We start from the raw sequence: 144,179 nt of genomic DNA, 5'->3' as shown, positions 1-144,179 counted from the left end.
GCAATGTAGCCAATAAGTAATTCCTAGGCTAACATCATGCAAACTGCATGCCTAAATTGTAAGAACAATGTAAGAAGCATTCACCCCTGTCAAGTGCAAGTGAATATTTCGTAGATGCAGTTTGGCAAAAATTACAGCCTTGTATCTGTTTGGATAGATCCCATGATGACCACAACCTAATGGTTTTGCCTTCTAATAGGAATTGGCTTCATGGTTTCCCTTAGAGTCCCCTAGTTTCCTGTAGGACATCTTTAGATCCCATTAGGAAAGCATCAAGTGCATTTAGAATCATCCAGTGGTCATCTTTTAAACCAGTTGGATCCTTTACACTGTGATCTCAACTCGTTAAAAAAGACAAAACACATTACAAAACCATTAGCAACCAACAGAAACACTTAATGGCTTCTGTGTTTTTTTCAGCAGGGTAGCTTTGACCATAGACTTTAGGTCATTGCAAACTGTATGAGGTTTTCCTCAAGGATTTCTCTGTATTTTACTGCATTCATTCTTCCCTCCACCCTCCCAAGCCTTCCAGGGCCTGCTGCAGAGAAGCTGCCATCTCCATGCTTCACAGTATTTATGATGATGTGCAGGGATGGGCTGTAGACCCTTGGTCCAGCTAACTGAAGAGTTCTTCTGGCAAACTATAGCCAAGAGGACACGTGAGCTATACTTAACCGTGGCTTTCTTTTTGCCACTTTCCCATAAAGTTGCGACTGGGAAAGCACCAGGCAACAGTTGTTGTATGCACAGTGAATTTCCCTGTTGTGGGACTAATGAAGGTTTATCTTGTCTTAGTGTCTCCAATATCGGCCAGTGAGGCTTTTAACACTTCCACAGTTGTCATAGGTCTCTTGGAGACCTTCCTCAGTCATCTCTTTCTTTCACAGTCACTCAGTTTTTGTGGATGGCCTGTTCTTGATTTGTGCTTTACTCTTGCCACTACTTAATGTTTGACTTGAGTGAACTCCAAGGGATGTTAACTTGTCTCAGAGTTACTTGTTCTCATCTCTTCAAGATGCCACAATACTGACTCACCAGAAGTTGGAGTGTATTTATACCACATCACTTGAAACACCTTGATTGCACACAGGTGACCGCACAGGTCTAGTTATGTGACTTTTTCCACCTATTGGGTACACCAGTGATGATTTAGGAGTCATATTAAAAGGGGTGAATATGTATGCATTTAGGGACTTTGTATTTATGTTTGTAAATAATGACAGAGTTTCTGTTAATCAGTGTGATAAAGCAAATCAACTGTGAGTCAGTGTTTTATAATAATAGAACAATTACAACAGAATAATTGAACAGGAATACTACCAAGGGGGTGGATATCTTCTATACACTTCTGTACACTACATAAGCTGACTGAATATAGCATATATTTTGCTGTTTATCTATTCATTATTTTTCCTTTTTTATGTCCCTGTAACCTTAAAACATGCTTGTTCTGTTCAATTCCAGACCCTCTTGTGCCATCTCTGCTCACTTCATCCTTGGATACACTGGATCTGTTTCTGCTGCACCTGAGTAAGATATAAGATGTACCACCTACTGGCTCTCCAGCAATCGGTTGAAGACTATTGGGCTTTACTCAGCCTACATCATTATGGAAACATCACTCTGCATTACATCATTATGGAAACAAGAACACACTGACAAGGTCACGGATGTGATGCACCCCTTTTGTGAAGCATCAAAAACAGTTTGGGTTATAATAGAACCGCTAGATTTGTTGTCCAGTTTTGCTGACTAATAGGTACTCAATTCTTTTCAACCATAGAATGTACATGGCATTTTAATACAGTCCTGTATCCAGCTCATCAGCCAGTTATCATGCTCTTCTAGGGTCAGGTCAGGTGTGATGGGGGCAGAGAATAGCTGAAACAGTGCAGGGCAGTGGGTCTCCCACTGTCATGGTCAACTCCCTCTGGTGAAAACTGGAGATCCATCAGTCAGAATTATCTAGTTTCTTTGTCTCTCTTCAGTTAAGTAAACAAAGTATGTTTTTTCGTTTTTGGATAAAGTTTCAGTTTTGGAATGATTTAGAGATAAGCTGAAATGGGGTTACTCTACAACAGCTCTGATACACCGACAGATACTTGTCAGCGGTAACAGAATTAGCATACAGTGGTCACTTTTCAAGCGCTGTCGCCTCACAGCAAGAAGGGCCTGGGTTTGAGTCCCTGGCCAGGCGACCAGGGTCCTCTCTATGTGGAGTTTGCATGTTCTGCCCGTGTCTGCATGGGTTTCCTCTGGGTTCTCCGGTTTTCTCCCACAGTCCAAAGACATGCAGTAAGGCCAATGGAATATGCTAAATTGCCCCTGGATGTGAGTGAATGTGTCTGCCTGTCTGCCCTGCGATGGACTGACAACCTGTCCAGGGTGTGTCCTGTCTTCTGCCCAATGACAGCTGGGATAGGCTCCAGCTCCCCCTGCGAAGCAGATGGAGAAGCGGCTTAGAAGATCCAGGGATTGATGTGCTGCTCGGGGTTGTTACTTATTCCTCCTGCTCCCTCCATCCCAGTATGACTGCCATGATGGAATTGTGTGGTTTGAGTGCCAGGAGCAGAGCAGTACACCAACTGGCTGATATCATGGTGTCCTGAGTGAGTGAGTGAGACTCTGATAATGTGAACCCTTTAAAAATCCTTTAAGGATTAAGAATGAAGAATTTAAGGATATTTCAGGGAGTTTAGTACACAAATGAGCCAGTCTGAATGTTTCATACTGTGGTATCAGTAATGTACCTATATGATGTCTGTCTCACTTTCTCACTTTATGGCCATTGATTCAATACCTTGAAGTGAGCTGAAGTAGTTGCAGTGACAGTCTGCTCAACTGAGGCCCACAAAACACTTGTTCTTCTTCTTTGATTGCTACAGCTACTATAAGCTATTAAATTTGTTACAAATTAATGTTCTTAAGTGTTTGTCAAGCGATTGCTGCTAACATCTTTTTTTATTGATTTGCTTATGCTAATCTCTAACCTAACTCACTGCGATGGACTGGTGACCTGTCCAAGGTGCTTCATGCCTTCCGCCTAATGGCCACAGGAATAGGCTCCAGCTCTCCCCGTGACCCAGGATGATAAGCGGCATAGAAAAACTAACTGTAAACAGGAGAAAACCCTAACTTGTTTTGCAACTGGGCCCTGGAGTGGTGTTGCAGCTCCTTTTCCACGACTGCTCATTTATGAGTGTTTTCAAAGTGCTCAAATGCCTGACTCTTTCCAGACTCTGAACAGTGATACGGTTTCTCTGCTATGTGGATGTATTGGTGTACTTTGAGGAAACTGCCAAGTAAAACTCTTCACGCACTCGGAACAGTAATGGGTTTCCTCCTCACCTGAGAGATTGTGTCAGTGTGAAGAGTATCAGAGGATCTTTGCTGAGTAATTCGTCTTCTTCTAGATGCCATTCTAAGAAGAAGTGGTCTGTAATAGTAACCATTAAACCAATTCCCATTAGGATACAAAACCATCAGGTATATAATAGCCCTTTTCTAGCTGGGGAAGAGGTAAAAAAAATTGTAAATAACTAGATAATGAAAAATAGAAAGCAGCTTAATGAGGGTCTTTATCAGTCAACACAGATTGGTCAATTAAAGTTTATGGGCTTCTTTGTTTTTTTTTACGCTTTTCAGAGACTCAAACATCAGATGCAGATCCCTCGTCCATATATTTATTTCACCTGAGGAACATCTACACTAATCTATAAAAATTTTCACAGCACAATTTTTTACTAACACTAACATACCATATCAACCATCCTAGCAACAACCTAGCAACTACCTGCAATTCCATAGCAGCCACTTAGCAATGACCTAGCAACCACCTTAACCGACTAGCAACACCAAAGCAATCAGTTGAAAAACCATAGCAACCGTTTAGCAAACCTACACTCTTAAAAAAGATGGTTCTTCAAGGGTTCTGTATAGAATCATGAAGATGTTCTTTAGAGTAATGGAGAATGTGTTGTAGATGGTTCTATGTAGAACCTTTTTGAAAAGGATTCTATATAGCACCAAAGTGGGTTCTTCTATTGTTACAAGCTTGACTTAGCTACTATAAGTGAATCCTTTTTGGTGCTATATAGATTGCCATTTTCTTTACTAAAGAATCACTGTAAACACTGCAAAAAAATTGGTTCATTGAACTTGTAATTTTTAGTTAACAGAAAAATAATTTAAGTTTTAATTTTTTTTTATAAAACTTACTACTTCAGTATTTGACTATTTCATTTATTAGTTCAGTGAACTCAACATTTCAAATTAAGCTGGTTATTTACTTTTTTAAGATTGAAAAACATCATAATTTTTCGCAAGGTAGAAATTCAACTTTTTTCTCTTCCAAGAATAAGCTGACCACCCCAGACATTTCATTAACCGGATGTATCTTAGTGTCTTTATACCTGAACCAGGTCTGAAATGATGTCCACAATGTTTGTAACTTTTCACACTGAAAGACAACACGTTCCGATATAATAGAAACAAGCATTTGTATCTAAATTAAATATAATTTTTTAAAAATTCACATTCTTTAGATTTTTCTCAATTTTTCATTAAAAGTTTTTTTTCCTCATGGATTTATTTATTACCTTTTCTGACAACCTTCAATATCCAGAAGAAGTGATGTCACCACAGATCACTTTTATCTGCTTATACAGAACCCAGTCTTTGCATTGGTTTGGTCATTTGGTCGAATGTTTTCTTTGTTTTTGTTTACTGTTTTTTATTATCTTGGCATAAACGAAAACAAACAAAGCGTTCGTCGGAAAATGGGTGGGATTAAAAATGACGCTCCAAGTTTGGCCTACTCGGTGTGAAGCCCTCTGAAAGCCAGGTGGTGGCGCCAATTCCCATAACTCGAGAAAAATGTGGAGAAGACTGTGCTCAGTAGCCCACGCCTCCACACAGACAGGCAGGAGGAACATAAACAGGAGCTGAACTGCTGATGGTAGGAGCTGTTTAACACGTGTCACGTTTCAGCCTGGATCTGTATTACACTGTGTTTTCCATCATCAGCCCGCATTGAAATGGCTGGAGAGATGTTTTTGTCTGAGAAATATCGGCTTTGCGCCTCTGTTTGCTTTTTGGTTGCTAGCATTAGACGTACATCATTCTTTTAATGTGTTTAGCATCTATACATAGACCTTTAGACCATTAGAATTCAAACCTCGTGGTGAATTGGCTTACTGGTTGCCACTGGAGACCACTGGTTTCCTGTAGGACACCTCTAGATCCCATTAGAAAACAAACAAATGCATCTGGAATCAGTCCCAGAACATTTGTTAAACCAGTGGTCACCAACCCTGCTACTGGAGATCTACCCCCCTGCAGACTACAGCAGCTCCAACTCTAATCAACCCCACCTTTCCTACTTATTGCCCTCAGTGGTCCTTGATTAGCAGGTTTGGGCTGGAGGTGAAACCTGCAGAAAGGTATATCTACAGGATTAGGACACAATTTTTTCAGACTTCTATTTCATTTGAGTGGACGGCTCTTTGGTTTCCTCCATGTTGATGGATTTTCATGTTTGTACTCATATTTGTACTCCAGGAAAACAGGAAATGATTATAGACAACAGTGGAGTTCCTGAAGACTATGAGCAAAAAAAAAGAAATATTTTTTTTCTCCTGAGATTGAAAATTTATTTGGTTTTATTTAAAACGTTCTTTAGGAGTGCCAATAATTTATCCACATATGCTTTTGAAAGAATACAGTAGTAAAATAAAATGGCACTCACCTAAGAATGCAAGCAGCAACACCCTAGCAACCACTTGAAGCGATACAGGAATCACCTAGCACAGGGGTGTCCAATCATATCCGCAAAGGGTCAATGTGGGTGCAGAATTTTATCCCAAATAAAAAGAGCTCCTGCTTTGTTGCGATGAAAACGTGCAGCTACACCAGCCTTATGCAGATAAGATTGGCCACCCCTGACCTAGAAACATCCTACCAACCTTAGGTACCTGAGCAAGCACTTAGCAACACCCTACCAACCACATAAAATACTACAGCAGTCATCTAGCAATAACCTCACAACCACCTAATAACTAACTATCCACATCCTAGCAACCAGCTGAAATACTGTAGCCACCATTCAACAACTACCTGGAATATATCAACCAACAAAGAACCGCCTGAGATACCATATCAACCATCCTAGCAACACCCTAGCAACTACCTGCAATACCATAGCAGCCACTTAACAACAATCTAGCAACTACAAAAATTCAACAGCAGCCACCTAACAATGACCTAGCAACCACCTAACAACCGACTAGCAACACCGAAGCAATCAGTTGAAATACTATAGCAACTGTTTAGCAAACCTGCACTCTTAAAAAGCTGGGTCTTCAAGAGATCTGTATAGAACCTTGAATACGCAAAGAACCTTTTGCATGATTAAAGGGTTCCTGGCATCGAGAAAACGTTCTTTAGATTGATGGAGAATGTGTTGTAGATTGTTCTTTTTGAAAAGGGTTCTATATAGCACCAAAGTGGGTTCTTCTATTGTTACAAGCTTAACTTTACCATAAATGAGTCCTTTTTAGTGCTATATAGAACCATTTTCTTTACTAAAGAACCCTTGAAGAACCATTTTGTAAGAATGTACCAGGACTTTCAAGCAGTAAGAGGTAACACAATTTAACATCTATTGCTGCCGCTGAACTAATCGTTTGGCCTTTACTGAGTAAAGTGAAAATCATGACTGCAGCTGTCCTAGTTACACTTTCTGATATTAATAGATATGTTTCTGTGTCATCACAGAGATGGGCGGACAGCTACAGGGCAGAAAGCAGAAAGATCAGTCATCATGGCAGAATGCAACAAGGACTTCTGGTGCAGCAAAACTTTATCTATTGCACAAGACCACAAAGTGTGCACCCAGATTTTCCTTTGTATAAAAACTGTCTGTCTGTATGAAAATTGTATATGTTGGGCCATGTGATTGCTGACCACTTGGACATATCTGAAATCCATTTGTGGTCACGAATAGCATTTCTCACCATTACTGACAACTAATTTCATAGCAGTATGACCTGGGCTTCCGGTGTAATCAGTACCAGCCATTTTTGTACAGTATGTTTACAGTAGCTGTTAAATTCAGACGAGGCACTAAAGTTACCTTATTGTAAACTTTTTTACTTAGCTTAACAACACTAATGGTACCACCATGCTCCTGATATTGTCAGATGAGGAGGGGAGAGATATGTTAAACAAACAACTAAACCAGGTAAACTGGGTGAAATTCACAAGACATGTCAGCAAATTATCAAGGTTCTTGCCATTTGGATAGCTCCTATTAGCTAAACATTTTGTGAATAGCAAAATTAGCAGACACAGAGACCTGATGACTAGCCGATCAACTACCTTTAGCTAACGTTTTACTATATTGCAAATGACGGAAAAACAAGCATATTCTACTCTAAACTGGCATTTTATTATCAAGTCAACTAAAATGTACAAACAATGTGAAATCTACAGTTGACTAACAGGAAACACATCTATTAGCAGTTGCATTTACTTGAAGTTTTGAATATTTTTGCCTTTGTCATTTTATTTCTAGAGTCCACAGAAGATGCTGGCAAGAAGGGCAAGCCAGACTGCTGAAATCAAGAGAGGTAAAATACGAGAATAAACTCTCAACAAGCATCCTCTGGTACATTGCACAAAGGAATGCCGACAGATACAGGCAAGGATCAAACTTATCTCTGTTCAGAATGTGGGAAGAGTTTTACTCAACACGGTACTCTCCAGCGACACCATCGCATTCACACTGGAGAGAAGCCGTATTATTGTTCGTACTGTGGAAAGAGTTTTACTCAGCAGAGTCATCTCAAAAGACACCAGCGCATTCACACTGGAGAGAAGCCGTATCACTGTTCAGAGTGTGGGAACAGTTTCGGTCACCAGAATACTCTCCAACGACATCAGCGCATTCACACAGGAGAGAAGCCGTATCACTGCTCAAACTGCGGGAAGTTTTAATCAGCATAGTGTTCTCCTTCAGCACCAGCGCATTCACACTGGAGAGAGGCCGTATCACTGCTCATATTGTGGGAAGAGTTTTAATCGACAGAGCACTCTTCAGCAACATCAGCGCGTACACACAGGAGAGAAGCCGTATCACTGTTCAGACTGTTGGAAGAGATTTACTAATCAGAGTCATCTCCAGCAGCACCAGCGCATTCACACTGGAGAGAAACCGTATTACTGCTCCGAGTGTGGGAAGAGTTTTAATCAGCAGAGTCATCTCCAGCGACACCACTGTGTTCACTAGCGCTGCAACAAAAGTCTGATAGTATTCAAAATATAGAAAAGATGCGTGTTTGAAACAGAAAAGCCATTCAAAGAACCAGATTTTTTTTTTACAATTAGAAGCTTGCTGTGGGGAAAAACGTTTATTAAGCTATATATTAACCTGTTTTTAGTGGTACATAGTTGCCAGCTGTGCACACCAGACTCACTGGATAATGCGATTTGGTGCAACTCACAAAAGTCTTGCAATTCAGGCAGACAGTTGGTTTGAACGCCAGGTGCAGTTCCAATATGTTTTCTACTGCTCTGTATTGCTAGTTAGCTAGCAAGTTCTTAGTTGCATGTATTGTGAGAGACATCTTAAATGAAGAGACTAATCATTTGTTGAAAAACCTCATAACACTCAGCATGGTGCCTGTTTACGGAGGAAGTCCAGGCCTTCATTAAAAGAGCTTGCTGTTTACACTGCAAATGGAAAAGAGTTCAGAATAATCCGACCAATCATGTTTGCTGTGTGTTATTAAGCCAAATGCTACAGACTGCTACAAGGTTATTGTAGGATTTTACCAGTTTCTAATGTGTTTTTGAAACGCTAATTTGACCTTGAGTTTCAAGTATGTTGGTCTTTTCATTCAGATGGCTGCCAAATGAGCAGACTTTGCTCTTACCCAGAATGAGACCACAGTTGAAAAGAGAAAAGCCATATGACTGCTTTGAACATGGCTTCAATTCAAAGGGTGACAAATACTCATAATGCTTGAGTTCAGGGCCAAACTGGGACCATTATTCAGGCCGGGAATATAGGTCATATTCAGGCCACACATAATAATAATTTTATATTTTTAATTATTTGACTGAGATTTAACATGATTTCCAAAACCAATTTGAAATGTGGACTCGTCAGACTACAGGACACTTTTCCACTTTGCATCAGTCCATCTCAGATGAGCTCGGGCCCAGAGAAGCCGGTAGCGTTTCTGGGTGGTGTTGATATATGGCTTTCGCTTTGCATCGCAGAGTTTTAACTTGTACTTGTAGATGGAGAGACGAACTGTGTTCACTGACGGTGGTTTTCTGAAGTGTTCCTAAGCCCATGTGGTAATATCTGTTACGGAATGATGTCGGTTTTTAATGCAGAGCCATCTGAGGTATTGAAGATCACGGGCATTCAATGCTGGTTTTCTGCCTTGCCTCTTACTTGCAGAGATTTCTCCAGATTCTCTGCATCTTTTGATGATATTATGGACTGTAGATGATGAAATCCCTAAATTCCTTGCAATTGCATGTTGAGAAACGTTGTTCTTAAACTGTTTGACTATTGCTTGTAATTCTAAATGTGATGCACAAAAAGCCCTTCTAACTATGATGCCATTGACGTGCACACACACAATGATCTCTTGAACGGTTTGAGTCATAAAAAAAATATATATATTATTTCATGTCTAAAATTACCAGAAGGATTTAGATCACTTCGGAGCTAAATCAGAAAGCTAAGGTTTAAATTAACTTACCAAAAAGTTGCCTTATAATTTCTTGTTTACCTTTAATTTAAGTCAAACAATGTTTGACTTAGTACAGTTTAATAAACTACGATAGCTTTTGACGAAATTTTGTGTTCTGCAAATGTTTTGTGGATATTTTATTGCTTAATGTACATGAATGAATATGAAATTGCAGTGAAAAGAACAAAGACATGAAGCAGGCTACATCGATAAAGCATGCCTAATAAATAATTGAGCCTGACGTACTTTAGTGCCATTTAATTCACTTTAAATTTCAACAGAATTAAATGAGAAACCTGTAATCATTCTGATTTTCACTGAATATAAATGTAACATTGTCCTATAGGTGATTATAGGTGATGCAGTGACTTGCAGATACAATAAGCAGTAATGTAGCTGTTGTTGAGCCATATGAATATTATATGTAATTGAATATGTGGTATTATATACTGATAAAATTTGGCTAAGTGTTCCACTTTCAGTAAGTCTGTGAGAAATTGTACAGTTTTACAGTGCTGTATACTTCTGTAAATATTTATATTTTTAAATGTATTTAAACCATATGGTTAGTAGTTACCATGCAAAATAGGCCTCCTGTGAAGGTAGCCAGAATCTTTAGGCTAAATTCACAACCTTAACATTCATTTATTTCAAATGAAATTGAAATTAAGTAAGGTTTCAATATAAATATTTTGATTAAAACGACTTTTCAACTTTCTCCTCTTTTGCATGTTGTATGCGTTTAATAAGTAATAACTGCAATATTACTGTAATAATATCAACTCAATGGAGATGATCTCTCTGTTCACCCCTGATACTCGCTTCAACCCTGGATTTCACTCATTTATGGAGAAAACAGCTTATAAAGTCTCTGATTTGACAGCATGAGATGGGAAAATTAGCCCTGCTGGTGAGATCCTGTATAAATAAAAATAACCCGTGGCCACGTCTTATTGACGCAAGTGAACCAGATCCTAATGCATGGCCATGACTTAGCAAGGCATGGGAATGAGATGATTAAGTCGTGTCCATGACTTAGTAAGGCGTGGGAACGAGATCATGGCTTACTAAATCTTGGCCACACATTAGGATCTCATTCTCACGGCTTAATAAGTGGTGGCCACGCATTATTTTTATTTGTACGGGATGTCACCACCGGGGCTCTGTAGAAAATGACATTTTCCACATTGACTCTAATAGTTTGATTAACACTAAAGAAAAAACGTACATTTTTAAGGAGCTTCGAGGCATAAAATGAACCTTAAATCACGGAAAGTACCAGCTGTTTTCTTGAGATCCTGCCGACCCTGCGAGGCCGAGAGTGCCTGCCAGCCAATAGCGATTCTCCAGCGTTGCTCTCCTGCGCTACGATTGGCTAGTACTCTCACCAGCGGTCTGCTTATTGGACGACCGCGTCACCATAGCAACCACAGTACGCGTTACAGCAACGAAGACGTACGTCTTCACCGTCTTCCGCTCTGATTGGCTAGTTCACTCGAGCAGTTCGCTGATTGGACAGTGGCGGTCAGAGTCGAGGAAAAGAGTTCAGAAGACATTAGTGATAAATCGACCGGATCGTAGTTCAGTAATGCACTGATAAAGATATAAACAACGTTTTTTGATTTAAGAGTAAAAAATGACGTGCTTTTGTTTTTCTCCGCTGTGAAAATCCTCCGAAACTGCGGACGATCCGCCGCGTTCTGTGGTTGCCATGGTAAAGCGAACGAGTTTTCAACCGGCCAATCAGCAGGCCGGAATATGAAGAACATTCCAATCACAGCAACCGGGGGGGCGGGGTTTGTATGAAAACAGGAGGGTTTAAAACGAGTCTGCCGTCCAGGCGGTGGCGCTGATGACACCGCCGTGGTTCTCCAGCTCCACTGAGGTGGAGGAGTAGAAGATCCGCGTTGATAGAGCGCTGCTGGGGGAGCGTAAACAGAGCTGGTCTGCTGAAGGTGGGGAGATGTTTTACACGCGTTCACATTGTTTACGGGGTATTTTTGGAGTAACGATGCTCCCCGTTTTGAAAAGTACGAGGCAAAGTATGAATTTAAAGCGGCCTTTGTCTGGATTTGTCTTGAGGAGCATCTGAGCCTGTGTTTGTTTTGGTCCACGTAGAGCATTTTGATATTTTTAAAGGATTCGCATGACGAGCTTTCAGTTTCTCGAGCCAGTAGTGTTGCTTTTCGTGGTTGTTTAAAGTGCTGTTTATCCCTCGAGCCGGTTATCCCGTGTGCAGTCCAGCTTATCGTGTCTGCTTTTGCTCTTTAGTGAGGTGTGATCAAGTCCTTCATTGTCACGTTAATTAAAGCTGAAAAACTTAACTAGTGTCTCCTTTTTCGCCTGCTTAGTGAGTTTATGTATAAATGGGGCAGAGCTTAGAATCCAGTATGAAACCAACGGTTGAAAACAAAAAAAAAAAAAACGGTGTAACAATCAAAGCTGATCACTGATCACCACTAAAACCAGCGTCAGTTGTGTTTTGGATATTGGTATTCTGGTCAACCAGCATGACCATAGTGGGTGACCAGCTAAACCACTACTTATGGCATGGATTTCCTGATTTTCTGTGCTGTTGTGTGCTAAAGTGATGTAGTAGTAATGCTGCTGCTGCTAATCATCATCATCATTATTTTTACTATGATGATGATGATGATGATAAATCATCATCATCATGTTTTTAGGCATTTCACTTTTTAAAAACCTTTTCAAAATACATTTAAAATTGGTTCACAGGTTTGAAGACTGAACCCAAAACACATGGGTAAGAAGGCAAGAGTAAAGAACAAGTAACTTATCAATAAGACATTAAATTTAAAGAGGAAAATAAGACAATAAAATACAGACTCTAAATTCATATGCATGTATTTCTGTTTTTTTAAAACGTCAAGTATTTAAATGTACTGGGTGTCTGAATTGCTCTCAGGTTTTTAAGTATAAATTAGGTCTCACAGTAACTGACAATATTGTTCCTCTCAGTACATTAATATTCAGTGACCTGAGTGATCTAGCAGGAGTGTAGTCATTTTGCTCAGAGCATCTTTTTATTTTATTAATGATATTAATAAATTTAAAATTTAGAAGCTACTATAAGATCGATAAAATCACTGCTGATTATTATGGCCAAACAGTTCAATTTATAGTTCATCTGACCAGCGAACACTCCCCTGAAATCCTCCTTGTCCTGGTGATCACCTGCAAAGCTTAATCTGGCTTTTTTGTACCAGTCTTGGAGTTAGGTCTTCTATCTTGCGTGACAGCCTTTCAGGCCTTGGTAATGTATTATCCTCTTAATGGTGGAACTACATACTTTGGTGCCTGAGGCCTCCAACTGAGGTCTTGGGTTTCAGTTGAACCTATTGGACCAAAGGTTTTTTCAGCCCTGGGAGTTAATTGGTGCCTCCTTCCTGAATGATGCCATGTCTTTTTGGTCCCAAGACTATTATACTTGCATATTAGGAGTGCAACAGATCACAAAACTCATGGTTTGGGTCGATCAAACATGGGATCAACTATGGTCTGCTACACCACTGTTACATACAGTTGTTTGTACAGTTGCTTTTTACCTTTGTTACCTTTGGGTTGATTGAGGTCTACTTTTTTGAGATCTTGGCTTTGCTTAGATTTTCCCAGACTATCAACTTCTGGAGTTTTCCGACTGTTCACTTGGTGTAGGTACTTTTTTTACCCACTGGAAATTTTGAGGTATGAATTAAAACTGATGCCTCACACAAGTAGGGTGTGGGTTTAACTCCCCGGTCAGGCGTGCAGGGTTCTATTTGTGTGGAGTTTGTATGTTCTCCCCATGTCATGCAGTCAGGTGAATTGGACATGATACGTTCTCTGTGTGTATGAAGGTATATTTCTTTTTGTGGACAGGTCGCCAGTCCATCGCAGGGCAGACAGACAGACAGACACAGTCACTCACACCCAGGGGCAATTTAGCATATCCTATTGGCCTGACTGCATATCTTTGGCCTGTGGGAGGAAACTGGAGAACCGGAGGAAACCCACACAGACACGGGGATAACATGCAAACTCCACACAGAGGGGACCCCGCTGAGGTGACAGCACTACCCACCGCGCTGCCCCTAAAAGTGTATTTAGTGATATTGGATTTAATGCAGTTCAGTGTGTGACTCGGAGATCATTGTAAGCCGTTCTCTGGGATAGACTAACGATATGATGATTTGGGAGGATGTTAGATGAACAGCTCTAGCTATGTGGTAGGGAAGCCAAATATTCACAAGATGTGAGATGTAGTTTAATAAAATATCAACCTTCAAACCTATAGGTTGACCTCCTTTCTCTGTGAGATGTGGCTTAGATATAAGTAAATTTTGTAGGCACTAATGCATTTAAGTGTAGGTAGTCCCTAACCTGTCTCCCAAGTTTCAGTCAGCAAAACTGTCCAATTTTCTGTGATCGATCAGATGATTAATGTCAAGTGCATTTGTATTGTACATCAAAATGACTGACATATGAGCAGAAGAGGTGCATGAAGACTGGTGAACATTCGGTTTGAATGGCAAGTTGGATGCGACCTTACGCAGGATGAATACTGTATTGATTCATATCTAAAACCTCTTTTGCCACCTTTCTGTTTAAGAAAGTTTTGTTGCATTTCACACTCAGTTTTGACTTTTTCTTCTTTCTTCTTCTTCCTAGTGTCCAGCTCATATTTATCTCCAAAGACTTCAAAGATGCTGCTAAGAGGAGCAAGTCAGGCTGCTGAAATAAGGAGAAATTAAATAAGAGAGTATGGCATCCAGAACAAGCTCCAGTACTCAACAACCATTCTCTGGTAGATCTACCACAAAAATGACGAAAAATACAGTCAAGGAGGGAACTTGCCATTGCTCAGAACTTGCGACTGCTAAACGTTTTCTAAAAAAGCACCAGTGCATTCGCACGGCAGAGAAGCCGTATTACTGCTCAGACTGTGGGAAGAACTTTTCTCTACAGAGTATTCTACACCGACACCAGCGCATTCACACAGGAGAGAAGGCACATCACTGCTCAGAGTGTGGAAAGAGTTTTCATCGACAGAGTAATCTCAAACAACACCAGCGCATCCACACAGGAGAGAGGCCGTACTTCTGCTCAGACTGCGGGAAGAGTTTTAATCGAAAGAGTCGTCTCAAACAACACCAGCGCATTCACACTGGAGAGAAGCCGTATCAGTGCTCAGAGTGCGGCGCAAGTTTTACTCAACAGAGCACTCTCCTGCAGCACCAGCGCATTCACACAGGAGAGAAGCTGTACCACTGCTCGGAGTGCGGGAGGAGTTTTAATCGTTACGGTACTCTCCAGGACCACCAGCGCATTCACACGGGAGAGAAGCCGTATCAGTGCTCAGAGTGTGGGAGGAGTTTTAGTCAGCAGAGTAATCTCAGAGAGCACCAGCGCATCCACACAGGAGAGAAACCGTATTACTGCTCTGAATGTGGGCGGAGCTTCAGGCACATGAGTACATTTAAGACACATAAGTGCGCCAACAGGGAGATAAATAATCATGATATGTGAGCTGGTTTTAAAAAAATTGTCATGCTTATTATGTAAACATGTATCATGTAACGTGTTAAATGAATAAAATGAACTTTCACCAAATGTAGTTGATCAGTCAAGACATTTTTGCTGTCTGAAGTTTTCCATTTTTGTGTAAAAACACATCTAAATTGAAGAGTCTTAAGATTTTACTTAAAGAGCCTGAATTTCCTAAAACAAAACATCCTTAAAATGCATCTAAAAAGCATCGAAAGGTATTGTTTGTCAAAGAAATAGCAGTAGTACACTAAAATGGGAAAGTGTCAACAATGTTGGCATGACAAATATTAAAAAGTACTTTAAAAAGAATACTTCCAGAAATGTTCATATTTTTTCAGACATCTGATCAGTTGGAACAGAGGAAAATAAGAATCAGTAGTGCTTTATATAAAAAAAAAATAAAATTCAATGTTCGTCATACTGTTTTGCACAAAATTAGGCAGTTGGTTAATGTTTTACAAGTACTGACAATATCCAAGATATGTTGTTGTGGCATAATTTATCAGGATAAAAATATATTTTGTCCACCCCATTGACTGCACAGTAAATGAGATTTATATCATTGGGCAGTAAACTAATTGTTTAGGGCTACAGTGACCAAATGGACCAAAATCTCCAAAAGGTCAAATTAAAACACAGACACTGCTTTTTCCTGACCTATTATGACCTATTATCCATGTGTTTATGCTTGTAATTTGGTTCCCTTGGTTCCCACCGAAGCAGAAAATTATTAATTGTTGAGTTTTAGTCCTGGTTTCATTAGTGTTCGCATTAACATATATGACATCAAACCAAAAGATGTCAATACATGTAAAAATCACAAATGATTGTGTAGATGCTATGATGTACATGTGGTAACTACAACTGCAGTATTGTCCCACAAACTTTCTTAACCTCAACTGAGCTCATGATTGTTTATGTATGGATATCTTGTTTAGCAGTCTTCTGATATTCTAAAGTGCTGGTTCCTAGCATGGTCATCACAGTCCCCAAGATGGTCCATGTTCTTGCTTCAAACCCAAATACAACACAGAGGGATGAACCTTCACATCTTGAAGGTTGGGCTTTGAAGCAGTGTTCTAAAGGAATCTGCTACTAGAGGTTGTCCATGACTATGTTTTTTCCCCACAATTTAAAGTGAGGTGAAATCACAAATACACAGCCTCAAGTGTCTTACATTAAAAATTGTGTGAAAATATACATCCGTATGCAAAAGTCTGGGCACCCCAGCCCACGTTGTGTTGCGTTCTGAACCATTTGGAGGCATAACGTTAATGATTGATTGATTCCCATATATAAGAAGAATTACAGTTGCCATAATAAGATCCATTTTGGAAGATAGAACCAAACCATATCATATAAGAAGAAAATAAACCTGGGCCTAATATAGAGCCTTGTAGTACCCCTTGTTTGGTGGATTCTCTAGAAGAATCAAAATTTTAAATCGAAAACAAACCACTTTAATGCAGTACCCAGGGCTGCAACTCCATGTGTGAGATGCTCCCAAGATATATGCAAGGTAGTGAGTGATGTCACCTAGTTTACTTCTTGCTTGAGAAGCTTCACAGATATCCACAAGAGTGTAATATGTAAAGGAACATGAACACATCTCTTTTAATAAAAGCAAAGCTTGCTACCTGAATCTCCCACAAACATGGAGGTGACAACAAAGAGAGTTTAAGCAGTTTCACTTGACTTGTGGTTAAGTTTGGACCAATCCAGTAACGCTGTGGGTGGGACATTGTGACAGACTTCATTGGGTTAATTGATAAATCTAGATATAGCTGTTTGATCTACTTTTGTCAGTTAGGCAGATTGAGCCAGGTACAAAAGATTAAATTGGTTAAATATGCCTGCAGAAAATTTTGAAGAACTGAAAACCAGTCTCCAAAAAGAATGTAAGTTGCAATACAGGCAACATGTGGAAACACTAAACACAGAAAATTTTGATATATTTAGTTGTTGCAGCTATTGTGCACATATTGTTTCTGCTTTTTGACTGGAAATCAAATAAATGAACTGGGCCTTGAAGAGCGGCCGGTGGAGGAGAGAAAGTACTGATGGGCTTGCAAAACAAATAAGCAACTAATGTTTACTGGATTTCATCTCTTGACCTAACTCACCAGCCATAAGATAACCCGCTAGCCACGAAATAACCTGCTAACCTTGACTTAATCCACTAGGTGCAATCTATCCTGCTGCGGGCTATTCATGACCTAACTTGATAGCCATGAGCTAACCTGTTAGCTGTGAAATAAAACACTAACCATGACCTAAACCACTAGCCACAAGCTAACCTGAAAGATGGCTTAGTTTTTCTTTAAACTCAGTTCACATTGTCTATACAGATGGAAATGAATGAGATATGGGTTTTATAAACACAGAATTTATGAAATGTACATAATTGTAAGTTTAATAGGTGGTTTATTGTAGATATGCCTTTGATTCTGTACATCATCTCCATCTACATCATCTCCAAATCAGAGAAAGAGACTGAACTGCTTTTTAAATGAGGCAGAATACAGCACAGCCAGTCAGAACAGAGCTCATTTACATATAGCAGTCCTGAAGGCCCAGTAACATCCATCCATTTTCTAAGCTGCTCCTCCCTCAGGGTCGTGGGTGGGTGCTGGAGCCTATCCCAGTGGTCATTGGGCAAAAGGCAGGATACACCCTGGACAGGTCGCCAGTCCATTGCAGGGCAGACAGACACACACGGGCAATTTAGCATGTCGAATCAGCCTGACTGCATGTCTTTGGACTGTGGGAAGAAACCCACGCAGACACGGGGAGAACATGCAAACTCCACACAGAGAGGACCCCAGTCACCCGGCCAGGGAATCGAACCCAGGCCCTCCTCACAACAGTGCTACCCACCACACCACCGTGCCGCCCAGCACAGTAACATTAAAAGGCTTTTTAATTATAAAGAATAAAGAGAAGATAAAAAATGATCATGTAAAAATCAACGATTGTTTAAATAAAACCACACAAGCATTACAAGTGGAAATCAGGGGAAAAGTACAATTGTTAAAAACAGAGAGATACAGAGATTGCGAGAGACGGACAGAGAGAGTGTGTGGGAGAGAGAGAGACAGAAAGAGAGAGAGATAGTGACAGAGTAAGAGATAGGCAGAGAGAGACAATCCAATTTTCTATTTGTTGAAGTAAATGATTTGTGAAGTTTATGAGCTCTAGTTGTGTAGAGAACACACACACACACACACACACACACACACACAGGATGTTATTCTATCTCACACACATATACTGAGGAGTCATTATAATCTGTAAACCCAGCGCAGAGCGGTTCAGTGAATGTGGTGCTGAACGTGTGAAGGTGCGTCAGTGTTTGATCATCAGAGACGCTGTAGAAGGACAGAGAGCCGGCCGGACAGTCCACATACACTCCTACTCTCCCAGAGCTGGAGGGAGGAGCAGAGAGATCCGTGCTCTTCTTATGGTATTTGAGCAGCTCAGAATCCAGGACTTTTCATTCCCTCCAAACTCAGAGTCATCACTGCTTCCTTTCCTGCCGATTGATTTATCATTATTTGTCCGAGCTATTTCAGCCAACAACCCTCCGCTGCACTCAGCCTCCCAGTAACAGCGTCCAGTCAGACTCTCTCTACACAGAACCTGATACCACTCATTAAATCTCTCTGGATGATCAGGATATGAGTGAGATCTCACACGCTCCACCTTCCTGTTCCCGTCAGTCAGAGAGAGAAATCTGTTCACTGTGTTTGGATCCAGAGTGAACTCACAGGAATCTGCACACAAGAAGAGACATTAGAGAGAGTGAGTGAATGTGTGTGTGTGTGCTTACATTTCTTCAGTCCTGGTCTGATTCTCATCTCACCTCCATGTTCCACTCTAAACACACACACACACACACACACACACACACACACACACACACACACACACACACACACACAGTTAAATAAATAACAAAATTTAATGTTGTGTTTCAGTCTTTTCTCTGTGTGTAACAGCTGTAAACACATTTATCTGATAGTTTAACATGTCCTGGTGTCTCTCCTGAACACGAGCATTAAATCTTCAGGTTTAATCATTTTCTCGTCTAATGATGGATCTCAGTTCAAACTCAGCTATAATAGTCTTCTCTGAGATCTTTATTTCTGCTGCATGAGGAGAGAAAGTGGCGTTTCGGTTTCTGTTTGTTCTGAGGTGCATTGATCACAGCATTGTTTTTCTTTGGGCCTGTGGTGTTTCTTATGGAGCCTTTCTCTGTTTCTACATTATGATCACCGAGTTTGTACATTGTTAAGGTGTTTCTTTCTTTGATCAGATAATCTGATAGTATGTATTCTCTAAATATCCTCTGTGTTTCATAAAATATTCTAATTTTATTAACAGATGAAATTTCATTCGTGCAGTTATTGATATATTTTTGGTGCATTTTATGGACCATTTTGAGTTGTGTTGTTTAGAGGGTGAACTTGGCTGCAGTTTAAAAGGTGATGTTTATTTTTGAGGGGTCTTAGGGGGACTGTTTCTAGGTGTGTGCAGTTACTAGATGTGTCTGATCAGTGAGAGTGGAATTTTGAAGCTCTTTGTAGGGGGGGTCAGATAAAATATACATGAAAATACTTGCTCTCAATGACGTTTATATGACAAATTCAGCTCAAAAAAGAGGCTTAAAAGCCATAAATAAAAAAAATGCAGACATTTACATATTTTACATAAAACAGATGCATAGTATGATTCACTGACAGTGTTGAAATAATTCCTGTACAGTTTGATGGAAAACCTGGTTTAGTCTAAACAGAGCACTGGACTCTCTGTACTTTTAACAAGCAAAAATAAAAATTTGAAATGAGTAATGTGTCTTCACACGTAATGTGTAATTTGGAGATATCTGAAGAAATTGGTATTTGGTAGACCAAATTTTACCTGCAGTTGCTGAAAAGATGCAAAGACCCCACTGATATACAAATCTCCAATATTTTGGATCCCTAGATTATTCCAGTGTTCAAAAGCTTTCTCTCAAGTTGATGGAACAAAGGATGGGTTATTTAAGACAGGTGTTAGCAAAGAAACTAAAGTAATGTTTAACCTGCTTCCAAATACGAGTTGTATTCGTAATGATAGGATTGAAACTGTAGTAAGATTTGTGAATTGAAGTGGGAGATGGGAATATTGCTCCAACATTGTAGGGCCAAAAATCTTCCCTTTCCATTTCTAACGAGTCATACATCCCTGCATTATCATCAATCCAAATTTTTATAAAACAGATATTTGCTGCCCAATAGTAGAGCATGAAATTTGGAAGGGTAAGGCCTCCCCATTTCTTGCTTTTGCAAAGATGGGCCATCTTTATTCTATGAGTCTTGTAGTTCCATATAAAATTCAAAATGATTTGGGTATAAATATCGGTAATCGTTGCAGAAGATATAGTATTTGAGGTAAGAAAACCATTTTTATGGTATTCACTCTGCCCAAGAGTGATAATGGCAGCAATCGCCAAAGTTGAAGTTTGTTCTTTAATTTATCTACTAACTGAATCATATTCTTATCGAATTTTTGTCACTGTAATTCCCAAATAGGTTTCATCCGACACACTTTTAAATGGTAGACTTTGAAGAAAAATTAAATCTATAGTCCCTATAGACATTAGTTCACTCTTTCCCCAATTAATCTTATATCCTGAAAATGTACCAAATAAGTCAATTAAGTTGAGTAGCACTGGAAGAGACAATGCAGGACATGTTATATACAGAAGTATATCATCAGCATATAAGGAAATTTTATTTGTAGTATAAATTGTATTATAACCGTAGGTATCTGGGTGTAATCGAAAAGTCTCCGCTAAAACCTCAACAGCCAATGCAAACAACATTGGACTAAGTACGCAGCCTTGTCTAGTCCCTCTGAACATTTTAAAGTGCGGAGAGATGGTTGAGTTAGTGAGTATTTTAGCTGTAGGGTTGCAGTATAGCAGTTTAATCCATGAGGTAAATACCTCGCCTAGTTTAAAATGTCTTCAGCACTAAAACCAGATAACACCACTCAATGCGATCAAATGCCTTTCAGCGTTACTACCAGATCTTCCCCAGGTAGTCTCTTGGAGTATATAATATTATAAAGTCGTCTAAGGTTGAAGGCCGAGTCCCTATTAGGTATAAATCCTGTTTGATCTGGGTGTATTAAGCGATCAAGAAACGGGCTGAGTCTTCTAGAGAGGGATTTGCCTACATTTTTTTGATGACAGTGAGATGGGTCTATATAATCTCACTTCTTCTGGGTCTTTGCCCTTTTTGGGTATTAAATTTATAACTGCTTTATTTAGTTAGATGGCAAACTTCCATCAGTAAATGAATGATTATACATCTTACATCCAGCAGGTTACTGAATTTCTTGTAAAATTCATTACAGAAGCCATCTAGACCTGGTGATTTACCAGCTTTGAGAGTTGTAATTCTACAATTTCTTCACTTGTTATCAACTTATTATTGCATTGATCTGTTTATGATCCTTCCGGCTCAAGGTAGGGAGTTTACAACGACCCAGGAAGTCCTGCACAAGGGACGGTGATGACTTGTTTTCAGGCGTGTACAAAGCCTCATAATACTCCAGAAATCTTTGGTTTATGTCTGCATGTGATACGAGCATTTCAACTGAATCTGATTTAATTTTATGTATGACACGATCATTTTCAAATTTTTGTAGTTGACTAGCTAACAATTTATGTGGTTTATCACCGAATTCAAAATGTTTTTGTTTTACGTACAAACACGCCTTTCCTATTTTGGCTGAAGTTAATTTGTTAAGTTTATATTTCAGTGCCAAAAGTTCTCTAAATTTTTCCTTGGATGGATTTTCTGCATTCTGCTTATCCAGTTTATATATCTGCTCTTCCAGTACTTTTTGTTCTATAAAACTGCTTTTCTACGGATGCAACCTCTCGAGTAAGCTTTGAACGCTTCCCATAGAATTTTAGGGGAGATGTCGGGAGTATCGTTAGTTTCAAAGTAAAGAGCAATATGCGTTTTAGGTATTCATTAGGTTCAGGTATTCATACAACTCCTCATCTAAGAGTATCTGCGGGTTCATTCTTCACATTCTTTGTGGCCTATTAGCTTTGCACACTTTCAATGAGAATGTGACAGGGCAGTGGTCAGAAATAGTGATTGCATGGTATTTGAAATTATTTGTGGGGTATCAGCCTTCCATCAACCAAGAAATAATCAATTTGAGTATACACATTATGCACCAACGAGTGATATGAATACTTTCTAGCTATAGGATTTAGTAGTCTCCATAAATCTGAGTTATTCATATTCTTAATAAATGTTTTCAGCACTGTGCATGCAGCTGAATCAGGTCCTCTATGGCTTGAGGATTTATCCATTAATTGGTCTACAACAAAATTAAACTGAACTTTATTCAAAATTAAACAAAACTGGTCTACCATCTTTTGAGGAAATAGTAGTCTTATGTCTAAAAGGAATACCTTTTCTAATTAAAATAGCCATTTCCCTAGTTTTAACAGGGAAGGTAAAATGAAATAGGTGTCCTATCCATTTAGACTTAAGGTTTAAACAAATGGTTCTTTAAGTTTTCATGATTCTATATAGAATCATTGTCTTGACTAAAGATGGCTATTCAAAGGTTCTGTAAGAGTGCACATTATTAAATTCTAAACATTAGTGCAATCAATTAGGATATTTTAGACAAATGTCAAGAACACTAATAAGTACAATATGCATTACAGAAGATTCAGAAGTCAGAAGATATTGCTAACTAAAAGATTCAGCTTCAGAGCATTAACATACAAAAGAAATCTGACCATTTACCCTTCCATACCACAGAGACCTTTGCTGTAGAAAATTTATGAAAGCATGTGGAGACAATCCAGGAGGATAAACCTTTGCATCTTCAACAGATAAAAAACTCTTTGGAGAACACAGTTTGGTACTGCATGGATGCTGGCCACAGACAACTCTTCACCAGATCCTTCATACCACGTATCCAGCAGGCACCACAATGTGAACAGCTGAGTGAGTGAACACTGAGATCAAAGCGACCTGTGGACAGACATGGATGGAAACGAACTAAAGAAAGAACAGAATTCTTGCTTCACAATGTTCTGGAAAGCAGTGTAATAAGGGGATCTCTGGAACACTGTCTGAGCGAAATGCAACTGTATTAGATGGGGAGCATTTACTACGTTCAACACAAACACCTTTGATTGTTCTCAGCCTTCCAGGGGTCACTTGGAGCAAATCTGATCCACACGAGCAGATTGATGCTGGTAAAACACCTGAGAGGAGACAAGCTGTTGGACCACATAAATATTAGCAAGTGTACTGGGCCTGAAAAATATGAAATTACAATGGCTTCTTAAAGCGCAGTGTTAAAATGCCAGTATCCACTCTATGGTTCAACTTTACAGAGAGAGAGAGAGAGGGAGAGAGGAAGATGGAGAGACAGAGAGGGGGGAGGGGGAAGACAGAGAGAGGAAGTGTGGTCTATTTTTCTGTTGCCACTGTGTGAAAGAAAACGGAAACAACTTTAAGCGGATACCATCAGAGAAGAGGAACTGTTTTTCCTGCACTGGATTTCACAGAGTGAGTTTATTAAGTATGAATATTCAGTCTGAATATGAATGAGTGATGTAATGTAGAACATGCTTGTACAGTTCAAGGTGTTCTGTGTGTTTGTATATACGGGTTCTTAAATTCAACTTAGTGGAGGTTTGAACTAATGGTAATGCAGCAAAGCGGATACTGAACAGGGGTGTCGCCTGGTCTTTTGTTTCCAGGAGCTACAGCCCTGAAAATGTTTAACCAGCCCAGAACTTTTTAACACTAACTTTTCACATGATTCAGCTCAGCTTGATGACCCTCATCCTCATCAGTGCAGCTCTAGACTATAACTCTACTAAATAGAAGAGAGAATTTCTGTAATAACACTGTAAAAAAAAATCATTTTAACTGATAAAAGTAAGTGAACTTCCTGTTTTACTATTTTAAGTTCACCGAATTTGTGATCATAAGTTAACAGGTTGCTTATCATGTGAGCTCCATTACTTAAAGCCTTACCTTTTAAAGTTTCAACCAAATTAGTTTTTACAATGTAATAAAAATCACCGCTGAACCTGGCCTGATGATGGACGTGAAAATGTCTATCTGATATTTTGAAGGGCCCATCAGGCTCAGGTAGCAGACGCCTAACAATGTTTATGTAATAGTTTTTATCCATCAAAGTTTGACCTTATTATTTAAACAAATCAAAATATCAAGCAAATTTGGATTATATGGCATCATTTGCAGAAGACTGTAGATGGCCCAGTGTGAGCTCACAGGATAATAAAATTCTGATACTCCATTCAAACGCGAACGCCACAGTGATCAGAATGAGAGTCGGGAATCTGTGCAGGTTATTTTTCTGTTCTTGTTCTTCATTTTTTTACCACCTTTACAAATAAATTCACACATTTGGGGACATCAGTGAAGGATCTGAGAGTTTTGGCCTCTTCAGTTAATCAGGAAAGAAAAAAAGGTGATCAGAGTCCTTTTCATTTTTTTATCATGGGAAACTTGCTTTCAGCGAAAGCTCTTTATGGAGCACATTGTCCACCAGCCAGGGCTCGCGGAAACAGTCGGGAAACAGGCAGCTCACTTCCAACTACTCTACTTGACGTCTGACCATAAATCCACACAGACTAACACACACAGCCCTGCACAGAATAGCACCTACGACACACAAACACATCCACAGCCACTTATTACAGCAGTAAAGTCTCGTCTTGCATTACACCACCTACATGTCAGTGGGCAGTCAAGCCAGGACTATGCTATCATTATCACTGATAGTAACCATGTTGTTCTTATTATTAATAATAATTATAATAATACATTTAATTAAAAAATATTTTTACAATTATTGTGTACATGTATTATTATTGCTATTATTTATAATGAACCTTAGTGTATTAGTCAATCTAAGTTAGTTACTATATTAATTATTTATTACTCCTAGTTACTTTATTAGTTAACCATAATTAATACATTTGTTAACCTTAGTTACTATATAAATTTTCTTATTTTAGTTCATTGTACTTACTGTATTGACTGACCTTAGTCACTATATCAGTTAACCTTAATTATTGCATTAATATTAGTTCACCAGCCACAGCGTTGCTTTATACTGTCTGCTGCTTGGTGCATTGAGGCACTTCTCTATCTCAGTTTTTGTGACTTTAAACGTTTACTCGGTTCTTTCTCCTCTACACTCATGGCTTTCTACTTAGAATAGCATTTACAACCATTTGTCACTGTGAAATTAGACCTATGCACTTAAGCCATGCGTGCAGAGAAACACCCACATACATGCACACTTGTGAACACACACACACACACACACACACACACACACACACTAGGGGGCAGTGAGCACACTTGCCCGGAGCAGTGGGCAGTCCTATCCTCTGTGCCTGGGGAGTAATCAGGGGTTAGGTGGATTGCTTAAGGGTACTTCACTTATGGACTGTCAGCTAAGGGGATCGAACTGGCAATCTTCTGGTCACAGGGCTGGTTTCCTAACCTCCAGCCCACGACTGCCCCCCACTAGTGTTTACCACTATGTTTCATCATCCCTTCTTTTAACAACACTCTGTGTTTGGGAACTGAGGAGATGCTCCTGTAGTTTTGAAAGTGAAATGTTGTCCTGTCTTTGTTTGATACAGGATTTCAGCTGCTCATCAGTTCAAGGTCTCCTTTGTCATATTTTTCATTACATAATGTGTCAAATGTTATCAGTGTTGACAGGTCTGGACTGCAGGCAGGTGAGCTTAGACCCAGACTCTTTTTAATACAGAGCCTTGCTCTTGTAATACATGGAGAATTAGGTTTGGCATTGTCTTGCTGAAATAATCAAGGCCTTCTCTGAAAAAGACGTCTTCAGCCCAGAGAACACAGTGTCCATGATTTCCAAAAAGAGTTTTTAAATGTTGAATCGTCGGACCACAGAACACCTTTCCACTTCCACTCAGCCCATTTTATATGAGCCCAGAGAAGGTGGCAGCATTTCTGGATCCAGTTTATATTTGGTTTCTTTTTTGTGATTTAGAGTTTTAACAGCACTTGTGGATGAAGTGATGAAACAGTGGTTTTCAGAAGTGTTTCTGAGCCCATGCAGTGATTTCCTGTACAGAATTATGTCTGTTTTTAATGCAGTGACAACTGAGGGCCCAAAGATCATGGCCAGCAAATACTGGTTTTCTGCTTTGTCCCTTGCATACAGAGAGTTTGAATTTTGAATGATATTTTCTGAAATTTTTAATGATATTATGTACTGTAGTTGATGAAAAGCAAAAGTTCTTTTTAGCTATTTTATGTTGAGAAACATTCTTGATTGTGCAGAAGTGGTGAACGCCATTTGACTTCACTTCTGAAAGACTCACCCTCTCTGAGATGCTCTTTTATACACAGTCATGTTACTGACCTGTTGACAATCAACCGCCAGGTGTTTTTTTAGCATATCACAGAACTTTAACAGCCTTTTGTTGCCCTGTCTCAAATTTTTTTGGAACATGTTCTTGGCAACAAAATGACTATGCAAAACCTTTTTTCAGTAAACATTAAAATTTCTTGTGACACTAAACATATACATTGAGTGTTTTTTAAAGCTGATTCCTTTAAACAACAAATGGTCTATTTTTAGAAACACTTACTGTGACATGTTCCTGTTTTCCTTTCAGTCACCAGAACAGTCTATTATACTCCAATCTGTTGTCTCTCTTCATTTCCAGCTATTTAAGATGGCAACAAATCCAGAAGTGTTGCTGTACATTCTTCAAAACTTTGGGCAAGAAGACCAAAAACATTCCAGTGGCATCTGATTAATGGTGTGGAAGGATTCACCTCCATCAAAAAGGCTCTTCTGGAGAAGGCAGACAGACCTGACACTGTGGATAAGATAGATCCAGATGCAGAGATATGGACACAGCAGAGTTGTAGAGGTCACACTTACTATTCCTGAAGAAGATGAACCAGAACCAACGGGCTGAGGAGCTAACAACAAATCTCAAAGACGGTAAAATATGTAGATACAGGCCATGGAAAGGGAATTTCATTTCATCTACAAGGTGTCTGGTAGCCTATGGGTGGGAGAAAGTGAGCCATCAACCAGAAGGTTGTGGGTTCAAATCCCAAAACTTACTAGGTATACCTGATCCTGACCTTGGGGAAGGTACTTAACACTCCATTGCCCCAGACTGGTGACACTGTGCTGCTCCCATATTGGCAAATTTGGCAGCAAAATTAGTTTTTCTTGTAAGACCAGTAAAGCATAACACATAACATGTCCACTACCGTTCTGAGTACTACAGATCTAGGGGTGAATAAGTGGGATACCTTTGGGCTGGATTTAACAGCCCACACTGAAAATGAAATTCAGGACACACTTGGCCATAAAACCAAGAGTGTCCTCTTTAAATTTAGGGTTTTAACTAAAAAGCAATTAAAATATAGATCAAATAATTATTCACTATTAATCACTATTGGTAAATTTTCACAATATCACGGTATTAAGCAAGTGATGAAAATGAAATTAGCAATTATTATGTACTGTAAACATACAGATACACACACACATACATTTTCTAAGCCGCTTCTCAGGGTCGTTGGGGTGTACTGGAGCCTATCCCAGCGGTCACTGGGCGGAAGGCAGATCATCGTATTCTGTTTCTATTTATGTTTTACACAACATCCCAACTTCATTGGAATTGGTGTTGTATCATATTTGGTACTAAGTTAATGGTGGAGTAACCATCACATACTGTGACTAACCGTGTCGCAATGACATCATGCCTCTTGTTGAACACTGATCACAAATTTCTTGTTTAACTCATGAAGGCCTTGCTAAGTAGCCAATGAGTTGACTCGCATGTGTTTTTTTGAGGCATTGCACTGAAGTCTGACACATGTGCCTTAGTCTTTCATCAACATGGGATTAGAGATTAGAGAAAACACAAATGAAATGAGACAAGTGTGTTGATCTTCATAAATCAGCCAGTAGATACATAAAATAGTTACTTGCTCAAATCCACTGTTAGGGCAATAATTAAACACAACAACCACCACCAGAGCTGCGGTGAATCTAACAAAAGTAAACAAAATGACCCCCAACCATATAGTGTTGAGCAGTGGTTCCCAAACATTTTACAGTCCGGTCCCCCCTCAGACATTAAACTTCCTGCTGCGTACCCCCTCTCTGCTTATCCACACATACAACCCCAATTCCAATGAAGTTGGGACAGAGTGTAAGATATGAAAACAGAATACAATGATTTGCAAATCCTTTTCAACGTATATTCAATCGAATACACTTCAAAGACAAGACATTTAATGTTCACACGGATAAACTTTATTGTTTTTTTGCAAATATTGATTCATTTTGAATTTGATGCCTGCAACACATTCCAAATGTATAAGAGAGACATTTAAACATATAAAAATCAAACTACCTTAATATACAGTATATATTGTATTTATATATTTATGATGCAATGAAACTACACATCAGGGGTCATATCACATTTCAAGTCTGAAATGTTATCTGTTTAGTCACCATAAACGCTTCTTTAGGACTGAATTTAGGACAGTAACTATTACAGTATGACGGTTCCTAACTTCATAATCTCATCATTAACTCTGGATAAGAAAACAGAATCACACAAACATTCTAACTATACTAAACCTCCTAAATACTGTCCTAACTTTAGGATGAACTCCAACAGGGTCCTAACTTCTGTTAAAGGTCAGTTTCTCTGGTTTTGAGACGGCTGAGTCAGGCAGCGTAGTTCATTACCAGTATATTGAGCTCCATTTGTTTTTACTGTAAAACACGACTTTCACTGGGAGACATTTTTCTTTTCTAACTCTGTGTTTTAAAAATCTTAGATACTGCAAACTCGAACTCCACCGCCCCTCTGATTACGATCCTGTGTTAATGTTGATGATGAAATATTACAGTGATAGTGGTGAATAATGAGGATACAACGCTGAACGTGTGTCTGTTTATTAGGAGGAGTAACATTAGCACGCTCGTCTAAAGGGTTTGGGAAATGGAGACTGAAACTGGAGAGCAGCAATGCTCTGATACACAGCAGGGGGCCCTCTCATGGTCTTCATGACTTACAGTTTATCACAGTTTAGTTTAGTTTTCACTTTTATTACATCAGTCACAGTAGATGTAGCTTACATTTTTAATATGATCTCAATTGTATATTGAAGTTTCATCTCTGTGCCTATCACTAGTTGCTTGTTAACAGACATGGTAGTTGATTGTTGATTTCAACCGAATAGATTAAGATTTAGGTTAACTTACCTTTTTTGGGAATTTTTTTATTTAACATGTAAATGCTAACAGAAATTTGATGTCTATGTTAATGTAAATTTGATGTCTCTAATAAATGTAGATATGTTTTTTAGAAATTATTAGTCTGAAGTGTATGTGAGCTACGAGTGCAAGAATTTCATGATGATTCATTCTATTGTTTATTATGAATAAAAATAAACAATAGTTTTTATTGATTTTCTGTCCTCTTGGATTCTTCAGGCTGAGTATGAGAAACTTTGATTAACTGTAAGACAGACTTTATTTTTAATTACAAATTTAGTTGCATATTTAATATCAGAATTCAGAATCAGTTTTCTCCCCCTTCCCCCGACTCTCTCAGGTCAACAGCATGCACACCTTTAGCCTCAATTTTATAAATGTGACTGAGTCTCTTTTAATCAGAGGACTGTTTAAGACATGAGCGGAAAGTTCTAGATTCATAAGATAAGATAAGATAATCCTTTATTAGTCCCACAGCGGGGAAATTCACAGTATTACAGCAGCAGATAGCATACACATGCAGTCAGCTATCTAAACTTGGCATTTAAATAGAGGTAAATGCAGGATCTGAACGGTGGTCAGTCTGAGGTTCCTTGTGCCCAAGGCTTAAAATGATTGAAACTAATAAGCTGATTTCTACATGATCCCCCATGCACTACATGTAATTGTGTTTTTTTCTGTCCAGTATAAGGAGCTTACAAGAGTGAAGCCAAGTTTCTAATGACCCAGCTAAATAAAAGTTATTAAAACAGATCTGTTTTTATTTCTACTGTCGCTTCATCACGTCTAACACTTCTTTATGCTTCATCATGTGTAACACTGCTCTCAGGTGTAGACAGAAGTGAAGAAGTAACTGGTCAAAATACAGCAGCCTCCTCCACTGCAGCCCAGACTGAAGACTCAGTTAGTGGTCTCACTGCAGGTAAACTCAGTACATCGTCACTGCCACCTTTCATACATTACACTGAAATACAGTTTCAGCTTAAACACCATGGCCTGCATAATTTATAAGATATGCTCTCATTCTCTGTATTAGTGATTGTAAAACCAGGATTGTGAGGATCAGGAAAAACATTTAAAATTTAAGCTCACTGGTTTTGGCAGTGTCTTAACTTTTGTATGTGTATTCTCAGATGATCAGGTGAGAAAATTATTTGTATAAATATATGTATTATATATTTGTTATGATGAATAACATTAAAATGATCATGGTAAAGCAGGTTCAGGTGTGCCTCATCTGCCCAAATGCATTCAACGTACTGAGACATGATGTGTACACAGGCAATGGCACTTCTTTAAGGTTCAGTATAATCTATTGAGCATTTTGTCAAAAAAGTAATATAGTAATAGACAAATATCTTTTAGATGAACTTCACATTACAGTTCTCAGAAGGTGCTCTTGGATGATCTTGAGATAGTGGTATGGATCATAGCATGAGGGCTAGAAATAATGTTAAAGCTGGCTTGCTGACAGAAAACCTTTGGTTTTGTTCTGAGATTTTGTTTGTATCCTGTTCACATCTTTTCTTGGTCCTTTATGGCAACACTCTTGTGCCCTCATGTGAACACAGATCAAACTGGTTGAGTCCAGACCACCGGACCTCAAAATGAACCAGTCCAGACCTCCACAGCTCAGACCGGAGGAACAGTCAATGCACCTCTTCTACATGGAAATGTGTTTATCGGCCCAGTTAATATCAACTTTGGAGCTGACGCTAAGCACAGAGGTATTTGATATAATCATAAGTTGAGAGAATACAGATCTTGTAGTAGAGAATGATTTCAGTTGATACAACCCCAATTCCAATGAAGTTGGGACGTTGGGTAAAACATAAATACAAATACGATGATTTGCAAATCCGTTTCAACCAATATTCAATTGAATACACTACAAGGACAAGATATTTACTGTTCAAACAGATTAACTCATTTTGAATTTGATGCCTGCAACATGTTCCAAAGAAGTTGGGACAGGGGCAACAAACGACTGGGAAAGTTGAGGAATGCTCAAGCACCTGTTTGGAACATTCCACAGGTGAACAGGTTAATTGGAAACAGGTGAATGTCATGATTTGGTATAAAGGGGGCATCCCTGAAAGGCTCAGTCGTTCACAAGCAAGGACGGGGCGAGGTTCACCACTTTGTGAACAACTGCATAGTTGAACAGTTTAAGAACAACTTTTCTCAACGTGCAATTGCAAGGAATTTGGGGATTTCATCATCTACAGTCCATAATATCAAAGATTCAGAGAATCTGGAGAAATCTCTGCAAGTAAGCGGCAAGGCAGAAAACCAACACTGAATGCCCATGACCTTCGATCCCTCAGGCGGCACTGCATTAAAAACTGACATCATTCTGTAGCAGATATTACCACATGGGCTTAGGAACACTTCAGAAAACCACTGTCAATGAACACAGTTCGTCGCACCATCTACAAGAGCAAGTTGAAACTCTGCCATGCAAAGCAAAAACCATTTATCAACAACACCCAGAAATGTCACCAGCTTTTCTGGGCCCGAGCTCAATCTGAGATGGACTGATGCAAAGTGGAAAAGTGTCCTGTGGTCTGACGAGTCCATGTTTCCAATTGTTTTTGGAAATCATGGACGTCGTGTCCACTGGGCCAAAAAGGAAAAGGACTGTCTGGATTGTTATCATTGCAAAGTTCAAATGCCAGCATCTCTGATGGTGTGGGGGTGTGTTAGTGCCCATGGCATGGGTAAATTGCACATCTGTGAAGGCACCATTAATGCTGAAACGTACATACAGGTTTTGGAGCAACATATGCTGCCATCCAAGCGATGTCTTTTTCAGGGATGTCCCTGCTTATTTCAGCAAGACAATGCCAAACCACATTCTGCACATGTTACAATTTCCTCACTACTAAATATTCCACAGTCAACTGTCAGTGGGATTATAACAAAATGTAAGTGATTGAGAGTGACAGCAACTTAGCCACGAAGTGGTCGGCCATGTAAAATGACAGAGCGGGGTCAGCGGATGCTGAGGCGTATAGTGCGCAGAGGTCACTAACTTTCTGCAGAGTCAATCGCTACAGACCTCCAAACTTCATGTGGCCTCCAGATCAGCTCAAGAGTTTCTATGGCCAAGCAGCTGCATCCAAGCCTTACATCATGAAGCGCAATGCAAAGTGTGGAATGCAGTGGTGTAAAGAATCCGTCACTGCTCTAGAGCAGTGCTCTAGAGTCCACCACTGGACTGTAGAGCAGTGGAGATGTGTTTTCTGGAGTGACGCTTCTCCGTGTGGCAATCCGATGAATGAGTCTGGGTTTAGTGGTTTCCAGGAGAACAGTACTTGTCTGACTGCATTGTGCCAAGTGTAAAATCTGATGGAGGGGGGATTATGGTGTGGGGTTGTTTTTCAGGGGTTGAGCTCAGCCCCTTAGAACCAGTGAAAGGAGCTTTTAATGCTTCAGTACCAAGAGATTTTGGACAAGTTCATGCTCCCAACTTTGTAGGAAGATTTTGGGGATGGTCCCTTCCTGTTCCAACATGACTGCGCATCAGTGCACAAAGCAGGTCCATAAAGACATGGATGAGCGACTTTGGTGTGGAAGAACTTGACTGGCCTGCACAGAGTCCTGACTTCAACCTGATAGAACACCTTTGGCATGAATTAGAGTGGAGACTGCAAGCCAGACCTTCTCATCCAACATCAGTGACCTCACAAATGCGTGTGAAGCCAGACAAGCGAATAGTTTTGTTTGTAAATGAGGTGATGAAGTTTAGTAGCCAATTCATGGCATTTTGATGTATATTCCTTTTAGTTTTATCAAGAATGATACAAATGAAGCTTGAAATCTAAAAGCTTCATAATGCAGAGTCAGTCATAGCAACATACAGCATGCAAATAGCAATGGTTTTGGAGAGAAAACCATGGTTTAAAGGTTCAAAATAGGAATATTCATTAACAGCATTAAAGTCATGCAGCAGTAGATGAACAGTAAAGAGAAGGCCTTTTCCTTCCTTCCACAAGAACTCAGTGGTTGAAGTCTTTTTTCATTACATTTTATCCTTTTTCACTATTTGTTAATATCCTTTAATTCTTACAGTCAGTTATTAAGGCAATAGCATAGAACACAGTAGAGATACTTATAAATCTCTAGATACAAATGAAGCTTGAAATCTAAAAGCTTCATAATGCAGAGTCAGTCATAGCAACATACAGCATGCAAATAGCAATGGTTTTGGGCAGATGGGACAGCTCTTGGAAATGACAAAACTGAAGAACCACTTTTATTATCAGTTGTGGAATTTCTTGACTACTTTCTCTATATCATCCAAACAGAGTGTGCACCAACAAATTACTGAGGAATTTCCTCCTTTACAGATTGAAGATACTTTCCATTGACTTAATGGAAATGTAAGCTGCACTCAAATCAAGAAATTATGCCTGAAGCATCATGTGCATGCTTTCAGAAGCAGTGAAGTGCTTGGCTGTACAGTTGCAGCTGTTTGGTACCTGCTCTCTGGGATATATCACTTTTTTGGGAAAGTAGACTCTGTCTAGCATGGCAGAACATTAGACAGCATTTGTTTTATCTTTTTATTCTCCCTACTAATTAATAATTGCTCCTTTCTTTGTTTTGTGTGTATTTTTGTTTTGTACTGCTTATTCATTACTAATGTTCACTCTCTCTGTGAGACAGAGGTGAAGAGGAAACGGTTAAGATTGCAGCAGCCTCCTCCTCTGCAGCTCAGACTGGAGTCTCAGTTAGTGCTCTTACTGCAGGTAAACTCAACACATCATCATCATCATCATCATCACAAGTGAATGGCAATGATAGAAAAGTAAACATCATGGTGCTCATAATGCAAGCCCTTAACATTACACTTATTCTCTGTATTTAGGGTGATGTGGGGTACACTGTGGGCCAGCTTTCCAGACAGGGATTAAGTCAGTCATAGACTATGCAAGATTTGGAGTTTTCAATTGAAAGTAACATGTAGTTCATGAGTAACTTGTAGGCTCAAAAATCTTTACATTCCCACAATCTAGGCCTCACTCTGGCACATACTGGCCATGTAGAAAAGTCTATGCTTCTATTTGAAATATCTTCAAAATATACCTTTTAAACTTAACATGTCAGAATATGTACCAAATCCACTAATCACTGTATAGCTTTGTAGACATGTATAACTAATTACTGTATAACATTTCTTCCTCTGTGCTGTACTGCAAGAGAAAGAAGACAGTTTACATTATATGTATAACATGTAATAAGAAATTTGTGTAGTATGTATCATAGTTGGACTTTTTGCTAAGCCTTATTAATAAAGGTTTTATTACTGTCTTTCTGATATATCCTTGTTATTAACTAATATAAGTCATACTAGTGTGCAAAAAGAAAAGTGTGGTAAAGAAAGATGAAAACATAGAAGAAATTCTGTATAATACAAGTTTAGTCAAAACCACTCAGCCTTACTCACGTCACTAAAAATGGAATAACATTTAGTTTTCTTGTTACATTTTAGCAGCTAAAGAAGATGGAGCTGTAAAAGATGCACTGAAAAGACATTTTGTGGCAAAGTTGGCAAAGCTGTATGACAGAACTTCACTAGAAGGGGATAATTTGCTTTTGAAGGACATTTACACTGAACTTTATGTGATTGAAGGCTGCACAGGAGGAGTGAACACTGAGCATGAAGTGAGACGGATAGAGAGTTTTTATCCCAAAATAGAGGAAAAACCAATCAAGTTAAGTGACATTTTCAAAACACGATCCAGTAAAAATGAGTTTGGTACTAAAGTACTTACATTGGGAATAGCAGGAGTGGGAAAAACGGCCTCTGTACACAAGTTTATTCTTGACTGGGCTGAAGACAAATGCAACCAGGATTTAGATTTCATTCTGTTGTTTCCCTTTCGGGAACTGAACGTGATCAAAGAGGAGCAGTACAGCCTCTGGAATCTTCTAATTTACTTCCATGATGAGTTCCACAATGTGGATATGAGGGAGATCCTGAATCACAAGTGTAAGGTGGTTTTTATATTAGATGGACTGGATGAAAGTAAACTTATTCTACATTTTAATCAAAAGAAACTATCTAAAGTAACAGAGGAGACTACCACTGATAAACTAATAACAAACCTCATCAAAGGAGCGCTGCTTCCCTCTGCTCTTATCTGGATAACCACTCGACCGGCAGCAGCCAAAAAGATTCCACTCGAGTACATTCATCATGTGACAGAAATACATGGATTCAATGACCCACAGAAGGAGGAGTACTTCAGGAAGAGAATCAGGGATGAAGATCAAGCCAGCAGAATCATTTCACACATTAAGACAGCAAGAAGTCTCCACATTTTGTGTCACATTCCAGTCTTCTGTTCAATCTCAGCTACTGTGCTTCAGGAAATGTTGAAGGATGACAAAGACATGAAAAATGCTCCCACAACTCTTACAGAAATGTACACATGATTCCTGCTGTTTCAGACGAGAAAAAAGACTGAGAAATACAGCACAATACAACATTAGGACGGTACAGTTCCCCCATCTGAGAGAGACAGACTGGGAGTAGAGGGTGTACTGAAGCTCGGAAAACTAGCTTTCCTCCAGTTGCAGAAAGGACAACTCATATTCTATGAGAAGGATCTGAAAGAAGGTGGCATTGATGTTGATGAAGCTGTAGTGTACTCTGGAGTCTGCACACAGATCTTTAAAAAGGATGAGAAGATTTTCAGCTTTGTCCATTTGAGTTTCCAGGAGTTTCTTGCTGCCGCCTTTGTCTTCCTCACATTCAGAGATAAAGGTAACCCACTCCTTGAAACCATAATGGAGAAAATAAAGTGGACGTTTAAACATGCAATGGGTGATCTCCTCAAGACAGCAGTGGATAAGGCCATGAAGAGTGAAAATGGACATCTGGACCTTTTCCTCCGCTTCCTTTGTGGCCTCTCCCTGGAGTCCAATCAGAGGCTCCTTAAGAGTCTGCAGCCAGAAATGGACATCAAAGAAGAGAGTCTAAAGGACACTGCAGACTACATTAAAAGAAAGATTAAGAAGAAAAAACACTCTGAGTAGAGCATCAATCTCTTCCACTGCCTGAGTGAACTGAAAGACAATTCACTGACAACTGAAATTCAGGAATACCTGAACTCAGGAGATCTCTCAACACAGAATCTGTCATCTACACAGTGGTCAGCTCTGGTGTTTATGTTGCTGATGTCAGAAGAGACTCAAGAGAAGTTTGAGCTTAAGAAATACAGGCCATCAGATGAAGGACTTAGAAACCTACTCCCAGTGGTGAAAAACACAAGACGAGCTCTGTAAGTACCGTTTTCATTAATGTTTCATTTATTTATTTATTTTTTTGTAAAATGAAATCCTAATAGCTACATAATGAGGACATCTGGGGTGAGCTTGCAAGTCTCATTTTACCTGGTATTTTAAACTTCTGTAGAAGAAATTTAGACATTACAGTACAATAAATAAATATGAAAGACTTACAATAAATACAAAACAGTAAACAGGCAGCACATGGTGCTGAGAGTATGTGAGGTCAGCCACACACATTGGGTGTGTCCCAAAACCTAGTGAGCTCTCTAAACAGCCACTGTCTACAGGGGTGCTGGAGCCCATCCCATCGGGCGGAAGGCAGGATACACCCTGGACAGGTCGCCATTCCATCGCAGGGCAGACAGACAGAGACATTCACTCACACCCAGGGGCAATTTAGCATGTCCAATCAGCCTGACTGCACTTCTTTGGACTGTGGGAGGAAACCCACGCAGACATATACACATAGACGCCTCATGGACTGACACCGCCTATTGGCGCCGACGTAACAGGTGGCCGCCATATTGGATGGGTCTCCCCTGCGCTCCAAGTGCATTTATTTGTACTGAGGAAGGAGTATAAAATAAATATAATAATCACAACTCTCCAATTTTGACAGTTTGGTTTGTTACAAACAGCAGAGATATAGTTATGAAACAGGATGCTGTCAAACATTACATACACATTAAATACGTGCTTTCATGCTGAAATACTGCTGAAATATACTGAAATATTATGCTCTTTAACAAAGACAGACATATGATATGGTATATTAATAAGTATAAATGAATTAATTTTATATTTTAATGAATAACGTTTTATTGTTCATTTGAAATTATTTCACACACACACACGTATACACACGTATACACACACACACACACACACACACACACACACACACGTGTATTATATACACAAATATGGGGCTGAGGATCTAAAACCCTTGAAAAATAACTGTTTTGCACAGTTTCTTGCGTGTGCTGGCACTCTGTAACTCCAGGGTAGTTAATTTTGCGATGTGGTGCAGCCTTAGTTTGTGAAATACAGAGACAACAAATGACAGGAGCAGGAAATGATGGTTCTCGATTCCGAATTGGGTTTCTGCAATGTGCTCCCCGAGTAAAAACACATCTTCAGAACCAATCGCAGCCCGAATGAACTGGTTGACAGAGGACACAGTGACACCTGTTGATTTTTGGCGAATCACACGCTCTGCTGCTCTGACCACCTTTACTGTTCCATCTTGAAGTGCTCGCTACAGAGCTTGGATGACTGAGTAGCAACAAAACCCTCCCTTCTTTTTATCGCAACTTCCCATTGCCTCCTCAAGTCAATGTTACTGGGAAACCAAAATATGAACAAAAAAACGCAAGAGATACTGAGAGAGACTACCTGTTCCTGCTGTTAGCATTTTGTTGGTAGCCAAATATCCTTAGTTACGATGGCAGAATATTATAAATGGTAAAATAACCGAAATTATTGTTCAATCTTACTTGTGAAAGGTAATGTCACGCGATCTGCTTTCAATACTGCGCCGATTATAGCAACCGTAGGCTGCACAAAATACCGGCATAATCTGCGTTAGGTCTGGTGTGAGCCTTCAGTGAGGTGACCCATCCAATATGGCGGCGACGCTGAATTACGCTCCAGCCCGTGATGAGGCGTTTATGTGTATATGTCTATGTGTGAAACCAGATCTGTTACGTCAGCTAACAGACGCCAACGCTGACTAGCATTGCGTTGAGTGATGGGGGGAGAAGGGGGGCCATCCTACCAACCCAGAGAGAGCGAGGCCAATTGTGCTCTCTTGGACTCCCAGCTACGGACGGCTGTAGCATCACCGGGGATCGAACTCATGATCTGCTGATGACGGGCCAACTCTTTAATTTAATTAATACACATACAAAATTCAAATCTACACAAACCACAAACACAACTGCAGATAAGCTGCATTAACCAAACAGCACAATGATCTACACAACTACAGAATTGAATAAATGAATATACAGTTAGTCATTCACTAGCTATGAAACTATTTATACAGCTAATGCAGTAAATACAATGCAGTAATTATTTAAATAATTTATGTACAATTAAATTAAATAAATATTCCTACACAATCACATGGACCAGCCGCTTCATTAAGTCCACCTCTTTGTCAAGTCAGGTCAGCTTTATTGTCAATACTACAACATGTACAGGACATACAGTACAGTGCACTGAAACTGCGTTACTCTCAGAGCCCATGGTGTAACTATAACATTAAATAGACGGTAAACAGGAAAAGTGTAAATTTAAATAGACATTTAAAAAATACACTAATCATAAAAAAAAACATTAATTGTAGAAAAATAGATTAATAAAGAATAATATGAACGTAAGAAGGTCCTGAAATGAAAATTAAAGTGACATAAGGCACAGACAGATTAAGGTCTGTGGTATAAAGATAAACAGTAGTGCAGTTAGAATGAGCTTATGGAGCAGGTAAAGTTATGAGTGCGTATATTTTACTCACTTTCTTTTCTTCTTTTCTATAGATGTAAGCTGGATGTAACCTCACTGTACAGTCCATTGAAATACTGAGTGCAGCTCTACAAACAGAAAACTCCTCTCTGACAGAGCTGGACCTCAGTAACAATGATCTGCAGGATTCCGTTGTAGAGCTGCTCTCTGCTGGACTGAAGAGTTCGGACTGTAAACTGGAGATACTTAGGTTAGATTTCCTAAATGTGATGACATTTCGCTGTTCTACTCCAGCATCACAGAAGGATGCAGCTAATGATTGTGCTGTATGTATGTATGTATTGTGTTATATACATATTTCAGACAGGATATTTTCTAATGAAGCTGATAATAATCTCTGAGTATATTGCTAACTGCATGAAACCAACTGAATTTTCTGAAACGGGTGATTCTGATTGTGTCATTGGCTCATTATTGTGTGAAGCAACTTGATATCAATCAACAATATGCAGTTCCATAGAATTATAGAAACATATGTATTTGTTTGCTTTTTAATACTTAATAAGTATTAAACAACATATACCTTTTAATACTTGATAAGTATTACAAATTAAAAAAATAAAAATAATTACTGTAATTCATTTTATTTAATTGAATTTAACTATCATAACAACTATTCTTATATTATGAATTTAATTAATGCAAATTTAAGCCAAGTAAAGTCAACTTCATGACCCATGTCAGAAATTCTGTAAAAAGAAACAATATAACACTAAAAATAGAGCAAAATCACTACATACAGTAACCCGTCATGCACAAGGTATACAAAACACATGTATTACCATAACAAAGTAAAAAAGAAAATGCAGAAAAAAATGAAAGTTATAAAACACAATCGGTTTGACTGTTAAATATACTGTACGTCAGTATAGAGAGGAGTCAGTGGCAGCTGCTCAATTCGTATAATCTCACTGTCTTGTTTAAGAAAAGGGAGAATTTCTGTATGAATGAAGAATCTCAGATTAGAAACCAGAATTCAACTGCAGTAAATGACTGTTGGACATGCTCCATGACCTTAAGCTGCTTTTTGAAACCACACCCTGGATGGTGCTGCTAGCTGGGAGAGAAAGTGTCTAAAACAACAACAGAGAGGCATCTGTGCTAGGCTAACAGCTAAACCACAGTGCTTCTGGACAGTTTTGAGCATATAGACTGGAGCGTGTTCAGGAAGGGGGCTGCATATAACACTTCAGCTGATTCTGAGGAATATACAGCATCCGTAACTGGCTACATTAGAGCATAGATGATGTGACTTCAGCAAGAGCAAAGCTGTCCTGAGCTGTCAGACGGGTAAAGTGACACCACATGCCTGTGATGGTGATGCCTTGCTTCAAGATGCTCTGAACATTTTGTGCAGCATGAAACATGAAACAGCCAGCAAGGAAGACCATCTCCTCTCCCACTGACCAAGTATTACCTGGCTGGGTGGTCATGGAATGTGCTGACCAGCTTGCTGATGTCCTAACAAACATCTTCAACATTTCTCTGAGCCGGACAATTCTTCAAAACGACTACCGTCATCCCTGTTTCAAAGAAATCATCTGTCTTGCCTCAGTGACTACCTACCTGTGGACTCACTCCAATCATCATGAATGCGTCCAGCAGTTGGTAATAAAACACTTAAAGAGCAGTCTTCCTTCCACACTGGATCCATTCAGTTTGTAGGTATCACCCTAATAGGTCCACAGAGGATGCCTTATTCTCTGCCTTCTAACTCTCACTGGCCCACCTGGACAGAAAAGACAATCATGTGAGAATCCATTTCATAGACTTTAGTTAAGAATTCACCACAATCATCCCACCGCAACTTAAGGAAATCTGAGCCTGCTGGTCCTGAACACCTCCTTATGCAACTGGACCCTGGACTTCTTGACTGGGAGACCTCAGTCCATCAGGATCTGCAACATCACCTCATCAAGTTTGCTAATGATACTACAGTGGTGGTTCTTATCATCAATAATAACAAGTCATCATACATGGAGGACATGGGGTGTCCTGCAGACTGGTGCAGAGATAACAGTATATCTCTTAATGTAGATGAAATCAAAAGGATTACTGTAGACTTCAGGAGGAACTTTGGAGGTCACTCTCCACTGCACATCGAGGGCATCCGTGAAGAGAGTCAAAATCTCCTAGTTCCTTGGTGTTCACCAGTGATTTCTCCTGCTTTGTATCAGAAAATCCATTGGAGTCCATGGGCGTGGACGTAGATTGCTTTGGTAATGTTGATGGAATTCAGAATAAACTGTACCACATACCACTGGAGAAACATCACGTGGCTGAGTGGACAGAGCACAGCTAGCACATATGACCTCTAGTTACAGTTGCACATCATTGCACATTATCTAAACCGAGTATGGAGTTTAATTGTTTGATTCTAGATTTAAGTTTGGTTAGGCTGAAACTGGCTTCCTACTTGCCAGCTTCTTCACATTTTACATTCCAACTTAAATGGTTCAGCACTCCCAGGTGCCATAATGCAGGTGTGGCACCTTTAGGCAGAATGGACATGACCACTTGTAGCCCCAGGGCCCTGTAATAAGCATATGTCGTGTAAATACATACATGTGCATTATTATCCTTTTTAATTACTTTTTTAAGCTGATAAATACTATTGTATTTCTGTTTCCTGTGGTCTGACGAGTCCATGTTTCCAATTGTTTTTGGAAATCATGGACGTTGTGTCCTCTGGGCCAAAGAGGAACAGGACTGTCCAGATTTTTATCAGTGCAAAGCTCAAAAGCCAGCATCTCTGATGGTGTGGGGGTGTGTTAGTGCCCATGGCATGGGTAACTTGCACATCTGTGAAGACACCATAAATGCTGAAAGGTACATACAGGTTTTGGAGCAACATATGCTGCCATCCAAGCAACATCTTTTTCAGGGACGTCCTGCTTATTTCAGCAAGACAACACCAAGCCACATTCTGCACGGTAAACAGCGTGGCTGCGTAGTAAAAGAGAGCGGGTACTAGACTGGCTTGCCTGCAGTCCAGACCGGTTTCCCATTGAAAATGTGTTGCGCATTATGAAACGCGAAATATGACAACAGAGACCCCAGATTGAACAACTGAAGTTGTACATCAAGCAAGAATGGGAAAGAAATCCACCTACAAAGCTTCAACAATTAGTGTCCTCAGTTCCCAAATGCTTATTGAGTGCTATTAAAAGGAAAGGTGATGTAACACAGTGGTAAACATGCCCCTGTCCCAACTTCTTTGGAACGTGTTATAGGCATCAAATTCAAAATGAGTGAATATTTGCAAAAAACAATAAAGTTGATCTGTTTGAACATTAAATATCTTGTCTTTATAGTGTATTCAATTGAATGTAGATTGAAAACCATTTGCAAATCATCGTATTCTGTTTTTATTTATGTTTTACACAATGTCCCAACTTCATTGGAATTGGGGTTGTAGTACTTTAATTATACATCTTATTTAAATCATAAAAAGTTAGGTTTCTACTTAAAATTAATAATTAAACTGGTCGCATAGTTTAGGCAGAGTGAAATTCCAGCAGAAACAAAGTTTGTTATTTAAAAGAAGACTTTTACATGACATGATTAATTTAAACATGATTCTTATTATTACATATATCAATATTTTGCCAACCATTTAAACAAACCTTGTGTCAGTAGTGATCTGGAAAACTGCATTTTATTTGCACAGTTTATACATTCTGCATTATATTATATTATATATATGTGTAGCAGTATGCTTTCAGTTGCACTTGTGTGCCTTTTTTTTTGTTGGCCGTTCCTTGTGTTAATTAGTGAGCCAATCAGGGCTCTCTGTGGGACTATAAAAGAGTCTGCGTACGGCCATGGGGTGCGCTGTGTGAATGATTGTTGCCACTGCTCATTTCCCTCCCGTTGGCTTCTGTCCTCATGACTTCCGGGTTGTGAACTTGAGTGTTCGGTTGCCTGTGGCTGCAACTGGCATCAGGCCAATAGACTGCAGGATTGGTGTTGGTGTCGTCAGCTCACTATTGCCCAAAGCAGGTGCTTATTGATATCTACGTTTGCCGTGTTAGCGGAGCGTTAGCACGGTCTGAAGCGTCTGAATTAGCCTTTGCTCTCCTGTGCCTGGCTCTGGATAAACGGATGGTTAATTGGTGTTGGCTTCTGCTGTTTTGTTTCTGCCGTTGTACCTTTGCAAGCTTTCCATCTCCGTGCTTGCTGCTTTGTTTCTTCCTCTATCGCTGCTTGCTTGGCGTTGGTGCTACGTGCCAGTGCTCCCTCTGTTCTGAGCCCGTCCTGCTTTCTGCGGGGATTGCACACCAAGCTTGTTCAACTCATCGCTTCTTTCTGAGTTTATTATATTTTTGGCTGTATTTTTGTTTATTTTATTTTCTTTCTTAAAAAGGGTTTTACTGTGTTCATTTATTTCTTGCTTATATTTCTTTGCGGTTTATTGACTTGTTTTTCCTTTTTGTTTTTTTTTTTTGTTTTAATTTAAAGTAAATTTGTTGCATAATTTCTTTTCTTAGTACATTTTAGGTTGCAGGATTCTCTGTTTTTTATATACATTGTCCATATTCTGGTTTGGCTGAGTGCTTATGGCGGGGGGGGGGGATTAAGTGCTGGAGTGGATTCACCGATGTGTGATGTGAAGGTTTAGGGTGTTTGCTTACCATTTGCCTATTGCTTCTTTAGTGTGTGTGCCTGTGGAGCACGTGTGTGTGATCGGTCTTATCCCTCTGTGAGCGGTGAGTTTACCTCTCTGTTGGTAAGTGCTTAGCCTACAGAAAAACATACATCTTTTGGTTTTATGTCTTTTTTCGTTTTGTTTTGAGTTGGTTAGTCCTGGGTGGTAACCTCTGTGAACAGCCTGCTTTATGTTCTAGTGTTCCTTTTTATGCTTAATAAATAATTATTTGTATTTGTATTAGAGACACGTCTCTGTCTGTTAGTATAACGAACCTGTGGGCCTATTTAGTATATATGGTAGTGTTCCCTGGGAGTGAGTTCCTGGGGTGGCGTAGTCAACTTCATTTCAGTTGGTTTCAATTACTGAGCAACCACGCCACATATGCATTATATATATAATAATGTATAATTTATACATTATAAATTCTGCATCACACCCATGCTTTGACATTCAGCCTGTTAACAACAGACTGATGAGGGGGCTTAACTGAAAAAGGGGATGAGGTGGGTGGGAGTGGTATAAGTTCATGCAGTGCCAGAGAGCCAAAGTATGTATTTAAGGGTTAATATTGGTTACCCTCTGCATTTTCTGTTTCCTCATAATTTCTCTGTTTATTATATTGATGTCTCTATAATTACTCTATCTGGTGCAGCCCAGAGGAGGATGCATTCCACTTTAGAGTCTTGGTTCCTGTAATTCTCAGTAATTCTTCCTTAAGCTCCTATGGAGCTTTTCTTGACCTTGTCTCCTCTGGCGCTGTCTATAAAGAAACATTTTCCTCTCTCTGCAGATTATCTGGTTGTATGATCAGAGAGAAAGGTTGTTCTTCTCTGGCTTCAGCTCTTAGTTCAAACCCATCACACCTGAAAGAACTTGATTTGACCTACAACCACCCAGGAGAATCAGGAGTGAAGCTGCTCTCTGCTAGACTGGAGGATTCATAATGTACACTGAACACACTCAGGTAAGAACAACTGTGTTCAGAGATGCTTGTGTGGGTGTGTGATGGAATCAGAATGAACAACTGAAGACAATGATTATCTGCTGGTTCTATACTTCTGGCAGGTCTCCAGTGTATTGACTGTAGTTTATGTACGCTGTAATGTCTATGGCCGCTGTTATTCACTTAGACTTATGTCACCGTGGATGCAACTGATTGACCTAGATTGCTCTCACTCACCTTGACTGTTCTCATTATACAACCCCAATTCCAATGAATTTGGGACATTGTGTAAAACATAAATAAAAACAAAATATAATGATTTGCAAATCCTTTTCAACCTATATTCAATTGCATACACTACAAAGACAAGATATTTAATATGTTCAAACGGATAAACTTTATAGTTTTTTGCAAATATTCACTCATTTTGAATTTGATGCCTGCAACATGATCCAAAGAAGTTGGGACAGGGGCGTGTTTACCACTGTGTTACATCACCTTTCCTTTTAACAACACTCAAGTGTTTGGGAACTGAGGACACTAATTGTTGGAGCTTTGTAGGTGGACTTCTTTCCCCTTTCTTGCTTGATGTACAACTTCAGCTGCTCAACAGTCCGGGGTTTCCGTTGCCGTATTTTGCGCTTCATAATGCACCACGTATAAGCGGGGGTTTTTGCCCCGCCTAGTAGGGGATAAGTTTCCAGTACCTTACCTAGGATAATCGAGAAAGTGACAGGATCTGTGTCCCCACCCCCAATAATTTTAGTCTCGTTACCCGTTACCTTAGCAAGTATGTTTGTGCCTACCCTGTTGCATTAGAAAATTAACGTTAGTGCATAAGATGTGGCGAGGTGGGCTTCAGGAAATATCAATACCACGGTAGCACCCTGAAGTGTAAAGCACAACCTGAACGTGCACCAATGCGTTGTGTTAGACCCGCCCTCCCCAGATCTAGCAAGGAAGGAGAGACGCCCCTACCCCTAGATAAGTACTTATTCAGAACAGGCGATTGTTAAAGATGAAACAATGGTGAATTTATTATCAATTATTTTCAATTAACTTTCCTTTTCAGTTCAAGTATCATTTGTTGAGTTCAGGAAAATAATAAAAGGATGTTTCAATGAGGTAATACAAAAAAAAATAAACAATAACAGTCTATATACCCCTTTTTTTACTATTGAAAACACACAACAATGTTATACTGAATCAACACAAAAAAAACTATTCTCTTTCAAAGAATGTAATAACTCGGTCTCTTACACGATAAGAAAACACTCCTTCTTCTTCAGGGAACGTAAATGACTCAGCCTCTTGAACCCAGGAATGTATAATGCCCAGTTACCCATCTGTATTACTGGGACAGAGGCTAGAGGATGTCTGTGATGCAGGGTACCTTACTTTAATAGAGCTGATCAGAAGATGGCAGAGGAGCAGCTGAGCTCAGTCTCACACTCACTCACCCGCGCGCGCACGGGAAATGGCGCAGGCAGTGACTCTCCCCTATCAGTCTCTCACAGCCACTGGCGGCAGAATTCAACTCACCACAGTCCTCCTCCTGCTCGGCACGCAGCTCAGCTCCACTACACAGTCCGTCAGTGTGGAAACAGTACACGTTAAGCTGCTCACTCCATTTTCTCCCCTCCTCTGTCCAGACACACGGCTCTGCACGTCACAGAAAAGACGGGGTTCTTCCGTAATAGCAGTCTAGTTGCTCACCCCAGCTGATGACAGGTCCACAAACTTTCAGAAAACACTCTCAGTTGTGTTCAGAGTCCGAGATTTTAGGAGAAAAAGATGGAGCTTATTCGAGCTCAAAATATCCGAGCACCCTGTTTTTCTGCTCTCTCCCCTCACTCTGCCCTTCTCTCTCCCAGCCCCGCCCACCAAAGGCCCTCATTGGCCAAGGACTCTACTGGCCAAAATCACACAATATTAGGAAAGTTTCAAGATAAAAGTTCCTGTATATTTCCATCCTCTACACACGCATTTTCATTGGGGGACAGGTCTGGACTGCCAGCATGCCAGTCTAGTACCTGCATTCTTTTACTACGAAGCCATGCTGTTGTAACACATGCAGAATGTGGCTTGGCATTGTATTGCTGAAATAAGCAGGACGTCCCTGAAAAAGACGTTACTTGGATGGCAGCAGATGTTGCTCCAAAACCTGTATGTACCTTTCAGCATTAATGGTGCCTTCACAGATGTGCAAGTTTCCCATGCCATGGGCACTAACACACCCCCACACCATCAGAGATGCTGGCTTTTGAACTTTTTTGCTTCGGAACTTCGGATTGCGCTGATAACAATCCGGACAGTCCTGTTCCTCTTTAACAACATAGAAAAGCATTGTGTCATCAGTGAGGACTGGATACACTCAGCCATATGACTCTGAATTCATACAGCAAAAAACATTAGATTATAAAGCATGCAATATAATAAACCTTATATAAGGACTGTATTTCATATGACAAATGGTACAAATACGCAAACGTTTGGACACATCTGGCCAAAATTTCTGTTATTGTGAATAACTAAGTGAGTAAAAGATGACCTGAGTTCCAAAAGGAATAAAGTTAAAGATGATATCTTTATCTTAACAAGCACCCTGGGGGGAACCCCATCAGGGCCTGCAGCCTTGTTTGTGTGGAGTCTCTTCAGTTGTCTTTTCACCTGGTCAGCAGTGAGACTCACTGCTGAGGACCTGCAGCAGAGGAGTCAGGGGAGGACAGAGCCTACAGTGTCAAATCTGTTAAAGAACAGATTCAGCTTGTTGGCCCCGTCCACGCTGCCCTCTACTCCTCTGTTGCTGGACCAGAAGCTGGTGATGTTCCTCAATCCGCTCCAAACCTCTCTCATGTTGTTCTGCTGGAGTTTCCTCTCCAGCTCCCTCCTATATTTGATCTTACCCTCCCTGATAGTTGTCTTTAGTTCCCTCTGGATCGTTCTCACCTCCTCCCTGTCTCCAGCTCTAAAAGCCCTCTTCTTGTTGTTAAGGAGAGCTTTAATGTCCTTCGTTACCCATGGCTTTTTGTTTGGGTAATGTAACCCTCAAAGTTGCGTGTAGTTCAAAGTAACTCCAAGTCTCTTGTTCAGAGGGGTGGAAAAATATAGTCGGGTTACAAGGTTGAGGTAGAACTTCTATTTTATTTCCCACCGAACGGCTATGTACAGTACAATTAGCTACAGAACTGCTAACACCTTTTCTCTCTCTCTCTCTCTGTCTCTCTTTCTGTCACCCCGGGGATGTTCCCGTCCCGTGTGTGAGTGTGTCCCCCTCTTAATTGGTCCCCCCCCCCCCCGTAAGTCAGTACATAGGGACTAAATATCAGAGTTGTAATATTAACTACTTAGGAACTGTTTTTAACAGATTCACAAGAATATGTATCATCTCACATTTTAACTATACATATTTTAAACAAAAATTTTAAACTATACAATGAACAATGAATAATAATGAATGAAAACGATAAACAATTTTTTGCCCTCTTACAGTAACATTTAACAGAGAAGAAAAAACTGTCATCGTAAGAAGGTAACGGCAATTAACACAGATATGAACAATGCTAGCCTTTAGATAACTTTTGCTAATGTTAACAGCCGAGAGATAAACAGTTGATATAACTTTTGTAATGAACTGAGGACACACGCAGATGCTTCTTTTGCAACTTGATATAAGTTTTATCTCAAAGAAAATCCCAGCTGCTCTCATTCACGTGCTCTCAGTTCCGCAGCCCAAACTCCCCTACGGCAACACTGGTAGTTCACAAAACACTCAAGCTTTTGCCTGAATAATACCTTCTATGACATCTCCCCAAAAAGATTAATATAGTCTCTTCATTCAATAAAGTAATAGTAGGACTTTCAACCACATTATAAAAGGTACTCACAAAGCAGTTCTACTCAACTGAATTTAGGTTCCTGGTAAAGAATGTCTACTTAAAACTCACACATTAACATATGTAACCTGTACTGTCCTTTTAACAAACATATTTTACAGTCTGTCCTAAATCCAAATCTAATACTCTAGACATTTTTTTTTTCTTCTTCTCATTATGTGAAAGTACACCTATAAGTCCATTCCCACTACAGGTCTGCTAATTCTGCCAGATCTAGTCTGGGTCATCCCATCGGGAACTAAAGGTCTATTCCACCTTGGGACAGAGGTTCTACTCTGAGCTTGTTGGTGTGTCTGCTGATTGGTCAGAGACATTGTCCGAGGCAGGCCTGGGAGTGGTAACTTTTGGTGGTGCTACTGGTACAGCTTGAAGGTGACGTTGGTTACGTCTCAATGTAGTGCCATGCTCTGTCTCAAAGATATAGGACCTTGGCGTGATGCTTTCTTTGGTCACTATTGCAGGTGTTGACCATAACTTTTGACCATCCAACTTAGTCAAGACATTTTCACCTGGTCGCAATGTGGTTAAACATCTCGCTCCGTGGCGCCTGTTGAAGTAGTAGGCTTGTTTCTGTTTCTCCAAAGTATCCCTGGCCTTGATGCTCTTTCTGTTTGGCCATTTGGGTTGCAGGTTACTCTTGAGGGTAGTCAAGGTGGTATGGATCTTGTGACCCATTAGTAGTTCAGCTGGGCTCGCACCCGTACTGTTGCATGGTGTGGCTTAGTAGCACATAAGAACTAGTAGAGGATCTTTTTGGTATAATACCCCCTTTGCTGTTTGAATGGCTCTTTTTGCATGCCCGTTTCCCTAGCTAGTTCTTTAAACTCTACACTTGTGAACTAAGGCCTGTTGTTGCTGACCACCTCTTCAGCGATTGCCGTACCGGGTAAAAGTGGCCTTCAGCTGTTTCATAACCTGGGCACTAGTTGTCATTGGCATGTGCAAAATTGCAATATACCTGGAGTAGTAATCTGATATCACTAGTTTGCTTTTTGTGTTCACACAGGTCCATGCCAATTCTTTTCCATGGTCTGCTAGGAAGCAGTGTAGAGAGCAGCAGTTCCCTGGACTGAGCTTGCCTGTGCTCATTACATGATTGACATAAGACCCTGTCTTTGATTTGGAATGATATACCCGGCCACCAAACTGAGGTGTTTGCTCACTCTCTGCACTTAGACAAGCCTTGATGTCCATCATTAATATAATCTAGTACCTCTGCTCTCATTGCTTTTGGTATGATTATAATGCCTCTGGTGCCTCTGGTCACTAACCCACTGTGCACACAGTTCATTTCTCACAGGGAAAAACTCTAACTCTGGGGTGTGTTTACTCAATGTGTTCTGGCTACCCTGACTATATGTACCTGCTCAGAATCTGAATCCCTTCGTCTGCTTCGGTGGCAGCTTGGATGCTGTCCATCTTCTGTTTTGTGGCAGGTATGCCCTCGATGACAGATGCAACATAACACTCTACATCCCTGTGTGTGTCATTGTCCCTCTGTGTGTCTTTGCAGGGGCTCCTTGACAGTGTATCTGTATGACCAGTGTCTGGTGCATACTCCTCCATGGGGTTGAACCTCATCAGCCTCATCAACAAACTTTGATATCTGATTGGTACGTTGTCCACGTCTTTTGAATTTATCAGAGGGACTAGGGCTTTATGGTCTGTGATTAATTTGAACCCCTCTAGGCCACACAGGTATTTTCCAAATCGCTCATAGCCTCAAACACCTGCCAAGCACTCCTTTTCTATCTGGGCATACCTGGTTTCTGCGTCACTTAAACGTCTGGAACAATATGCCACTGCTCTCCATTCTTGTCTATGAAGCTGCATCAGCACTGCAACGATTCCATAACTACTTGCATCGGCAGAAACTGCTGTAGGCTTGTTGACATCATAATACTTCAGAGTGGGTGACGTTGTGAGTTGTCATTTAATCTGCTGAAATCTGGGAGGGACCCCATGTCCAAACAGAGTTGGATTTCAGTAACTCGTACAAAGGCTGAACAACTGTGGCTAGGTTGGGGATGTACTTTTCCAGATAGTTGACCAGTCCCAGCACTCTTTTGAGCTCCTGGACATTCTCTTGTGGAGAGAGATTTTTAATTGCTGACACTTTGGCTGGATCGGGTCACACGCCATCTGCATCAATCACTTGGCCTAGGAAGTGCAACTTTCTCTGGCTCCAACGTCTTTGTAAAACACCCTTTGTAAGCGCTCATCGTGTTCTGTTATATCCTTTCCATTAATAATTATGTCGTCCATATAAACAGACACCCCCTGTAGGCCTTCAAGTGTTTCTACCATCTTTCTCTGGAAGATTTCAGGGGCACTTGTGATCCCAAAAGGCAGACGCTTAAAGCAGCATCTGGCAAACAGCGTTATAAATGTTTTGAGTCTTTGGTTGTCTTTGTCAAGCAGAATTTGCCAGAACCCTGCTGCTGCCTCTAATGAAGAGAAAACCGTAGAGCCACTCAGGCCAGCAATGATTTCCTCTGCTGTTGGAAGAATAAATCTCTCTCTTTTGACTGCTTTATTTAGTCATTTGAGGTTTGCACAGATACACACCTTTCCTGATTTCTTTGGAGCTGGCACCATGGGTGCACACCACTCTGTTGGTTCAGTAACCTTTTGTATGATGTCATTAGCCTCCATTCTCTCTAGTTCCTGCTTTACAGGCTTCAGGAGTGGTATGGGAATTCTGTGAGCTGTGTGAACTGCATAGGGTTGGGCATTCTCTTGTGGGACGATTTTCACTGGCTGTGTCTTAAGCAGGCCAAACTATTCCCCAGCACTGCTGACCTGGAGAACTCTTTTCACTAGTCCCATTGACTGGGCTACTGATCTGCTGAGTAGGTTATTTACACTCTCACCTTCAATAACAAAGACTCTGAATGAGCAGTTCTTATCTTTGTATTCTGTTTGCTGTGACATCATCTGATGCTGACTAATGGTTGTCTGTCTTTGTGTGGGCACAGCATCTTTTCCTTTTTGCCAGACATTAAGAATACGTAAGATAACATTCTGAAAGTTACTGAAATAACCATTTTAAAAGTAGTGATTTTAGAACACTAAATATGCTTCTAAGTTCTCTGTTATTGGTTCATTTAGCCTTTTATTTTTCTTGTTTTCTTGATTTTATTCTGCAGAAGTAATGATTTTATGGTGTTCAATCTTCCGGCCACGAAAGACACTGTAAGGGTTACCTGTAGGGAACAAAGACGTTTCCCTGGGAAGGCGCTCACAGAGTAACCGCCACCAATCAGAATCGAGAACTAGGAATAGCTAATTACCCATTAGGTAAGAGAACCTATCAACACCTTTGCTCCACCCCCAATGGGAAGGGCCAACAGTTGAGTAAAACTAGAATGCACACAAAGTTCGAGCTTGCGTCCCAGAGAAGAAATGCCAACCGCAGTTGGAAAGAAAAGTTTAGAATGCTTAGATCAGATCTGGGCATTTTGTTGTCTGTGTAATTTGTCTTTTTGTTCATACTTTTTAAGTTTAACCCCAACCTTAGAGAAGAAAGTGAAGATTTCTTCATGTGGCCAAGTAAGGAATTCAAGTGTCAGCTTCAGTGGGTCAACTACACCAACAAGCCTCCAGAAATGAGTGTATTATCTGTGGAATCATAATTTATGATTTTACATTCAATACATAAGTTCTAGACAATTTTGCTCATTTTCATTTCTATTTTCACTCATTAAAATGTAGCCAGCTGCAGCTCGCTACCTCCAAAAATTCCTGATAGAGAATATCTGATAGTCATGGCCAAAAGTTTTGAGAATGGCACAAATTTTGGTTTTCACAAAGTTTGCCTCGGCATGCTGGATATCAGCTTCTGGGCAAAATCTTGAATGATGGCAATCCATTCTTGCCTAATCAGTGCTTGGAGTTGATCACAGTTTCTGGATTTTTGGTTGTCCACACTCTTTTTGAGGATTGACCACAGGTTCGCAATGGGATTGAGATCTGTGGAGTTTCCTGGCCATGGACCCAAAATTTCAATGCTTTGTTCACACCACTTGGTTATCAATTTTGCCTTGTGACATGGTGCTTCATCATGCAGTAAAAAGCATGGTTCATCTCCAAATTGCTCCTGGATTGATGAGAACTTGCTCTTGCAGGATATTTAGATAAACATGCTGAAGAGAGATGCTAGAACGCGTTAAACTATCAGATAAACGCGTTTAGGAGAGACAGTGGGATGCATCAGACTATCAGATAAAAAACATTTTGTGTGTGTGTGCATGTTTAGAGTGGAACATGGAGGTGAAAACAGAATCAAACCAGGACTGAAGAAATGTAAGTACACACACACACACACACACACACACACACACGTCTTGCTATACATATGAGAACGTCCATAGATTACTATTGTCTTTTGTGTTACTGTAGCTAAATAATACCACACCTAAACCTAAATCCTAACCTTAACCTCATTATCCAAAAGTCAATTTTTCTGCTCTTTTAATTTTCAAACAAAAGTCATTGTGATGAAAACACCACATTTTGTTGGTCCTCACTTGAGCAGAAATTTCATGTAGCCCTATCATAGTGAGGACATGGGGTCCTCATCACAAGTAGGTTAATGCAAGAACACACACACACACTTGTTTTGTGAAAATCATGACATAATCCTACAACACTGGAACTCCTTTCTGAGAGATCTAGAGATGAAAACAGGTCTGTGTTACAGAAAGTTCATATATTAAGTTCATCAGTTGATATTTTATTTTCTACCGTCTTTAAGACGTCTGAACTTTCACAGTCCAGTCAGGACAATTTCCAGTTTAAATATCAGGAGATAAAAACACATGATGCTCCTGTTCAGACCACACGGTAAGGACATGATAAACCTGACCACACACACCGTTCTGACCATTAAATCAAGGACAGGAACAGAAAAACTCCAGGACTTAAATAATAATCAGGTGTATGAATGATGCGCCATGACGCTGCGTAACAAGGCGTTATAGAGAGTGAATAAGGAATTTATCAGGTCTCTGAAAGTTTCACTTTAATCAGTGACTTCCTCTGATGTTAAGATATTCTTAATCAGATTCATTTAAAATTAATTACCTTTCTTTATAAAGACACTCATGATCCCTTAGATCAAAGGATCAGCTCTGTCCCCTTTTCTGTTCACAGACTTGAGGTTTTAAAATGTAAAACATCAGTGATGAGTTGGCTGGTAATAAACGTCATTCTCTCTCGTTGCCAGTAGTTTACACCATAAAATCATTGTTACACATAGAGCAACATAATAAACGGTGAACAGTGAAACAGGACCACCATAGATTGATCAGTCATTATAGATGATTATAGATTGATCATCATAATCGATCATTCTCAGCACAGCCATGACACTGAAGTGGTTGTGTGTTGCTGAATGTGTGCAAAGGCTGGACGATGCAATGATAGGATGATAGAGCGATAAATTACATCACGATGTGGTTTTCTATCAGTGCTTCCAGTAAATTGAACAAGTGCATGTATTAGGAATCTGTATTCTGACTAATTTGATATGGGAGTAACAGTTAATAAAAACACTGTTAATCACAGAGAAGGAAATCACAATAATAATGAAATAAAAATAATAAACAGACATCAACTGAAATTAATGTAGGACTGTATGATTACTTATTAGGTGACAGTGCTGGACTGTTATTACTCATTAGGTGAAAGCGATGGACTGTATGCTTACTCATTACATGACAGCGCCGGATTGTATGATTACTTATTAGGTGACAGCGCTGGACTGTTATTACTCATTAGGTGAAAGCGATGGACTGTATGCTTACTCATTAGGTGACAGCGCTGGACTGTATGCTTACTTATTAGGTGACAGCGTTGGACTGTATGCTTACTTATTAGGTGACAGCGTTGGACTGTATTATTACTCATTAGGTGAAAGTGATGGACTGTATGTTTACTCATTAGGTGACAGTGATGGACTGTATGATTACTTATTAGGTGACAGGGCTGGACTATATGATTACTCATTAGGTGAAAGCGATGGACTGTATGCTTACTCATTACATGACAGCGCTGGATTGTATGATTACTTATTAGGTGACAGCGCTGGACTGTTATTACTCATTAGGTGAAAGCGATGGACTGTATGCTTACTCATTAGGTGAGAGCACTGGACTGTTATTACTCATTAGGTGACAGCGCTGGACTGTATGCTTACTTATTAGGTGACAGCGTTGGACTGTATGCTTACTTATTAGGTGACAGCGTTGGACTGTATTATTACTCATTAGGTGAAAGTGATGGACTGTATGTTTACTCATTAGGTGACAGTGATGGACTGTATGATTACTTATTAGGTGACAGGGCTGGACTATATGATTACTCATTAGGTGAAAGCGATGGACTGTATGCTTACTCATTACATGACAGCGCTGGATTGTATGATTACTTATTAGGTGACAGCGCTGGACTGTTATTACTCATTAGGTGAAAGCGATGGACTGTATGCTTACTCATTAGGTGAGAGCACTGGACTGTTATTACTCATTAGGTGACAGCGCTGGACTGTATGCTTACTTATTAGGTGACAGCGTTGGACTGTATGCTTACTTATTAGGTGACAGCGCTGGACTGTATGATTACTTATTAGGTGACAGCGCCGGATTGTATGATTACTTATTAGGTGACAGGGCTGGACTGTATGATTACTTATTAGGTGACAGGGCTGGACTATATGATTACTTATTAGGTGACAGCGTTGGACTGTATGCTTACTTATTAGGTGACAGTGATGGACTGTATGATTACTTATTAGGTGACAGGGCTGGACTATATGATTACTCATTAGGTGAAAGCGATGGACTGTATGCTTACTCATTACATGACAGCGCCGGATTGTATGATTACTTATTAGGTGACAGCGCTGGACTGTTATTACTCATTAGGTGAAAGCGATGGACTGTATGCTTACTCATTACATGACAGCGCCGGATTGTATGATTACTTATTAGGTGACAGCGCTGGACTGTATGATTACTTATTAGGTGACAGCGCCGGATTGTATGATTACTTATTAGGTGACAGGGCTGGACTGTATGATTACTTATTAGGTGACAGGGCTGGACTATATGATTACTTATTAGGTGACAGCGTTGGACTGTATGTTTACTCATTAGGTGACAGTGATGGACTGTATGATTACTTATTAGGTGACAGGGCTGGACTATATGATTACTCATTAGGTGAAAGCGATGGACTGTATGCTTACTCATTACATGACAGCGCCGGATTGTATGATTACTTATTAGGTGACAGCGCTGGACTGTTATTACTCATTAGGTGAAAGCGATGGACTGTATGCTTACTCATTACATGACAGCGCCGGATTGTATGATTACTTATTAGGTGACAGCGCTGGACTGTTATTACTCATTAGGTGAAAGCGATGGACTGTATGCTTACTCATTAGGTGACAGCGCTGGACTGTATGCTTACTTATTAGGTGACAGCGTTGGACTGTATGCTTACTTATTAGGTAACAGGGCTGGACTGTATTATTACTCATTAGGTGAAAGCGATGGACTGTATGTTTACTCATTAGGTGACAGTGATGGACTGTATGATTACTTATTAGGTGACAGGGCTGGACTATATGATTACTTATTAGGTGACAGCGTTGGACTGTATGCTTACTTATTAGGTAACAGGGCTGGACTGTATTATTACTCATTAGGTGAAAGCGATGGACTGTATGTTTACTCATTAGGTGACAGTGATGGACTGTATGATTACTTATTAGGTGACAGGGCTGGACTATATGATTACTCATTAGGTGAAAGCGATGGACTGTATGCTTACTCATTACATGACAGCGCCGGATTGTATGATTACTTATTAGGTGACAGCGCTGGACTGTTATTACTCATTAGGTGAAAGCGATGGACTGTATGCTTACTCATTAGGTGAGAGCACTGGACTGTTATTACTCATTAGGTGACAGCGCTGGACTGTATGCTTACTTATTAGGTGACAGCGTTGGACTGTATGCTTACTTATTAGGTGACAGCGCTGGACTGTATGATTACTTATTAGGTGACAGCGCCGGATTGTATGATTACTTATTAGGTGACAGGGCTGGACTGTATGATTACTTATTAGGTGACAGGGCTGGACTATATGATTACTTATTAGGTGACAGCGTTGGACTGTATGCTTACTTATTAGGTAACAGGGCTGGACTGTATTATTACTCATTAGGTGAAAGCGATGGACTGTATGTTTACTCATTAGGTGACAGTGATGGACTGTATGATTACTTATTAGGTGACAGGGCTGGACTATATGATTACTCATTAGGTGAAAGCGATGGACTGTATGCTTACTCATTACATGACAGCGCCGGATTGTATGATTACTTATTAGGTTATTACTCATTAGGTGAAAGCGATGGACTGTATGCTTACTCATTAGGTGAGAGCACTGGACTGTTATTACTCATTAGGTGACAGCGCTGGACTGTATGCTTACTTATTAGGTGACAGCGTTGGACTGTATGCTTACTTATTAGGTGACAGCGCTGGACTGTATGATTACTTATTAGGTGACAGCGCCGGATTGTATGATTACTTATTAGGTGACAGGGCTGGACTGTATGATTACTTATTAGGTGACAGCGCTGGACTGAATGCTTACTCATTACGTGATAGGTCTGGACTGTATGCTTACTTATTAGGTGACAGCGCTGGACTGTATGCTTATTCATTTGTTGACAGGACTGGACGGTGCTTACTTATTAGGTGACAGCGTTGGACTGTATGCTTACTCATTAGGTGATAGTTCTGGACTGTATGCTTACTCATTAGGTGAAAGCAATGGACTGTATGCTTACTCATTAGGTGACAGCGCCGGATTGTATGATTACTTATTAGGTGACAGGGCTGGACTGTTTGCTTATTTATTAGGTGACAGCACTGGACAGTATAATTACTTATTAGGTGACAGGGCTGGACTGTATGATTACTTATTAGGTGACAGCACTGGACTGTATGCTTACTTATTAGGTGACAGCGACGGATTGTATGATTACTTATTAGGTGACAGCGCTGGACTGTTTTGCTTAATCATTAGGTGATAGTTCTGGACTGTATGCTTACTCATTAGGTGATAGGTCTGGACTGTATGATTACTTAATGGGTGACAGTGCTGGACTGTATTTACATTTATGGCATTTGGCTGATGCTGTTATCCAGAGCGACTTACAATTTGATCAGTTTATACAGGTAGGCAAAGGTGGTGTTAGGAGTCTTGCCCAAGCACTCTTATTGGTATAGTCAAGGGTGTTTACCCAGGTAGGGATTGAACCTCAGTCTACAGCGTAGAAGGCAGGGGTGTTAACCTCTACATTATCCCAACCCGACTGTATGATTATTTATTAGGTGAGAGCACTGGACTGTATGATTACTTATTTGGTGACAGCACTGGTCTGTATGCTTATGTATTAGGTGACAGGGCTGGACTGTCCATTTGGTTTATTAAACAAACCATAAGAAAAGAAACAACCAGTACTAAAATATTCACAGTACTACTGGGGCAACTCAAGCCTTGGCCCGCTGAGACACTGAGGTCATTCTCTCAATGACGCGTGAATTGATTCAATGAAAAAGAAAAAGGAAAAAACACCAATCCAGCAACACCTGCTAATCACTCCAAGCTCACTGCACTGCAAACTTCTACCATTCAAGTGAACACTGCAGTCCATCCTCAAACATTCCTCCCAAACTCCATGGACTACACTTAACGCCAAGCAGACTGGAGTATAACTAAAGGAAAAATAAAATAAAATAAAAAATATAGTTAAAATAACTAAAACAATGCACCCACTCTGGCCAGTGGCTCACAACACACTTAATGCCTGTTTGCACACACAGTATGACCACAGGCTAGAGGGCAGCTTAGATAGTAAAATACTTTCTTTAAAAGTTAGAGCAGCATTTCCATTAAAACTCATAAACTGAATAATTAAAGTGCTAAGAGGGCTACTTGGATTAACGTAGTCGAGACTGAACCTGCAGTTCCAACAACACGGAACGCTGGCACCAAGACACCCATCGACTTATCCTAGCAGTAATGAACCAAAACCTGCCACCAGGACCCCAAGGTGTTTGTATATATGCCTGCTCCCATCCTAATTATGGACGTAGCCCACATAGAAAAACACAAACAGAAGGTGCTCCACTACACAGGCTCCATATATGGTATATCAACACCACTGACTGACCACAAACGACGGTGACCAGAAACGAGACTAACTAAATGAACTGTATGATAAAAATCACTGGCTAGATATTTTAATTAGCTGGTCTTAACTGCCTGTTTTTAGCAGCTCACTCAACGTTACTGGTCTGTTACAGCAAAATATATTTGGGCAAATCACAAATCTAGAATTATTACAGTTCAAATTGTTTAATTAGATTAATTTAGTATGATTCTTCCTGCTGTTCTCTGCTGCTCCGATTGGTCTTATCTGAGCTTTTAGCGTGATGGGTCTGGAAAATAGAGCAGCATAGCTCACAGATTGCTGGAACCAGTTAGAACCAGTCAGAAGATCCAGTGCAGTGTTAATCGGGGGATAAAAAAAACAGGGATAAAAAATAGGAATTAGAGAATGTATGCTGTGGGAAAATACATCACATTCCACAAACAAACAAACAAAGATCATTATACACAATGCGGCTTCTGCATTAATTAATGAAACCTCATTAAGAGCTCATGTTTAATTTAATGATAAAGCAGGCTATTATCATCTGTGTGAACTCCAAATCTACAGTTCGGCTGGTTTCTGTGGAGCATCAACATGGATCATTTTAGCTGAAAGACACTGCACTGGACGTTTAGCTCGAACACCATTCACTTTAATTAGGATGTTTTAAAGGCGTCATTAAAATGGAAACGATTACAAATAGATGGTATAGATCATCTTGGTACACGATGGATCGACTTAGGTGTTCGATTGATTATTGATTATTTTATTTATTTTTATCTGTCAGCGCCGCTGATTTAATTGAATTAATCAGTGGTGCAACATCTGCATTTTATATACTGTGAAAACTCCAGTCTTTTGTCTCACAGTGCTGGGAAAAAGAATTTGTGGTTCCATGGTGTAATAGTCAGCACTCTGGACTCTGAATCCAGCGATCCGATTTCAAATCTCTGTGCAACCTAGTTGACTTTCTGTTGGGCAGTCGTGGGTTGGAGGTTAGGGAACCCCTGTGACCAGAAGGTTGCCGGTTCAATCCCCAGCGCCGACAGTCCATGACTGAGGTGTTCTTGAGCAAGACACCTAACCTCCAATTGCTCCCTGGGTGCTGTGGATAGGGCTGCCCACTGCTCCAGGCAAGTGTGCTCACTGCCCCCTTGCATGTGTTTGTTCACTAGTGTGTATGTGGTGTTCCGTATCAAACCAGTTAGAACGTGTTTACAGGGACCGCCTTTTCCTTTGCTCTAAAGAGAAGCTGGAAATGTTAAATGTAAAATATCACTTCAGATTCTTCTAGACCAACTTAAACTCTGGACGCATCAACCTGACATGACACTTGTATTTAAGGACATATTGAAAATTTCCCGCCTGCAGTAAGAATGTGGTTCATAAGGTCGTACCTGCTTCACCAGGACGCTGATTTAACAGTACAGGAATGAGGTCATTACGCTGTGTTAGGACAAAGATGAAATAAAATACAAACTTTAACAAGAATAGGCTTTAGTAACCTATAGAGCTTTTTCTTGTGAAAACAAATATGTTTGGTACATCAGTACATTCGGATTACCATTCCGATTGCAAAAATGGCCAGACATGACAGGTTAAAAAAAAAAAAAAAAAGGACAAAGATGGCTTACTGGCACTTTATATACAAACACAGACATGACTGTTTGGTACGATGCCAGGATGTGCTGATTAAGCAGAACATTGTATTGGGCTTCATTCAAAAAGCAGTAAAGGCTGAAACACATCTGTCTCAGCAACGTTCCAGGAACAGGAATAAAATTCAGAACGTGGTTCCAACAATGATCTGATTGGTTGCGTCAGATGCTGTTCTTGTGGTTGTAGTTGGTCTTTCTCATTTGCTCTCTGTAAATATATGATCATGAAGATCAATGTGGAAGTTTCAGAAAAAGACTAGAAATGAAAACATCAGTTAATCTTGTTTTCATTCACAGCGAATGTTCATCTTTAAATTCCCTGCATCTCCATATTAAAGCTCCTTATAGCAGATAAACACAGATGGGTTTTCCTGCCACTGTGGGGGTTTTCATTTTGGGCTAACAGGGTTCTCTCCATGGATCACCACCTTATCGTGGTGGAAGGGTTTGTGTGCTTGAATGATCCTAGGAGCTATGTTGTCTGGAGCAAAAGCTCCTGGTAGGGTCTCCCATGGCAAACTGGTCTTAGGTGACAGGCCAGACAAAGTGTGATCCATAATCACCCCTATGAAAACAAGAAAGCAGGACTTGTGTACCCTGCCCGGATCAGGGTTACCGGGGCCCCACCCTGGAGCCAGGCATGGGGTAGGGGCTCGCGCCAGCCCAGCCCGAAGGAGCTACATGAGTCCCCCCTCCCATCGACCCACCACTGATGGGAGTGGCAGTAGTAGGGGTTCGGTGCATTGTGGATCGGGCAGTGTCCGAAGGCCTGGGCCTTGCCGTTCTGATCCTCAGTTGCTGAAACTGGCTTTTGGAACTTGGAACATTACCTCAGGGAAGGAGCCTGAGTTAGTGCGCGAGGTTGAGAGATACTGGCTAGTCGGGCTCACCTCAACACACAGCTTGGGCTCTGAAAACAATCTCCTTGAGAGGGGCTGGACTTTATTCTTTTCTGGAGTTGCCCATGGTGAGAGGCGGTGGGCAGGTGTGGGCTTTCTCATAGCCCCTCGACTTGGTGCCTGTATGTTGGGGTCCTGACTGTTGTCTGTGCTTATGCACCGAACAGCAGTTCAGAGTACCCAGCCTTCCTAGAGTCCTTGGGAGGGGTGCTTGAAAGTGCTCCTCCTGGAGACTCGATTGTCCTACTGGGGGACTTCAACGCTCATGTGGGCAACGACAGTAAGACCTGGAGGGGTGGGAGTGGGAGGAATGGCCTCTCTGATCTGAACTCGAGTGGTGTTCAGTTTTTGGACATCTGTGCAAACCACAGTTTGTTCATAACGAACACCATGTTTGAACACAAGGATGTCCATAAGTGCACATGGCACCAGGACACCCTAGGCCACAGTTCAATGATTGACTTTGTAGTTGTGTCATCGGACTTGCGGCCATGTTGCGGACACTCTGGTAAAGAGAGGAGCTGAGCTGTCAACTGATCACCACCTGGTGGTGAGTTGGATCAGGTGGTGGGGGAAGATGCCGGTTAGACTGGGCAAACCCAAACGTATATTGAGGGTTTGCTGGGAACGTCTGGCAGAAGAACCTGTCAGATTGATCTTCAACTCACACCTCCATCAGAACTTTGACCAGATATCGGGGGGAGGTGAGGGACATTGACTCAGAATGGGCCATGTTCCGCTCCTCCATTGTTGAAGCAGCTGACTGTAGCTGTAGTTGGTTGGTAGTTGGTGCCTGTCGGGGCGGTAATCCTCGAACCCGGTGGTGGACACCCCAGGTGAGAGATACCGTCAAGCTGAAGAAGGAGTCCTACTGGGCATGGTTCGCCTGTAGGACACCAGAGGCAGCTGGCAGGTATCGACAGGCCAAGCAATCTGTAGCTTCAGTTGTTGCCAAGGCAAAAACCCGGTTGTGGGAAGAGTTCGGAGAGGACTTGGAAAGTGACTTTAAGTCGGCTCCGAAAAGATTCTGGCAAACCGTCAGGCGACTCAGAAGGGGAAAGCAGTGTGCCACTAGCACTGTATATAGTGGGGATGGTGTGCTGCTGACTTCAACTGAAGACGTTATTGGGCGGTGGAAGGAATACTTTGAGGACCTTCTCAATCCCACCAACATGTTCTCCAGTGAGGAGGCAGAGTCTGGGGACACGGGAATAGGCTTGTCCATTACTGAGGCCGAAGTCGCTAGGGTAGTTAAAAAGCTCCTTGGCGGCAGGACTCCAGGGGTGGATGAGATCCGTCCCGAGTTCCTCAAGGCTCTGGATTTTGTGGGGCTGTCTTGGCTGACACGCCTTTTCAACATTGCGTGGACATCGGGGGCGGTGCCACTGGATTGGCAGACTGGGGTGGTGGTGCTTCTTTTTAAAAAGGGGGACCGGAGGGTGTGTTCCAACTACAGGGGAATCACACTCCTCAGCCTCCCTGGTAAGGTCTATGCAGGGGTACTGGAGAAGAGTCCGGCTTATAGTCGAACCTCGGATCCAGGAGGAGCAGTGCAGGTTCCGCCCTGCTCGTGGAACACTGGACCAACTCTTTACCCTCTCGAGGATTCTGGAGGGTTCATGGGAGTTTGCCCAACCAGTCCACATGTGCTTTGTGGATCTGGAGAAGGCATTCGACTGTGTTCCCCGGGGTATTCTGTGGGAGGTGCTTCGGGAGTACGGGGTACATGGCTCTTTGCTACGAGCCATTCAGGCCCTGTACAAACAAAGCAGGAGTTTGGTTCGCATGGCCGGCAGTAAGTCAGACTCGGTCCCAGTGAGAGTTGGACTCCGTCAGAGCTGCCCTTTGTCACTGATTCTATTCATAATTTTTATGGATAGAATTTCTAGGCGCAGTCAGGGGATGGAGGGTGTCCGGTTTGGTGACCTCAAGGTCACATCGCTGCTGTTTGCAGATGATGTGGTCCTATTGGGTCGGTCATCGGTCATCAGGTCTCCAGAGAGACTCATCTTCCAGAGCAGCGTCAACACAGAAATAAAGCAGAACAGAAAGTTTTAGTTCTAGAACCACAAAAACAACAAAGAACCATTTAAAATGAGCACATCAGCCTGTCCTCACACATTACACTGACCAGACACTTCATTAAATCCACCTGCTTGTTTCTACACTTACTGTCCACTTTATCAGCTCCACTGACCACATAGTTTCTCTCTGTAGTTCTACAGTTACAGACTGTAGTCCATCTGTTCCTCTGACACTTTGTTACCCTGAGTGCAGAAACTATGAGGTGGACTGAATGAAGTGGCTGCCCAGTGTCCAGCTAAATGAGAGAGTAATATCATTCATACTGAAAACCTTTCCACTGTAATGAAACTCAGACATGACCACTTTCAGGGCATCAAGACACGTTTTGTGTCTCCTTTCAGGTTCATGTTTAGTTCTTAGTTTCCTCTGTGATCCAGAAGAAAATCTCCCTTATCAGAATGTTTCTGAACGTGCTCTGATGAGTGAATCATTAAATTAGTTCACAGCATAAACAGTCCAGGGACGACCATCCTATAAGGACAGCCGAGTGAAAAGGTGTTAATGAAAGAACATGATTGACGTCTGAGATATAAACATATATAAGCTGATATAAACCGTGTAGCACAGTTAGCGAAGGAAAAGAAAAGCCATGCTGACCGAACAGACTTCATGAGCTGTAACTACAGACTAACTGACCTTTAACTGTTTGAAGCCATTCTAACCAACCAGATTCAGACACGATAAACCATTCAAATCAGCTGAGAGGTCCTTACAAAACTACACAAACCAACACACAGGCTCTCTCTCACACACACTCACTCTCTCTCTCTCTCTCTCTCTCTCTCTCCAATGTCTCTTCCTGTGTGCAGATTCCTGTGAGTTCACTCTGGATCCAAACACAGCGTACAGGTCTCTCTCTCTGTCTGATGGGAACAGGAAGGTGGAGAATGGGTTGGATGTTCACTCGTATCCTGATCATCCAGAGAGATTTAATGTGTTGTGGCAGGTTCTGTGTAGAGAGAGTCTGACTGGACGCTGTTACTGGGAGGCCGAGTGGAGCGGGGTGGTTCAAATAGCAGTAACATATAAATTAATCAGGAGGAAAGGAGACAGTGATGACTGTGGGTTTGGACACAATGAAAAGTCCTGGAGTCTGAACTGCTCTGATGACAGCTACTCTGTCCTCCACAATAAGAACATCACTGAACTCTCTGCTCGTCTGTCCAGTAAGAGAGTAGGAGTGTATGTGGACTGTCTGGCCGGCTCTCTGTCCTTCTACAGCGTCTCTGATGATCAAACACTGATGCACCTTCACACGTTCAGCACCACATTCACTGAACCGCTCTGTGCTGGGTTTTTTATTGATTACGGCTCAGCGTGTTTAAAATAAAATCACCTCCTGAGTGAAACACAAACCATAAAAATATCATGTTTGTGTGGTTTTATGTGTAAAACAGTAAAAAAAAAATGTTTACATCATTTTTATCTTCATTCTTTATAATGAAACCGTCTGTATTTGTTTATGTGCCTTTAAGACCGATATATGTAAATGAGCTGTGTTCTGATTGGCTGTGCTGAGCCTCATTTATAAAGCAGTTCAGTCTGTGTTTCTCTGGTTTGGAGATTCAGATAGAGACGATGTTCAGAATCAGTGGAAGATCTACAATAAAGAACTGATTAAACTCCCATAATTATGATGATGTCAACCTGTCCATCACCATTGCAAACAAGAAGGGGCTCAAAGCTGATCCCTGATGTAACCCCACCTTCACCTTGAAACCATTTGTCACTCCAACTGCACACCTCACCACTGTCTTACTATCCTCATACATGTCCTGCACCACCCTAACATACTTTTCAGCTACACCTGACTTCCTCATACAGTACCACAGTTCCTCTCTTGGCACCCTATCCTATGCCTTCTCTAGATCCACAAAGACACAATGTAGCTCCTTCTGACCTTCTCTGTACTTCTCTACCAACACTCTCAATGCAAAAATTGCATCTGTGGTACTCTTTCTGGGCATGAAACCAAACTGCTGCTCACTGATCTGAACCTCTCACCTTAGCCTTGCTTCAACAACTCTTTCCCATACCTTCATGGTGTGGCTCATCAACTTTATACCTCTGTAGTTGCTGCAGCTCTGCACATCACCCTTGTTCTTAAAGATGGGGACCAGTACACTGCTTCTCCACTCATCAGGCATCTCACTCTCCAGGATTTTGTTAAACAACCTGGTTAAAAAGTCCACTGCCTTCTCCTAAACATCTCCATACCTCCACAGGTATGTCATCTGGACCAACTACCTTTCCATTCTTCATCCTTTTTAAAGCTGCCCTCACTTCCACTTTACTAATTCTGTGCACTTCCTGATCCACTATCTCTCCCCCCGTTGTCCTCCTCTCTCTCTCTCGTTTTCCTCATTCATTAGTTCTTCAAATTACTCCTTCCTTCTACTCATCACTCTCTGTTCACTCACTAGTACATTTCCTCTCTATCCTTCATCAGCCTAACCTGCTGTACATCCTTTCCAGCTCTATCTCTCAGTTTAGCCAAATGATACAAGTCCTTTACTCCTTCTTTACTGTCCAGCCTCTCATACAGCTCATCATAGGCCTGAGCCTTTGCCTTTGCCACCATTATTTTCGATATGTGACTAGCCTCACAGTACTCCTGCCTACTTCCTTCATCTCTCTGATTATCCCACTTTTTCTTAGCTGCCTTCTTCTTCTGAATACTGGACTTCCTCATTCCACCACCAACTTTCCTTGTCTTCTTTCCTCTGACCAGACAAAACACCCAACACATTTTTGCCAGTTTCTCTCACCACTTTAGCTGTAGTTTCCCAGTCCTCAGGTAGCTCCTCACTGCCCCCTGTTGCAATTTTTCCCTGAACTGCCTGCAACCATCCTCCTCCTTCAGCTTCCACCATCTAATCTTTGGCTCTGTTCAACTGTGAACTGCACACTGAAGCCAATAACCATTTATTGTTTTATTGTTGATGCCACATTCATTTCTTATTTCAGTAAAAATGTCCTTTTACACAATTTAAGTTCCTGATATTTCATTGCTAATTCCACTTAACGTTAGCTATTAGCTAAACTGAGGCTACGTTTACACAGCAGGTGAAAGAGGCCCAAATCCGATCTTTTTCCTCATATGTCCCTTACCAAAAAAAAGTATACTTAAAGTTCATTTTATTAAGTAAACTTAAGTAAAGTTCAAGTATATTTCCAAAGTATACTTTATGTAGTAAGTATACTAATATCAATGTACTAGTAGTATACTTGTAAGTGTTCTCTTTCAGTACTTCTTGGGACTAAATTGGCCCACTTTTTAGTTTATTGAAGTATACTTTTAAGTATATATTTAAGTATACTTTAGGTGTAAGTGTAGTAAACTTTGAGTACACAACTAGTTTAGATTTAAGTTTTATTTTGTATTGCAACTATACTATGAACTATACTAAAAGTGAACTTCTCAGTATACTGTTAGTTTACTAGTTATTTACTTATATCCCACTTTTTTAGTTTATGAAAGTACAGTTTGAAGTATACTCTCAGGAAACTAATAGTTTAGTGGTTTTTATACTGCAAGTATGCTTGTACATTTTCTTTAAGTGAATTTATTAATACTTTGTTTAGTACTTCTATATTATTTTTGCACTTTAAAGTATACTACTAGGTTTCAATTTAGGTATTTTTTTATACTTAAAATATACATTTAAGTTTACTTTAAGTACACTTATCATTGAACTACATGTATAAAAATAAACAAGACATACTCAGGATTAAGAACATGTTTTTTTTATAATCAAAATTACCAAACAAATATTGTACTGGATGACACTCCAAACAAAGCACAACAAGCACATTGTCTTTTGATAAGCCGACATGCAGCCTCTACAAGATCAGTCCCTGGCTGCCCACAAGCAATTTTGTACAGTTGTTAAATGGTCATCCTGAGACAGAGGAACCACAAATGTAACCAAAAATGTTCAACTAAAGGGGAAAAAAGTTCTTTTCACATGGTCTTCTTTGCTGTGGCTTGCCTGGTATAGCTTTCGTTGTTGCATTTTTTTCTTATGATGCGTCTCACATCTTGGACACTGATGTCAGGGAACTTTGATAGAGCATGACCTAGGATACAGAAAACAAAATGTTACTTTAACTTTTTTTTCTATCACACCAAATTCACCATCCAGAATTAACACAACAAAACAGTGGAAGTGGCATGTTTCTACATGATATTTTAATTTTGTTAGGTAAGTATCTGAACACTAATGGGATCAGCAAAATTACATTTATTTTTTGCTGCATTACCAAATCTGAACTGATGATTGCAGATTAGACTTTAGGTAGAAGTCTGAACTCCCTTGAGTTCTCACTGGACGCACTACTATATCTTACTGTGCAGGACTCATGATTTTACACACACACACACACACACAAATATATATATATATATATATTTCACCGGTTGTGGGATTAAAAACTTAACTTAACTATATATATATTATCACTTAACTATATATATATATAGAATTTTCAAGAGTGATCACGTGAAAAACACAAATTCTTACAGTTTAAAAAAGTCAGACTCTTATAAAGGACACTTATAAAGGAAGACGTCGTGCTCTGAGACCCATAAGCTGGACGTCCCACCGCCGTCTTTTAAAGCTCAGAGTATAAACTTTGTCTCTTCTGCAGACCAGTTTCTGCTCCCGCCATGTTGAATGGTATAAACCTTTCGCTGTGACGTGCCGCGAATGCGCAGAACATTCTTACACCTTCCGATTGGAGTGAAATCGGATTCAAGCGTTTACACTGATATTATTCTTCTATTTAACGGGTTATTTAGAGGTTTACCCACCTCGTTCAATCGGATAGAAATTGTATTCCGATTGGCCTCAATCGGATTAGTGTATTCCGATTGAGGTGTTTACATGGACGTATTCTATTCCGATTGAGCTATTAGTCAGATTATTAACAGTTTATCAGGCTGCATGTAAACGTGGCTAATGTTCCATTTTTGTTCCATGTTGAAGGTGACAGAAACTGAACTCTATTGCAGTCAGAGCCAAAATGAAACACTGTAATCATTTTGTAAAAAAAATATACATGTGTTGTGTAGGAATTTATTTCAGAATGAAATTTCCCTTTAATTAAATGTACTCACCAATTATAGCATCAAGTTTTGTGTTTTCGAGTTGTGGCTTTGATTCCACGTCTTTGTGTGCCCCTGACTGTCTCCCTGTCAAACTTGAATGTGACAATGTTTCCCTGCCATAGACAAGCACAGCAAGGTCCCCGATGTACACGGACGGATTTGCCGTCCGCAGAGAGTTAAGCTTTCGTCTAGGGACTTCAACATTAGAGCCTGGCAGAAGACACACCTGCAAAAGAATTGATGGAATGGTTAGTTTGAAAGTGGTCACACATTGTTGTTACACACATAAGTAATGACAAAATAATAATACACATCCCCCGGGAGGTCTGTGCATGTATATTAACTAAGACATTATCCCTGAAATGCCTCTCACATTTCCCAATGAAATGACTAATATGGGGTGCAAAATACTTTGCCATTCAAGGGATAGCATGGCCACATCGCTCTGTAGTATCTCCATCTACATTAATAATGTCATTTGAAAATGTGGGAATGACTCCCAGATTGCCTGTTCAGGGAATATGCATCCTAACCAGTTAACATGCACATTCACCACAACTGAATATGCAGATTTTCCACGTTGGAAACACATGGCCTATAACATAACTATATGTGGTACTTACCATATCATCAGACACTACTTGAGGAGAAACACATGCAGAAACTGGTGAGCCCACAGATGTTGTGGATGTTGACCAGTTGGATGCAGGAGTTGAGGTTTGAAATGTAACATTTTCAATTACTTCTTTCATCTTTGCAACTACCACTGGAAGCTCTGTTCAGAGAATGAACATATAAATAATTATAAGACGAGTGTAAAAACTTTAAGTCTTATGACTGCATGTTGAGACACATTCCAGACATCACAATAATCATTTGAAAAGAAAAAATATATATAATCAGGGTGTCTACAGGGTCTACTAGGTTTCAGTAAGCTATATATAAGACATTTTAAGATTTTTTTATTGCCACTACCAATTAAACACATGAGCCTTTTTAGTAAAAAAATGTCTTTACTGTTCAATGACCAAAGGAAACCTGCTAGTTTATATAAGACATTTAACAAAATCAAATTCTGACCAGTATGTCTGAATCTGTAAATCAAATTTCAAAAGAGAAATCTTCAAATGCTAAGGCAAGTGAGAACAGCTGGATTTTTTATGAAGCCTAGTTCACTCAAAACACTACTAAGTAGTGGGGGCAGTCGTGGACTGGAGTTTAGGGAACTGGCCCTTTGACCAGAAGGTTGCTGGTTTGATCCCCAGTCCACGACTGAAGTGCCCTTGACCAAAACACCTAACCCCCAATTGCTCATTTCACTTCACAAATGGGTTAAATGCGGAGGTGAAATTTCCCCATTTGTGGGATTAATAAGTGTCACTTAACTTAATCCTCCATTACTGGTGCTCTGCTGGCTTGGTAAATGCAGGTAGTGAGTTAAGGGCGTTTCTACATGAAAGAGCATGTCACCAAAGTAGTCAAAGTTCATCCTCTAACCAGCATGAATGTGTTTTCCGAATTTAAAGGCAATCGTTAAAATAGATTTTGAGATATGCTGTCCTGAAGTTAAGTGTTGATGGACAGATGGACCAACCGAAACTGCCCATCTTAAACTCTGCTTTCCAGTGAGGTGTGTGTGTGGTTATTTATTTCACTTTCTTGTACTGAAATTTATCAGTCCAGATCATTTCAGTGTGATTTGGTAAGGGCTAGATATTTATGTAACATTCACTGCCTGCTGTCACCCAAATACAATGGATACCATGGAATGACAAAAGCCAACACTGGTCAACTATCTCTCCTTCGCTTGTATTCTTTGGTTGCTGCTAAGTTTTTCAAATATATTTTTGATGTTATCTCCACATACCCATATTAGCCTAAGGTGATTTGATGTTGCCTTATTTTCTCTGCAATTTTTGAGATATTGCCTACACAAGGGCAGAATATTTGTTTAATTGCTTAAAAGTCATAAAATTACCTCTCATGGCATCTAATATCTCTTTAATACTGCCTTCTTTCAGCCTCTTGTTCTCTCTTTTAAGCTCCTTTATTTTCTGCTGTGCCTTACTCCAGTTCCTGGGCAGCAGGTCCTCATCTGATGACTCCTCCTTTTCAGTATTTGACTATACCAAAACACAATGATCAGAAAAAATGTAGCCAGAATAGGAAAACCAAACACTAGGTCTAGAGAGCGCCTTTTGTAATTTGAAGCAGAAGCTTAAATTTGTGGCACTATAGCACTGACTGGAAAACACAACAAGAAGAATCCTTCTTGAAATGTCCTACCTTAGCACACATTTAAAGGTAACACTCTACATAAACTGCAGGTTTTTAACAGCTTAAATCTCTTTATTCAAAAGTACTGCCAACATTAAAACTATGAGGGTGAATTCAGCTTATTCATCAGCTTCTTGTTAGAATTTTCCCATTTTACCTTAAATAGTGCAGCAATTACTGTTGTAATGCTTCAGGGTTAGGGTTAGGGTTAGAGAACGTTTCATGTCAGCACCATTCAGGGTGATACAAGAAAACTCTGGAACGCCAGGTTGGTTACAATTTGCAGCCTCACTGCTAGGGGTACAACCTACTCCTTTAAACTCAAAATAACATTAAAATTGTAAAAATAACTGTAAAATTTGTAAATATTAAAAATAATTTACCTCTAAAGATGCTTGCTTTGCCATCAACTCCTTCTTCAGGCCTTCAATTATTTGGTCTGATGCTTCTTTTGGGGTACAGGTTGCCTTTTTGCTCTTTTGCTGTCAAAATGATAATTATTTTTTTTAATAGCAGGTATGTGCAATAGTAGTGATTCTAATAACTATTTAGCAATCAACTGGACCACAGATAGTTCTGACCTACCCATAAATTACCAAAATAATCAAAAATCAATATTTTAAGTTTGACAACTGGGACACTGCCAATTATTTTATTTAACTATCCACTTTCTGTTCCCCAGTACTACCTGAATACTTAGTACATTCCTATCCATCAGACTCACAGAGACTCAACAAAAGGCCATTACATAGCATGTGTCAAAATTTACCGCTGTGATAATGAGACAAAAATATTGTTCAATGACCAATACATGATTTACAAAAACAATAAGACCCTTTTTAAAAAATATTAATTTATTTAATACAACCTAGGGATTACCTAAGTAAAGATTCTTGGGCCAAAACATGAAAATGAGGAGACACTCCACCAAGTTCTCAAATGGGAACCACAACAGCCATCGTGGTGTTGTGATGGTTCAAAACCTTAAGGTTTAAAAGGTTTTGATGATGCACCCCATCTATTCATTTCAGATAATCAAGGTTTGCAAATGTGTCTTTGTCAGAAAAGTTGAAATATTTCCATACCACTGACATGATGGCTGGGATTATGATGAGCAATTAAAATCAAACATTAGAACATCTACAAACTATTATAGCTCTCATAATGCATCTATCACAGAGTAATCATAATTGAAAATACATGAAAGACAACAGAGAAATGCAAGCCCTTCAATACATTGTTCTGATGACCACTGATTTCTTTATTGAAAAACTGTCAACAGGGACTTCCTTTTCAAGATGTTTGACAGTGATTACATTTAATGATGCACAATTCTCTCCTACTCTTAAGAGAAATTAAGGTACAAGTTGTTGCAAATATGGAGTAATGCAAATTTTCCGGTGAATGCAACAGAAAGGAAGGTTTTGCTTTTCAGTTTTCCACACATCAATAAATAATGAGAAAGTAATGTGTCACGCCTGTATTGTAATGCATATTCATTTCTGCTAGAATAATTTAAGAGGTGACACACAATCCTCTGCATACTGTTCTTTAACTGTGTAAATGTAATTACCTGTTTTGTTGGCCTTTCATCCTTATCTTCCATGTCCTTCATCCACCTACTGTTTGGCTTGGTCTTCCTCTTGAGTGTTTGGTTCCAGATGTCTACACCCTTTATGAATTCCTCCCTCTTCTGGCAGAGGTCACTGTTGTTGTCTATGTGAAAAATTTGTGCATAATGACCAAATTAAAATGCTGACTGGGTCTTCAGGGTATATGTTCCTATGAGCTCTCACTAACAGACAGACAGCTTGTTGATATCATAAGACATGACACTCAAGCCAAAGCATTGTTTTTTTCATGCACTGGTCTATTTTGAGATTTTGGGGTTTTTTGGCTTCTATAACATGTAAATAACTAATAATAATGTTTGTTTTTTTTACACTTTGTTTATTTAAGTCTGTACATTTCAATTACAATGCATCCTAAAAGATCGTTTTCTCAAAATGAGCTTTTCCCTCTTACACTGAGCCAGAAACCTCCACCCGCACCCGCATACTTCCCGTTTCATTCCTACCTTTTATTCCTTCATATATCCTGAAGCTTTTTAAAGAAGGGTTTACTCGTATATCATCTATAGTGTCGTTTATATAACATTTTATTCCTAAAGACATGGTGAAAATGGATTTTTATGGCTGCTGTTATTTTCTGACATGCTAATACTCAAAATCACCTCTGTAAAAACATGTGGTTGTGTAGTTATATATTTAAGACATATACATCTTTATACACTCATTGAGACAAATTTGGATATTCGACTTTGAAGAAAAACACGTTTATTTCAGGTGTGTACCTCGTTAGTTGGTGCTAACTTGGCTAGCTAGCGTTAGCTGGCTTAACCTGTCTGAAGAGTCGCTGCGAACAGTCGATTACCGCCACAGAAGAGGTCAGAACTAGAAGCTAGCTGGCATAAGATCTAAAAGACCTGCTGTGAATGAAATTTATTGAATCCAGTGACGAAGCTGGGAATGTTAACTAGTTAGGTTAGCTAGCTAATGTAGTGAAACTGTTAAGATGCATTGTGCACCAAGCACTATGTGTCTAGACTAGCTTGCTAGCTAACTAAATTAGCTAGCTACTGTCTTCCACATAGTTTAGCTAAGTTAACGTTAGCTGGTTAGTAAATATGATCGCAAGCATAACAAATTGGGGATAAAAAAACCTCAATACTACAAAAAACCGACGCACAATCTCTGATACGTAACTTTTATTGTGAACATATGTCTGATAATTTGCCCGTCCAAACTAAAACGCAAACCCGGAGACTAAACCGAGGCCAGTGAGCAGCGTTTCAAAAACGGGTTCAGAAACATACGGACGCCAGGCGAAGACGAAGCTCGTCAAAGCGATGCGTTTTAAAACTAAAATGCACTAATGTCGACATAGCCAAAATCAATAGCTATTGAACCTATACTTACTCACCACTAATCATTAAAACCTTTGCAGGAAAAAAGGCTGGACCATCTTTCTTCTTTCTGCCTTTATCCCAATTCACATTTATCCATCCATCTTCATCATCGAGTCTCAGGCACTGTGTGATCATCTTTGAAGACGCATACTCCTGGTCTTCAGCACTCATCCAAGCAGTTTTTCCGACTTCCACGCTCTTGTCCTTAAAATAATATATGGCAAATGCCATTGTGATAGATCAATATTGTTATCACTGACAAATTTTAGCTTTCTTTGTTATTCGTACATGTAAACCGGTGATCCTCTAATCCGCCAAAGATGCTTAACGGTCAAAGGCGAAATGCGCGCGTGCACATTTCAAATGGCCTGCTATCGCGAGAGGTGCGTGACCGCGTCGAAAGGATTCGGAAAGCGGGAGACCATTCCAAAGGCTGCTCTCGGTCCCATTCGTCCTTCATAGCAGGTGGGTGCAACGTGCGAAATAATGGCAAGACGTTCAGGACCTTACAAAAGATACTTGGAAAGTGACACAGAAAGAATTCCAAGGAGAACCAAGTTCAGATGGAATGCGAAAGTAAGTAACTTTGGTAAAACTTAGGATGCAAACTAATAACTGTTCACTACACCAAGACTTAAGACTACTTTTATTTCTGTTCAAAGTCAGATTAACACAGGAAACTAACTTAACGTTAGTGCTCGCCTGTCAAAACTTTGGTTCTTGTTATAATGCTTCATTTTATGCATATTATCACGGTGAATCATAATGAGAAATCACTATAAACAGCCCAGCACAATAGCTGTATGACTAAAATGTCTCTGTGTGTCTCTTTTTCTATAAATATAGAGTAGCCAAGAAGACAGCTGGTTACATGCAAATAATGAAGATGATGAGCACAGTTTGCTAAATGTGGTCAGTATGAGAGATGCTTATTGGAGGCTGACACAAGGGCTGCGACTAATGATTTATATTGTATTAGTGCACTTATAAGTTGCACTTATTTATAAGTTTTACTCATTAAGTATACACCTGGTAATAAGCAGACATTAAAAATACTACACACATACCTTTAGAGAGCTGTAATAAAGTAAAATGTTTTTTGAGATTGAGTAATTGATGGCTGTGCACTGTGTGTGATGCACAATATAATTTGGATACATCTGCAAAAACTAAGGGTATAATTGGCCTCAATTTTTAAATGTTCTTAATATTTATTCTGTAATATTAACCTTGGGGAAAGAAATTACCGCCTTTTTATTTTTTGACACTACCTCTTACCCTTTCCATCTTTCCTTGTCTACAAGTACAACTACGAAGAACATGATCCAAGAAATACTGAAGATGGCAGGAGCAATGCTTCCAACAGTGAAGATGAAATAAATAAACTGGGCAATGAAGACTTCGAGAAAGATGTTGAAGAGGTATTTACATTTTACACCTACTGTGTCTATGTCAGCATTTTTTGCTTCTTTGCTTGACCATTCTTATTCATGTTGCTAATAGCTGTTCATTAAAATTGTAATTGTGTAAATATCTCATGAAAGCACCATTTTTTTTCCCTTCCAATATCATCACAATATCAATGCTGAGGTATTCACTCAGACATATTGTGATACTTAATGTGCATATTGCCTGGGCCTCATAGAGAGCATTATTTATCTTATTACAACAGTAAATTATTCATGTTCTTTAATGCTGTACTACACATTTTTTGTACATTTTTACTCAAGTCATAAATAAATAAACTTTTACCTTATTTTTACTGTGTCACTTATAACAATTTCCTGTATATAAACACTGTCTGTCACCTATTAGTAATTAACAGTTTAATAACATTGCACAACTTTAAAGTCTGTTAACTGTGGTACAAGAAAAGCCTGCTATGTTTAAAATGTTCCTTGACTTTTCCCTTGTTAACCGTGTGAGGATGACCAAATAAGCACAAAAGATGGCATGAGTAATGCATCCAACAGTGAAGACAATGATCATGAAGTGGACAGTGGAAATTCCTCCACAACTGGACTGTTGGGTACTGACATTGAAGAGGTAAATACACAATTGCAATTTGTCTACTGACATTGTACTGACATATCCAGCTTATTGCTCCAAGGCAACAAATCAGAAAATATGCTGGGCCAATTGCATAAAATTTGGTGAGCACATTCATGCTCCTTGGAGGATGACCCTGTGAAGTGTGTTGATCCTACTGTGCTGTGAAAAAGTATTTGCCCCCTTCCCAAATTCTTGTATTTTTTCTTGTTTGTCACACTTGAATGCAAAGAAGCGTGGGCCAGAATCCCTCCACAGTGGTGCAAAAAGTGTTTGATCACAGTTATTACTGCCAAGAGCGGCAAAACTGTTTTTTAGGCTTGTGGTGGGAAACATTTTTACATGAGCGATATAAACACACACATCTTCTAAGCCACTTCTCCTTCTGGGTCGTGGGGAGAGCTGGAGCCTATCCCAGCTGACATCAGGCAGAAGGCAGCATACATGGGTGATATAGGTTTTGAATAAATCCTTAACTTCAGTAAATGGAATGATCATTTAAAAGCTGCGTTTTGTGCTTACGTGTGTTATCTTTATCTTGTATTAAAATTTGTTGGATGATCTGAAACATTTAAATGTGATACCTACAACAAAATAGAAGAATTTGAGTGGGGATAAATACTTTTTAACAGCGCTCTATGACCTTTAATCCAGCGCCATTCTCACACCAAAATGTCAGAATTTGTCAGATATTACATGTAGTTAGTGGATTGCTGTGGTATTTGCATTTTACTCCCTACAGAAATATTCCACTGTATTGTGGCCAAATAACAGACTCCATTCTCCCACTACTCATTTTCTCCCTACATGCAGCAGAGGGCCTGCACAAGTTCAGTGATATTATGCCATTCGTTCAGTTATTCATTTTTTCCCTTGTGAAACTTTAGATCAACAATGAAGATGACCAACCAAACACAGAAGATGACATGAGTAATGCTTCCAACAGTGAAGACAATGATGATGAAGTGAACAGTGAAAACTCCTCCACAACTGGCCTGTTAGGTGCTGACATTCAAGAGGTAAATACACAGTTGCAATTTGTCTACTGGCATTGTTATTTTTTTTAATCTATCTCATTGCTCTAAGGCAGAAAATCTTGAAATATGCTGGGCTAATTGCCATAAAATTTGTGTCAGTGCCACTCTCACACCAAAATGTCCACATTGCACATAAGACATTACATGTAGTTAGTGGATTTCTGTGACCTGCACAAATGGCCTGCACAAATTCACTGATATTTTGCCATTCATTCAGTTTTTCATTCTCTTTCCTTTGTGAACCTTTAGAGTGACAATGAAGATGACAAAATAAACACAGAAGATAGCATGAGTAATGCATCCAACAGTGCAGATGAAGAAGATGAAATGGACAATGAAAACTCCTGCACAACTAGCCTGTTTGGTGCTGACATTCAGGAGGTGAATTCACAATTTTAAATCACAGTTTTTACCATGGATTAAATAAAATACCTATCCTTTTAATTAATTCATATTCTTTCAAGTCATCATTTCCCCTTGTTTACCTGTAGAACGAGGAAGACCTGTCAGATTCTGAAGAGAGCATGCTTAATGCTACCAGGAATGAAGCTGGAAACGATATGGACAGTGAAGACTTGATGGAAGGCAATACTGGTGGAGAAAACACATCTGAATTTTCAGTGGTATGTAGTAAATTGTTCAGTAACATGGTGTTAGGAGTTAATAGTTCATTTAAGAAGACCATTACATAAAATGAGTGCATTCATAGACAATATGAAATAGCGATGGGCTAACTGTAGAAGCTGTTTACCTTTGGTCAGCAGACATAGATATGTGCTGTGCCTAGATCACCTGGGGAAACCAGTGCATTGCCTAGCAAAAATGTTTAGAGTTTTTGTCCTTACATACTTTTTTATGTCGTTGAGTTGAAGAAGCAGGTAGTAAGAGTTTTCTGAATATCAGACTATTTCAAAATGACAGCATATGTAAACATAGAATTAAGTTTTTCTACCAGACTCCTAAAATTCTGAATTTTGTTAACAAGTCAAACAAAAGTCATGGGTTATATTTTGCTGGACAGCAATGTATTATCACTCCTGCACTTTGTGGGAAGACGTAAGGAGTAGATTATAGTTTGTTTAAAGTGGAACTGAAGTTTGGTAGCATCTTGGGATACCTGGATATAATATGAGCCCAGTGTTCTGTATTACCAGCCCTGGGAAGCATAGACAAAGTAATAAGGATATTTTATCACTGTTAGGATTAGGCATAACCCAAGGCTCTAAAGTTAAACACATGGGTACACATACACCTAGGTACTCTTTCTTTTGCATTTGCATCTTTGTAGAATATGATGAAAATATCACATATATTTTGTGATGATCCAGAGCAAGCATTCCTTGAAAATTACATTTTGTAAAAAACAACACATCGGACTAATATTCCTGTTTCTGTTCTGCAGCTGCTCACATTTTTACATCTTTGGGTTCTGTCTCTTTCTCTCTCTAGGTTAGTGAAGATAGAGCAGATACTGGTGACACACCCTTGTATCCTGGTGCACCTCTTTCTAAAGGAGAAAGTGTACTGATGCTGATGTCCTATCTGCTACGGCATAATTTAACTGGTGAAGCACTTACTCACTTACTGGAAATGTTTAACATAATGTTTCCAGGTCTTATCCCATCTTCACATTACCTTTTCCACAAAGAATTTGGAAGTTCATCTAAATTTGAAGTTCACTTTTATTGTGAAAGCTGTTTAAAATACCTTGGCATTAGAGCAGACTGTCCCTCTCAGTGTGACTCTTGTAACATAGTATTTGATGCCTGTGCAAACCTAAAGAATGGCTTCTATTTCCTTGTGTTGCCCCTGTATGCACAGATTAAGCAACTTCTGCAAGAACATGGTGTAAGTCTTAATAAAAAAACTAGAACTTTCGGAGTTCTCTCTGACATACAGTCTGGCGAAGAGTATCAAAAGTTATGTGATAGTGGAGTTCTAGGAAAAGATGACTTGACACTAATTTGGAATTGTGATGGTGCACCAGTGTTCAAAAGTTCTAAATGCAGCATTTGGCCAATTCAGTGTCAAGTAATTGAACAGTGAGGGAACAGCACATTTTGATGTCAGCGTTATGGTTTGGACCAAGTAAACCATCAATGTTAACATTGCTAACACCGTTTGTTAAAGAAGCCTCATTATTAGAGAGTGAAGGTGTTGATTGGCAAGACATACAGGCAAACTGTCATGTTTCTAAAGTGTTTGTACTGGTTTGTAGCTCTGATTCGATGGCTCGTCCATTGCTTCATAACACAAAGCAGTTCAATGGTTTTCATGGTTGTGATTTTTGTTATCACAAAGGTGGTAAATCCTATCCATACGATCAACCTGAACCCCCACTTCGAAATGAAAGAGATCATTTCAGTCATGCAATGTCAGCTTCAGATAATGAGCCAGTATTTGGAGTCAAAGGGCCATCTCCTTTAATGAAGCTCAGTCACTTCCAAATGATAAATGGATTCATTCCTGAATATCAACACAATGTGTGTCTTGGAGTCACTCAATTGTCCACACTGTGGTTTGATACAGGAAACAGTGAAGCCCCCTGGTACCTTGGCAAACAGATTGAAGAGGTTGATTTGCGACTTGTAAAAATAAAGCCTCCCGTTGAGATAACCAGGACACCAAGGTCAATGAGTGAAAGGAAGTTCTGGAAAGCTTCAGAGTGGCGAGCATTTCTTCTCTTCTATGCTCTACCTGTCTTGAAAGGCATACTCCCTGCCAGATTTTGGAATCATTTGTTCCTTTTGGTGTTTGGTGTATATACATTACTGCAGGACAAGATCAAGACTAGAAGCATCTTGATGTCAGAATTGGCTCTTAAAAAATTTGTCATTGAATTTCAAAGACTGTATGGGAAACATCACATGACTTTCAACATACACTTACTTACACACATCACACAAAGCGTGAAACATTGGGGGCCATTATGGGCTACGTCAACCTTTGCATTTGAATCTAATATGGGCACAATACAGAAGTATTTTCATGGAACACAGTACATCCTTTCACAAATAGCTAGAAAATTTCTGTTGTGGAGAGAATTGCCAGAAAAGGCCAAACATACTATCACAAGTGCAAAAGATCAATCATTTTTTGAAGAGCTTTACTTTAATAAGCGAAGAATAGAAAAATGTGAAGTACTAAATGAAAGTGTGAAGGGTTTTGGGTATCCTCAATTGCGAGAAAATATCACAACTTCGTATATGGTTGCCATTGCCAAGTTATGTGGAAATCTAAGTAACTGCTTCTGGTCTTACAGCCGTTTTTTGGTCGGTGGAGTTTTGTATCATAGTCAAAAATATGACAGACTAAAGAAAAGATACAACAGTGCTGTATACTTGAAAGATTGTACGTTGTGTTTAATTAATGACTTAGTCATTTTTAAAAAAATGTGTGCACATCAAAGCCCTGCATATTGTGCATGTACCAAACATTGCTGTATTTTAGTTGAGGTGCTTGCTAAATCTAGCAGGCCTTTGTGTAAAGACTTACAAATAAATGTACAGAGTACTTTCATACATGAGGTGAGGAAGACTGGAAATGTCAGTGCTATATGGCCAGATATGATAACAATGAAATGTGTTGTTGTTGAAACATTTGACAGATTATATGTTACACCTTTGCCAAATCGACATGAACGGGACTAAAAGAGCAATCATGGGCTATATAAGAAATCAAGCATTGTAGCCAGTGATTTATGTATTACTTAAAGACACTTGCTCCTTTTTATGTATGATGTGCTATTTTGTGATGAGATTGAATACATATAAATCATTATGTCAAAAACTGAAAAATGACATATATGGAGATCTTTTGTTCCGACAGCAGCTATATATGACACAATCTGAAAATGTCTGTTGTCATTTACATGTGTAAATTTTATGATGAATTAACCAAAAGAAACAGCCCAAAAAGAAAAAAACAGTTTTATTTACTTGCATTAACAGTAAAATAAGTGTTCTTTGTTCTGTAGTTTTTGAATTTTGGTATGTACATATGTATGCACACATGCATGTATACGGTAATGGAATATAATATCAGTGTGAATTAAGCCTGTTACAATACTGTCACACCTTGGAAGAGTATTGTCAATAAACTGTCAAATGTTTCTCTGTTTCTGTATCAGTTTGTGTTGGTTAATGATACTGCACATAGAAGGTCAGGTTCAGTTCCAAAATACAAGCCTAGTATACTTTATAAGGCAAGTACAAGTATAGGCCAAATGTACTAAGACTTTTCAGTATACTTGTCAGTATAAGTTAAGTATACTTAGGTATGATTGTGTTTAGTATGTCACTGATAAGTATGTAAAAAGTAAACTGAAAGCATACTCATATATTTTTAGTTTAAAAGAAGTATACTAATAGCACACTTGAATAAACTTCTTTTTCATAAGGGGTGACACAGGCGTGTCATCTGTGTGGCAGTGCAAACAGAAAAACACACTGAATCTGACATTTTCAATTCCGATTTGAGACGCGTTTGTATGTGGCACTGAAATCCGATCCGTATCGATCCGCGGCAATGCGACTCAGTCCAAACAGCCAGATCGGAATTCATGCAACTTTTACTTTACCAATACAATTCGACATTAGTCATAATCTTGCGCTGCTGAGACTCATACATTTAGGCTGATAATTCTGTTCCAAACAAAATAGACTCGTCGCAGCTGCTTCGAGTTTGAAGAATTTTAGAACAAAACAGCTGAGCTTGGCCGGAGGAGCCCGAGGCTGCAGCATACAGAGAACAGTTTAAAGAGGACATGAATCAAAGAAGCAGTTGTGGCCTCGAACACTCGAACACACTGTGTTGCTGTCAATCACTGAAACTTTACTCGCTTCTGTGATGCTAAAGAAGATGAAACTGAAGCTCCGGGAGCAACTGGCGATCACTGGCCGTCATGACTGTTTACTTCTGGCACGTGAAGCTCTGTTCTTTTGTGCATGCGGGTCGGTTTAGGAGCTGATCTGTTCAGACTGATGACACATACAGGTCACATTTAAAAGATAGTGTGAACAGCCAAACAAAAAAAAAGCATTTGGATAAAAAAATTGGATTTGGGCCACTTACCTGCTGTGTAAATTTAGCCTAACAGTTTTGTGATAGCTGGGATACAGAACTACTTTTGCACCCTCCATGCTGTCGATGAAGTAGCTGAACTTTTATCTCCATACATCAACTCAGAAATGCTGATCCTAGGTGATTTTTACCTGAACCAGTTCACTAATGCATTCGAGCACTTGAAGAAAGTATGCCTGAATCTCTCTCTCATGCAACTAGTTACAGAATCGGCCTGACTAATCTTGCATGACCCCACCAGGTCAATGCTAACAGATGTCACAACATATAACAGATCGGATAAAATTATGTCTGCAGTTGTATTTGACCTTGGTTTTAGTGAGCATGGCCCCATTAGATTCATTAGAAGCACTAGCATACAAAAAAAAGTGGTTACAAGAAATTTTACAACATTTTAATAACCAAGCCTTTTAATATCCAATAGCATTAGACCATTTTAGCATTATTCTTGGTGGTGGTAAACTAGCATGGACCTCATGAAAATGTTAAGTGTCAATGTCTTTGGTGACATTGAAGTGCTCTTAAGGACAGTCGATGTAACGGTCTGTATACATGTAGTGCTGTGTCATGCAACCATCTGCCAATGGTGCTGGCACTAACAGGATGAGTCATGGAGGGCATCACTGCTTGCTGAGTGTCCACAATCATGGCTGTTGGGTCACATGCATGTCGGACCAACCGTCAGTTCTCCTCTTTGTGTTTTGTGTATGTTTCATTTGTGTCGGCTGATTCTTTCTGGGTGCAACTATTTTTTGACGATGGTTGTATTAACCCATTTCCACATCATTAAGGACTTAATAAAACTAGATAATCAGTAAATGTTAAACACACTATAAAACTGTTACCCTTTTAAAAGGTAAGGTAAAAATCTTAATATCAGTACAGAATGTCACAATATGCACACACTAAAGGTCAAATATTTCTACTGCAGTTTTAATTGGCAGACCAGCATATCTGATCTAAATTGTAGACTTGTATTTTCTATAAAAACGTTTTTAGAAATGGGGGTCTAAATAAGTGAATAAAATTGCCTTCAAATGAAATGCAAGTAAATCATCAATGAAGAGCAACCAACCAAAAGTGGGTACCACATCAAAATAAGACAACCTTCCAAAGGGTTTATGACTGGTTTAAAATTAGTTTATGAATAAGCATTTATTACAATCAGTAATGACCATTTACAGTCATGAATAAAAAGGGCAACAATGACATTTTACATCTGAAAATGAATATCTGATGAAGATGGCAGATTTCATGTTGACAGATGAATGAGACCAAATAGGAAAAGGAGGTTAGGAGGAGATCACTGATGGCTCTTTTTTTTGTTTTTGAATTGCTTTGTAATTATTTCAAGGTGTTTATGATCTAATTAACCATTAGTCCATTAATCATTCAGAAAAGTAGGCTTATTATAAAATAATATAAAATAGTGTTACAAAGTGTATTTTCATTATGACACATTTCCTTAAAAAGTGAATGAAACTCACATATTTATTTTGCAGAAAAGTTAAATAAAATTTTACCAGTAAAATTTGTTCCACATAGATTAATGTTAAGTATCTAATCCACATAACTTGCATTGAAAAACAATATTTCTTGTTCTTTACATCATTTGAGACAGTAAAACTATTAAAAGAGTAAAATAGTAAAACATCCATCCATCCATCCTTCATCTTCCGCTTCATCGGGGTTCGGGTCGCAGGGGCAGCATCCTAAGGAATGAGGCCCAGACCTCTCTTTCCCCAGCCACTTCCACTAGCTCTCCAAGGGGGATTCTGAGGCGCTCGCAGGCCAGCTGGGCAATATAGTTACGCCAGCGTGTCCTGGGTCTTCCCCAGGGTCTCCTCCCTGGTGGACTTGCGTATGACACCTCACGAGGGAGGCGTCCAGGAGGCATCCTAACCAGATGCCCGAACCACCTCAACTGGCTCCTCTCGACGTGGAGAAGCAGTGGCTCTACTCTGAGTCCCTCACGGATGACCGAACTTCTCACCCTATCTCTAAGGGAGAGTCCAGACATCCTGCGGAGGAAACTCATTTTGGCCGCTTGTATTCGCGATTTTATTCTTTCAGTCATTACCCAAAGCTCATGAGCATAGGTGAGGGTGGGAACGTAGATCAACAGGTAAATCGAGAGCTTTGCCTTGTGGCTCAGCTCTTTCTTTACCGCAACAGACCGGTAAAGAGCCCGCATCACTGCTGACCCAGCACCAATCCGCCTGTCAATCTCCCGCTCCCTTGTACCATCACTCGTGAACAAGACCCCGAGGTACTTAAACTCCTCCACTTGAGGCAAGAGCTTATCCCCAACCCAGAGAGGGCTCTCCACCCTTTTTTGCCTGAGAACCATGGTTGGTTTAGATGGCTCTAAATTGGTTAGTGTAGCGGTTAACACTGCTGCCTTCTACGCTGTAGACTGGGGTTCAATCCCCACCTGGGTAAGCACCCTATACTAAACCAAGGAGTCCTTGGGCAAGACTCCTAACACCACCTTCACCTACCTGTGTAAAATGATCAAACTGTAAGTCGCTCTGGATAAGAGCGTCTGCCAAATGTAAAACAGAAACATACAAAAGAAACAATAATGCCAGAGTTGAATTAATTTAAATCCAGGATGCACTTTTTTAAATTGACCACAGTGTCCATCCTTGTCATTGATCCTTATATAAATACTGCTGAAGTGCAATTCTAGAATACAGCTCATCTTTTTTTCAATGAATAAATTATTTTAGTCATCATCTAGCCCTGTGATTATAAGCTGACCATTCTAAATACTGATGAAGAGCTACAGCAGAGGTGCCCAGTCCAAGTCCAGTTAATCTATCATCCTGCAGTTTAGCTCTAACCCTAATGTAACACTCATGGTCCAGTTAATGAAACAGGAACATCTGAATATTACAGCTGGGAGTTTGGAGCTAAAGAACTCCAGCTCCCCAGTTCTATATAGCACCTAAAAGGGGTTTTCTACTGTTACAATGTTAAGCTTGTAACAACATAAGAACCCTTTTAGGTGCTGTATAGAACCGTTTTCTAAATGGTTCTATAGGGAACCATGTATGGTACATTCATACACATTTTTCATCATTCTCAAGAACCTTTTCATGAGGCATAGAACCCTTTAATCATGGAAATGGTTCTTTGAGCGTTCATGGTTCTATATAGATTAAATTTATTTACTAAAGAACCATCTTTTTAGGAATGTAGGCTTGAGCTGATTAACGATGCTATCATTAATCATTGATAGTTTTCTCCATGGATTGAAATATTATTTTAGCATGATGGTACTAAAATAAAAACTAACTGTTAAACTAACTGGTAAAGTGACTGCTAAACTGACTGCTAAACTAACTGTTAAACTAACTGCTAAACTGACTACTACACTGACTGTTAAACTGCTAAACTGACTACTGTACTAATTGTTAAACTAACTGCTAAACTAACTGCTAAACTGACTGTTAAACTAACTGCTAAACTGACTGCTAAACTAACTGTTAAACTAACTGTTAAACTGACCACTACACTGACTGTTAAACAAACTGCTAAACTGACTACTGTACTAACTGTTAAACTAACTGTTAAACTAACTGTTAAATTGACTGCTAAACTGACCACTATACTAACTGTTAAACTAACTGCTAAACTCACTGCTAAACTAACTCTTAAACTAACTGCTAAACTGACTACTACACTGACTGTTAAACAAACTGCTAAACTGACTACTGTACTAATTGTTAAACTAACTACTAAACTAACTGCTAAACTGACTGTTAAACTAACTGCTAAACTGACTGTTAAACTAACTGCTAAACTAACTGCTAAACTGACTGTTAAACTAACTGCTAAACTAACTGCTAAACTGACTGTTAAACTAACTGTTAAACTAACTGTTAAACTGACCACTACACTAACTGTTAAACTAACTGCTAAGCTGACTGCTAAACTAACTGTTAAACTGACCACTATACTAACTGTTAAACTAACTGCTAAACTGACTGCTAAACTAACGCTTAAACTAACTGCTAAACTGACTACTATACTAACTGTTACACTAACTGCTAAACTGACTACTATACTAACTGTTAAACTGACCACTATACTAACTGTTAAACTAACTGCTAAGCTGACTGCTAAACTAACTGTTAAACTGACCACTATAATAACTGTTAAACTATCTGCTAAGCTGACTGCTAAACTAACTGTTAAACTGACCACTATACTAACTGTTAAACTAACTGCTAAACTGACTGCTAAACTAACGCTTAAACTAACTGCTAAACTGACTACTATACTAACTGTTACACTAACTGCTAAACTGACTACTATACTAACTGTTAAACTGACCACTATACTAACTGTTAAACTAACTGCTAAACAGACCACTATACTAACTTAAACTAACTGTTAAACAGACCACTATACTAACTATTAAACTAACTGTTAAACTGACTACTATACTAACTGTTAAACTGACCACCATATTAACTGTTAAACTAACTGCTGAACTATCTGCTCAACTAACTGCTAAACTGACTGCTAAATTGCCTGCTAAACTAACCGTTAAACTAACTGCCAAACTAACTGTTAAACTAACTGCTGAACTATCTGCTAAACTAACTAAGGTGGAAATTAATTTTCCCACACTTCTGTTTTTTGGTTAATATTACTTACACCAGCCATAATTCAGAACAAATGGATTTGGCACATTTCATTTCATATAATGAGGTCAACTATTCAATCTGTTGGATTCGCTATACAAGTTAGGTGAATTACATTTCAAAAAATGTGTTGTCCTCAGTCTTACTATGGACAATATGGACAAAATTAGTCGTATTTGTCTCGTGATCTGTTCAATATGTGGAGTCTGGCTCCAGAGCAGTCCATAGCAGAGCGAGACTGCACTTCTTTTTCCATGTGTAGTCATGCTTGTTGAACTGAAAGCCATGCTGTACCCAGAACACCCTCTCTCATGAAACAAAAACCAGAGCTGAAATAGGTTTTTTGATGTAGATACATAACAACAAAATACTTACTACTATTAACAACAGCATAATAATAATAATAATAATAATAATAATAATAATAATAATATAGTAATAACACTAATAATAATGATAGGCAACAATATTAGCAGCCGTTAGAGTACATCACATGGGAAGCTTTAGCCATTTTTTTGCCAGGCGATTGATGAACTGTGGCGATTGATGAACTGTGAACACTGAGGTGGTCATTCTTTCAATCTACAGCCAGAACTTCCAAACCATACCAAAAACAAAGTCAGCTTCAAAGCTCTAGAGCAGCAACACAAGCGTGTTTATTTTGTCTGTGTAAGCTGCTTCTCTATGATGTTCCCACATTATCTGTGGAGAAAGTTGCCGTGGATTCTGACTAAGAGGATCCTCAGTCTGTCAGCGTTTATACATGGTAGGTGTCCTCTATATACTGAGTATATATCATATTAAAACAAAATGCATGAAAACAAAATGAAAAAGCTAAATGAATAAAGAATAACTTATAAAAGTGTGACCTTCCTCTGTGTGGCAGACCTTGAGTGTAAAAGACAACAAATCTAAAGGCTGCCCTGTGAACAGGAGTTTGAAGTGGTCAGTAAATGTGACTCACACCACGAATGCTGAACGACTGACATTCTTACATATTGTAGCTTTTTTGTCATGATGCTTCACCTGCTGGCATTTGAATCTAGCTCTGCAAAGCTGCTCTACCCAGTTGACCCTCATGCCACAGAGTGTCGACTACATTTACAGTCAGGATTTATAAAGGATGGTTTGAAATGAATATATTAATGGTTATTTATTAGTCATAAATGCATTAAAAATAATGATTAAACAGTTATTACAAAATAAACAACAAGCAACAGTGACCTGTTGTGTCTGTAGCTGACCAGTATAATGTTGACTGATGGACAAGACAAAGCAAGATGACAGATAAGATCTAAGGATTAACAGAAGAAATGAATGTGGGCTCACTATTTGGCAAGCAATGGGTCATGGATGCCCAACAGTTCCATAAACAGAAATAAGGAATGACCTGTGCCGTAATCGTCTCCGTTCCTGCACCCCAGGCGAAAGAAGCAGAGTGATTTCGCTCCACTGGGTCCTCTTAGCTCACATGTTAAGCTAGCTAGCTAAAGGTGAACATCACTGTTCTGTATTTCACTTGAACTTCACTGGAATTTTGTGCTCACATCGTCATCCTCTCTCAGTTCCTTTTCCTGAAGACAGTTGTGTTTCACAATGACATTTCAGTTCCTTTTTCCAACATTGTTTTGGGAACACTCACAACTTCATAAGAAGCAGTTTCATTTTTCTTGTTTTTGTCTTATGTGTTTCTGTGCTGCAGCAAAAAGTCATCAAAGTGCCTCCAGAGCAATTATTCCTTGAGATGGTTGCTGTAACGAGAGAGAACCTGCTTTAACCGAATGATCCTATCTGACACGGCAGCTGAGTCTCAGAGAGGAATCACTGTGGATCTGTTTGAAAGGTGAATTTAGGAAAATTATTCAGGAAGCTTCCAGGCTTTGGGCCTGACTGAAAAAGACCAAAGCAGACTTCTTTAGAAAGTGAAGGACCCCTATGAATGTCTTCACTAACTTAACCAGTAACCTTATGCTTAGTTAAGCTAGTGGACCAAACCAAGTACACATTATAACAGTGTTCTATTGGTTTTAGCCTGATGGCTTCTTTTAGGACATTTTTTATCATTTTACCTTTTTATCAAGTTGTGCCTTTACATGTGAGGTATATGTGTTTATGCAATCATTGCATTCACAGGTTGAAATTCATTTTTCTATTTTAAGTGTTGCTGGAAATTGATAGTTGATGTTTCAGTCCCAAACTTAATCCAGTCAAGGTGCTGTTTTATGACCTGAAGGCAGTTATTCAAGCACAACGTTCCAGAAATGCTAATGAGCTGAAACAGTGTAGAGGGGAATGGTCCAAAATTCCTCCTCATCATTCATCGAGTCTCCTAAACAGCTAGAGGAATCACTTTATGGAGATTATTGATCCTGGAGGAGGCTCTAAATGTGGTTAGACCAGAACTAGGTTAAGGAGCCTGGACAATGCATTATCTTGGATAAGTCTCAGTCGTTCACAAGCAAGGATGGGGCAAGGTTCACCACTTTGTGAACAACTGCGTGAGCAAATAGTCAAACAGTTTAAGAACAACGTTTCTCAACATGCAATTGCAAAGAATTTAGGGATTTCATCATCTACAATCCATAATATCATCAAAAGATTCAGAGAATCCGGAGGAATCTCTACAAGTAAGCAGCAAGGCAGAAAACCAACATTGAATGCCTGTGACCTTCGATCCCTCAGGCGGCACTGCATTAAAAACCAACATCATTCTGTAACGGTTATTACCACATGGGCTCAGGAACACTTCAGAAAACCACTGTCAGTGAAAAACAGTTCATCGCTCCATCTACAAGTGCAAGTTAAAACTCTGCCATGCAAAGCAAAAGCCATATATCAACACCACCCATAAACGCCCCCGGCTTCTCTGGGCCCAAGCTCATCTGAGATGGACTGATGCAAAGTAGAAAAGTGTCCTGTGGTCTGACGACTCCACATTTCAAATTGTTTTTGGAAATCATGGTCGTCGTGTCCTCTGGGCCAAAGAGGAAAAGGACTGTCTGGATTGTTATCAGCGTAAAGTTTAAAAGCCAGCATCTCTGATCGTATGAGGGTGTGTTAGTGCCCATGTCATGGGTAACACACATCTGTGCACATCTGTGATGCCACCATTAATGCTGAAAGGTGCATACAGGTTTTGGAGCAACATATGCTGCCATCCAAGCAACGTCTTTTTCAGGGACGTCCCTGCTTATTTCAGCAAGATAACGCCAAGCCACATTCTGCATGTGTTACAACAACGTGGCTTCGTAGGCAAAGAGTCTGGGTACTAGACTGGCCTGCCTGCAGTCCAGACCGGTCTCCTATTGAAAATGTGTGGCGCATTATGAAGCGCTAAATACGACAACGGAGACCCCGGACTGTTGAGCAACTGAAGTTGTACATCAAGCATGAAGCACAAAGCTTCAACAATTATGGTCCTCAGTTCCCAAACGCTTGCTGAATGTTGTTAAAAGGAAAGGTGATGTAACATAGTGGTAAACACGCCCCTGTGCCAACTTCTTTGGAACGTGTTGCAGGCATCAAATTCAAAATGAGTGAATATTTGTAAAAAACAAAAAAGTTTATCCATTTGAACATTAAAAATCTTGTCTATGTAGTGTATTCAATTGAATATAGGTTGAAAAGGATTTGCAAATCATCATATTCTGGTTTTATTTATGTTTTACACAACGTCCCAACTTCATTGGAATTGGGGTTGTAGTTTTAACACATTATTTAGTATAATGTGAAAATAAGAGTGAACAGCACAAATGTTTCATATTAATTTGTCATGATTGGCTCCTCCCACTCCTCCGTGTGCTTTGTGTTTTGGTCTTCCACGTTTTTGTTGTTATTCTGCCCAAGTCGGGCCCCTTGTTTTCTGACTCTGCCCTGATTGTTTTCACCTGTTTTCCACCTGTGTCTTGTGAACCATTATTATCCCTGTTTGTACTTAAGCCTTGTGTTTGCCCCTTGTATTTGCTGGTCTTTGCATGTATTGGATGTTTTATAAGTACTGTTTGAATTGTTTTGTTTGGTGTTTCTTCCATCCTCCATAGTCTGTTTTTTCTTGTGTTCTTTTTTTGTTATGTGTGTTCCCCGCTCTATCTGCGTTGGCTCCCTGTCTCAACTCTGATTATGGATTTGCCCTCAGTAAATCTTGCTTTTCTCCGCGCATGCGTCCGCCTCCTCATCGCTCTGCGTCACATGAATTAGTTTTGATAGCAAGCACTTAAATTTTTGTGTATGGTGTATGTGAGGTAGGAATACCATGTTAAGAAAATATAAACAGAGCATAAACAAATGCTGAGAAGCCCCACTACCAACACCACAATATTCAGAGACAAGCTACTCAAGACTGTATATAGTACTAGCCTTTTTCCCCCATTTGTTCTGCAAATAACAGCTAATTATGGTAAAATTAAATATTTTCATTTCTTTGACATGAAGCTGGACCAGCATAGTGCACATTTATACTGTAATTAAGGAATACTGTAGATTACTGCAGAATTTCCACTGTAAATTTAAATTAATTCTTTATAGTGTCCTGGTGTGACATAATGTGTCATTTAATTTTAATAATACATCATAAATTGTTTTTCTTCTTCAATGTAGTATGCCAGAGGCCATATTGGCAACACCTGGAGGAGGAGAACATGGGTTTTTAGAATCTTGGAGATCCGTGGTGATTCCAGAAGACCTGTTCTGTGACTAGTCAAAAGAAGAAACAAGCAGACTCTTCTCCCCATCAGCAAACAACATGTGAGGCCACAAATTGGAGTCATCAGTGATGAATGCCGTGCATACTCCACTCTTAGTCTGGAGAGATATGTCCACCACACAGTGAACCACAGTGTCAACTTTGTTGACCCGGTCACAGGGAACCATACCCAACACATTGAGAGGACGTGGAACACCTATAAACACAAGGTGTGGGATCTTCGAGGAAACCGAAATGAAAGGGCATTGAAAGATCAGCTACTGTTTATTGAATGGACTTATTGGCTGGGAAGGAAGCACAGAAAATGAGTTCTTGGACAGCTTCTGAAGGACATTTGTGTAGTATAATTGTTCTCTCAGGTAAGCCTTTGTGTTAATGTCATGTGTAGCTTTGAGTTGGACTTGTAGTCTTCCTGTCTGAAGCCTTGTTGCAATAAGTAAAATGGATGTTCATGTTGTGTGCGCACACACACACACACACTCACACACACACTACTCAAGCTGTTAGGTAAGTAACACCAAGAACATATCTACTTAATGTAACATCGACAAAACATCTACTTAATGTAGGTAATATCAGCAAAGCATCTACTTAATGTAGGTAACATCAACAAAACATCTACTTAATGGAACATCAACAAAACAACTACTTAAATTAAGTAGATATTTTGCTGATGTGTTTCATTAAGTAGATATGTTCTTGGTGTTACTTACATAACAGCTTGAGTACCTAGAGATGAAGTGTTATACCTGTTACATGTTCAGTAGCTTCTCAGATAAACAGGTACAGCTATGAATGTGGACACTCCAAATAAAGTGAAAAACAAGTGCATTCAGTATTCACAGACTTTATTTAAACAATAGTTAAAATATTTACATACACAATTCAGAAAGGTAACAAACCTTCAATGCATTGTCATTTCAACAGTTCAAAACAAAGAACATGTAACCTAACTCCAGCATAGACATAAAAAAACCTAAAAAGTAAGATAAAAAGTTACAAAAAAAGGTAAAAGTTACAAAACATTAAATTTGTGTATATGTGAGAGTGTGTGCAATAGAGGAAGGCTGTATGTATGTATGTATGTATGTGAAAGTGTGTGCAATAGAGGTAGTGTGTGTGTGTGAGAGTGTGTGCAATAGAGGAAGTGTGTGTGTGTGTGTGTGTGTGTGTGCGTGTGTGTGTGCGCAACATGAACATCCATTTTACTTATTGCAACAACAAGGCTTCAGACAGGAAGACTACAAGTCCAACTCAAAGCTACACATGACATTAACACAAAGGCTTACCTGAGAGAACAATTACGCTACACGAATGTCCTTCAGAGGCTGTCCAAGAACTCCTTTTCTGTGTTTCCTTCCCAGCCAATAAGTCCATTCAATAAACAGTAGCTGATCTTTCAATGCCCTTTCATTTCGGTTTCCTCGAAGATGCCACACCTTTGGAATGTGTTGCAGGCATCAAATTCAAAATGAGTGAATATTTGCAAAAAACAATAAAGTTTATCTGTTTGGACATTAAATATCTTGTCTTTGTAGTGTATTCAATTGAACATAGGTTGAAAAGGATTTGTAAATCATCGCATTGTTTTTATTTATGTTTTACACAACGTCCTAACTTCATTGGAATTGGGGTTGTAAGAAAAACAAGTTTACAGAAAAAAACCTAGAAATACTGTAATCAGATGTGTTTAGAATCACAATAAAGCAAGGTTATGGTATTATACAGAATATGAATACTGTGAACAAACATGAAATTGCTACAGAAATTGCTACCAGAAAATTAATGAAATTTTACACTGAATTTATTCTCTGAAGTTACACTCTGAAGTCCTTACACTGAAGTTCTTCTCAGGTGAATGATTATATATTGTAGTTACTCTGAACATGTACACACTATTAAAAAGCTTATCTTGTTTTTTTAACTTTTAAAAAAAGTGTTGTGGATATTCAAGTAAATGTAAGGTTTTTTATGTGCTTAAATTTGTTGACAAATTTAGATATTACATTCTACATGTCAAAACTTGAGTTAAAATTCATGAATTTGTATTTTTTGTAATGGGGAGCGAGGAGGCGGATGCATATGCGGAGATAAGCGATGTTTATTATGGGCAAATCCACGGTCATATCCATAAATGGTCCAGGGTCATAGAGCCAACACAGATTGATCGGGGGACAGACATGACAAACCAGAATCAAACAAGGAGAACAGTAAAAAGACCAATACATCAAACAATGCAAACACCAATACAAAGACCAGCAAATACAAGGGGCAAACACATGGCTTAAATACACAAGGTAGACGAGGGACAGGCAAGAAACAGGTGGAGACCATCAGGGGTGGAGTCATGAAACGAGGGGCCTGGACCAAAACAAACGCACGTGGGCTAAACCAAAACATGAACACATGTACAGGACTGGGATGGGCCAATGGTGACATTTTTACATTGTTACTAGAGTGTTAATGTAGGTTACATAAACAAAACATCTACTTAATGTAAGTAACATCAACAAAACATCTACTTAATGTAAGTAATGTATCCATAAAACAGCTACTTCATGTAAGTAATGTCAACAAATCATCTACTTCATGCAACATCAACAAAACATCTACTTAATTTAAGAAACATATCAACAAAACATCTACTTAATGTAACATCAACAAAACAGCTACTTTATGTAAGTAATGTCAACAAATCATCTACTTCATGCAACATCAACAAAACATCTACTTAATTTAAGAAACATATCAACAAAACATGTACTTAATGTAGCATCAACAAAACATCTACTTAATGTAACATATAAACAAATCATCTATTTAATGTAAGTAATGTATCAACAAAACAGCCACTTAATACAAGTTATGTCAACAAAACATCTGTAATAAATAAAAAAAATTCTACTTAATATAACGTATTAACAAAAGATCTACTGAATGTAATTAATGTATCAACAAAAAAATCTACTTAATATAAGTATCTTACTGTAAGAAATGTCAACAAAACATCTACTTAATGTAATTAATGTATCAACAAAAAAATCTACTTAATGTTAGTATCTTACTGTAAAAAAATGGTACAAAACATCTACTTAATATAATTAATGTATCAGCAAAAAACTACTTAATATAAGTATCTTACTGTAAGAAATGTCAACAAAACATCTACTGAATGTAACATCAACAATATATCTACTTTATGACAATACATTAATTAGAAAGAACTGCTGTCCGTCTACAACTGTAAGAAAATGTTTAGTTGAATGTTCATGTTCTTCATTACTGCAAATTTACTGGAGAAAGCGCTTCGCCTGGCATCCCAGTCCAGGTGTCTCAGTCCGCAGGGTGTTATGGTGATAACACAGCAAATTGCCATGGAGACAACCTTGATCGGGTCCCAGGCAGAGTCAACAATCAGCAGGAGTCTGGGGAAATGGGGGAAGGGATAAAAGAGCGTCTCGCCACAGTGATCTTCTGGAGGAATTTGTTGTTCCAGCAGTGGCCTTGGCCAAGGCCAGTGCCGATACAGGGAGCTGAAAGCAGATTAAGAAAAAGGTTACAGGCTTTGGGCGAAAAGTCGCATTTTCACGACAACTAACTAAGCCCATTTTGACCTCCCAAAAAATCCATTTTCCTTTGCAAAGCCGCCAGCTTCTCCATTTATGGTCACGGTCTGAGTGCTGACAGCTCTGTCCACCATGTCAATCATGTCGGGCAGCTTTAAGGGGCCGTGGACAGCTGTCATCATTTCTCGAATTTCGTGATAAACCAGGGCAATGTCTAATCCAATAGGCAAAACACCTGTAATCATGCTTCCAAATAGGTAGACGTCCTCAATATCCTCCACGGAAAGAGCCTCCAGGCACACGACTCGCCACCTCTCCCACGCATCCATCGTGCAGCCAGCTGCAAACGTTCTGGCAGGACAGGCTGGTTCCCGCAAGCCCGGACGTCTTGTCAAGAAGTTGGTGTCAATTGCGTTGAGAGACCATTTGATTAAATCCATTTTCCTTAGTTTGAAGAACAGCGCGAAGAGAGTCTCTCAATAGAGAGCGTAGACTATAGAACACATATATAAACACAACCATAGAAGCGAAGCAGGAGAGATAATGGAGAGAAGAGGGAAAAAGTGCGAATGCCTTCATTGAGAGCCAAACGAGAATTGCTTCAGCAGACCAAGAGATTTTGCACAATTGTACACTTCCAACTTTGTGGGAACAGTTTAAGGAAAACCTGTCCTGTTCCAGCATGACTGAGCCTCAGCATACAAAACAAGGTCCATAAAGTCATGGCTGATTGAGTTGACTGACTGACCGATAGAACACCTTTGAGATGAGCTAGAACCGAGACTGCAAGCCAGGCCTTCTGAGTCTGACCTCACAAATGCGCTTCTGAATGAATCAAATTCCCACGGACATTCTCCAAAATATTGCAAGAATTTTCCCAGAAGAGTGGAAGATGCTATAGCTGCAGAGTAGTGCTTGCATCTTCCACAAGTTCTACCCCATGACATGAATAGTAATCAGTGTAGAGAGGGAGAAACAAAAATAAAACACACAAAACAACCACCTTAAAACATTCATATTTCAATAACTTTGCTCATATGTTTGGTGATAAGGGCCACACATGACATGTAGCTGTTGACCTGTGCTATCTGTGGCAAATAAGAAGCACAAACATTTTACTGGAAGACGTGTTTAAATTCATTTGCAGCCATTTGGTACTTTTGCATTAATGGAACCTCTTCACCGATGGTTGTTCCAGCACCTGTGTGGTTCCTTCCACCCCAAACAGTCTGGATACCAATTAAAAGAAAACACTGGAGCTCATTCACCAAATGTTCTTAAGATTTTTATTTTATTAGAACCCACTTACAGAGTTTTCTCTAAGATTCTGATTTTTTAAAATTTTATTATTTTGTTTTATTACTTTGCAATTTGTTCTGAGGTACATCTCATTCTGAGGAGTGTGCCTTTGGACGCAAAACTGAGAGAAATAGTTTCATATTTAGTAGGTTCTGTAGTTTGGTAAACCTCACTGCAGCCTTTTCCAAATATGGCCAGTACTGACACATTGTATCAATACAGAAGAAAGTTATATTGTGTTTTCTGGCCAGGTCTTTTTTGCAAGAACAGGGGGGTATACAAACACCTCAACATGATACATATTAAGCCCGCTTAACTAAAAGCCATGCCAGCAACCAGCGATTTCCATGCCCTCCTCATCTAGTTTTGAGATTAAATGACCATTATTAGTCCCACAATGAGGAAATTTCACCTCCACGTTTAACCTGTCCATGCAGTGAAACACCACATACACACTAGTGAGCACACTTGCCCGGAGCATTGGGCAGCCCTATCCGCAGTGCCCAGGGAGCAGTTGGGGGTTAGGTGGCTCAAGGACACCTCAGTTACGTAGTGTCAGCTCTGGGGATCAAACCGGCAACCTTCTGGTCACAGGGCCAGTTCCCTAACCTCCAGCCCACGACTGGCCCCTGATCTTCATTTGCTGCTCACTTGGTTGTGCCACATGTCCTGCCAACAGGTCTCTGAAAAGAGACAGGAGCAAAGGTAAAGGATATAAAATTTGCATTATCTATTACTTAAAAGTGGTCCTAATATTTACTACTTTCATCTCTCAACGAATGTTTTCAACAAATGATGCAACCTCCTCATCCTTTGCAAAAAAGACATCCTGATAAAATAACGAGTCCTAAAATTAAGAAAAATATATACAAATAATTTAATGTATAAAAACAATTACTGAACTACATCAATGTAGTATTAAAAATAGACTAACCCTTTTGATTTCATAAACTGGTATTGTTTCCCATTTCCATCTGCATGCTTGGGAAACAGCCTGGACAGATCTGTGGATCTTTCTTCATCATTTTTGATTCTTCTGAACAGGTTTGATTGTACTTTAAAAATATTCGCTGAAATGTGTCGCCACATGTTGTGCCCATCTGTTAAACATAGTATTGAAAACAGTTACAAGTACACTCTTCAAAAGTTTCTTCAAGCTTTCTTCAGTAAAGATAATGGTTCTACATGAAACCATGAACACTCAAAAGTACCTTTTTTTAAGCATTTGCATGCTTAAAGGGTTCTTTGCATTATGAAAATGTTCTTCAGATTAATGGTCAAATGTGCTGCATATGGATATTTGGATGGAAACGTATTGAAAATGGTTTTATATTGAACCATATACATTCTATTCAATCTGAAGAACAATTTCACCATGTAAAGAACACTTTAGGCATGCAAATGGTTCTTTAAGTTTTCATGATTCTATATAGATTCATTGTCTTTACTAAAGATGGCTGTTTAAGGGTTCTTTAGGAGTGCACACTGCAAAATTCTAAACATTAGTGCAAACCATTAGCATATTTTAGACAAACATAAAGAAGACAAATAAGTACAATATGCATTACAGAAGATTCAGAAGTCAGAAGATATTGCTGACTAAAAGATGAAGTCAGCTTCAGACCATTAACATACAAAAGAAAACTGACCATTTACCCTCCCATACTGCAGAGACCTTTGCTCTAGAAACTTTATGAAAGCATGTGGAGACAATCCAGGAGGATAAACCTTTGCATCCTCAAAGGAGAAACAACTCTTTGGAGTACACAGTTTGGTACTGCATGGATGCTGGCCACAGACCACTCTTCACCAGATCCTTTATACCACGTATCCAGCAGGCACCAAAACGTGAACAGCTGAGTGAGGGAACACTGAGATCAAAGTGACCTGTGGACAGATACAGACGGAAACAGACTAAAGAAAGAATAGAATTCTTGCTTCATGATGTTCTAAAAACCAGTGTAATAAGGGGACCTCTGGAACACTGAGATCAAAGTGACTTGTGGGCAGATACAGACAGAAACAGACTAAAGAAAGAGTAGAATTCTTGCTTCACAATGTTCTGAAAAGCCGTATAATAAGGGGACCTCTGGAACACTGTCTGAACCGAATGCAACTGTATTAGATGGGGAGCATTTACTACGTTCAGCAGACACCTTTTATTGTTCTCAGTCTTCCAGGGGTCACTTGGAGCAAATCTAATCCACACAAGCAGATTGACGCTTGTAAAACACCTGAGAGGAGACAAGCTGTTGGACCACATACATATTAGCAGGTTTACTGGGTCTGAAAAATATGAAATTATAATAGGTTCTTAAAGCGCAGTGTTAAAATAACAGTATGCACTCTGTAGTTCAACATTACAGAGAGAGAGAGGGGGAAAGAGAGAGAGGATGGCAGAGAGAAAGAGAGAGTGGCAGAGAGTGAATAGAGGAAGTGTGGTCTATTTTTCTGTTGCCACTGTGTGAAAGAAAACGGAAGCAACTTTAAGCGGATACCATCAGAGAAGAGGAGCTGTTTTTCCTGCACTGGATTTCACAGAGTGAGTTTATTAAGTATGAATATTCAGTCTGAATATGAATGAGTGATGTAATGTAGAACATGCTACAGTTCAAGGTGTTCTGTGTGTTTGTATATACGGGTTCTTAAATTCAACTTAGTGGAGGTTTGAACTAATGGTAATGCAGCAAAGCGGATACTGAACAGGGGTGTCGCCTGGACTGGGTTTCCAGGAGCTACAGCCCTGAAAATATTTAACCAGCCCAGAACATTTTAACACTAACTTTTCACATGATTCAGCTCAGCTTGATGACACAGCATCCTCATCAGTGCAGCTCTAGACTATAACTCTACTAAATAGAAGAGAGAATTTCTGTAATAACACTATAAAAACAATCATTTTAACTGATAAAAGTAAGTAAACTGGCTGTTTTACTATTTTAAGTTCACCGAATTTGTGATAAGTTAACAGATTGCTTATCATGTGAGCTCCATTACTTAAAGCCTTACATTTTAAATTTAAAACCAAATTAGTTTTTACAATGTACATAAACCGCTGAACCTGGCCTGATGATGGACGTGAAAAATGTCTATCTGATATTTTGAAGGGCCCATCAGGCTCAGGTAGCAGACACCAAATAGCAAAATATCAAGTAAATTTGGATTATATGGCATCATTTGAAGAAGACTGTAGATGGCCCAGTGTGAGCTCACAGGATAATAAAGTTCTGATACTCCATTCAAACGCGAACGCCACAGTGATCAGAATGAGAGTCGGGAATCTGTGCAGGTTATTTTTCTGTTCTTGTTCTTCATTTTTTTTACCACCTTTACAAATAAATTCACACATTTGGGGACATCAGTGAAGGATCTGAGAGTTTTGGCCTCATCAGTTAGTCAGGAAAGAAAAAAAGGTGATCAGAGTCTTTTTCATTTTTTTATCATGGGAAACTTGCTTTCAGCGAAAGCTCTTTATGGAGCACATTGTCCACCAGCCAGGGCTCGTGGAAACAGTCGGGAACAGGCAGCTCACTTCCAACTACTCTACTTGACGTCTGACCATAAATCCACACAGACTAACACACACAGCCCTGCACAGAATAGCACCTACGACTCACAAACACATCCACAGCAGTACAGTCTCGTCTTGCATTACGCCCCCTACGTGTCAGTGGGCAGTCAAGCCAGGACTATGCTATCATTATCACTGATAGTAACCATGTTGTTCTTATTATTAATAATAATTATAATAATACATTTAATTAAAAATTATTTTACAATTACTGTGTACATTTATTATTATTGCTATTATTTATAATGAACCTTAGTGTATTAGTCAATCTAAGTTAGTTACTATATTAATTATTTATTACTCCTACTTACTTTATTAGTAAACCCTAATTAATACATTAGTTAACCTTAGTTACTATATTAATCTTCTTATTTTAATTCATTGTACTTAATGTAGTGACTGACCTTAGTCACTATATCAGTTAACCTTAATTATTGTATTAATATTAGTTCACCAGCCACAGCTGTGCTTTATACTGTCTGCTGCTTAGTGCAGTGAGGCACTTCTCTATCTCAGTTTTTGTGACTTTAAACGTTTACTCGGTTCTTTCTCCTCTACACTCATGGCTTTCTACTTAGAATAGCATTTACAACCATTTGTCACTGTGAAATTAGACCTCTGCACTTAAGCCATCCATGGACTGTCAGCTAAGGGGATCGAACCGGCAACCTTCTGGTCACAGGGCTGGTTCCCTAAAGTCCAGCCCACAACTGCCCCCCACTAGTGTTTACCACTGATTCATCATCCCTTCTTTTAACAACACTCTGTAAGCGTTTCGGAACTGAGGAGATACTCCTGTAGTTTTGAAAGTGAAATGTTGTCCTGTCTTTGTTTGATACAGGATTTCAGTAGTTCAAGGTCTCCTTCATCATATTTTTCATTTCATAATGTGTCAAATGTTATCAGTGTTGACAGGTCTGGACTGCAGGCAGGTGAGCTTAGACCCAGACTCTTTTTAATACAGAGCCTTGCTCTTGTAATACATGGAGAATTAGGTTTGGCATTGTCTTGCTGAAATAATCAAGGCCTTCTCTGAAAAAGACGTCTTCAGCCCAGAGAACACAGTGTCCATGATTTCCAAAAAGAGTTTTTAAATGTTGAATTGTCGGACCACAGAACACTTTTCCACTTCCACTCAGCCCTTTTTAAATGAGCCCAGAGAAGGTGGCAGCATTTCTGGATCCGGTTTATATTTGGTTTCTTTTTTGTGTTTTAGAGTTTTAACAGCATTTGTGGATGAAGTGATGAACTGTTTTCACAGTGGTTTTCAGAAGTGTTTCTGAGCCCATGCAGTGATTTCCTGTACAGATTCATGTCTGTTTTTAATGCAGTGACAACTGAGGGCCCAAAGATCATGGCCAGCAAATACTGGTTTTCTGCTTTGTCCCTTGCATACAGTTTGAGAGTTTGAATTTTGAATGATATTTTCTGATTTTTTTAATGATATTATGTACCGTAGTTGATGAAAAGTAAAAGTTCTTTTTAGCTATTTTATGTTGCGAAACGGGCGGCACGGTGGCGTGGTGGGTAGCGCTGTCGCCTCACAGTAAGGAGGGCCTGGGTTCGATTCCCCGGCTGGGCGGTCCTCTCTGCGTGGAGTTTGCATGTTCTCCCCGTGTCTGCGTGGGTTTCCTCCAGGTTCTCCGGTTTCCTCCCACAGTCCAAAGACATGCAGTCAGGCCAATTGGACATGCTAAATTGCCCCTAGGTGTGAGTGACTGTCTGTGTCTGTCTGTCTGCCCTGCGATGGACTGGCGACCTGTCCAGGGTGTATCCTGCCTTCCGCCCGAAGACTGCTGGGATAGGCTCCAGCATCCCCCTGCGACCCTGACGGAGAAGCGGCTTAGATAATGGATGGATGGATGTTGAGAAACATTATTCTTGATCGTGCAGTCTTTCACAAAGTGGTGAATGCCATTTGATCTTCACTTCTGAAAGACTCACCCTCTCTGAGATGTTCTTTTATACTGTCATGTTACTGACCTGTTGACAATCAACTGCCAGGTGTTTTTTTAGCATATCACAGAACTTTAACAGCCTTTTGTTGCCCTGTCTCAAATTTTTTTGGAACATGTTCTTGGCAACAAAATGACTATGCAAAACTTTTTTTCAATAAACAATAAAATTTCTTGTGACACTAAACATATACATTGAGTGTTTTTTAAAGCAGATTCCTTTAAACAACAAATGGTCTATTTTTAGAAACACTTATTGCGATATGTTCCTGTTTTTCTTTCAGTCACCAGAACAGTCTATTATACTTCATTCTGTTGTCTGTCTTCATTTCTAGCTATTTAAGATGGCAACAAATCCAGAAGTGTTGCTGTACATTCTTCAAAACTTTGGGCAAGAAGACCAAAAACATTCCAGTGGCATCTGATTAATGGTGTGGAAGGATTCACCTCCATCAAAAAGGCTCTTCTGGAGAAGGCAGACAGACCTGACACTGTGGATCAGATGGTGCAGAGATATGGACCCAGCAGAGCTGTAGAGGTCACACTGGCTATTCCTGAAGAAGATGAACCAGAACCAACGGGCTGAGGAGCTAACAACAAAACTCAAAGACGGTAAAATATGTAGATACAGGCCACGGAAAGGGAGTTTTGTGTGATTTCATTTCATCTACAAGGTGTCTGGTAGCCTAGGGTTGGGAGAAAGTGAGCCATCAACCAGAAGGTTGTGGGTTCAAATCCCAAAACTTACTAGGTATACCTGATCATGACCTTGGGGAAGGTACTTAACGCTCCATTGCCCCAGACTGGTGACGCTGTGCTGCTGCCAGATTGGCAAATTTGGCAGCAAAATTAGTTTTTGTTGTAAGACCAGTAAAGCATAAAACATAAGCATAAGTGGGACACCTTTGGGCAGGATTTCACAGCCCACACTGAAACTGAAATTCAGGACACACTTGGCCATAAAACCAAGAGTGTCCTCTTTAAATTTAGGGTTTTATCTAAAAAGCAATTAAAATATAGATCCAATAATTATTCACTATTAATCACTATTGGTAAATTTTCATAATATCATGGTATTAAGCAAGTGATGAAAATGAAATTAGCAATTATTATGTACTGTAAACATACAGATACACACACCATACACACACATCAGCCAGTGGTTACATAAAATAGTTACTTGCTCAAATCCACTGTTAGGGCAATAATTAAACACAAAAACCACCACCAGAGCTGTGGTGAATCTAACAAAAGTAAACAAAATGACCCCCAACCATATAGTGTTGAGCAGTGGTTCCCAAACATTTTACAGTCCGGTTCCCCCTCAGACATTAAACTTCCTGCTGCGTACCCCCTCTCTGCTTATCCACACATACAACCCCAATTCCAATGAAGTTGGGACAGAGTGTAAGATATAAAAACAGAATACGATGATTTTCAAATCCTTTTTAATGTATATTCATTTGAATACACTTCAAAGACAAGATATTTAATGTTCACATGGATAAACTTTATTGTTTTTTTGCAAATATTGACTCATTTTGAATTTGATGCCTGCAACACATTCCAAATGTATAAGAGACATTTAAACATATAAAAATCAAACCACCTTAATATACAGTATATATTGTATTTATATGTTTATGATGCAATGAAACTACACATCAGGGGTCATATCACATTTCAAGTCTGAAATGTTATCTGTTTAGTCACCATAACCGCTTCTTTAGGACTGAATTTAGGACAGTAACTATTACAGTATGACAGTTCCTAACTTCATAATCTCATCATTAACTCTGGATAAGAAAACAGCATCACACAAACATCCTAACTAGACTAAACCTCCTAAATCCTGTCCTAACTTTAGGATGAACTCCAACAGGGTCCTAACTTCTGTTAAAGGTCAGTTTCTCTGGTTTTGAGGTGGCTGAGTCAGGCAGTGTAGTTCATTACCAGCATATTGAGCTCCATTTATTTCTACTGTAAAACACGACTTTCACTGGGAGACATTTTTCTTTTCTAACACTGTGTTTTAAAAATCTCAGATACTGCAGACTCGAACTCCACCGCCCCTCTGATTACCATCCTGTGTTAATGTTGATGATGAAATATTACAGTGATAGTGGTGAATAATGAGGAGACAACGCTGAACGTGTGTCTGTTTATTAGGAGGAATAACATTAGCGCACTCGTCTAAAGGGTTTGGGAAATGGAGACTGAAACTGGAGAGCAGTAATGCTCTGATACACAGCAGGGGGCGCTCTCATGTTATTCATGACTTATAGTTTATCGCAGTTTAGTTTAGTTTTCACTTTTATTACATCAGTCACGGTAGATGTAGCTTACATTTTTAATATGATCGCAATTGTATATTTAAGTTTCATCTCTGTGCATATTTCTATTTGCTTGTTAACAGACATGGTAGTTGATTGCTGACTTCAACCGAATAGGTTAAGATTTCCTAACTTACCTTTTTTGGGAATTTTTTTATTTGACAATGCTAACAGAAATTTGATGTCTATGTTAATGTAAATTTGATGTCTCTAATAAATGTAGATATGTTTTTAGATATTATTAGACTGAAGTGTATGTGAGCTATGAGTGTAAGAATTTCATGATGATTCATTCTATTGTTTATTATGAATAAAAATAAACAATAGTTTTTATTGATTTTCTGTCCTCTTGGATTCTTCAGGCTGAGTGTGAGAAACTTTGATTAACTGTAAGACAGACTTTTATTTTTAATTACAAATTTAGTTGCATATTTAATGTCAGAATTCAGAATCAGTTTTCTCCCCCTTCTCCCAACTCTCTCAGGTCAACAGCATGCACACCTTTAGCCTAAATTTTATAAATGTGACTGAGTCTCTTTTAATCAGAGGACTGTTTAAAACATGGGCGGAAAGTTCTAGATTCATACACATATAGTCAGCTATCTAATCTTGGCATTTAAATAGAGGTAAACGCAGGATCTGAACGGTGGTCAGTCTGAGGTTCCTTGTGCCCAAGGCTTAAAATGATTGAAACTAATCAGCTGATTTCTGCATGATCCCCCATGCACTACATGTAATTGTGTTTTTTCTGTCCAGTATAAGGAGCTTACAGGAGTGAAGCTAAGTTTCTAATGACCCAGCTAAATAATAGTTACTAAAACAGATCTGTTTTTATTTCTACTGTCGCTTTATCACGTCTAACACTTCATTATGCTTCATCATGTGTAACACTACTCTCAGGTCTACACAGAAGTGAAGAAGTAACTGGTCAAAATACAGCAGCCTCCTCCACTGCAGCCCAGACTGAAGACTCGGTTAGTGGTCTCACAGCAGGTAAACTCAGTACATCGTCACTGCCACCTTTCATACATTACACTGAAATACAGTTTCAGCTTAAACACCATGGCCTGCATAATTTATAAGATATGCTCTCATTCTCTGTATTAGTGATTGTAAAACCAGGATTGTGAGGATCAGGAAAAACATTTAAAATTTAAGCTCACTGGTTTTGGCAGTGTCTTAACTTTTGTATGTGTATTCTCAGATGATCAGGTGAGAAAATTATAACATTTGTTATGATGAATAACATTAAAATGATCATGGTAAAGCAGGTTCAGGTGTGCCTCATCTGCCCAAATGCATTCAACGTACTGAGACATGATGTGTACACAGGCAATGGCACTTCTTTAAGGTTCAGTATAATCTATTGAGCATTTTGTCAAAAAAGTAATATAGTAATAGACAAATATCTTTTAGATGAACTTCACATTACAGTTCTCAGAAGGTGCTCTTGGATGATCTTAAGATAGTGGTATGGATCATAGCATCAGGGCTAGAAATAATGTTAAAGCAGGTTTGCTGACAGAAAATATTTATTTTTAGTTAGTTTAGTTCTGAGATTTTGTTTGTATCCTGTTCACATCTTTTCTTGGTCCTTTATGGCAACACTCTTGTGCCCTCATGTGAACACAGATCAAACTGGTCAAGTCCAGACCACCGGACCTCAAAATGAACCAGTCCAGACCTCCACAGCTCAGACCGGAGGAACAGTCAATGCACCTCTTCTACATGGAAGTGTGTTTAACGGCCCAGTTAATATCAACTTTGGAGCTGACGCTAAACACAGAGGTATTTGATATAATCATAAGTTGAGAGAATACAGATCTTGTAGTAGAGAGTGATTTCAGTTGATACAACCCCAATTCCAATGAAGTTGGGATGTTGGGTAAAACATAAATAAAAACAGAATACGATGACTTGCAAATCCGTTTCAACCCATATTCAATTGAATACACTACAAGGACAAGATATTTAATGTTCAAACAGATAAACTCATTTTGAATTTGATGCCTGCAACATGTTCCAAAGAAGTTGGGACAGGGGCAGCAAAAGACTGGGAAAGTTCAGGAATGCTCAAACATTCCACAGGTGAACAGGTTAATTGGAAACAGGTGAGTGTCATGATTGGGTATAAAGGGAGCATCCCTGAAAGGCTCAGTCGTTCACAAGCAAGGATGGGGTGAGGTTCACCACTTTGTGAACAACTGCATAGTTGAACAGTTTAAGAACAACTTTTCTCAATGTGCAATTGCAAGGAATTTGGGGATTTCATCATCTACAGTCCATAATATCATTAAATCCATTAGTCCATAATATCATTAAAAGACTCAGAGAATCTGGAGAAATCTCTGCAAGTAAGCGGCAAAGCAGAAAACCAACATTGAATGCCCGTGACCTTCGATCCCTCAGGTGTCACTGCATTAAAAACCGACATCATTCTGTAAGGGATATTACCACATGAGCTCTGGAACACTTCAGAAAACCATTGTCAGTGAACACAGTTCATGCTCCATCTGCAAGTGCAAGTTGAAACTCTGCCATGCAAAGCAAAAACCATTTATCATCAACACCCAGAAATGCCACCAGCTTCTCTGGGCCCGAGCTCATCTGAGATGGACAGATGCAAAGTGGAAAAGTGTCCTGTGGTCTGATGAGTCCATGTTTCAAATTGTTTTTGTAAATCATGGATGTCATCAGGGGCGTCGCCTGGGGTGGGCTTCCGGGGCTTCAGCCCCGAATGATTATCCAGTAGCCCCGAAGCTTTTCGCTCAGCTGTACTATTAATGAGGAGGCCAATGCTGCTGTGAGAATAGGAAATCTCTTAACGCCAATCATAGTGCCGCTTCAAGGATAAAGTTCCGCCTTTCAGGAGAAACAGCCGATCAGCTTGCTGGTTTTGCGGGCGCGGAGGAGAGCCCACCCCCACCCCCGGGGAGCGCACATGTGCTCTAGCCATTTTTGGCAGCAGGTTGCAGGTAGCTGACGGTGAAAGAAAATGGATATACGGCGTTTTTTCAAGGAGAAAGGTAACGGTAGTTAACTATGTAAACTGTGATGACATTGTTTGTGGAGCTATCTGATAGCTGGTTAAAAACACACGTCTCCGAATCAAAACACACAGAAAAAAAAAAAAAAAAAAAAAATATATATATATATATATATATATATATATATATATATATATATATATATATATATATATATATATATATATATATATAATTAATTGGGCAGAGCCCCGTATCTTTACATACCCAGGCAACGCCCCTGGACGTCATGTCCTCTGGGCCAAAGAGGAAAAGGACTGCCCGGATTCTTATCAGTTCAAAAGCCAGCATCTCTGATGGTATGGGGGTGTGTTAGTGCCCATGGCATGAGTAACTTGCACATCTGTGAAGGCACCATTAATGCTGAAAGGTACATACAGGTTTTGGAGCAACATATGCTGCCATCTAAGCGATGTCTTTTTCAGGGATGTCCTGCTTATTTCAGCAAGACAATGCCAAGCCACATTCTGCATGTGTTACAACAGGGTGGCTTCATAGTAAAAGAGTGCGGGTCTCCCATTGAAAATGTTTGGCGTATTATGAAGCGCAAAATACAACAACAGAGACCCCGGACTGTTGAGCAACTGAAGTTGCACATCAAGCAAGAATAGGAAAGAATTCCACTTACAAAGCTTCCAGAATTTGTGTCCTCAGTTACCAAACACTTATTGAGTGTTGTTAAAAGGAAAGGTGATGTAACACAGTGGTAAACATGCCCCTGTCCCAACTTCTTTGGAATGTGTTGCAGGCATCAAATTCAAAATGAGTGAATATTTGCAAAAATCAATAAAGTTTATCCATGTGAACATTAAATATATTGTATTTGTAGTGTATTAATATATATAAATATTAATACTATATAAGTAATAACTAATACTATATAAGTATTAAAATATAAATATTGGGTGAAAGGGATTTGCAAATCATTGTATTCTGTTTTTATTTATGTTTTACATAACGTCCAAGAACAGTGTAGAGAGCTTCATGGACAGAGTTTTTATGGCCAAGCAGCTGCATCCAAGCCTTACATCATCAAGCGCAATGCAAAGCGTGGAATGCAGTGGTGTAAAGCGCCGCCACTGGACTCCAGAGAAGTTGAGACGTGTTCTTTGGAGTGATGCTTCTCCGTGTGGCAATCCAATGAACGAGTCTGGGTTTGGTGGTTGCCTGACTGCATTGTGCCAAGTGTACAGTTTGGTGGAGGGGGGATTATGGTGTGGGGTTGTTTTTCAGGGGTTGAGCTCAGCCCCTTAGATCCAGAGAAAGGAGCTCTTAATGCTTCAGTACCAAGAGATTTTGGACAAGTTCATGCTCCCAACTTTGTAGGAAGATTTTGGGGATGGCCCCTTCCTGTTCCAACATGAATGCGCACTACACTCTCTACATCATCCAAACAGAGTGTGCACCAACAAATTACTGAGGAATTTCCTCCTTTACAGATTGAAGATACTTTCTATTGACTTAATGGAAATGTAAGCTGCACTCAAATCAAGAAATTATGCCTGAAGCATCATGTGCATGCTTTCAGAAGCAGTGAAGTACTTGGCTGTACAGTTACAGCTGTTTGGTACCTGCTCTCTGGGTTATATCACTTTTTTGGGAAAGTAGACTCTGTCTAGCATGGCAGAACATTAGACAGCATTTGTTTTATCTTTTTATTCTACTAACCTTAACTTACCCTACTAATTAATAATTGCTCAGGGATTTTGTTTTGCTTTGTGTGTATTTTTGTTTTGTACTGCTTATTCATTACTAATGTTCACTCTCTCAGGTGGAGACAGAGGTGAAGAGGAAACGGGTAAGACTTCAGCAGCCTCTTCCACTGCAGCTCAGAATGGAGTCTCAGTTAGTGCTCTTACTGCAGGTAAACTCAACACATCATCATCATCATCATCATCATCTTCACAAGTGCATGGCAATGATCGAAAAGTAAACATCAAGGCGCTCATAATGCAAGCCCTTAACATCACACTTATTCTTATTCTTATTCACTTGTTTTTAACTAATATAAGTCATACTAGTGTGCAAAAAGTAAACTGTGGTAAAGAAAGATGAAAACATAGAAGAAATTCTGTATAATACAAGTTTAGTCAAAACCACTCAGCCTTACTCACGTCACTAAAAATGGAATAACATTTAGTTTTCTTGTTACATTTTAGCAGCTAAAGAAGATGGAGCTGTAAAAGATGCACTGAAAAGACATTTTGTGGCAAAGTTGGCAAAGCTGTATGACAGAACTTCACTAGAAGGGGATAATTTGCTTTTGAAGGACATTTACACTGAACTTTATGTGATTGAAGGCTGCACAGGAGGAGTGAACACTGAGCATGAAGTGAGACGGATAGAGAGTTTTTATCCCAAAATAGAGGAAAAACCAATCAAGTTAAGTGACATTTTCAAAACACGATCCAGTAAAAATGAGTTTGGTACTAAAGTACTTACATTGGGAATAGCGGGAGTGGGAAAAACGGCCTCTGTACACAAGTTTATTCTTGACTGGGCTGAAGACAAATGCAACCAGGATTTAGATTTCATTCTGTTTTTTCCCTTTCGGGAACTGAACGTGATCAAAGAGGAACGGTACAGCCTCTGGAATCTTCTAATTTACTTCCATGATGAGTTCCACAATGTGGATATGAGGGAGATCCTGAATCACAAGTGTAAGGTGGTTTTTATATTAGATGGACTGGATGAAAGTAAACTTATTCTACATTTTAATCAAAAGAAACTATCTAAAGTAACAGAGGTGACTACCACTGATAAACTAATAACAAACCTCATCAAAGGAGCGCTGCTTCCCTCTGCTCTTATCTGGATAACCACTCGACCGGCAGCAGCCAAAAAGATTCCACTCGAGTACATTCATCATGTGACAGAAATACGTGGATTCAATGACCCACAGAAGGAGGAGTACTTCAGGAAGAGAATCAGGGATGAAGATCAAGCCAGCAGAATCATTTCACACATTAAGACAGCAAGAAGTCTCCACATTTTGTGTCACATTCCAGTGTTCTGTTCAATCTCAGCTACTGTGCTTCAGGAAATGTTGAAGGATGACAAAGACATGAAAAATGCTCCCACGACTCTTACAGAAATGTACACACGATTCCTGCTGTTTCAGACGAGAAAAAAGACTGAGAAATACAGCACAATACAACAGGAGGACGGTACAGTTCCCCCATCTGAGAGAGACAGACTGGGAGTAGAGGGTGTACTGAAGCTCGGAAAACTAGCTTTCCTCCAGTTGCAGAAAGGACAACTCATATTCTATGAGAAGGATCTGAAAGAAGGTGGCATTGATGTTGATGAAGCTGTAGTGTACTCTGGAGTCTGCACACAGATCTTTAAAAAGGATGAGAAGATTTTCAGCTTTGTCCATTTGAGTTTCCAGGAGTTTCTTGCTGCCGCCTTTGTCTTCCTCACATTCAGAGATAAAGGTAACCCACTCCTTCAAACCATAATGGAGAAAATAAAGTGGATGTTTAAACATACATTGGGTGATCTCCTCAAGACAGCAGTGGATAAGGCCATGAAGAGTGAAAATGGACATCTGGACCTTTTCCTCCGCTTCCTTTGTGGCCTCTCCCTGGAGTCCAATCAGAGGCTCCTTAAGAGTCTGCAGCCAGAAATGGACATCAAAGAAGAGAGTCTAAAGGACACTGCAGACTACATTAAAAGAAAGATCAAGAAGAAAAAACACTCTGAGAAGAGCATCAATCTCTTCCACTGCCTGAGTGAACTGAATGACAATTCACTGACAACTGAAATTCAGGAATACCTGAACTCAGGAGATCTCTCAACACAGAATCTGTCATCTACACAGTGGTCAGCTCTGGTGTTTATGTTGCTGATGTCAGAAGAGACTCAAGAGAAGTTTGAGCTTAAGAAATACAGGCCATCAGATGAAGGACTTAGAAACCTACTCCCAGTGGTGAAAAACACAAGACGAGCTCTGTAAGTACCGTTTTCATTAATGTTTCATTTATTTATTTATTTACTTATTTTTTGTAAAATGAAATCCTAATAGCTACATAATGAGGACATCTGGGGTGAGCTTGCAAGTCTCATTTTACCTGGTATTTTAAACTTCTGTAGAAGAAATTTAGACATTACAGTACAATAAATAAATATGAAAGACTTACAATAAATACAAAACAGTAAACAGGCAGCACATGGTGCTGAGAGTATGTGAGTTCAGCCACACACATTGGGTGTGTCCCAAAACCTAGTGAGCACTCTAAACAGCCACTGTCTAGATAGGCAGCTGTCTAAGTAGGCAGTGTTCCAACTGTCATCTCTCCTTATAAAACAGATAAATGAGATGCTGTAGTTAGACAGCAGTGACTTCGTCGCTTGTCCCCTCCCACTGCACAAAACCAGCATTTACTTATCTCAACAGTAAACCCTTTCTCCACATCATACAATGATTGATAGTCTATCCATCCATTCTGTAAGCCACTTCTCCGTCAGGGTCGCGGAGGTGTGCTGGAGCCCATCGCATCAGGTGGAAGGCAGGATACACCCTGGACAGGTCACCAGTCCATCGCAGGGCAGACAGACAGACATTCACTCACACCCAGGGGCAATTTATGAGCATTGCGTTGAGTGATGGGGGGAGAAGGGGGACCATCCTACCCACCCAGAGAGAGCGAGGCCAATTGTGCTCTCTTGGACTCCCAGCTACGGACGGCTGTAGCATCACCGGGGATCGAACTCATGATCTCCTGATGACGGGCCAACTCTTTAATTTAATTAATACACGTATGAAATTCAAATCTTCACAAACCACAAACACAACTGCAGATAAGCTGCATTAACCAAACAGCACAATGATCTACACAACTACAGAATTTAATAAATGAATATACAGTTAGTCATTCACTAGCTATCAAACTATTTATACAGCTAATGCAATAAATACAATGCAGTAATTATTTAAATAATTTATGTACAATTAAATTACATAAATATTCCTACACAATCACATGGACCAGCCGCTTCATTAAGTCCACCTCTTTGTCAAGTCAGGTCAGCTTTATTGTCAATACTACAACATGTACAGGACATACAGTACAGCGCACTGAAACTGCGTTACTCTCAGAGCCCATGGTGTAACTATAACATTAAATAGACGGTAAACAGGAAAAGTGTAAATTTAAATAGACATTTAAAAAATACACTAATCATAAAAAAAAACATTAATTGTAGAAAAATAGATTAATAAAGAATAATATGAATGTAAGAAGGTCCGGAAATGAACATTAAAGTGACATAAGGCACAGACAGATTAAGGTCTGTGGTATAAAGATAAACAGTAGTGCAGTTAGAATGAGCTTATGGAGCAGGTAAAGTTATGAGTGCGTATATTTTACTCACTTTCTTTTCTTCTTTTCTATAGATTTGCTGGATGTAACCTCACTGTACAGTCCAGTAAAATGTTGAGTGCAGCTCTACAAACAGAAAACTCCTCTCTGACAGAGCTGGACCTCAGTAACAATGATCTGCAGGATTCCGGTGTAGAGCTGCTCTCTGCTGGACTGAAGAGTTCGGACTGTAAACTGGAGATACTCAGGTTAGATTTCCTAAATGTGATGACATTTCGCTGTTCTACTCCAGCATCACAGAAGGATGCAGCTAATGATTGTGCTGTATGTATTTATGTATTTTGTTATATACATATTTCAGAGAGGATATTTTCTAATGAAACTGAATGAATAATCTGAGTATATTGCTAACTGCATGAAACCAACTGAATTTTCTGAAATGGGTGATTCTGATTGTGTCATTGGCTCAATATTGTGTGAAGGAACTTGATATCAATCAACAATATGCAGTTCCATAGAATTACAGAAACATATGCATTTGTTTGCTTTTTAATACTTAATAAGTATTAAACAACATATGCTTTTTAATACTTGATAAGTATTACAAATTAAAAATATAAAAGAGTAATTACTAGTAATTCATTTCATTTAATTGAATTTAACTTAATTTATAACAACTATTCTTATATTATAAATTTAATTAATGCTAATTTAAGCCAAATCAAGTTACGTTTATCACCCATGTCGGAAATTCTGCCATTTAGTGGTGTAAAAACAAACAATATAACACTAAAAATAGAGCAAAACACTACATATAGTAACCCGTCATGCACAAGGTATACAAAACACATGTATTACCATAACAAAGTAACAAAAGATGTTTGACCACAAAAGTGCAGAAAAAAATGAAAGTTATAAAACACAATCTGTTAAATATACTGTATGTCAGTATAGAGAGGAGTCGGTGGCAGCTGCTCAATTCGTATAATCTCTCTGTCTTGTTTAAGAAAAGGGACAATTTCTGTATGAATGAAGAATCTCAGATTAGAAAACAGAATTCAACTGCAATAAACGACTGTTGGAGGTACTACATGACCTTAAGCTGCTTCGTGAAATCACACCCTGGATGGTGCTGCTAGCTGGGAGAGAAAGTGTCTAAAACAACAACAGAGAGGCATCTGTGCTAGGCTAACAGCTAAACCACAGTGCTTCTGGACAGTTTTGAGCATATAGACTGGAATGTGTTCAGGAAGGGGGCTGGACTTTAGTTCAGAATTCAACAAAATCATCCCACTGCAACTTAAGGAAATCTGAGCTTACTGGTCCTGAACACCTCCTTATGCAACTGGATCCTGGACTTCTTGACTGGGAGACCTCAGTCCATCAGGATCTGCAACATCACCTCATCAAGTTTGCTAATGATACTACAGTGGTGGTTCATATCAGCAACAATAACAAGTCATCATACATGGAGGACATGGGGTGTCCTGCAGACTGGTGCAGAGATAACAATATATGTCTTAATGTAGATGAGATCAAAAGGATTATTGTAGACTTCAGGAGGAATTTTGGAGGTCACTCTCCACTGCACATCAGGGCATCCATGAAGAGAGTCAAAACCTCCTAGTTCCTTGGTGTTCACATCACCAATGATTTCCCCTGCTTTGTATCAGAAAATCCATTGGAGTCCATGGGCGTTGACTTAGCTTGCTTTGGTAATGTTGATGGAATACAGAAATAACTGTACCACATACCACTGGAGACACGTCACGTGGCTGAGTGGACAGAGCACAGCTAGCACATATGACTTCTAGTTAAAGTTAACCTGGAGTTCATTGCACATTTTCCTAGACTGAGTACGGAGTTTAGTTGTTTGATGCTAGATTTAAGTTTGGTGAGGCTGAAACTGGCTTCCTACTTGCCAGCTTCTTCAAATTTTACATTCCGTCTTAAATGGTTCAGCACTCCAAGGTGCCATAATGCAGGTGTGGCACCTGTAGGCAGAATGGACATGACCACTTGTAGCCCCAGGGCCCCTAAATGAGATAAATTAGCTGTGGGCAGCAGTGCATTAAAAGCAGCATGCTTCTGTGATTGATATCACACCATTATCAAAAATCTCAGTTCATTGCTGCATCCACAAACGCAAGTTAAGGCTGTACTATGCACAGTGGAAGTTATAAGTAAACAACATCCAGACATGCTGGTGACTTCTCTAGGATCAGTCTCATCTAAGATTGTTACCTGTGTAAAGTTCAAATGACAGGCTCTGTCATGTTATGGATAGTTTTAGTGCCCATTGCATAGATAACCTGCACATCTGTGAAATCACCATTAACTCTGAAAGATATACAGACATTTAGGAGCAACATCTACTACTTTGTACATGCATCTGTCTTTTACAAGGACATCCATGCTTATTTCATGAAGACAAAGCCAAGCCACATACTGCACATATCACAAAAGCATGAGTGCATAATCAGAGTGCAGGTGCTAGACTGACCTGCTCATCATTAAAAATGTGTGTTATGAAGTGCAGTATATGACAGTGAAGCGAACATGGTTGTGCAGGTACAGACTTGTATACCTGAGAAATGGCAAGAAATTGGGCTTTTACAACTGGTTCAGTCTGTGTCTTTAAACAAATGTATGAAGTGCTGTTAAATGAAAAGGCGATGTAACGCAGTGATAAACAGGCTTTTGTATCTGTTTTTGGGATGTGTTGCAGACATTATGTCTGTAATAAGCATATGTAGTGTAAATATATATATATTTTTTTAATTAATAAAAAAATAATTAAAACAGATAATAATTTTTAAAATTATATATATATATATATATAATTTTAAAAATTATTATCCTTATAAATTTTTTAAGCCGATAAATACTATTGTATTTCTGTTTCATAGTAATATAAAAATATCTGAACGTTGTAGCTGTCATTGGAAAATCATACAGTAAAAGATGTGTAATGCTCTCTTTTTGCAGACTAGCTTTGTGTCATGTTGGAGGAAAGTCTTGTGAAAATCTGGGATCAGTTTTACAAACAGAAACCTCCTCCCTAAAAGAGCTGGACATCAGTAACAATGAGCTTCATGATTCAGGAGTGGAGCTGCTGTCTGCTGGACTGAAGAGCTCACACTGCAAACTGGAGATTCTCAGGTCAGCTTTCTCTTCATTTTGGAGTGGAATGTTAAAACTTGATGCTGTTTGCTTTTTCAACAACAGCATGTGGGTTTGAATTTTTTCTACAAAATTAAAACATTTTAAGATCTTCCTCCAAGAGTGGTGATTCCACCATTTTTGCCAGGGGTTGTACAATATGAAATTGACTTATGATCAATTTCTTTTGGTCTTTTTCCAAGGCCTCACCAAACTCCTCCCATGCTCTAGATTTTGCTTCTGCCACCGTTGCAGCTGCCACCTTTTTAGCCTGTTGGTACCTATCTGCTGAATCAGGAGTCCTTCGGGCCAACCAATCCCTAAAGGCCTCTTTCTTCAGCTTGACAGGCTCCCTCACCACTGGTGTCCACCAGGAGGTTCTTGAGTTACCGCCCCGACAGGCACCCACAAGCTTTTGGCCACAGCTACACCTGGCAGCTTCCACAATGGAGGTTTTGAACAGGGTCCATTCAGACTCCATGTCCCCTACCTCCTCCGGGACGTGAGAAAACCTCTCTCGGAGGTGGGAGTTGAAATCATTCTGAACAGGGGCAGTCATTCCCAGCACACCCTCACTATTCACTTGGGCCTACCGGATCTGACCATCAGTCTTCCCTGCCATCTGATGCATAAGCACAGACAACAATCAAAGTTTTCCTCTCTTAATTTTAATTCACATTGAGGCGACCCTCTCATCCACCGGGACAAACTCCAACACCTGCCCGGCACCTCTCATCCTGTGCAACCCCTGAGTAGGAGAGAGACCAACCCCTATCCAGGAGTTTGGTTCCAGAGCCGACACTGTGGGTGGAGGTGAGCCCAACTATATCTAGTTGGTACCTCTCAACCTCCTGCACAAGTTCCGCCCCCCCCCCACAGTGAGGTTACATTCCATGTATCAAGAGCTAGTTTCTGCTGCAAGGGCCTAGGCCACCTACGGCCTCCCCACAATCTCCCACTGCCAATATGGCACTGCACCCACATGGCGTCCCCATGTTGCCTCTTCGGGCTGAGCCGGCCGGGTTTCGTGGGCTGCCCAGCCACCAGGTGCTCGCCATGGAACACTACCCCCAGGCCTGGCTCCAGGGGTAGGTCCCGACCCTTTCCGAGGCAGTGTACACAATTTTTTGTGCACGATATGCATGGGGAACTTTGGATCGTGTTATTCTGGGTCTTCACTCCAGACCTGTTCGCCCTGGGAGACCCTACCAGGAGCATATTGCTCCCAACGACTTAGCTCTGAAGATCCCTAGACCACACAAGCCCTTCTGCCACGACAAGGCCCCGATCCAAGAAGGGTCACTAAGCACTCCTGACAGTTAAACTCATGCCAAATCAAATCAAATTTATTTGTAGTGCTTTTTACAACTGATGTTGTCACAAAGCAGCTTCACAGAATTCCAGAAAAGACAATGTTTTAACATGAATGTAAAACCCCCAGGTGAGCAAGCCAGGGGCGACAGTGGCAAAGAGAAACTACCTCAGAGCTGAGGAAGAAACCTTAAGAGGAATCAAGGCTCAAGGGTTGAGAGGAACCAAGACCCATCCTCCTCTGGTCAAAGTACCTACAAATGATGATACTACTAATATTAATAGCAGTACTATTGGTAGTAGTAATAGCTAGGAGTCCATGAAAACTTCAGTGTAGGGTGGGCAACTAGTCCAAGGCTGGTGGCGGCAGCTGGGGCATGGGCAGCTTTTCTGAAGTGGGTAGCAGGAGAGCTCAACAGTCAGTTGTCCTTCAGTGCATTCTGAAACAGTTTGACATCCCTCTGCTCCACCGTCCACAAACCTGAGTGACCACATGTGAGCATTGGGACGACAGCACCAGCGTCTCAGTTTACTATAATTTCCTGTGTCTATGGACCTTTTATCTAAGGGGGAACATTAACTACCAAAAGCTAAACTGAACAAGTGAGTTTTCAGCCTAGATTTGAAGATTGAGACTGTGAAGAGTTATGACGCCAAGATTTTTTGCTGCTGAACCAGGTATAACTGGAAAGTCAACGAGATTTAAATTTAAATCTGATCATTTCTTGCCAATTTTGGACCCAGAAGGAAAACCTCTGTTTTGTTACTGTTTAGTAGGAGGAAACTACGTAACATCCAGGATTTCATGCCTTTTACACAGTCCTCTATTTTCTTTAATTTGTATTTGCCATTAGGTTTGGATGATATGTACAATTGCGTATTGTCTGTGTAACAATGAAAGTTAATGCCATGATTACTTATAACTGTGCCTAACAATAACATGTATAGTGTAAATAATAATGGTCCTAAAATAGAGCCTTGCAGAACTCCAAGTCTTACTTTTGAATAATTGGAAGATAAATGATTTACACTGATGAACTGATAACGTTCTGTTAAATAAGATTTGATCCATGATAGGGTTGTCCCTGTTATTCCAAACATGTCTTCTAGCCTTTCTAGGAGAATATTGTGGTCTATTGTATCAAAAGCTGTGCTGAGGTCAAATAGCACTAACAGAGATACGTAGCCTTGATCAGAGGCAAGAAGAAGATCATTAGTTATCTTAATTAGAGCTGTCTCAGTGCTGTGATGTGGCCTGAATCCAGTTTGGAATTTTTCATATATGTGGGTCTTATGTAGATATGAACTAAGTTGTTGGGTCACAGCTTTTTCTAAGATCATAGATATAAATGGTAAGTTAGAAATAGGCCTGTAATTAGGCAATACACTATCGACATAGGCAATACGCTATCCACATTAGGCAATACGACATCAAGATTTGGTTTCTTGATCAGAGGTTTGATAAGTGCTCATTTAAAAGCTTTGGTTACATGGCCCAGGCTAAGGGACGAGTTTACTAGAGTTAAAAGAGGGTTTATAATAACTGCATCGAATGTGCAGGTTGTGCAATTTGCAGAGGAGATAATCTTCTCTAGCTCTAGCTGTGGGAGTGGGTAAAAGGTTTTCAGCCTTTCTTAAGTTGGGACAATGTGTAAAACATAAATAAAAACAGAATATGATGATTTGCAAATCCTTTTCAACCTATATTCAATTGAATACACTACAAAGACAAGATATTTAACATTCAAATGGATAATTGTTTTTTGCAAATATTCACTCATTTTGAATTTGATGCCTGCAACATGTTCCAAAGAAGTTGGGACAGGGGCAACAAAAGACTTGGAACGTTGAGAAATGCTCAAAAAACACCTGTTTGGAACATTCTACAGGTGAACAGGTTAATTGGAAACAGGTGAATATCATGATTGGCTATAAAGGGAGCTTACCTGAAAGGCTCATTTCCTCACAAGCAAGGATAGAGCGAGGTTCCCCACTTTGTGAACAACTGTGTGAGCAAATAGTCCGACAGTTTAAGAACAACGTTTCTCAACGTGCAGTTGCAGGGAATTTAGGGTTTTCATCATCTACAGTCCATAATATCATCAAAAGATTCAGAGAATCTGGAGAAATCTCTTCAAGTAAGCAGCAAGGCAGAAAACCAACACGGAATGCCCGTGACCTTCGATCCCTCAGGCGGCACTGCATTAAAAACTGACATCATTCTGTAACGGATATTACCACATGGGCTCAGGAACACTTCAGAAAACCACTGTCAGTGAACACAGTTCGTCGCTCCATCTACAAGTGCAAGTTAAAACTCTGCCATGCAAAGCGAAAGCCATATATCAACACCACCCATAAACATAAAAAATCCAAGCAACGTCTTTTTCAGGGATGTGCTGCTTATTTCAGTCAAGACAACGCCAAGCCACATTCTGCACGGTACAACAGTGTGGCTTTGTAGTAAAAGAGTGCGGGTACTAGACTGGCCTGCAGACCTGTCTCCCATTGAAAATATGTTGCGCATTATGAAGCAACGACAATGGAGACCCCGGACTGTTGAGCAACTGAAGTTGTACATCAAGCAAGAATGGGAAAGAATTCCACCTACAAAGCTTAAACTATTAGTGTCCTCAGTTCCCAAATGCTTATTGAGTGCTGTTAAAAGGAAAGGTCATGTAACACAGTGGTAAACATGCTCCTGTCCCAACTTCTTTGGAACGTGTTGCAGGCATCAAATTCAAAATGAGTGAATATTTGGAAAAAAACAATAAAGATTATGTTTGAAAATTAAATATCTTGTCTTTATATTGTATTCAATTGAATGCAGGTTGAAAACCATTTGCAAATCATCGTATTCTGTTTTTATGTTTACACAACGTCCCAACTTCATTGGAATTGGGGTTGTAGTACTTTAATTATACATCTTATTTAAATCATAAAACGTTAGGTTTCTACTTAAAATAAATAATTAAACTGGTCGCATATTTCAGGCAGAGTGAAATCCCAGCAGAAACAAAGTTTGTTATTTAAAACAAGACTTTTACATGACATGATTAATATAAACATCCATCCATCCATCCATTAATATAAACATGATTCTTATTATTACATATATCAATATTTTGCCAACCATTTAAACAAACCTTGTGTCAATAGTGGAAAACTGCACTTCATTTGCACAGTGTATACATAGAGTAATTCTGCATCACACACATGCTTTGACATTCAGCCTATTAACAACAGACTGAGGAGGGGGCTTAACTGAAAAAGGGGATGAGGTGGGTGGGAGTGGTATAAGTTCATGCAGTGCCAGAGAGCCAAAGTATGCATTTAAGGGTTAGTATTGGTTACCCCCTGCATTTTCTGTTTCCTCATAATTTCTTTGTTTATTATATCCATGTCTCTATAACTACTTTATCTGGTGCAGCCCAGAGGAGGATGCATTCCACTTTAGAGTCTTGGTTCCTGTAATTCTCAGTAATTCTTCCTTAAGCTACTGTGGAGCTTATCTTGACATTGTCTCCTCTGGCGCTGTCTATAAAGAAACATTTTCCTCTCTCTGCAGATTATCTGGTTGTATGATCAGAGAGAAAGGTTGTTCTTCTCTGGCTTCAGCTCTTAGTTCAAACCCATCACACCTGAAAGAACTTGATTTGACCTACAACCACCCAGGAGAATCAGGAGTGAAGCTGCTCTCTGCTAGACTGGAGGATCCACAATGTACTCTGAACACACTCAGGTATGAACAACTGTGTTCAGAGATGCTTGTGTGGGTGTGTGATGGAATCAGAATGAAGTGCTGAAGACAATGATTATCTGCTGGTTCTATACTGACGGGTATCCACTGTATTGACTGTAATTTATGTACGCTGTAATGTCTATGGCCACTGTTATTCACTTAGACTTATCTCACCGTGGATACAGCTGATTGACCTAGATTGCTCTCACTCACCTTGACTGTTCTCATTATATTTACAAATGTGACGTTCATTACAAAAGGGATAATGCACACTAAAATAGGGTTATATAAAATTACCCTTTAATCATCGACTACGCCACCCAAGGAATTTCACCTCGGGAAATAATTAGTAATTCTAGCCACAAGAAAAACTCAGGTTCCTTTGTTTAAGACAGAGACATGTTTTCCACAAGTCAGTTTTTATTTTCAGAAAATACTTTTATTTCATGTCAACATTCATTAAAAAAAATCAAATAGCTATCTAAAACTATAAAAATACTTAGCTGCAGCTGTTAAATTAAATCAACACTTGTCTAAAAGAACATGGAAAATGATCCCATATTAGGGACTGGAAACTAGAAAGTTAGCTACCACCGCAATTTATTGAAAAAGAAAAAGCATAGAGAGATTCCTAAACAAAAAAACAAAACCAATTAGAGTCACAAGAAAACAGAATAACTAAATAAACAAACCCAAAACTGAAAACATACCCAAATAAACCACTCACATAACAAAAATAAAATTAAACAGTAGGAAAAACGATACAAATAAGAGCTACAAGCCAAACCAAAATAAGGCCTGCGCTTCAAAGAAAATAAAGAATAATTAAACTAAAAAAAAAATACACACATAAATAAAGAAATAATTAACTAAACTAAGCCCAAAATATTAACAAAAATATAATCTAACGAATTTCGAAAAATAGAAACAAAAAAAACCCAACACAAGAGTCAAAAAAATAAATAAATAACCTTAACACAAAAAAAAACCGGAAATCTCCAAAGGAGATAACCCGCGTCTGGGCAAAAAACCCAAAAAAAGTAAACAAACAACTACCCAAAAACAAATAAATAACCAAGGGAGTAGCAAATTAACAACTAGTCTTCAAGTAGCAGCTTAAAAAGATATACCGCTTCCCCAAAATATGGAGCAGAGGAGAAAAAAACGAAACCAAAAACATAAGAAAAACAGCAGCACCACCGAAGAAGGAGCAGCAGAGGGACATTAACCTCCCTTACCCGAGACTTACTCGGCCCACATCAATGATATGAAGCGCGACATCGATCAAAGAATAGGAGCAGCAGCGGCGGGACAATTCTAGCGGAATAATTAAAGAGTAAATACACTAGCTAAAACATTCTTAATAATAAATAAATGGACTATTCCTACCTGAGGTAAAGCCGTGAAACAGCAAAATAGTGGAGATGTAAGGCAACAAAGCAATGAAGAGGCAGAGTAAAAACTAAATGGAGGGGCAAGCAGGGCAGAGGACTCCCTAAGCCCTCCTTTTTATAGGGTCACAGTGACGTCCCAATATTAACCCATGCCAGTAGTATTAAATGAGAATAAGTGAACAAGAACACCATCTGCCACATTCTGCCCCCATTTCTTTAAATCGGCGCCTGACGATTAGCCGCTAAACTGTTAGTTCCATGGCCTGAAGAGGGTAGACCCCTCACTAGGCACCACTCTTACTAAATTATTAGACCCTGTGCCCGGTGGACCCACAGATCTAGGAAGGTGGTGAATATTAGGGTGCTGTCCAGCTGTGGTACGTGTAGTACGCCGCGAAGCCAGCAAACTAAAAGGTTGTTCCCTTGAAGAGGACATGACTGGGAGGGAGCTAGTCACCCCTTGGTCCAACCTTGGTCCAGCCACCACATCTTCACCAACTAACCCCATCTCCACATTGAGGTTTGGCGCAGAGCCTATTGGTGACCCACTCGGGACTGCAGAGACAGCACCAGGAGGAGCCTTAGAAACCCACACACACAAGTCATCATCATCACTGACTGAATCGCCTTCCACTACCACTGGAGTGGGTGAAGGCCCACCCGATGGGGCAGGCAAGGGCACTGAGTGTACCCTGGCCTTTAACATGCTTCTATGTACATGTCTTACCTGCTGCGGATGTTCCACCGATGCTATGGTATACACAGCCCCCTCCCCAGCTGGTGCCTTCAACACCCGATAGACAACAGAACTCCAAACGTCTTGAATTTTATGACGACCTCTCCAGCTATTATGCCTCAAGTACACCAACTGACCAACCTGCAGGGTTGCCTCACGCACCCTCTGATCATAACGTTCCTTTCGACGTCCAGCTGCTTGCAACAATCTGTCCCGGGCACCCTCAAAGGCAACTTTAAGGTGGGCTTGATGCTCTGACACCCAATCATGCACATCTCCAGACACAGGCTCCGACACTCGACCGAGGAGAAAATCCACTGGGAGTCTAGCCTCCCTGCCAAACATTAAAAAGAAGGGCGATTCACCCGTACCCTGGTGAGGAGTGGTATTATAGCAAAAGAGAACTTGAGGTAAACAAGAAGGCCAATCCCGCTTCCTTGTGACAGGGAGGGTGGGCAACAGATTGTGAAGAGTCCTATTGAACCGCTCACACTGCCCATTCCCAGCAGGGTGATATGGGGTAGTCCGGGACTTCTCCACTCCATATAAACTACAAACCTGCTGGATTACAGAGTTCTCAAAACTCTTACCTTGGTCAGAGTGAATCTGACTGGGTATCCCAAATTTGTAAAACCATTCGGCTAAAAGAACCTGCCCCACTGTAGTGGCCCGCTGATCCCGAGTAGGGACTGCCACGGTGTACTTGCTGAACACATCAGTGAGTACCAACACATTCTCCAGACCATTTGCTGCCGGCTCTAAGATGGTAAAATCTATGGCCACAATTTCATTGGGTTTAGAAGCCAACAAATGCCCCATAAAACTATGTGGTCCTGACCCAGAATCCTTAGCCACTTGGCAGCGCTCACATTCTTGACACCACTGCTTCACATCTGAAGCCATTCCAGGCCAGTAACAGCGCTCCCTAACCAATTCCGAGGTCCGCTCTACACCCTGGTGGCCATGCTCCTGGTGTAAGGAGGTCAAAATATCCCCCTTGAGGGCTGCAGGCAGGAGAAGCTGCAAATTCTCCTCACCTCCCTCAGGACGGAACACCCGGCGGAACAATACCCTATCTTGTTCGACCAGACGATCCCACTGACGCAAAAGGGCCAACACTGGCCGAGAAAGCTATCGTCTCTCTTCTGGAGTGGGTTGCCTTTGTTCCTTCCAGAAGTGCCAGAGGTCCCTCAATACAGGATCTGCCCCTTGAAGTTGGCAAAGGTCTGATGGAGAGGAGCCAGGGAACACTGAAACTAAGGACTGGATGACAGGCACTCTATCCAAACCTGATACCTGCTGCAAAGAGGCCGGGATGACAGTGCCTGGCAAGATCTGCTCCGTCCAATTAGACCCCGGAGCATACTGCCGAGAAAGAGCATCAGCATTCCGGTTACTCCGACCTGACCGATACTTAATTTCAAAGTTAAAAGCAGCGAGCTGAGCCGCCCAACGGTGCTCCATAGCCCCCAATTTTGCAGTTTGAAGATAACTCAAGGGGTTGTTATCCGTAAACACAACACAGCGATGACCCAACAAATACTCCCGAAATTTTTCGGTCATGGCCCACTTCAGAGCCAGAAATTCTAATTTCATGGAGCTATAATTAGTCATGTTGCGCTCTGTAGGACGAAGGCCACGGCTGGCATAGGCCACCGGCCTAAGGCGACCATCCTGTTCCTGGGAAAGGACTGCCCCTAAACCGCTGTAACTAGCATCCACCTCCAAAATAAAGGGACGTGAAAAGTCTGCATAAGCCAACACGGGGGCAGAAACCAATTTTGCCCTCAAGGCCTCAAAGCTTTGCTCACACTCAGGCGTCCAAGCCTCACCCACAGTTTGACCAGACCCCTTCTTGGACTTGGTGCCAGCCAGTTTTGCCACCAATCTATGGAGAGGGCCAGCCAACTGGGCAAAACCCTCCACAAAACGCCGATAATAGCTGGCGAATTCCAGGAAAGAGCGTAACTCTGACACGGTTTGAGGCCGCCGCCACTGAGCCACGGCCTCAACCTTAGCAGGGTCAGTGGAAACCCCCTTGGCAGAAATAACATGCCCCAAATAACTAACCTCCTGCTGAAAGAAGGCACACTTCTCTAATTTAGCTTTTAATCCTTCCCTCTGGAGTCGGTCAAGAACAACCTCCAAATGCTGAATATGTTGAGAGACGGATGAGGAAAATACCACAATATCATCGAGGTACAAAAACAATGACTGACACTGTTGGTCGCCAAACATCCTCTGCATGAGCCGTTGGAACGTGCTTGGGGCATTACAGAGACCAAAGGGCATACGATTCCACTCAAACAGACCAAAGGGAGTGCAGAAAGCTGTTTTGGGTTTATCCCTCTCAGTCACCGGGACCTGGTTATAGCCACTGGCCAAATCCAGAGTAGAAAACCACCGAGATCCGGACAAGGCATCCAGACTCTCCTCAATACGAGGCAGGGGGAAAGCATCCTTCCTAGTTTTACTATTCAGCTGGCGATAGTCCACGCACATACGCATACTCCCATCCTTCTTCTTTACCAGAACAATGGGAGATGCATATGGGCTACTGCTCTCCCGGATAATCTGAGCCTCAAGCAGCTGATTAATATGGGCTTTCACTACCTCATATTCTGATGGGGGAACCCGCCGATAACGCTGTCGCACTGGAACCTCATCCAGTAAAGGGATATCATGAGAGATGAGATTTGTGCAACCCAGGTCACTCTCATGAGCAGAAAACACTGTCTGAAACTTCTGTAGCAGAGACACAACCTCACTTCGTTCCTTCTCTGACAGCATAGACAAATCCAACGACTCAAGTTGTGTCTGTACAGAACTAGCAACCGCCTGTGAAGACATAGTTGCAGTAGCAAACCTCTGTTCCTCAACCCCAGAAGGAAGGTTAATTACATAGGCAAGACTCAAGGAGCCTAACTGAACACAGGGATGCAGCAGCATCTCTGTGGTGCCTACATTGACCACAGGAACATAAACAGTACCTCTGACCACTGGCAGCAAACAAGGGGAGACCAGCAACCCTGCTGGTAACCCACTCTCAGGGGGTTCCAGCAATACCACCTCACCAGAGAAGTGCTCTGGACAAGTACTGGGCACCAGCTTCATAACACCACCTGGCACACGGATTGCACGGGCACCACGGACCCTGGCTTGGCCAGAAGGATTCCTGGAATTCTGAAAAACAGAGGAATGACATTGTTGCAGTGCATCCAAGACTGGACCTGGGGCCTGAGACACTGAAGGCAAACTGAACAAAGAAGAACCATGCACCCCAAACAACTCCTGGTAGCAGCGACTGATAACATTCATGCCCAAAATACCAGGAGCTAACGAAGATGCCCCAGGTGGATCCTTAACCACCAAAATACCACACTGAGGGACAACTTTACCACACAAAACTACATCAAGCTCAAGATAGCCAATATAGGGGATATCAAGCCCATTGGCAGCTCGAAGACGCAGCCAGTGGCAAGACTGAAGACGATCAGGACCCCAAGACTGAAACTGCTCTAAAAATAAACTCTCTGTTATGGTGGACACCATGGACCCAGTATCCACCAAGCAAGTCACAGCTATCCCCCCAATAAAAACTGTAATATTAGGACAGAATGACATCAACCGGTGCACATTGTCCGCCTTTGAGCCCGAAAATGCCCCCTCTGAGCTTTGGCTCCGCAACTCAGTGGGCTTTAGTTTTCCTGCTGTGCAGCAGAAGGAAATCTAGCCCTATTAAAACGAGCGCCAGACGGAATACTACTACGGGGGCTAACACGCTCCCCCTCACACTCCCTCGCCAAATGGCCAGGCTGTTGGCACCTATGACATACAACACGACCAGAAGGGGGTCGATTAAATCTGGACGATTGCTGCAAGGAAGTAAGGGCTTGAGTCAGCTGATCAATCTGACCTTGCTGCCGCTTCAGAAGTTCCTTCAGTTCCCCTAACTCAGATGCTCGAGGGGTTACTACTGGGGTTGGAGAGATCCCCTGCACACCATACTGCACCCCGTAAGCCGACGGCAAAGAAAAACTACATCCCCTGGTTCCCCCGGGCAACCCCTCCCTCTCCCAGCGCATAGCCTCCCCTCGCACCTCCAACAAGGTGGCACCAGGGTGCCGACGAACAAACTGTTTAAGTTCCCGATGAAGGGAGACATCCAGCACATGCTCAATAAACTGGTCTCGGAGCAATACTCTGACATCAAGGGTGCCAGCAGGTGCCTGTTGTTCAACCTGCTCCATTAAAGCCATTAAAGCTAAGGAAAACTCCAATAATGTCTCGCCCTCCTGCTGCCGTCTAGAGAAAAAGGCCTGCTGGAGTGTGACATAAGATGAGGCACAACCATACAGCTCTTTTAAAATATCAAATATTATGGTGGGATCACTTCGCTCTGCACTACTCCGATACTTTATGTCTCTACGTGCTTCTCCCTCTAAATGATCAAAGATAAAATATGCTTGGTCAAGAACTGACAGATGTCGAGCCCGCATACATGCCTGTATTTCCTCTATCCATTCAATTACGCTGATGCCGGACTTACCAGTAAACATAGGGCACTTCCTATCCCTAGGAACGACAACCAGTCGTTCAGTAGTAACAGGGCTAGCAACTGCAGAAGGCTCATTAACTAGAGAAGCTGGTAAGCTGACACCTGCCACCAAGGCACCCTTCTCCTGAAGGAGACGCTGGTTATCAGCCTGAAGCTGTGCTACAAGCTCCCGAAGCTGTTGAATTTCCTCAGCCATAACTAACCAAGTGCTGACTCCAAATTACCAGAGGTAGAAGAAAAACTAACCCCACCCACCAAAATATTCAAATCCTTATCTGTGGTGCTGCTGCTTGTTCTCCACCTATACTCAAAAGAAAGAAGAAAAGGAAGAGAATATATTAATAAAAATACAGAGCAACAACAACAACAACAACAACAACAACAAAAATGGAACCACAAGTCTCTGTCAACACAACAAATCCTGCCGACTATGCCAGATTGTGACGTTCATTACAAAAGGGATAATGCACACTAAAATAGGGTTATATAAAATTACCCTTTAATCATCGACTACGCCACCCAAGGAATTTCACCTCGGGAAATAATTAGTAATTCTAGCCACAAGAAAAACTCAGGTTCCTTTGTTTAAGACAGAGACATGTTTTCCACAAGTCAGTTTTTATTTTCAGAAAATACTTTTATTTCATGTCAACATTCATTAAAAAAAATCAAATAGCTATCTAAAACTATAAAAATACTTAGCTGCAGCTGTTAAATTAAATCAACACTTGTCTAAAAGAACATGGAAAATGATCCCATATTAGGGACTGGAAACTAGAAAGTTAGCTACCACCGCAATTTATTGAAAAAGAAAAAGCATAGAGAGATTCCTAAACAAAAAAACAAAACCAATTAGAGTCACAAGAAAACAGAATAACTAAATAAACAAACCCAAAACTGAAAACATACCCAAATAAACCACTCACATAACAAAAATAAAATTAAACAGTAGGAAAAACGATACAAATAAGAGCTACAAGCCAAACCAAAATAAGGCCTGCGCTTCAAAGAAAATAAAGAATAATTAAACTAAAAAAAAAATACACACATAAATAAAGAAATAATTAACTAAACTAAGCCCAAAATATTAACAAAAATATAATCTAACGAATTTCGAAAAATAGAAACAAAAAAAACCCAACACAAGAGTCAAAAAAATAAATAAATAACCTTAACACAAAAAAAAACCGGAAATCTCCAAAGGAGATAACCCGCGTCTGGGCAAAAAACCCAAAAAAAGTAAACAAACAACTACCCAAAAACAAATAAATAACCAAGGGAGTAGCAAATTAACAACTAGTCTTCAAGTAGCAGCTTAAAAAGATATACCGCTTCCCCAAAATATGGAGCAGAGGAGAAAAAAACGAAACCAAAAACATAAGAAAAACAGCAGCACCACCGAAGAAGGAGCAGCAGAGGGACATTAACCTCCCTTACCCGAGATTTACTCGGCCCACATCAATGATATGAAGCGCGACATCGATCAAAGAATAGGAGCAGCAGCGGCGGGACAATTCTAGCGGAATAATTAAAGAGTAAATACACTAGCTAAAACATTCTTAATAATAAATAAATGGACTATTCCTACCTGAGGTAAAGCCGTGAAACAGCAAAATAGTGGAGATGTAAGGCAACAAAGCAATGAAGAGGCAGAGTAAAAACTAAATGGAGGGGCAAGCAGGGCAGAGGACTCCCTAAGCCCTCCTTTTTATAGGGTCACAGTGACGTCCCAATATTAACCCATGCCAGTAGTATTAAATGAGAATAAGTGATGCCAGTAGTATTAAATGAGAATAAGTGAACAAGAACACCATCTGCCACACAAAGAACTTGGCGGTGCTTATCCGTGTTGGGATCTTCTTAACTACAGGAGATGTATAGTAATTTTAGTCAAGAATTCTGTTTGAATCTAATTAAACTTTGTGCATTCTGTCAGTAAGTGCAGCACTGTCTCAGTCTTATTAGCAAAGCTGACACAATCTTTGCTCGTTAAGCAGACAAGACTCCTTGTGTCTTTCAGTCTCTAGGACCAGACCACGGTCCCAGAGCATGATTTTTAACTGAGTATTCTCATATGTGATATAGCTTTTTAAAGCTGTTTCATAATTCTAATCAGGATTGCTGCTGTGTGCTTGTGTGGTCTGATCCTGAATCAGTGCCTGTGCTCAACTCTTGGCACATCATAGATTTATAATGGTATGAATGGGGTCTGCTGCGTTCTAAATGCATCAAACATTCGATTTCTCTTTGTTGTGTGTTATAATTAATGGAAATCTGCCTGATTCCACTAAGCATTTTTGATTTGATATGCCAAAACATTAGAATTGGGCAATATGCCAAAAATCTAATATCACAGTACTTATTCTCATAATACAGAATTTGTAACCTATTTCTTATTTTTTTTTTAGATTTGATTAAGTTGGAACAAATAAAAAACATCAGTACTGCCCCATTTTGATCATTACTATCAAAAAATATAAATTCAGTGTCTTTTGTTCAGTGTGACACACACCTCACTAAACCTAATTAAAAATGTTTAAATATTATGCTGTCTTTGTAATTAAGTAATTTAAGTACTGACTACATCCACTATATGCTCAGAAACAGCATTTTGTTGTAATATGACAATTTTTCATGGTAAAGATAAATATTGTCATATTGTTAACACCTGGAAAATATGCAAAACATGCATGGGTGGAAACCAAACTATTCACACCTTATTTGCTCTGAACATGTGACGTGTTCATAAGGTGTCTAGACGTGAGTAAATTTCTTGAGTGCTGATTGCTTTCTGGAACGTTTCTGTGCTGTTTTTGGTTCATCTGTAGGTTTTCCTGTTGTACAGCTTACTGGGCTGTGTGTGCAGTGCTGTCTGTTCTTTTTAGTGGGGAATCCTAACTGGGGAGTCTGCAATTTATTCAAGGGAGTCAGGCTTGTATTCAAACTCTGCAAGTATTACAGTCCTACTTTTGTTTGTTAAATTTTAGACAAAAACAAAATGGTAAAATGCAGAGGAGACAATTCAAATGTCATGATAGGCTCCTCCCACTCCTCCATGTGCTTTTCTGTTTACTTTCTGGTCGTCCACATGCCCCTTTGTTTTGATTCTTTGATATCCTGCCCCCTTGTTTCACTACTCCACCCCTGATTTTTCCACCTTTTTACCACCTGTCCCTTGTCATCCCTGTGACATATAAGGCCCGTGTTTGCCCTGGTCTGTGTTGGTCTTTGTTTGACGTTCTGTCTGTGTGTTTGATGTATGGTATTTATTGTTAGGTGTTCATTCTTCCAGCCCCCATTGTAGTCTTCTTGCGTCTCGGTCATTTTTCATTTTTCAGGTCAGATTTCTTCATCTTGGCTCACTGACCATGGACTGTTCTGACCACGACCCTGGATTTGACCTCAATAAATCTTGCTTTTCTCAGTGCATGCGTCCACCTCACTACTCCACGTTGCACTGAATAATTTTTCTCTGAGTTATCACACAGTTTCTAAAGTTAAGAATTTTCCCAACATAGAAAAGCATTATGTCATCATTGAAGAAGAGGAAGACTGGATACACTCAGCCATATGATTGAATTTACTCCAAACCTCCCTCACATTGTTCTGCTGGAGTTTCCACTCCAGCTCCCTCCTATATTTGATCTTACCCTCCTTGATAGTTGTCTTCAGTTCCCTCTGGATCGTTCTCACCTCCTCCCTGTCTCCAGCTCTGAAGGCCCTCTTTTTGTTGTTAAGGAGAGCTTTAATGTCCTTCGTTACCCATGGCTTGTTGTTTGGGTAACATTTAACAGAGAAGAAAAAACTGTCAGCATAAGAGGGTAACGACATGAGCTAATTAACACAGATATGAACAATGCCTAGCCTTTAGATAATTTCTGCTAATGTTAACAGTCGTGAGATAAACAGTTGATATAACTTTTGTAATGAATTGAGGACACACGCAGATGCTTCTTTTGCAACTTGATATAAGTTTTATCTCAAAGAAAATCCCGGCTGCTCTCATTCACGTGCTCTCAGTTCAGCAGCCCAAACTCCACTACAGCAACACTCGTAGTTCACAAAACACTCACAAGCTTTTGCCTGAATAATATCTTCTATGACATCTCCCCACAAAGATTAATATAGTCTCTTCATTCAATAAAGTAATAGTAGGACTTTCAACTACATTATAAAAGGTACTCACAAAGCAGTTCTACTCAACTGAATTTAGGTTCCCGGTAAAGAATGCCTACTTAAAACTCACACATTAACATATGTTACCTGTCCTGTCCTTTTAACAAACATATTTTACAGCCTGTCTTAAATCCAAATCTAATACTCTAGACATTTGAGTGGTAACTTTTGGTGGTGCTGCTGGCACAGCTTGAAGGTGGTTATGTCTGAATGTAGTGCCGTGCTCTGTCTCAAAGATGTAGGACCTTGGCGTGATGCTTTCTTTGGTCACTATTGCAGGTGTTGACCATAACTTTTGACCATCCAACTTAGTCAAGACATTTTCACCTGGTCGCAATGTGGTTAAACGTCTTGCTCCATGGTGTCTGTTGAAGTAGTGGGCTTGTTTTTGTTTCTCCAAAGTATCCCTGGCCTTGATGATCTTTCTGCTTCTCCATTTGGGTCACAGGTTACTCTTGAGGGTAGGCAAGGTGGTATGGATCTTGTGACCCATTAGTAGTTCAGCTGGGCTCGCACCCGTACTGTTGCTTAGTGTGGCTCGGTAGCACATAAGAACTAGTAGAGGATCTTTTTGGTATAATATCCCCTTTGCTGTTTGAACAGCTCTCTTTGCATGCCTGTTTCCTTGTGGATTGTGTGGACTGGAGGTTATATGTGTGAAGTCAAGCTCCCTAGCTAGTTCTTTGAACTCTACGCTTGTGAACTAAGGCCTGTGGTTGCTGACCACCTCTTCGGCGATACCGTACTGGGCAAAAGTGGCCTTCAGCTGTTTCACAACCTGGGCACTAGTTGTCTTTGGCATGTGCAAAATTTCAATATATCTGGAGTAGTGATATCACTAGGTAGGTTCACACAGGTCCATGCCAATTCTTTTCCATGGTCTGCTAGGAAGCAGTGTAGAGAGCAGCGGTTCCCTGGACTGAGCTTGCCTGTGCTTGTTACATGATTGACATAAGACCCTGTCTTTGATTTGGAATGATATACCCAGCCACCATACTGAGGTGTTTGCTCTCTCTCTGCACTTAGACAAGCCTTGATGTCCACCATTAATATGATCTAGTACCTCTGCTCTCAGTGCTTTTGGTATGATTATCATGCCTCTGGTGCCTCTGGTCACTAACCCACTGTGCACAGACAGTTCACTTCTCACAGGGAAAAACTCTAACTCTAGGGTGTGTTTTCTCAATGTGTTCTAGCTACCCTGACTATATGTACCTGCTCAGAATCTGCAACCCCTCGTCTGCTTTGGCGGCAGCTCGGATGCTGTCCATCTTCTGTTTTGTGGCAGGTATGCCCTCGATGACAGGTGCATCATAACACTCTACATCCCTGTGTGTGTCACTGTCACTAAGTGTGTCATTGCAGGGGCTCCTTGACAGTGTATCTGTATGACCAGGGTCTGGTGCATACACCTATATGGGGTTCAACCATCAACAGTCTTTGATATCTGATTGGTACGTTGTCCAAGTCTTTTGAATTGATCAGAGGGACTAGGGGTTTATGGTCTGTGATTAATTTGAACCCCTCTAGGCCACACAGGTATTTTCCAAATCGCTCACAGGCCTAAACACCTGCCAAGCACTCCTTATCTATCGGGGCATACCTGGTTTCTACGTCACTTAAATGTCTGGAACAATATGCCACTGCTCTCCATTCTTGTCCATGAAGCTGCATCAGCACTGCACCGATTCCATAACTACTTGCATCAGCAGAAACTGCTGTAGGCTTGTTGACGTCATAATACTTCAGAGTGGGTGACATTGTGAGCTGTCATTTAATCTGCTGAAATCTGTGCAGGACCCCATGTCCAAACAGAGTTGGACTTCAGTAACTCGTACAAAGATTGAACAACAGTGGCTAGGTTGGGGATTTTCTTTTCCAGATAGTTGACCAGTCCCAGCACTCTTTTGAGCTCCTGGACATTCTCTGGTGGAGAGAGATTTTTAATTGCTGACACTTTGGCTGGATCGGGTCACACGCCATCTGCATCGATCACTTGGCCTAGGAAGTGCAACATTCTCTGGCTCCAACGTCTTTGTAAAACACCCTTTGTAAGGGCTCATCGTGTTCTGTCACATCCTTTCCATGAATAATTATGTCGTCCATATAAACAGACACCCCCTGTAGGCCTTGAAGTGTTTTTACCATCTTTCTCTGGAAGATTTCAGGGGCACTTGTGATCCCAAAAGGCAGACGCTTAAAGCAGCATCTGGCAAACAGCGTTATAAATGTTGTGAGTCTTTGGTTGTCTTTGGCTGAATTTGCCAGAAGCCTGCTGCTGCATCTAATGAAGAGAAAACCGTGGAGTCACTCAGGCCAGCAATGATTTCCTCTGCTGTTGGAAGAATAAATATCTCTTTTCACTGCTTTATTTAGTCTTTTGAGGTCTGCACAGATACACACCTTTCCTGATTTCTTTGGAGCTGGCACCATGGGTGCACACCACTCTGTTGGTTCAGTAACCTTTTGTATGATGTCATTAGCCTCCATTCTCTCTAGTTCCTGCTTTACAGGCTTCAGGAGTGGTATGGGAATTCTGTGAGCTGTGGCACGATTTTCACTGGCTGTGTCTTAAGCAGGCCAAACTATTCCCCAGCACTGCTGACCTGGAGAACTCTTTTCACTAGTCCTATTGCCTGGGCTACTGATCTGCTGAATAGGTTATTTACACTCTCACCTTCAATAACAAAGACTCTGAATGAGCACTTATTGTCTTTGTATTCTGTGCTAGCTGTGACGTCATCTGATGCTGACTAATGGTTGTCTGTCTTTGTGGGGGCACAGCATCCAGGTGCTGGCTGACTTAGTGCAGCTAAGAGTGGACTCTCCCAGCAACTAGAAATAGGCTCTGTGCAGCAAGGAGTGGACAAAAAATGGGCTCTGCAGGACTAGGAGTGGGCTCAACAGGACTAGCATTGGATTCAGTAGGACTAGGTTTGGGTTATGTGGGGCAAGGTCTAGGCTCAGTAGGACTAAGATTGGGCTATATATGTTGTGTCAGCATAGAAGAAGAGGCAGAAAACAGCTCTTTGAGTGACTGCTCTTTTATTTACATGCAGCAAGGGAAAACATACTGCCAATGTTATCTCAGTGGCTTTGACTGATGTTCAAGGTGGATCCAAACAGTGGTGATGGTATGTTCTGTAGACCTATTCCCACTGTAGGCAAACTAGTGTGAGTCGAAGGTTGGTGGAAGGCTGGCTTTGATGTGCTGCAAGACCAGCATCTCAAAACACTTGATGATGACCAGTGTAAGTGCGACTGATGCTAGTCATTGTGACCACTATTAACAGTCGTTTTCAGCAGTGGAATGATTGTGGCAATTTTTAGAAATTTTAAATAAAAAAAATATATATTAGAAGGTAGGATGACAGAGTTAAAAAGGGATACGTTGAAGATCTTTTAAATGGCTTCAGAAAGTTGGTGTGCACAGTAATTGCACAAACAAATTTTAGTTTGAACAGCAAGGAAAACAACAGTTTTTTTTTATTGAAGATGAACTTTTAAGATGAAATGTGAACAATGTGAATGTGTCGTCACAAATTAAAAATACTTCCCTTAATTTTAATTATCTGTTGCGTACAGCAGATGCAATTGATTAGCCAACTTGTTTGTCCGGACCCACTTTTTGGCACAAATCTGAAGTTGGCTTCTTATTTGCCATCTTCTTATTCAAATTTTCTCCTCCAACTGAAAAATTTATTCAATTTTGGAGAGATTTTTAGAATATCCTACTGGATACCTTCCTTGTAACCATAAGGTGGAAATGATCACCATATACACAGATATTTTGCACAATAACTTTACTGAACATGTCTCATGCTAGTTCATGCTTCATTGCCAAAAGCCACAATTAGCTTATGCACATCAGTAGGAAATTGGTGGTAACTTACTAGACCCATAGATTACCGATGTAGCGAACGTTGGCTGAAGCTTTACTTCAAGCTGAGTGTTTACCTAACTAACAAACTGAAGTTAGGGGCCTTTTGGCTCCAGCGAATCTGGAGTTAAAGAGTGTAAATCTGTTGACTTAACACTCCCAACCCCAAACTCACTCAAATTTACGACTGAACTAAGGACCAGAACCCCTCTTTCTCAACCCAGGGGGGCAACACCACAACTCTCTGGAATTTGGCCATATGGCTCTCCAAGCCTTTTCTTTAAACGACAGAACGTACATTTCTAAGGTACATATCCACCCCAAACTGCAACCATTCGTTAGAACTTTTTTTTTCAACTAAACGAGACATACCAAGAATGAAATGGATATGACAATCTGGACCGAAACTCGCATTTTCTAAATTCCCTGAAGATCTTAAACATGGACCTATAGCACCTTAAAGGGGTGAAAACGAGAACTGCCACATCACCACCATAAGGACAGTTGCTCACAAACGACCCCAGGAAAACTCATTTATATGCATCTTTGACCATTAACTGTATCTGATTTGTAAGTGATGATGCTTGTATTTGTATACTCAGTTACTTAAAATGTGTATTCTTTTCCTTTTTGCCAGACATTAAGAATACGTAAGATAACCTTCTGAAAGTTACTGAAATAACCATTTAAAAAGTAGTGATTGTAGAACACTAAATATGCTTCTAAGTTCTCTGTTATTGGTTTATTTGGCCTTTTATTTTACTTTTCTTGTTTACTTGATTTTATTCTGCAGAAGTAATGATTTTATGGTGTTAAGTCTTCCGGCCACGAAAGACACCCTAAGGGTTACCTATAGGGAACAAAAAAGGGAGTTTCTCTGGGAAGGGGCTCACAGAGTAACCGCCACCAATCAGACTCGAGAACTAGGAATTTAACTAAACAAAGAAAAGTTTTGAACGCTTAGATCAGATCTGGGCATTTTGTTGTCTGTGTAATTTGTCTTTTCGTTCATACCTTTTACGTTTAACCCCAAACTTAGAGAAGAAAGTGAAGATTTCTTCATGTGGCCAAGTAAGGAATTTCTTCAAGTGTCAGCTTCAGTGGGTCAACTACACCGACAAGCCTCCAGAAACGAGTGAATTATCTGTGGAATCATAGCTTATGATTTTACATTCATTACGTAAGTTCTAGAAAATTTCTGGTCATTTTCATTTCTAGTTTCACTCATTAAAATGTAGACAGCTGCAGCTCGCTACCTCCCAAAATTCCACCGTTCTGTTTAGGCTAAACAAGCCGTTTCCATTGAATCAGGCAACAAATTCTCAGAAGCTAATCAGAATATATCTGAAAAGTTTATAAACACCAGAACGCGAGACACTATCAGATAAATGTGTTTAGGAGGGACGCCAGAACACGAGACACTATCAGATAAACATGTTTAGGAGAGAAGCCGGAATGCGTCACACTATCAGATTAACGCGTTTATGAGAGAAGCCGGAACGCGAGACACTATCTGTTCCGTCCCGCGCACTTGCAGCAGGATTTGTTCATTTGTTTTAATCCCAGTTGGTCAACAGTTGAATTCTCTTTTCCGTCACAAGGGGTCAGCCTTGCGACATTTGTTGTTTTTCCGCTTTTGACTCTTAGTGCCATCTAATGGCGAGTGGCTATAAGCAGCAAGTAGGTTAGGGAAGCAGCCGTGTCATGGTCAAGCTTTCGAACACAAAACCAATCCTCGTATCATCTGTGAGCCTTGGCAATTCATAATCTGTAAGTGTAAGAACCACACAATGTTATGTAGCATTTTGTGTTGATTGTAGTTTCTTTCATGATTCTGTTTATAGACCAGCTTCCTAGCGTAGGTGAGAACAGGCTAATGCTGCTAGGCTTCAGTTCTGTCTATGCTAGTTTTGGCTAAAGGGCACGTGAACGTTCGTTTATTAGTTTATTCGTGTAACGACTTGCGACAGTATGTTTATGGAAGTGAATGTATTTTATGACAAAACATTTATGTACATCCTGGATTCTCCTTTTGTTACAGTTTTACAGTAAAAATGTGTCAGTAAAGAACAGAAGACAACGTCACACCGTCTCATCATTGCTGAACCCATTAACGTTTAGCTCGCTGTCTAGGTTAATTACATGACAGTTAACTGAGGGCAGAAGACTATCAGATAAACGTGTTTAGGAGAGACGCTGGAATGCATCAGACTATCTGGTAAATGTGTTTACAGCTGTTACACAGAGAAAATACTGAAAAACAACCTTAAAGTAATCACACATACACATTCATTTAACTGTGTCAGTAGATGTTTGATTATCCATATAGACATAAAGATAGACAGACAGAGAGAGAGAGCCAAATGTGAGTGAGAGAAACAGGCAGAGACGTAGAGAGAGAGAAAGTGAGAACATTTATCTCAGTATCAGTATTTTATTGTGTATGTGTGCGTGTCTGTGTTTGTGCGTGTGTTTAGATTGGAACATGGAGGTGAAAACAGAATCAAACCAGGACTGAAGAAATGTAAGTACTCACACACACACACACTTGTCTTGCTATACATGAGAGAACGTCCATAGATTTCCATTGTCTTTTGTGTTACTGTAGCTAAATAATACCACACCTAAACCTAAACCCTAACCTCATTATCCAAAAGTCAATTTTTCTGCTCTTTTAATTTTCAAACAAAAGTCATTGTGATGAAAACACATTTTGTCGGTCCTCACCTGAGCAGAAATTTCATATAGTCCTATCATAGTGAGAACATGGGGTCCTCATCACAAGTACATTAATGCAAGAACACACACACACACACACACACACACACACACACACACACACACACACACTTGTTTCTGTGAAAATCATGACATAATCCTACAACACTGGAACTCCTTTCTGAGAGATCTAGAGATGAAAACAGGTCTGTGTTACAGAAAGTTCATATATTAAGTTCATCAGTTGATATTTTATTATCTACTGTCTTTAAGACGTCTGAACTTTCACAGTCCAGTCAGGACATTTTCCAGTTTAAATATCAGATAAAAACACACAATGCTCCTGTTCAGACCACATGGTAAGGACATGATAAAACTCACCACACACACCGTTCTGACTGTTAAATCAAGGACAGGAACAGAAAAACTCCAGGACTTAAATAATAATCAGGTGTATGAATGATGCGCCGTGACACTGCGTAACAAGGCGTTATAGAGAGTGAATACGGAATTTATCAGGTCTCTGAAAGCTTCACTTTAATCAATGACTTTCTCTGATGTTAAGATATTCTTAATCAGTTTAATTTTAAATGAATTAACTTTCTTTGTAAGATCACCTTAATAATAAAGTAAAAATAAAAAAGAACATCGGCTGAAATTAATGTAGGACTGTATGATTACTTATTAGGTGACAGCATTGGACTGTAGGATTACTCATTAGGTGACAGCGATGGACTGTATGATTACTTATTAGGTGACAGCGCTGGACTATATGCTTTATTAGGTGACAGCGCTGGACTGTGTGCTTACTTATTAGGCGACAGGGCTGGAATGTATGATTACTTATTAGGCGACAGCGCTGGAATGTATGATTACTTATTAGGTAACAGGGCTGGACTTTTATGCTTATTTATTTGGTTACAGGGCTGGACTGTGTGCATACTTATTAGATGACAGCGCTGGACTGTATGATTACTTATTAGGTGACAGGGCTGGACTGTATGATTACTTATTAGGTGACAGGGCTGGACTGTATGATTACTTATTAGGTGACAGGGCTGGACTGTATGATTACTTATTAGGTGACAGGGCTGGACTGTATGATTACTCTTTAGGTGACAGTGCTGGACTGTATGCTTACTTATTAGGTGACAGTGCTGGAATGTATGATTACTTATTAGGTAACAGGGCTGGACTTTTATGCTTATTTATTTGGTTACAGGGCTGGACTGTGTGCTTACTTATTAGGTGACAGTGCTGGACTGTATGCTTACTTATTAGATGACAGCGCTGGACTGTATGATTACTTATTAGGTGACAGCATGGACTGTATGATTACTTATTACGTGACAGCGCTGGACTGTGTGCTTACTTATTAGTTGACAGTGCTGGACTGTATGATTACTTATTATTATAAGTCCATCCATCCATCCATCCATCATCTTCCGCTTCTCCGGGGTTCGGGTCGCGGGGGCAGCATCCTGAGCAATGAAGCCCAGACCTCCCTTTCCCCAGCCACTTCCACTAGCTCCCTGGGAGGGATTCCGAGGCGCTCCCAGGCCAGCTGGGCGATATAGTCACGCCAGCGTGTCCTGGGTCTTCCCCGGGGTCTCCTCCACGGTGGACTTGCCTGTGACACCTCCCAAGGGAGGCGTCCAGGAGGCATCCTAACAAGATGCCCGAACCACCTCAACTGGCTCCTCTCGACGTGAAGAAGCAGCGGCTCTACTCCGAGTCCCTCTCGGATGACCGAACTTCTCACCCTATCTCTAAGGGAGAGTCCAGCCACCCTGCGGAGGAAACTCATTTCAGCCGCTTGTATTCGCGATCTCGTTCTTTCGGTCATTACCCAAAGCTCATGACCATAGGTGAGGGTGGGAACATCGATCGACCAGTAAATCGAGAGCCTTGCCTTATGGCTCAGCTCTTTCTTTACCACAACAGACCGGTAAAGACCCCGCATCACTGCTGACCCAGCACCAATCCGCCTGTCAATCTCCCGCTCCCTTGTACCATCACTCGTGAACAAGACCCCGAGATACTTAAACTCCTCCACTTGAGGCAAGAGCTCATCCCCGACCCAGAGAGGGCTCTCCACCCTTTCCCGCGTGAGAACCATGGCCTCGGATTTGGAGGTACTGATCCTCATCCCGGCCGCTTCACACTCGGCTGCAAACCGATCCAGTGAAAGCTGAAGTTCACGGCCTGATGTCCCCAATAGGACCACATCATCTGCGAACAGCAGCGAAGTGACCCTGAGGTCACCAAACCGGACACCCTCCATCCCCTGACTGCGCCTAGAAATTCTATCCATAAAAATTATGAATAGAATCGGTGACAAAGGGCAGCCCTGACGGAGTCCAACTCTCACTGGGAAAAAGTCTGACTTACTGCCGGCCATGCGAACCAAGCTCCTGCTTTGTTTGTACAGGGCCTGAATGGCTCGTAGCAAAGAGCCATGTACCCCGTACTCCCGAAGCACCTCCCACAGAATACCCCGGGGAACACAGTCGAATGCCTTCTCCAAATCCACAAAGCACATGTGGACTGGTTGGGCAAACTCCCATGAACCCTCGAGAATCCTGGAGAGGGTAAAGAGTTGGTCCAGTGTTCCACGACCAGGGCGGAACCCGCACTGCTCCTCCTGGATCCGAGGTTCGACTATAAGCCGGACTCTCTTCTCCAGTACCCTTGCATAGACCTTACCAGGGAGGCTGAGGAGTGTGATTCCCCTGTAGTTGGAACACACCCTCCGGTCCCCCTTTTTAAAAAGAGGCACCACCACCCCAGTCTGCCAATCAAGTGGCACCCCCCCCGATGTCCACGCAATGTTGAAAAGGCGTGTCAGCCAAGACAGCCCCACAACATCCAGAGCCTTGAGGAACTCGGGACGGATCTCATCCACCCCTGCAGCCCTGCCGCCAAGGAGCTTTTTAACTACCTTAGCGACTTCGGCCTCAGTAATGGACAAGCCTATTCCCGTGTCCCCAGACTCTGCCTCCTCACTGGAGAACGTGTCGGTGGGATTGAGAAGGTCCTCAAAGTATTCCTTCCACCGCCCAATGACGTCTTCAGTCGAAGTCAGCAGCACACCATCTCCACTATATACAGTGCTAGTGGCACACTGCTTTCCCCTTCTGAGTCGCCTGACGGTTTGCCAGAATCTTTTCGGAGCCGACTTAAAGTCACTTTCCAAGGCCTCACCGAACTCTTCCCACACCCGGGTTTTTGCCTTGGCAACGACTGAAGCCGCAGATCGCTTGGCCTGTCGATACCTGCCAGCTGCCTCTGGTGTCCTACAGGCCAACCATGTCCGGTAGGATTCCTTCTTCAGCTTGACGGCATCTCTCACCTGGGGTGTCCACCACCGGGTTCGAGGATTACCGCCCCGACAGGCACCAACTACCTTGCGACCACAGCTACAGTCAGCCGCTTCAACAATGGAGGAGCGGAACATGGCCCATTCTGAGTCAATGTCCCCCACCTCCCCCGATATCTGGTCAAAGTTCTGACGGAGGTGTGAGTTGAAGATCAATCTGACAGGTTCTTCTGCCAGACGTTCCCAGCAAACCCTCACTATACGTTTGGGTTTGCCTGGTCTGACTGGCATCTTCCCCCACCACCTGATCCAACTCACCACCAGGTGGTGATCAGTTGACAGCTCAGCTCCTCTCTTTACCCGAGTGTCCAGTACACATGGCCGCAAGTCCGCTGACACGACTACAAAGTCAATCATTGAACTGCGGCCTAGGGTGTCCTGGTGCCATGTGCACTTATGGACATCCTTGTGTTCAAACATGGTGTTCGTTATGGACAAACTGTGGTTTGCACAGAAGTCCAAAAACTGAACACCACTCGGGTTCAGATCAGAGAGGCCATTCCTCCCAATCACACCCCTCCAGGTCTTACTGTCATTGCCCACATGAGCGTTGAAGTCCCCCAGTAGGACAATCGAGTCTCCAGGAGGAGCACTTTCAAGCACCCCTTCCAAGGACTCTATGAAGGCTGGGTATTCTGAACTGCTGTTCGGTGCATAAGCACAGACAACAGTCAGGACCCGTTCCCCAACCCGAAGGCGTAGGGAAGCTACCCTCTCGTCCACCGGGGAAAACCCCAACATACAGGCGCCGAGTCGAGGGGCTATGAGAAAGCCCACACCTGCCCGCCGCCTCTCACCATGGGCAACTCCAGAAAAGAAAAAAGTCCAGCCCCTCTCAAGGAGATTGGACCCAGAGCCCAAGCTGTGTGTTGAGGTGAGCCCGACTATATCTAGTCGGTATCTCTCGACCTCGCGCACCAACTCGGGCTCCTTCCCCGCCAGTGAGGTAACGTTCCAAGTTCCAAAAGCCAGTTTCAGCAACCGAGGATCAGAACGCCAAGGCCCACGCCTTCGGACACTGCCCGATCCACAATGCACCGCACCCCTACTACTGCCCCTCCCATCGGTGGTGGGTCGATGGGAGGGGGGACTCATGTAGCTCCTTCGGGCTGGGCCCGGCCAGGCACCATGAGTGAATGCCCGGCCACCAGACGCTCGCTGGCGAGCCCCTCCCCCAGGCCTGGCTCCAGGGTGGGGCCCCGGTAACCCTGATCCGGGCAGGGTACACGAGTCCTGCTTTGTTGTCCTCATAGGGGTGGTTATGGATCACACTTTGTCTGGCCTGTCACCTAGGACCAGTTTGCCATGGGAGACCCTACCAGGAGCTTTTGCTCCAGACAACATAGCTCCTAGGGTCCTTCAAGCACACAAACCTCTCCACCACGATAAGGTGGTGATCCATGGAGAGGTATTATTATAAGTAACAGTGAATAATAAATAATTATAAAGTAACAGTGAATAATAAATAATGAAGTAATAGTGAATAATAAATAATGATAAAGTAACAGCGAATAATAAATAATGATAAAGTAATAGCGACTAATAAGTAATGATAAAGTAACAGCGAATAATAAATAATGATAAAGTAATAGCGACTAATAAATAATGATAAAGTAACAGTCAATAAAAAATAATGATAAAGTAACTGAATAATAAATAATGATAAAGTAATAGCGACTAATAAATAATGATAAAGTAATAGCGAATAATAAATAATGATAAAGTAATAGCGAATAATAAATAATGATAAAGTAACAGTCAATAATAAATAACGATAAAGTAACTGAATAATAAATCATTATAAAGTAATAGCGAATAATAAATAATGATAAAGTAACAGTGAATAATAAATAAATGTAAAGTAATAGTGAATAATAAATAATGACAAAGTAACAGTGAATAATAAATAATGATAAAGTAACTGAATAATAAATAATTATAAAGTAATAGCGAATAATAAATAATGATAAAGTAATAGTGAATAATAAATAATGATAAAGTAACAGTCAATAATAAATAACGATAAAGTAACAGTCAATAATAAATAATGATAAAGTAACAATAATAAATAGTGATAAAGTAACAGTGAATAATAAATAATAAAGTAAGTGAATAATAAATAAATAAATAAATAAATATAAAGTAATAGTGAATAATAAATAATGACAAAGTAACAGTGAATAATAAATAAATATAAAGTAACAGTGAATAATAAATAATGACAAAGTAACAGTGAATAATAAATAAATATAAAGTAA

General features: G+C 40.2%; 3 protein-coding genes and 2 pseudogenes across 3 annotated transcripts in view; 4 read left to right on the top strand and 1 right to left on the bottom strand.

Annotated features, from left to right (window-relative positions):
* The window catches only part of LOC108411711, a 17,550-nt pseudogene extending 2,166 nt beyond the window's left edge, over positions 1 to 15,384 (top strand).
* A 15,514-nt stretch (positions 15,385 to 30,898) lies between these two features.
* On the top strand, positions 30,899 to 65,518 carry LOC108411713 (annotated as a pseudogene).
* A 2,236-nt stretch (positions 65,519 to 67,754) lies between these two features.
* On the bottom strand, positions 67,755 to 88,539 carry LOC119264652. Its single transcript, XM_037543261.1, has 8 exons — positions 88,459 to 88,539; positions 74,260 to 74,449; positions 72,851 to 72,993; positions 71,661 to 71,759; positions 70,979 to 71,123; positions 69,624 to 69,775; positions 69,010 to 69,226; positions 67,755 to 67,970 (listed from the first exon to the last, which is right to left on the bottom strand). The coding sequence occupies exons 2-8, from the start codon at positions 74,414 to 74,416 to the stop codon at positions 67,855 to 67,857; spliced, it is 1,029 nt and encodes a 342-aa protein (XP_037399158.1). The 5' UTR covers positions 74,417 to 74,449; positions 88,459 to 88,539; the 3' UTR covers positions 67,755 to 67,854.
* Positions 76,196 to 79,836, top strand: LOC108414945. The gene is made up of 5 exons (XM_037543260.1): positions 76,196 to 76,291; positions 77,182 to 77,313; positions 77,581 to 77,712; positions 77,823 to 77,954; positions 78,781 to 79,836. Exons 1-5 carry the CDS (start codon positions 76,199 to 76,201, stop codon positions 79,375 to 79,377), a joined length of 1,086 nt encoding a protein of 361 aa, XP_037399157.1. The 5' UTR covers positions 76,196 to 76,198; the 3' UTR covers positions 79,378 to 79,836.
* An 11,289-nt stretch (positions 88,540 to 99,828) lies between the features above and the next one.
* LOC108414946 (NACHT, LRR and PYD domains-containing protein 12-like) overlaps positions 99,829 to 144,179 on the top strand; it is a 52,690-nt gene continuing 8,339 nt past the window's right edge. The window contains 11 exon segments of the mRNA XM_037543762.1: positions 99,829 to 99,838; positions 102,506 to 102,714; positions 102,716 to 102,773; positions 105,395 to 105,487; positions 106,127 to 106,282; positions 109,313 to 109,405; positions 109,701 to 111,495; positions 112,940 to 113,113; positions 115,854 to 116,027; positions 120,907 to 121,080; positions 138,302 to 138,348. Coding sequence (XP_037399659.1) covers positions 99,829 to 99,838; positions 102,506 to 102,714; positions 102,716 to 102,773; positions 105,395 to 105,487; positions 106,127 to 106,282; positions 109,313 to 109,405; positions 109,701 to 111,495; positions 112,940 to 113,113; positions 115,854 to 116,027; positions 120,907 to 121,080; positions 138,302 to 138,348 — 2,983 coding nt within the window.

Source organism: Pygocentrus nattereri, chromosome 12 (genome assembly GCF_015220715.1).
Source record: "Pygocentrus nattereri isolate fPygNat1 chromosome 12, fPygNat1.pri, whole genome shotgun sequence".
NCBI lineage: Eukaryota > Metazoa > Chordata > Actinopteri > Characiformes > Serrasalmidae > Pygocentrus > Pygocentrus nattereri.
Note: the sequence above shows the minus strand (reverse complement) of the source record. Positions and strands in the feature narration are given on the sequence as shown.

Excerpts from the sequence above, each read along its gene's own strand:
- LOC119264652 (XM_037543261.1), bottom strand. The coding sequence starts at position 74,416 with ATGAGTGCTGAAGACCAGGAGTATGCGTCTTCAAAGATGATCACACAG. Across the intron at positions 71,760-72,850 it reads ATGAAAGGCCAACAAAACAG|CAAAAGAGCAAAAAGGCAAC; the intron begins GTAATTACATTT and ends TCATTTTGACAG. Across the intron at positions 69,776-70,978 it reads GATATTAGATGCCATGAGAG|AGCTTCCAGTGGTAGTTGCA; the intron begins GTAATTTTATGA and ends TTCTCTGAACAG.
- LOC108414945 (XM_037543260.1), top strand. The coding sequence starts at position 76,199 with ATGAGTAATGCATCCAACAGTGAAGACAATGATCATGAAGTGGACAGT. Across the intron at positions 77,314-77,580 it reads TAGGTGCTGACATTCAAGAG|AGTGACAATGAAGATGACAA; the intron begins GTAAATACACAG and ends GTGAACCTTTAG. Across the intron at positions 77,955-78,780 it reads ACACATCTGAATTTTCAGTG|GTTAGTGAAGATAGAGCAGA; the intron begins GTATGTAGTAAA and ends TTCTCTCTCTAG.